This window comes from Dendropsophus ebraccatus, chromosome 7 (assembly GCF_027789765.1).
Source record: "Dendropsophus ebraccatus isolate aDenEbr1 chromosome 7, aDenEbr1.pat, whole genome shotgun sequence".
Lineage (NCBI taxonomy): Eukaryota > Metazoa > Chordata > Amphibia > Anura > Hylidae > Dendropsophus > Dendropsophus ebraccatus.
The window spans coordinates 100,658,227-100,802,405 of NC_091460.1; the positions used below are offsets into that span (position 1 = coordinate 100,658,227).

Consider the following 144,179-nt stretch of genomic DNA (forward strand, 5'->3'; position numbering starts at 1 on the left):
AATTTCGCCAGAGCACCCCTTTAACCCCTTAAGGACAGAGCCCAAAATGGCCTTAAAGGGGTTATCCAGCGATAAAAAATTATTCACAGAATAACACACATTACAAAGTTATACAACTTTGTAATGTATGTTATGTCTGTGAATGGCCCCCTTCCCCGTGTTTCCCCCCACCCACGCTAGACCCGGAAGTGTGGTGCATTATACTCACCGCATGTCGTGTCGTCCACGGTCTCCGATCGTCAGCAGTGACGTCTTCTTCGGGAGCTTGGCGGATCTTCCCGAGTGCCGGCCACCCTCTGCAGCGTCATCCGAAGCTCAGCCGCGATTGGCTGAGCATAACTGTGCTCAGCCAATCGCGGCTGAGCGGCTGATGACGCGGCCACGTCATCAGCTGCTCAGCCGCGATTGGCTGAGCACAGTTATGCTCAGCCAATCGCGGCTGAGCTTCGGATGACGCTGCAGAGGGCGGCCGGCACTCGGGAAGATCCGCCGGGCTCCCGAAGAAGACGTCACTGCTGACGATCGGAGACCGTGGTCGGCACGCGACAGGTAATGTATAGCGCACCACACTTCCGGGTACACGGGTGGGGGTGGTGGGACACGGGGAAGGGGGCCATTCACAGACATAACATACATTACAAAGTTGTATAACTTTGTAATGTGTGTTATTCTGTGAATAATTTTTTATCGCCGGACAACCCCTTTAAGAACCGGGCCAATTTTCATTTTCTCCTACTCACCTCTTAAGAGCCATAAATCTTTTATTTTTCCATCTACAGAGCATTGTAGAGGCGCATTGCCTCTACATAAATCCTGATCGCACAGAACCAGTCCGAGCAAAAGTTTTGAAACCTACGCCAGGGCTGTGGAGTTGGAATTGTGGAGTGGGAGTCGGAACACAAGAGTCGGAAAAAATGTACCAACTTCGACTCCAGCTTAAAAAAAAAATCTTAGAACAATTTAAAATTGAGTTTTGATTTGAATTTTATAAGTTTTGCTTATCAATATATATTATGAGCAACATTTTAATAGGACACTGGCCCTATTAGATAAGAGTGGTCGGGGAAAAGTTGTCGGTCACTATTTGGCAGTTTGTTTCTGAGCTGGAAGAGTCCATTGTGTGGGGGGAGATCTGTGCTGATCTCTACCTGGATGCTGATTGTATATGAGCAGCAGTGTAATATGAAGATATCCTGTGTAATATAGAGGAGGAGGAGAAGACATAAGTAGTGTAGCAGTAACCTCTGTCCTCAATGTGGTGTTTTTCTTCAGTGTTCTATGGCTGCAGCTGTGTGTGTGTGTGTGTGTGTGTGTGTGCGCGCGCCACGGCTGCAGCAAGCTGTGTGTGTGTGCTATGGCTGCAGCAGGCTGAGTGTGTGTGCTATGGCGTGCCCCCACATCCACAGTGACCCCTCTATATCACTATGTGTGACTTCTCTATATCACTATGTGTGACCCCCTCTACATCACTATGGCGGACATCTATATTACACGTATCTGGCATTGTTAGCAGTGTTTCTAAGTGTATGGTGAATATTTAGTTAGAAACAGAGAATATTGTTAGCAGGAAAAGACCACCTGCTCCATCTAGTCTAGTTGTGAGTAGTTCAGGACATGGAGGCTGGAGACTGGCTGCATCCACTGAACACACAGGAGAATCTGCTTTATATCTTTCCTCATTCCCTCAGAAGTCTCCCCAGGATCATGTAGGACATTAGGGAGAAGCTGCTGACCCAGTATGATAAATAACTCCCCTGGTATATGACTGGCCATTTATGAAGGAGCAGGTGTCGGAGTCGGTCGTAATAAAATTCAGGAGTCTGAGTCGGAGCTGCGGCTTACTGACTCCACAGCACTAGGTTTCAGTATCATTTTTTCCACGGAAAAAATGATAAATGCAGCACATGGAGAGGCCGTGCCCCCTCTGTGTGCAGCCCACCCACTGTAACGCTCCCTCTCCGCCCCACTGGCAAAGGTGGCGCAGATGCGAAAAAATTTTATGCCGATTTGCCCCATTTGCACCAAAAAAAAAGCCATTTACGCCTTTTCATACATGTCCCCCTATGTGTATACACTCCGGCCGGGATCCCTTAGAAGGTACAACTACGTAAGTTTTTGCACCACAATCTAGTTTTTATTAGTGTAGATGGGAGGATTTATCACTTTTTATAAATTTTTTTAATATATAAATGTAATAAAAAATCTGCAATCCTGACATTTTTTACAGCTTTTTGTTCACGCCGTCCACCGTACAGGAAAAATATTGTTTTATTTTAATAGATCGGATGATTACACAGGTCACGGTGTATTATTATATGTTTATTTGTTTTATTATTTTTATGTGTATTATTTATAAAATTGTAAAAGGGGGGCGATTTTAACTTTTATTGGGGGAGGGGCTATGGTGTGTTTTAGAAAACATTATGCATTGTATTACATACACTGATCCCTGCTATACAATAGCAAAGCAGGGATCAGTGTTATCGGCGATCTTGTGATGGTGGCCCGTTATTAACAGTGAGGGCTCGGCTGCTGTTTGCAGCCGGTCCCTACCTGCTCGGAAGCGAGCATAGATACTGAGCTTGCGGCACAGCGCGGCCCCCCGTCAAGGCATACATTTACGCCCTTTTGCTTAACGCCAAGCCTGCGGGGGCGTAAATGAACGCCCCTGGTTGTGAGGGGTTAAAATTGTGAGGTGTCATTTTTTGCACCATGATCTGTACATTTTATTATATAAGCACCCCACTTGCATATGTGTTATTTTTTGATCACTCTTTATTCAACTTTTTCTGTGTTGTGAGGTGACCAAAAATCATCAATTGTGCACTTCGGTGTCTTACTCCTTTTGCAATGCAAGATCAGGAATGTGATAATTTAATAGTTTGGGAAATTACGTATGTGTTTTTTTTTCTACATTAAAAAAAAAGTAGGAAAAGGAGGGTGATTTAACCTCTTCATGACCCAGCCCAAAATTACCAGGTCAGTTTTCACTTTTTCCTCTCTGCCTTCTAAGAACTACAACGCCTTTATTTCTCCATCTACAGGGCTAAGAAGGGACTTGTTTTTTATATCAGGAACAAGTGTACTTTGTAATGGTGCCTTTTAATCTACCAAAAAAATGTATGACAGAACCCTGAGTATTGTTTATGGGATGAAATTGGGGAAAAATAAAATTATGTAATTTTTTGGGGGTTCCTGTGTCTACCTAATGCACTTAATGGTAAAACTGACGTTATCCTTATTTTACACATTAGCCTGAACACAACGATATGCATAGTTTCATAGCTTTTCTAATGTTTTTCTTACCAGTAACAGTTTTTTTGCAAATAATTATTATTAAAATTGCTCTGTTGTGACTCTTATAACGGTTTTACATTTTCACCTATGGGCTGTATTGGATGTCATTTTTTGTGCCAAGATCTCTCTCTAGTTTTTATTACTATCATACATGTGTAGATGTTTTGATCACTTTTTAGTAATTCATTTATATATATAACGTAACAAAAAAAACTGCAATCCTCGCATTTTTCCCACTTTTCCATTTCACTATTCACTATTCACATCATTCACTATATTTTAATAGATCAAACATTTAGGCATGCTATGATATATAATGTGCTAACTTATTTAATTATTTCTTACTTTTTTTTTTTGTATAATGGGAATGGGGTGATATAATGGGGTGATTTAAAGCAACTCTGTACCCACTTTGTGCCCCCCACAACTACTCATACCTTCCTGTAGCTTATGATAAGTTCTTGCTGGTGGTATGTTTATCATCGCTGGTGTCGCTTTCCAGTGCCCGAAAATCATACTTTACTGTAGCTGGAACCGTGTCTAAGAGGCGTGGCCTAGAGCGATCGTGCCCTAGGCCAGCACCGCCTGTGTGGTGGTCTTCTCTGTCTCCCCCGCCTCCCACTGACCGCCCTCTGTCCGGCGCCCAGTCATTGCATTGATTGCGCATGCGCCGCCTCGTAACCCCCCGGCGCTGACACAATGACGTGTTTGGGTCACCGCCACCTCTCTGGTGTGGCCGCTCAGCGCCATCCCCGCCCTGTGTTTCTGAAGTTCCTTGCCTTTCCCCGCCTCTATTGCCGGTCCCCGCCCCCCCGCATTCCATGGTGCCGCCCGCTGTCATCATCAGCTGGTCTTCTTCCCGGCCCATGCGCCATTGCACTCACAACCCGCGCACGCGCAGTGATGAACGCGGCTAGTCGGAGAAAGCCGGCAGCATCACTGCACGTGCGCGGCTTAAGAGCGCAATGGCGCATGGGCCAGGAAGACGACCAGCTGATGATGGCAGCGGGCAGCACCAAGTTATGTGGCGGGGACAGGCAAGAGAGGCGAGGAAAGGCCAAGAACTTCAGAAACACAGGGCGGGGATGGCACTGAGCGGCCACACCAGAAAGGCGGCGGTGACCCAAACACGTCTTTGCGTCGGCGCCGGGGGGTTACGAGGCGGCGCATGCGCAGTCATTGCCATGACTGGGCGCCGGACAGAGGGCAGTCAGCGGGCAGAGCGGGAGGCGGGGGAGACAGAGAAGACCACCACACAGGCGGTGCTGGCCTAGGGCAGGATCGCTCTAGGCCACGCCTCTAAGACATGGTTCCAGCTACAGTAAAGTATGATTTTCGGGCACTGGAAAGCGACACCAGCGATGATAAACATACCACCAGCAAGAACTTATCATCAGCTACAGGAAGGTATGAGTAGTTGTGGGGGGCACAAAGTGGGTACAGAGTCGTTTTAAACTTTTACTGGGGTAGGGACTTTGGCATATAATAAAAACATTTTTATTTTTTACATTTTTTAAGTCCCCCTGGGGGACAATTAAATGCAATCATTAGATTGCATACACTGGTCAATGTTATGCCATAGCATAGCACTGATCAGTGTTATCGGCAATTTTCTCATAGAGCTTTCTCTATGACTAAAGATCGCCGATTCGACTGCACAGGGGAAGGTAAGAGACCTCCAGCAGTTTGGGAAAGCCATCTGGACCGCCTCACACACACTGTGGGGGTTTTAATCGGTAAGTGACAGGAGCTGCTCCTGTCACTTACACTTACTACATTGGTCCTCGGATGTCTGGGTCAAATTAATGCAATGTTCCTCCCCCCCTTCTAAGAGCCATAGCAATTTTATCTTTCCACCTACAGGGCTGGTTGGGGTGTGATTTTTTCCGCAATAATCACTAGTTTTTATTAGTATCATATTGGAGTAGAAGAAAAATTTGGATTGCTTTTTAATATATATATGTATATATATATATATATATATATATATATATATATATATGTAGATAGATAGATAGATAGATAGATAGATACAGGAGAAAGCCGCACATCCAGATCCTCATGAAGCGGGTGCTGTACAAAGTCAGTCCCCCGCCTGGGGAATCCCCAGTACTATGCAAAGATATTTCGCAGCACACCAGCATACGTGGAAAAAGTTGTAGTTTATTACAAAAAGTGCAAAAAATGCAAGAGATGCATATATATATTTAGTTTTAAAAAATGTTCACCGTGGAAGAACAATAATGTTATATTTTAATAGATCAGACAATTCCACATGCTACGATATGTAATATGTTTATTTTATTTTTACATATTTTTATAATGAGCAAGGAGGTTTTTTAAACTTTTATTGGGTTTATAAGGGTTTTTTTTTTATACTTTTAAAAACTTTTTTTATTACACTTTTATTTTACAGTTATTAGATTGCATATACTGATCTATGCTATGCCATAGCATAGCATAGATCAGTACTATTGGCGATCTGTACATAGAACATCAATCTGACAGAACGGAGGTTAAGTGTCTTACCCCCACTTGTCGTTACAAGTGATCAGGACCCCCGCAGCCAGTCCCGATCAATCAGTGACAGATGCTTAACCTGTCACAGAGTTTCTTAAACGATGCAATCGCTATAGATTGCGGCGTTTAAGGGGTTAATGACAGGCAGCTGCAGGATCACAGCTGCCTGTCATTATGCTTGGCGCCGCTAACACTACAGCGGTCCCGCACACATCTAAAGCCCCTTACAGTCAGGAACGTATATACTGTATACATTCCTGCTGCACGGGGCTTCTGCAGCAGGAATGTAAACATACGTATAACTGTCATGAAGGGGTTAAGGAGTTAATGATCATTATCAGTGAGGGCCCGACTCCTGATAGCAGCCGGCCTTCATTTGCTATAAAGCAAGCTCAGCTCCCTATCCAAACTTCTCGGGACCCGAACATTCAGCATTTCACTTCCGGTGGCTGCACGCCTATGGCTGTATCCGTATTTTGCAGGACTCCCTATAGGGCGGCATCCAGCTTCTCCAGCCACTGAGAGTCAATTGCTGAGTTCTCGGTTTCGGAGAATGTTGCAGAATGTGTGGCACCCTATGAACAGTCGGGGAGTCATAGCTGTATATGTTGGGGACTCCCTCAAGGTATATCTCATGTAGTGTAAACCTGGCTTTAGTAAACTCAAAAATCAATAGAATAATTAATAAGGGATAAGGTCATGGTAGTATTTACACCACAGACCACACCCTCCACTTCACTGACCAAATAATTAGAAAGAAAAAGGAGACTATAAAACACAGGAAACTGAACCATTCACACATATTCTCTTGTGATGAGGGATGACGGTGCTGAAAAGTTTATGAGAAGTATCTATTAGCCGCTTCCCCTTTATTATTGTGGAGTCGGTGACGTTGAAGGCGAGCACCCTAATCTTTATCCTTGCCACAGAGCTGCCTCTACATCTATAATGGATACTTACTATCCTCACCACAGGACTGCTGCCTCTGTAACTGTAGCGGATACTTACTATCCTCACCATAGAGCTGCCTCCATATCTATAGCGGATACTTACTATCCTCCCCACAGAGCTGCATCCATATCTATAGCGGATACTTACTATCCTCACCACAGGACTGCTGCCTCCGTAACTGTAGTAGATATGTACTATCTTCACCACAGGACTGCTGCCTCCATAACTGTAGTAGATACTAACTATCCTCTCCACAGGACTGCTGCCTCTGTAACTGTAGTAGATACTAACTATCCTCTCCACAGGACTGCTGCCTCTGTAACTGTAGTAGATACTAACTATCCTCACCACAGGACTGCTGCCTCCGTAACTGTAGTAGATACTATCCTCACTACAGGACTGCTGCCTCCATAACTGTAGTAGATACTAACTATCCTCACCACAGGACTGCTGCCTCCATAACTGTAGTAGATAGGTACTATCCTCACCAGAGGACTGCTGCCTCCATAACTGTAGTAGATACTAACTATCCTCACCACAGGACTGTTGCCTCCATAACTACAGTAGATACTATCCTCACCACAGGACTGCTGCCTCCATAACTGTAGTAGATACTAACTATCCTCACCACAGCACTGCTGCCTCCATAACTACAGCATATACTATCCTCACCACAGGACTGCTGCCTCCATAACTGTAGTAGATATGTACTATCCTCACCACAGGACTGCTGCCTCCATAACTACAGCAGATACTATCCTCACCACAGGACTGCTGCCTCCATAACTGTAGTAGATACTAACTATCCTCACCACAGGACTGTTGCCTCCATAACTACAGTAGATACTATCCTCAACCCAGGATTGCTGCCTCCATAACTGTAGTAGATACTATCCTCACCACAGGACTGCTGCCTCCATAACTACAGCAGATACTATCCTCACCACAGGACTGCTGCCTCCATAACCACAGCAGATACTATCCTCACCACAGGACTGCTGCCTCCATAACTGTAGTAGATATGTACTATCCTCACCACAGGACTGTTGCCTCCATAACTACAGTAGATACTATCCTCACCACAGGACTGCTGCCTCCATAACTGTAGTAGATACTAACTATCCTCACTACAGGACTGCTGCCTCCATAACTGTAGTAGATACTAATTATCCTCACCACAGGACTGCTGCCTCCATAACTGTAGTAGATAGGTACTATCCTCACCAGAGGACTGCTGCCTCCATAACTGTAGTAGATACTAACTATCCTCACCACAGGACTGTTGCCTCCATAACTACAGTAGATACTATCCTCACCACAGGACTGCTGCCTCCATAACTGTAGTAGATACTAACTATCCTCACCACAGCACTGCTGCCTCCATAACTACAGCATATACTATCCTCACCACAGGACTGCTGCCTCCATAACTGTAGTAGATATGTACTATCCTCACCACAGGACTGCTGCCTCCATAACTACAGCAGATACTATCCTCACCACAGGACTGCTGCCTCCATAACTGTAGTAGATACTAACTATCCTCACCACAGGACTGTTGCCTCCATAACTACAGTAGATACTATCCTCAACCCAGGATTGCTGCCTCCATAACTGTAGTAGATACTATCCTCACCACAGGACTGCTGCCTCCATAACTACAGCAGATACTATCCTCACCACAGGACTGCTGCCTCCATAACCACAGCAGATACTATCCTCACCACAGGACTGCTGCCTCCATAACTGTAGTAGATATGTACTATCCTCACCACAGGACTGTTGCCTCCATAACTACAGTAGATACTATCCCCACCACAGGACTGCTGCCTCCATAACTGTAGTAGATACTAACTATCCTCACTACAGGACTGCTGCCTCCATAACTGTAGTAGATACTAACTATCCTCACCACAGGACTGCTGCCTCCATAACTGTAGTAGATAGGTACTATCCTCACCAGAGGACTGCTGCCTCCATAACTGTAGTAGATACTAACTATCCTCACCACAGGACTGTTGCCTCCATAACTACAGTAGATACTATCCTCACCACAGGACTGCTGCCTCCATAACTGTAGTAGATACTAACTATCCTCACCACAGCACTGCTGCCTCCATAACTACAGCATATACTATCCTCACCACAGGACTGCTGCCTCCATAACTGTAGTAGATATGTACTATCCTCACCACAGGACTGCTGCCTCCATAACTACAGCAGATACTATCCTCACCACAGGACTGCTGCCTCCATAACTGTAGTAGATACTAACTATCCTCACCACAGGACTGTTGCCTCCATAACTACAGTAGATACTATCCTCAATCCAGGATTGCTGCCTCCATAACTGTAGTAGATACTATCCTCACCACAGGACTGCTGCCTCCATAACTACAGCAGATACTATCCTCACCACAGGACTGCTGCCTCCATAACCACAGCAGATACTATCCTCACCACAGGACTGCTGCCTCCATAACTGTAGTAGATATGTACTATCCTCACCACAGGACTGTTGCCTCCATAACTACAGTAGATACTATCCTCACCACAGGACTGCTGCCTCCATAACTGTAGTAGATACTAACTATCCTCACCACAGCACTGCTGCCTCCATAACTACAGCATATACTATCCTCACCACAGGACTGCTGCCTCCATAACTGTAGTAGATACCAACTATCCTCACCACAGGACTGCCGCCTCCATAACTACAGTAGATACTATCCTCACCACAGGACTGCTGCCTCCATAACAGTAGTAGATATGTACTATCCTCACCACAGGACTGCTGCCTCCATAACTACAGCATATACTATCCTCACCACAGGACTGCTGCCTCCATAACAGTAGTAGATATGTACTATCCTCACCACAGGACTGCTGCCTCCATAACTACAGCAGATACTATCCTCACCACAGGACTGCTGCCTCCATAACTGTAGCAGATACTATCCTCACCACAGGACTGCTGCAGATACTATCCTCACCACAGGACTGCCGCCTCCATAACTGTAGTAGATATGTACTATCCTCACCACAGGACTGCCGCCTCTATAACTCCTCCATGCGCATCGCAGAAAAGACAGCGGGAGCTTAGGAAGTTAAATGCATGGCTCAAGTCGTGGTGTAGAGAAGAAGGGTTTGGGTTTTTAGAGCACTGGGCTGAATTTTCATTGGGGTACAAACTGTTTCCCACAGATTATTTGCACCTTAATGGAAGGGGGTCTGCTGTGCTGGGGGAGAGAATCCTAGAAGGGGTGGAGAGGTTTTTAAACTAGGGATGTGGAGGGAGGACAATGTAGTATGTAATGTAGTGGCAGATAGGTTAGAGAGGGAACAGAACATTGAGGTGGGAGGAGAAGGGTCCTGTGGGGGGAGGATAAGAGCAGTGGATAGGGAGATCCATATGTTGCAGGGGGGGATGATTGTAGCCACAGCACAGTAATAAATCCTATTTCTGATAATGAAGCGGTTAAACTCAATGGTAATATAAAGTGTATGGTTACTAATGCCAGAAGTCTAGCCAGCAAGATTGGGGGGCCAGAGGCCTTGGTTCTGGAGGAGTCCATTGATGTGGTTGGTGTGACTGAGACATGGCTGGACTCCTCACACGACTGGGCTGTCAATATTGAAGGATTTGCATTGTTCAGATGGGACCGGGTGGGCAGAAGGGGAGGAGGAGTAGGCCTGTATGTCAGAAATGATATTAAAGTGAGTGTAAAAGATGCAATAGTGGGCGATGACTGTGATGATGTGGAAGCATTGTGGGTAGAACTACAGAAGAAGGTAAAGAGTGAAAAAATTATTCTTGGTGTAATCTATAGACCCCCCAACATTACTGAGGAGGTAGATGGCCAGTTGAATAGACAAATAGAGCGGGCTGCCCGGGAGGGAACAGTAGTGGTAATGGGGGACCTCAACTACCCAGATATAGATTGGGGTCACGGTTCAGCTAAATCCACAAAGGGGAGGGAATTTCTTAACCTCCTACAGGATAAATTTCTGGGCCAGTTTGTGGAGGAGCCAACTAGAAGTGATGCCTTGTTGGATCTGGTTATTTCTAACAACGCTGAGCTGGTTGGGGATGTCACTGTCCATGAACACCTGGGTAATAGTGACCACAATATAGTGACTTTTAGCTTAAAGTGTAGAAAAGAAAAACATGTTGGGAGGGCAAAAACTCTTAATTTTAAAAGGGCCAATTTTCCTGGGTTAAGGGCAGAACTTCAGGGCATAGACTGGGAGCGGCTGCTGTCACATACGGATACAGATAATAAATTGGAAATCTTCAAATCCACATTAAATAACTGTACTGCCAAATATATTCCTATGGGTAACAAATATAATAATATATAATATAATATATATGGTTAAAATCAAATCCCACATGGCTTACAACCAAGGTTAGAAGGGCTATAAATGAGAAAAAGGGGCATTCAAAAAATACAAATCAGAGGGGTCAGCTTTAGCCTTTGAAGTGACACTGTCATCCCCTTTGGGCATTCTGACATCTCTACACAGGTGCAATGGGTAAATTTAGCGGTTTTATACCTTATTTTATATCATACGTCATGGTGCTTGTTCAAGTAAAAAGTCATCTTTTATCAACTGCAGATTATGTTAAGTGGGCAGGGCCTCGCGGCATTAGCGGCACTTAGCCCCGCCCACAACGCCACAGTTGGCCCCGCCCCCTCACCAACCATTGGAACAGGCTGGCCTAAAGGTCTAGGCCCCACCCCCTCTAGGTCGGCCCACCAATGGCCAACAGTAGCGTTGTGGGTGGGGCTATGTGGCGCTACTGCCGCGAGGCCCTATCCGCTTAACACAATCTGCAGTTCATAAAAGATTACTTTTTACTTAAACAAACACCATGACGTGTGATATAAAATAAGGTGTGAAAACTGCTAAATTTACCCATTACCCCTGTGTAGAGATGTCAGAATGCACAAAAGGGGGTGACAGTGTAACTTAAAACATTACAAAGAAGTCAACAAAACCTGTAAAAATGTTATAAAAGCAGCAAAAATTCACAATGAAAGACAGGTAGCCATAGATAGCAAAAGAAACCCCCAAAAATTCAAATATATTAATGCAAAAAAACCAAGGTCAGAGCATGTAGGACCCAAAAATAATGGTGACGGGGAGTTAATAACTGCGGATCAGGAGAAAGCTGAATTACTTAATGGGTTCTTCAGTTCTGTATATACAAAAGAAGAGGATGGAGCTGTGGTGGGTGGGACCAGTACTGAGGTGGGTGGGGCCAGTGCTGCTAACACATGTAATGTACTGAACTGGTTTACTATAGATATGGTCCAAGATAAATTAAATAAACTCAATGTAACCAAAGCTCCAGGGCCTGATGGATTACACCCCAGAGTTCTTAGGGAACTCAGTTCTGTAATTTCTCTACCCTTGTATGAAATATTCAGTGATTCTTTGCTTACTGGTATTGTGCCAAGGGACAGGCGTAAGGCAAATGTAGTGCCGATTTTCAAAAAGGGCTCTCGAACTTCCCCAGGTATATAGACCCGTAAGCTTAACGTCCATTGTGGGGAAACTATTTGAGGGGCTTATAAGGGACTACATCCAGGAATATGTAGTGGCTAATAGTATTATAAGTGATAACCAGCATGGTTTTACTATGGACAGAAACTGTAAAACTAACCTGATATGTTTCTATGAAGAGGTGAGTAGAAGCCTGGATGGCGGTGCAGCTGTGGATATCGTGTACCTGGATTTTGCAAAAGCGTTTGACACAGTTCCTCATGGACGTCTGATGGGTAAGTTAAAGGGGTATTCCCCCCAAAATTATTTTTGCATTAATACGCTGCCCACCCGTAGCTTTCCATCTTTCCAATATAAAGTTATTATGGATTCGGCACAGTTTTGCTGTTATCCAGGCGCATTCACCCCCACGGATTGCAGAGAATCATCAAACCTCAGTACACTCCGACACCACTCCCTGCTCCTGGCCCCCACCCTCCGTGTCGGCATCACGTGTCCTCAGTCCCAGCACAGACCGGCGTCCCCGCCAAATCAGCTCTGCTACGCCGTCCCCGCCAACTCAGCTCTGCAACGCCGTCCCCGCCAACTCAGCTCTGCTACTCTGTCCCCCCAACTCAGCTCTTCTACGCCGTCACTTCCAACTCAGCTCTGCTACACTGTCATCATCTCCTTCATTGTCTCAGCTCTGCTACTTCACCATCATCAGGCATAAGCATTGCATGATGGGAAATGTAGTTTCCTATCTTGGACCATGTTTTAGAAAAAGTTGTAACTCAGGAACGGCAGCAGCTAGAAAGATGGGAGATGTCTCAAAATACTCAGGGGGACTTGGTGAGTAAGACCAGCTAGGTTTGGGGGCATTACATTTTTTTAGCTCTTGGGGGAATACCCCTTTAAAGTCTATCGGTTTGGAAAGTTTAATGTGTAACTGGATTAAAAACTGGCTTAATAATCGTACCCAGAGAGTGGTGGTCAATGATTCCTACTCCGAATGGTCCCTGGTAATAAGTGTTGTACCCCAAAGGTCAGTACTGGGCCCCCTCCTATTTAACTTGTTTATTAATGATATTGAGAATGGAATTAACAACAATGTTTTTATCTTTGCAAATGACACCAAGCTTTGTAGTACAGTATAGTCTATGGAGGATGTGCAGATCTTACAAGCTGACTTAGACACCTTGAGTGTTTGGGCATCCACTTGGCAAATGAGGTTCAATGTGAATAAATGTAAAGTTATGCACCTGGGTACTAATAACCCACACGCATCATATGTCCTGGGGGGAGTTACTCTGGGAGAGTCACTGATGGAGAAGGATCTGGGTGCACTTGTAGATAATATACTACAGAACAGCACACAATGTCAGTCAGCTGCTTCTAAAGCCAGCAGGATATTGTAATGCATTAACCCCTTCCCCCAATATGACGTCATGAAAAGCAGTGGCAGAACGCATCATGACGTCCCTGGACGTCATGGCTTCCCTGCCTCCCCCCTCTGTCCCTAGGTGAGATCGGGCAGCAGGAGGAGGCTATGTCACACAGCATCCTCCTGCTGCCACTGCCTGGAGGGGAGCTGCGCTCCCCCCCGGGCAGTTAACCCCATAAACGCTGCGGTCAATGCGACCGCAGCGTCTATGGGGAGATTCAGTGTCCCCCGCCGATCGGGCGGCGGGGGGAGGCTGCAGAACGCTGCCTCCCCCCACCGCCACTCAATATGTGTCCCCCGGCCCCCTCCCCTCATCCCCCGATACCGGCGGATCGCCGCTACTACCGTTTTAGCGGCGATCCGCCGGTACCGGGCATTACCGGCGCCGCCGATAGCTTTCATCTCCCCCCACCGTGAATCCCCTCAGACCCCAGATCAGCCCCCCGATCAGACCCCAGATCACCCTACCCGGGCGGCCATCAGATCCAAGATCAAAGCCCCATGCTCTCCGCCACCGGAGGTAGAGGAGAGCATGGGGCAGTGATCGGGGACCCCCCCGGGGGGTCCCGGAGCAGGCGATCGACGGTATATACTATATACCGCCGATCGCCTGTTCCCAGTGCTGATCAGCACTTTTTACCAATGATTTATGGTGACAGGGGATAAAAAGTGTCAACGTGCCCCCCCCAAGTCGCCCCCCAGCCCCCCCAGTCACCCCCCCTACCGCACATACATTACCTGATCCAGGGAGGTCCGTCCTCCCTGACATCCAGGCTGATTCTGAAGTGCGCATGCGCTCCAGAATCAGTTATCTCAGAAAATTTAAAGTGAACTATGATTACTGTGATAGAAAATATCACAGTAATCATAGTTATACAGTGAAAATGAATGTATAAAGTACAAAAAGTGAAAAACATACAAAAAAATAAAACACACACTTTTTATTATAGCAATAATTGCAGTTTACTCCCAGATTACCCCTAACCCCCCCAAATTAACCACCATAACCACCGCACGTTGCCCATAACCACCCCAAATTGCCAGTGAGCCCCTCCAGATGGTCCGTAATCAGCCCCGATTGCCCGTAACCCCCCATATTGCACGTAACCACCGCACGTTGCCTCTAACCACTGCACGTCGCCTGTAACTCACACACGTTGCCAGTGACCCCCTCCAGATTGCCCGTAACCACACCAGATTGCCGTAACCACCCAAAATTACATGTACCCACCCCTGATTAACTATAAGCACTTCAGTTTATCCGTAACCACCTCAGATTGTCTGTAACCACCCCATGTTGCCCATAACCACCGCAGATTGTCTGTAACCCCCCCAGGTTGCCCCTAATCACATGTAATTCCCCCCAGATTGCCTCTGACCACCGCACGTTGCCCCCGACCACCCCAAATTGCCAGTGACCCACTCCAGATTGCCCGTAACCACCCTAAATTACAGGTTCCCATCCCAGATTACCTATAAGCACTTCAGTTTATCCGTAACCACCCCACGTTGCCCGTTACCACCCCACGTTGCCCGTAACCACCGCAGGTTGCCCATAACCACCCCAGATTACCCGTAACCACCCCAGATTACCTGTAATCTCATTTTTTTATTGTATTTTAGTAACTGCGCTATTCTAATAACCATTACTAGCTGCGGTTTTGCCCCAGCAAATTGGCGCTCCCTTCCTTCTGAGCCCTGCTGTGTGCCCATACAGTGGTTTATGCCCACATATGGGGTACCGTTCTACTCAGAAGAAGCTGCGTTACAGATTTTGGGGTAGGTTTTTTCTCCCATTCCTCGTGAAATTGAGAAATTTTAAACTAAGCGAACATATATTGGAAAAATTCGAGTTTTTCATTTTTACTGTCTTATTTTCAATACTTTCCTCTAATACCTGTGGGGTCAAACCGCTCACTGCACCCCAAGATGAATTCTTTGAGGGGTGTACTTTCCTAAATGGGGTGACTTTTGGGGGGGTTCTCTTCTGCTGACACTACAGGGGCTCTGCAAACGCACCTGGGGTTTAGAAACTACTTCAGCAAAATATGAACTGAAAATGCTAATTGGTGCTCCCTTCCTTCTGAGCCCTCCTGTGTGCCCATACAGTGGTTTATGCCCCCATATGGGGTACCGTTGTACTCAGGAGAACCTGCGTTACAAATTTTGGGGTGCGGATTCTCTCATCTTCCTTGTGAAATTGAGAAATTTTAAACTAAACGAACATATTATTGGAAAAATTTGAGTTTTTCATTTTTACTGTCTAATTTTAAATACTTTCCTCTAATACCTGTGGGGTCAAAATGGTCACCACACCCCAAGATGAATTCTTTGAGGGGTGTACTTTCCAAAATGGGGTGACTTTTGGGGGGGTTCTCTTCTACGGACACTACAGGGGCGCTGCAAACGCACCTGGCGCTCAGAAACTTCTTCAGCAAAATCTGCACTGAATATGCTAATTGGCGCTCCTTCCCTTCTGAGCCCCACTGTGTGCCCATACAGTGGTTTATGCCCACATATGGGGTACTGTTGTATTCAGGAGAACCTGCGTTACAATTTTTGGGGAACTTTTTTTCTCTTTTTCCTTGTGAAATTGAGAAATTTCAAACTAAACGAACATATTATTGGAAAAATTTGTGTTTTTCATTTTTACTGTTTAATTTTGAATACTTTCCTCTAATGCATGTGGGGTCAAAATGCTCATCCTACCCCAAGATTAATTCTTTGAGGGGTGTACTTTCAAAAATGGGGTGACTTTTGGGGGGATTCTATTCTGCTGACGCTACAGGGGCACTGCAAACGCACCTGGCGCTCAGAAACTTTTTCAGAAAAATCTGCATTAAAAAAGCTAATTGGCGCTCCTTCCATTCTGAGCCCGGCTGTGTGCCCATACAGTGGTTTACACCCACATATGGGGTACCGTTGTACTCAAGTGAACCTGTGTTACAAATTTTGGGGTGCAGATTCTCTCATGTTCCTTTTGTAAAGGAGAAACTTTAATCTAAACATATATATTATTGGAAAATTAAAATTTTCGATTTTTTTACGGCCTAATTGTGAATACTTTCCTCCAGCCCCTGTAGGGTTAAAATGCTCATTATACCCCTAGATTAATTCTTTAAGGTGTCTAGTTTCCAAAATGGGGTCATTTATGGGGGTTTACAGCATACAAGCCTCCTAAATCAACTTAAAAAAAAAGAACTGGTACCTAAAAAAAAATCAGTTTTGGAAACTTTCACAAAATGTGATAATTTGCTAATAAATTTCTAAGCCCCATAACAGCCTAAAAAAGTAAAATATGTTTCCCAAATTATTCCAGAATAAAGAGGACATATTGGTAATGTGATTTAGTAACTAATTTATGTGCTATGACTTCCTTTTTTAGAAGCAGAGAATTTCAGAAGTTCATAAAATGCAAAATTTTCACATTTTTCATGATATTTTGATGTTTTTCACAAAAAACACACAAAGTAATGACCAAATTTTGCCACTAATATAAAGTGCCATATGTGACGAAAAAACAATCTCAGAATCGCTAGCATACGTTAAAGCATCACTGAGCTATAAGCGCATAAAGTGAGACAGGTCAGATTTTGAAAAATGAGCCTGGTCATTAAGGCCAAAACAGGCTGCGGAGGCAAGGGGTTAAAACAGGCATGGACTCACGGGACAGGGATATAATATTACCGCTTTATAAAGCTTTGGTGCGGCCTCATCTGGAGTATGCCGGCCAGTTTTGGAACCCGATTCATAAAAAGGATGTTCTAGAGCTGGAGAGGGTACAAAGACGGGCAACCTAAACTAATAAGGGGAATGGAGCATCTTAGTTATGAGGAGAGATTAAAAGAATTACATTTGTTTAGTCTGGAGAAGAGACGTTTAAGGGGAGATATGATTAAGTTATTTAAATATATAAATGGCCCCTACAAGAAATATGGGGAAAAGATGTTCCAGGTAAAACCCCCTTAAAGGACAAGAGGGCACTGCCTCCGCCTGGAGAAAAAAAGGTTCAACCTCCGGAGGCGACAAGCCTTCTTTACCATGAGAACTGTGAATCTGTGGAACAGTCTACCACAGGATCTGGTCACAGCAAAAACAGTAGAGGGCTTCAAAACCGGCCTAGACAAGTTCTTAGAGCAAAATAATATAAATGGATATATATAGAACCTATCACCCCTCCCCCTTCCCTGTGTCCATCCCCTCCTTGGTTGAACTTGATGGACATGTGTCTTTTTTCAACCGTATTGACTATGTAACTGTAATAGATATGTACTATCCTCACCACAGGACTGCTGCCTCCATAACTACAGCAGATACTATCCTCACCACAGGACTGCTGCCTCCATAACTACAGCAGATACTATCCTCACCACAGGACTGCTGCCTCCATAACTACAGCAGATACTATCCTCACCACAGAGCTGCCTCCATATCTATAGCGGTTACTCACACACATTTCGTCAGACTCTGGAGCTCTGGGCGGGCTGTGTAACTAGATGCTCAGGGTCCCTGCCCTTCCTCACCCCTCTCCTCCTCCTCCCCTCACACGACACCCGGTGCCCGGTGACGTCACACAGCGGCTCCCCGCTACGCTCGACTCTGCTGTATGTAGCGGCTTCTAACGCACGGACTCCAGCGCTGTGTGATCGGATGAGACGGCGAGCTGCGTCTTCTGTGTGAAGTGTGGATGGTGCGGAGGAGCCTGGGCTGTGCGCGCTTCGTCTCCTCACGGGGCTCGGCATGATGAAGGATCCGTTATTACAGAGCTCCGCCGCCGTCCTGCCCGGCGCCTCACTACAGAAAGCCTGCAAGTTCCTGGTGCTCTTCTGCGCCCTCCACCTCAGTGTTACCCTGGTCTACTACGTGTTCGGCGGGGAGACCACCTACTACACCGAGCGCCAGCACCTCTACGGGCACAGAGCAAACTCCACCACGGGCCCCCTCGTCTCTGTACTGGCTGCTACCGAGCAGAGTGCCACGCAGGAGCCCACGGCGCCGTGCCCGGACCCCTCACCCCTCCTAGGTAAGCGGGTCACGTGTGCTGTGTGTGCCTGAGCCGCCAGGGCAGGGGGGCACCACCAGCCTGAGGGGAACAGGACACTGCTCATACGTACTGTATGTGTGTGTGTGTGTGTGTGTGTGTATATATATATATATATATATATATATATATATATATATATATATATACACACACACACACACAAACACTATATACATCATGTACATAATATATCTGTACATACATATATATATATATATGCACACACACTATATACAAGTAGGAGATGAGTACATGACATTATATATATATATATATATATATATATATATATATATAATGTCATGTACTCATCTCCTACTTGTATATAGTGTGTGTGCATATATATATATATATGTATGTACAGATATATTATGTACATGATGTATATAGTGTTTGTGTGTGTGTGTGTGTATATATATATATATATATATATATATATATATATATATATATATATAATTAGTCACCCATGGCACGCCTCTCCTTGATGTATATTTGTATACATACATGGCACTCATCTCTCAGACACCAGAATTCCCAGTGTCACAGACTTCTAACAGGCTTGTGTGTTAGTGATAGTGCCCATGGTGCAGTAATTGTGCCCCAGATCCATTGTTCCATGTGTACAGGGGTGTAGACAGTCACACTATATGTCTTCAGCTGCTTCTATGTTGGAGCCATTACACCTGTATAGAGCGACACCTGACAGACCGCCCTGGGGTTTCACACTTATGCTGCGTTTGCACAGAGCCATAATTCGCCCGATCGTACGATTAATGATTTTGAAGTAACGATTTTCTTTTATAACGATCAGCGTTTAGACGGAACGATTTATTGTACGAAAAAATCGTTTTGCAATCGCTTAAACCTACCTCGCACATAAATTAAATCGGTGAACGACTGTTTACACAGAACGATCTGCGAATTTTTTGCGAACGACGATTTAAGAACATGTTGTAAGATCAAAATGAACGATTTCTCGCTCGTCGTTTGATCGTTCGCTCCGTTTACACGTACGATTATCGTTCAAATTCGATCATTATCGAAGCATTAGGGTCCTATTACACAGAGCGATTTTTAACGATTAACGACTAAGGATAAACTATCGCAAACGAGATTGTTTATCGTTAACCTGAAATCGTTTGCCATATTACACAGAACGATGGTCGTTAGATACAATCGTTATTACGATCGAATTCGAACGATAATCGTACGTGTAAACGCAGCGAACGATCAAACGAGAAATCGTTCATTTTGATCATGTTCTTAAATCATCGTTCACAAAAAAATCGCAGATCGTTCCGTGTAAACAGTCGATCACCAATTTAACCTACGTGCGAGATAGGCTTAAGCGATCGCAAAGCGATTTTTCCGTACGATATATCGTTCCGTCCAAACGCTGATCGTTATAAAAAAAAATACTTCAGAATCGTTAATTGTACGATTGGGCGAATTATCGCTCCGTGTAAATGCAGCATTATTCCTTCTGATCTCAGGAAAACAATGGGCAATGAACGATTAGTGAAAAAATTCGGAACTTGAACGAACGTGGAATTACAGCGATCGATTAGCGATGATTTTAGGTTCAGATCTAAATCAACGATCAACGACATACAAACGATTTTTCGATCGTTGCCTGCAATTACACAGAACGATTATTGTTTAAATTCAAACGATATAACGATTTTTCGCACGATAATCGCCCCGTGTGATAGGGCCCTAAATCTCTCTCTCTTTCGGACCTTTCATGTCTATTAGCTGCTCGTCTTTCAGAATACACTCATTTTCCATAATAACATTTTCTGTAGGGGAAAAAAAACTGATTAAAAATAAAAAATAAAGAAAACTGACAAAACAGCTAAAAAGGCAGAATTTTTTAATGAAAATAAAAAACAAATTGTTTTAGCATGTTAGCTCGCTCCAGAAATTTTGCCACAAAGAACTGCACAAAAAACAAAGTATTGCAGTGGATTTCACGCTGTGAGTTCCACGCTGAAACCTGCTGTGATACTCGGTACTGTCATCCCTATGGCTGTACATTATTGCAGCGGATTTACATTTCAATACAAGAATGTAGCCCCTGCCCGTTTAATCAACCGCTGCCGGGCTAATACATTACTTTTGTATATTAAAGGGGTAGTGCGGCGCTAAAAAATTATTCACAGAATAACACACATTACAAAGTTATACAACTGTAATGTATGTTATGTCTGTGAATCGCCCCCTTCCCGTGTCCCACCACCCCCGCCTGTGTACCCGGAAGTGTGTGGTGCATTATACACAGGGGCGGTCTTGGCATTTCTGGGGCCCCAAGCGAAGTTATCTCTGGGGACCCCCCTCGACACGCGTTCCAAAACAATAGACCACTGTGTGTTGCTCCCAGTAGTATATACCCCTTGTGCGCTACCGCCAGTAATATATACTCCTTGTGTGCTGCCCCCAATAGTATATACCCCTTGTGTCCTTCCCCCAGTAGTATATAGACCCCTGTGTGTTCCCCCAGTTATATATAGCCCCCCGTGTGCTCCCCCAGAAGTATATAGACCTCCTGTGTGCTGCCCCAGTTGTATATAGACCCCCTGTGTGCTGCCCCCAGTTGTATATACCCCCTGTGTGCTCCCCCACTAGTATATCGGCCCTCTGTGTGCTCCCTCAGGGGTATTTAGCCCCCCTGTGTGCTCCCCCACTTGGATATAGACCTCCTGTGTGCTCCCCCACTTGGATATAGACCCCTGTGTGCTCCTCCAGTAGTATATAAACCCCCTGTGTGGTTCCCCCAGTAGTATATAGACCCCCTGTGTGCCCCACCAGTATTATATAGACCCCTTGTGTGCTGCCCCAGTAGTATACAGACCCCTGTGTGCTCCCCCAGTTATATATAGACCACCTGTGTGCCTTACAAGTAGTATATAGACCCCCTGTATGTTCCCCCAGTAGTATATAGACCCCCTGTGTGCCCCACCAGTAGTACATAGACCCCTGTGTGCTCCCCCAGTAGTATATAGCCCCCCTGTGTGCTCCCCCACTTGGATTTAGACCTCCTGTGTGCTCTCCAATTTGTATATAGACCTCATTCTGCTGCCCCAAGTAGTATATAGACCCCCTGTGTGCTGCCCCCAGTAGTATATAGACCCCTCTGTGAAGCCCCAGTAGTCTATAGCCCCCTTGTGTGCTCCCCCTGTTATATAGCCCCCCTGTGTGCTTCCCCCATTTATATAGACCCCAGATGTGCGCTCCCCCAGTTACACAGGCCCCTGTGTGCTCCCCCTCCCATATAGTATATAACACAATAAAACAAACACTTATACTCACCTGGGTACTGGCGTCTCCTCTTCTCTTCACTCTTGTGGCCGCAGGAAGGGTTTTCCCTGCGATCACAAGAGGCCGCACTCCCCTTGTCCTGGCGCCGATGCTCCAGTGATGTCACTGGAGCGCCAGCACCACAAGGACAAAGCTGCCACTTGTGACCGCAGGGAAAACCCTTCCTGCAGCCACAAGAGTGACTGACAGGAAGGGGGCCAATGTCTCCCGCCCTGTCAGTGATGCTGCATGTAACCATGACCGCTCATTACGAGTGCTTATAGTTACAGTTCAGATGGCAGCAGCGAGCGGGGCAGCGGCCATGTCCAGCGGTCTTGAGCACAAGAGCGGGGCGTGGGGGCCCCCCTGGATGTTGGGGGCCCCAAGTGATCGCTTGGTGCCAAAGACCGCCACTGATTATACATTACCTGATCCGTGTCGAGCACAGTTGTGACGCGGCGGAGGGGGGGCGGCGGCAAGAATTCGGCCGTCCGTCCGAAGATGACGTTTGGCACAAAATGGAGGACGGCCCTCGACATGGATCAGGTAATGTATAATGCACCACACACTTCCGGGTACACGGGCGGGGGTGGTGGGACACAGGAAGGGGGCGATTCACAGACATAACATACATTACAAAGTTGTATAACTTTGTAATGTGTGTTATTTTGTGAATAATTTTTTAGCGCCGCACTACCCCTTTAAATCGATGTGCCTGAACCATTAGAATTACGGGGGGCACTGTGATGCTAATGGTGCATTTCTTTTTTCAAAACGCAGCCCATTTCCTGGGCTTGGTGCCATTTTCTTCTTGTGCTTCAGCCTGGCCTCTTCCCTCAGTGACGTACTGAATCAAGCAGGCCCATGTCACCAAGGGTAGGGCATATCATCACACTGAAAGTGCCAGGCCTGCCTCCAATGCATAGCACTGGGTCATTCGTAGCCATCAAGGTAGTAAAAAAAAAAATAATCTGTAATTCTAATGGTAAATAATACTTACTGTATTTATAGTCTTAAAGGGGTTGTCCAATTTATTGTAATCTTTTATAAGTACAGTATTGTATTAAAAAGTTAATGCTGTACAGTTGCTGCTGCGACATGCTCCCCTACTGTGCTGTGCTGCTCAGCGCTCTAAACAGCAACTCTGTCCACAATATGGCTGAGCACGGAGGAGCATGTGACCATGATACTCCCTCAGCATCAGGGCTGTGAAGTCGGTAAGCCGCAGCTCTGACTCCTTAATTTTATCAGGGACCGAATCCAGCTACTTTATAAATGGCCAGTCAGACACCAGGGGAGTTATTTATCACACTGGTGTAAAGTAGATCTGGCTCAGCAGTTTCTTCTGTGTAATGTCCTACGTGATCCTGGGACAACTTCTGAGTGAATATAGCAAAAATGTAAAACAGATTCTCCTCTTTGTGTGTGTGTGTGTGTGTGTGTGTGTGTGTGTGTGTGTGTGTGTGTGTGTGTGCGCGCGTGCAGTGGATGCAGTCAGTCTCCAGCCTCCATGTCCTGAAGTACTCAAAACTAGACTAGATTGACCAGATGGTCTTTTTCTGCCGACAGTCTTCTATGTTTTTAACTAAATATTCACCACACACAAAGGAAAATTGCCAACAATGCCAAAAACCTGTGGTATAGAGGTCAGACAAAGTCCCAGATTTATCAGCTCTCTGTCAGCTTCCACGCTCCTTGATCATCGTGGCCCCACAGGAACTACTTGTGTCCCTCCTCACTTAGGGCCCTATTATACGGAGCGATAATCTGACAAATCAAGCCGATTATCAATGTGCAATAGAGACTAGGCTAGCAGAGCAATTTGGTTAAAGAATTGGTCCAGGGATTCAGGCTTCAAGGCTAAATTGTGTGCCATCCCCTGTGAAGGAAATTTCTTGTTTGGACCTGACTTGGATGATTTATTGGAAAAGACGAATGATAAAAAGAAAAGGTTTCCTTCCTCTGTACAGCCGAGCATTTGAGACCAAAGGCAGAGGAGGGTTTTGCAAAAGAGGTACAGAAAGTAGCTTCTCTGCCTTTAGATGTTCTAAGTCCAGAGGCTTCTTTTTTTTCAAAACAATCCGATAGTAACAAAAAGTTTTTTTTGGGGGGGGGCATACTGCGCCAGTTTGCCCAGGAGTGGGCAAAGATCTGCGAAAGCTTCTGAGTGTTACAGTATGTATGAGATGGTGTAAATGTATATTTTGTCTCCCTGCCTTTCACTCATTTTCTGGTAACAGAGTCACATGGGGGAAATAGGACAAAAATCCTTAGAGAAAGAGGTCCTTTCCCTGTTAGACAAGAATGTCCTAATACCCATACCAGAGTCACAGATAGGACAAGGGTTCTGTTAAAAAAAAAATAATTTTACTCCAAAAGTCAGATTTGTCGTCTTGTGTAATTATGAACCTAAAGCCATTGAATAAGTCTCTAAAATACCAAAAGTTCAAAATGGAGACCATCAAGTCAACAATAAACAAAGCATTGCTTCATGGCTTCCATAGACTTAAAAGACACTTAAGCATGCCTATTCACTGGGTTTTCAAAAGTACCTAACAATCGCAATCTGCATAGACAACAAGCTGATGCATTTGCAGTTCCAGGCTCTTCCTTTTGTCATCGCTATTACTCCAAGTATTTAACAAGATTGTGGCAGAGATGGCAGCTCATATAAGAGAAGGACAAGGTCTATTCATTCCATATTTGGATTAGCTGCCTATTCCACGGAGAGATAATTGGCCAAATTGGCCCGATTTGGCCGATTATAGCTCGGTGGAATAGAGAAAACGATCAGCCGATGATCGTGTCATCGGCTGATCGTTTATTTAGGCCCAAACCTAAAATTATCGGTTACCCACCGCGCATCGCTTCGTGGAATAGCGATGCGTGGCGGGCCACCGACTATTTAAGAAGCAGCATACATTACCTAGCAGCGCTTCTCCTCCCCTCGGTTTTCCTCCCCGTGTCCCGCGGCGCAGCATCGGCTTCGGTGCGACCTGAGAAGCCCTGCTAGGTAATTTATGCTGCAAGGGCTTCAAGGACATCGGTAACAATGTACCTGCAGCCCTCGCTTAACGATCATCGGGCCGTGCAATAGGCCCAGTAAACGAGCGCAATCTAGTAGATCTGTGCTCATTTACACTGTTGATCGGGCCTGTGAAATAGGGCCCTTTTTTTTCTCTTAGTGGCAGAATCTGTAGAAAATTGGCCTAGTTTGATTCACAGAACATTAGCCATTTTAAAAAAGCTTGGTTGGCTTATACATTACGAAACATTTTTTTTTTTATACTGGCACAGCAAAGGATGTTTTTGGGCATCATACAGAATTCTTCATCTCAAAAGTCTTTTCTTTCAGAAAACAAAATTTAAAAAGTACAAGCAGCAGTGATGTCAGTCATCTGAAACCCAATCACTGATGCTTCTCTAAAGAACCTAACTGTTAAGTCTTATTTGTACATTAACATCTCCTCAGAGGGTTAGTGAGTTAATGCCCTACTACACGGAACAATTACGGAACCATTACGGCCGATAATTTCTCCGTGTAATAAAAGGCAACGATCAGCCAACATGAACGATGTCGGCTGATAATTGCGGTTGTTTGTCTTTCAACGTGTTGAAAGACAAACGACTCGTATAGCAGCGATCTGCCATCACTCTGTGGAATAGGAGTGGCAGCAGCAGACCACTGCTATATGCTATGGGCTGTCTGGACGATCTAGCGATCACCGATCACCCGGGCAGCCCCCCTGCACCTCTCCGCGGCCCCCCACGGACTCACCCGCTCACTGCCGCCACATGTAATAGAAGCAAAGGAGCGCTGAAAAATCGTTATATCGGTTGAATTTAAATGATAATCGTTCTGTGATCGAAAAATCGTTTGTATGTCGTTGAGCGTTGATTTAGATCTGAACCTAAAATTATCGCTAATCGTCCGCTGGAATTCCACGTTCGTTTGCTCAAGTTCCGCATTTTTTCACTACTCGTTCAGTGTAATTGCACATTGTTCATTACTAGTGAGTACCGTATTTTCCGGCGTATAAGGTATTGTACGTCACGCTGCCTGCGTTGGAGATAGGACGGGAGGCGCGTGGAGGCCGGGAACGGGCCCTTAGGTGAGTTAAATATTTGTTTTTATAGTGGTTGCCCCATACGGTGGGGATGGGGCAATTTTTGAGCCCGTACCCCCACCACCACCACCACCACCACTGTATGGGGCGACCATACTGTATAAGACTACGTCCGACTTCTAAAAAGATTTTTCGGGGTTAAAAAGTCGTCTTATACGCCGGAAAATACAGTAACTACTGTTTTCTGTGTTCATCTAAGCAAGCACCCTCAAAAGCCACTGTCACAAGAAGGGAAACTGGAAGTAACTTTCTATGATAAAGCCTAATGCTGCAGAGGAAAACTATAGCTGGCGGCCTTCCTTCACATGCTGCAATTGAGATAAACTAAGGTTTTTTACAACACTTTACAACACTTCCTGTAGCCACCCCCGAAACACGTTACTACCATCAAGTAGATTGGGCTGCCCTGCCTACACACCTTCTTACAATTTCTTGACATGCTGCCCCGTCCCCCAATTCCTGAGATATGTGGGTTTATAGTTTGACAACAGTAAAATATCAGCAGGTTATTATGTTTGTAAATGTAAATTAATGGATTTGGTAGAAGGATCTCCTTACTGAGTAAAGTGTTAGTGGAGACTTCAGATAGGGCTGGGTGATATGGCCATAAAATAAAATCTCTACTTTTTTTTTTTTTTTTTGTACATTATGGTTAAAATTCTCAATTTAAGTCTTGAATTTTTTTTCTAAATAAACTGAACATTTCTCACCTTGCAGGAGCCTCAGGTACTATTTAATGATGTTTGAGGCAGCAACTGTATCGCTTTACTCAGTAATCATGCCCCCATATAAGCAGGTTTGCCTAATATGTGTTGCCAAATTGTATTCAGGCTACTCTGTATTCAGGATACCCCTTTTAGCCTGCCCAGTAAGTTGAAATCCCCCTGTAATATCTTCACTGCATCTGACTTGTTACAGTGTAACAGTGCAGGTTAGGCTTATTAAACATTACTTACCTGCTGCAGTAGAGAAGGGGTTAACAGCCGGAAATATTTATGTCCTATGAGATCCTGCCCTGCCAGTTTCCTCACAGTGCACTAGCACAAAAAGGGTAAACAGCAGAAGCTACTGGGCAGTGCTGGAGCAGATATGACATAAATGTCCCCTGTTGTTAACCCCTTCTGTGCTGCTGCAGCAGGAGGTGGCACAGGTCAGAGAGGACTCATCCAGAGAATGAAGGACATGGATGTATCTAGAGGAGAAAGGTCAGGAGAGCTTGGTGTTAGGGCACTCAAGAGGCAGCCGAGTTTTCAGCGTTAGGGAAAACGTTACAGCGCTGAGTAGTAAGATTAGTAGTAAGTGCTGGGAAAGGTTGTGTAAACATCAAAGCCTCAGAATCACAGTAAAACCTGAACATCCGTGCCTCCTCACTGCTTCACTTCATCGCTGAAGATGCAGGAAGCTGCTGAAGGCCAGGGCTTATGCACAGGGAAGCCCTGAGAGCGTCTGTGGGCGTCGGTTTTGATAAAAGACAAAGGATAACTCCCAGTGCACCCAACAGCCTTATTAATATATTATTAAAATGCAGGATTTCAGGGAAACAACGCTGAGTATGAAAATAAGAAAACTACCACCTTCCTTAGTGTCTCCGGCTCAATGGCAACATAACAGCAGGTTAGAGATTTTCTTTTGAAGAGTCAGATCTTTTAAAAAATAATTATTTTGGAAAACCCATGCTAGATGTCTGCACATTCTTACAAATATTAAATGCTGTGTTATATATGGTATGAGAATACCATTTCCATATACAGTGGTACCTAAGTTTAAGAGTAACTTGGTTTAAGAACATTTTGGTTTAAGAGCTCTGTTTTTCAAAATTGTGACTTGGTTTAAGAGCATTACTTTGGTTTTAGAGCTCCCTGTACTGGGTGGCAGCACGAGTGGGGGAGGGGCATGGTCTGTATAGCTGGGTCTACAGCACTGTACTCTGACCCAGGAAGTCTCCCTCACCTTCCAAATCATGGCATATCCACTTCGGGCTGGGGCTTGCATCAGGGGACAGGACTGTGGAGGTAATCTCTTCATAGCTGTAACCCCTCTCTCCCCGGACAGAGTGCTGCATGTATGTGGGCACATCTGCCCTGCTCATTCCTTCATGCTCCCTGCAGTCTCTCTCATTCGTTGTGTTTCCCATCCTCTCCATTACTGTACAGCAACTTATAATATCACATATTCTCCTGTTTCTGAATGTTTGTTTCATTTGTTATACATGTTGTTCAGAATAATAAATCATTATTTTTGGGGTGTAGAACCAATTGTTAAGAGTGGATTTGGATTACAATCGTGGTGCCGGAACAAATTATGCTCGTAATCCAAAGCACCACTGTATAACATTTGCGAGTAAACTCAAACCTACTTTTAGTAGTGGATAGATGCCTTTAAAGGGAGTGTACCATAAGGTACATCGCTTGAAGTTTTTTACATGAATGGATCAGCGCCGGTGTGGGGATGACCGGTGCTGCTGTCCTCTTTTTTTTTTTTTTTTTGAACCGCCACCTGGTTCCTGCGCATTTGTGGCTATTGAGTCCTAATACTACTGTGTGGGTTATAGTAAAATCATGTGCTTTAACACAATGTTTTGCTACCATGTGACATTGCTGTGAAGGTTATGATAACGTATTTAAACAAGTAGCACAGGTAACAGCTGAATAGCATAAATAATCTGTGGTGTGTGACAATTGAAATGCTGACAGGCACCTACCAGGGAACTTCTTAACCCTTTTCCGCACGAGGACGTAGCTGTACGTCCTTGCGCGGGTGTGGACGTTCACACGGCGACCCCGCTTTGAACCACTGCGGTCCCGGGGGCCTCCTGTAGCCCTGGGCCGCGGCTCTTAGCGGGCACGGTCCGATCGCCGTGCCCGCTAATAAGGTAATCAGATGCAGCTGTCGAAGATGACGGCTGCATCCGATTACCGGATGCGGCACTTCCCTGGTGTCTAGTGGCGGAGATCGCTCCTTTGGGACGTTGTCCCGGAGGAGCGATCTCCGTTACTGCTGCCGGCAGGGGACCGCTCCAAGATGGCGCCGTCCCCGGCTCGGCACTCGTTTGTTTTCGGCTGCGGATCCCTTTTTTTTGACGGACACAAAAACGGAGCTGACACTATTTTTGTGTCCGTTAAAAAAACTGATCCGTTTTGATCCTTTTTTTTTTTTTTTACAATGCAAGTCAGTGGAAAAACGGATCAAAACTGATGCACACAAATGCATCCATTTTTTTCATCCAATTTTTGTAAAAAACGGATGAGAAAAACGCATTGCAAAAACGCAGTGTGAACCCAGCCTTATGTACACTGTAAATAGACCCTTATGGACAGGAAAAAGAAATGTTAGAGAGACAAGAGATCCTGGCATTGCAAAACACACCGGCCCCTATCCATGGCTGCTGAATCTAAGAAAAGCATCACTTGGCATGGTTACAGCATAAAAATGGAACAGGACAAGTAATGATTTTTTTGTACTAGTTCTTAAATTTAGCTCCACATGATGTATGATCTATAAAAAGAAAAGTGACAGTAATAAAAATGTATAATAAAAAACATGCTTTTACTTTACACAAACTGGGAGATAGATTAAAGTAATCTTATTAATTCTGGGCGGAGAAGGTTTCATTTAATAGTTATGCAAATTTATGTTTATGCAAGGTTATGGTTTTAACTTTAGTCATTGGCCCTGACATGCTCTGGGGTGAGCTAAATGTGACCTAAAATAAAAATTTCTACTTTCATGCTTATTTCCCAGTTCATGCTTTACCAACACATACTGCTCAATAAAAGCCTTAGGCTGCAATTATACAGTCCATAAGTGGCTTGTCTGTTGCATTCCTGGCGACGGGCATCCTAGACATGGTTTTCTGCAAAACTACTTCTGGCTCTTCACTTTTTGAGATTCTTAACTGTTCAAGTTGGTGGCTATATTTAGAATTAAAGAAGCACTGTCACAGAAAAAAAAATGTTTTGACATGTCATAAGTTTTGATCGGTCACCATCTGAGTGTCCAGATCACAACTGGGTAGGCAAAAGCTTAGGGAGAATTCGCTATCAGCACAATCCTCTCCCGACTCATGGGGCCATAATGCCAGTCTACAGTATAAGGCTTGTCTCTTCTCACTCACACAGAGGGGAGAGGATCTTGCTCATTCTACTGAACAGTCAGGTTCTGAACACTCAAATGAAAACTTTTGACTTGTCAAATTTTTAATTTTTCATGATTTTAAGCATAGGCCTGTTTGGATACAATTTTGTAGAATTTCACAACAGTTCATTGACATTGTGGCATGTACAGTGGTCACATGATCCACTAGTGAAGAGGCTGGAAGTCACTGTTTCTTATAAAGATGTATATAATTTAGTGACTTTCGGCCTCTGTAGGCTTGGGGCAGTTGTGCGCAAGCTTGCTTTCCTGCTATTCCAACAAACTTCTGACATATCGGTGAGGGTCTGTGTGTTGAGACCCCTGCCGATTGGTAGAACAAAGAAGCAGACAAGCTCAGCAGTGTACGCTCTGCCCATTGATCTCCGCACTCGCCTAGTAAGTTAGCGGTAGATGTAATTATAATAGAGTCTATGAAGCTTCCAGCAATCTTGTAAACCCGAGGTTCCATGCACTTCATTATAATTCCGTCCACTGCTAGTTTACCAGTCAGAACACAAATTAAGGGTGAGAGACTGATGTGTCAGGGTATCCCCCATACACTGGAGCTCACTATCCTGATACATCAGAACATGGGAGAAGGTTGTGTGGGGTACGGACAGGGGAGGAGCAGAAGCAGAGATTTTGAGAGGATCAGGGATTGCATGAGGGGTGAAATCGGGAGATCAGGTCAGAAATGTATGGATGGGACAGGCTATTGATGGCCTTGTATTTCATGGTTAACAATTCAAACTGAATTTGTTGGGCAGTGGGGAACCAGCAGAGAGATTGGCAGAGGGGAGAGGATGAGAGTGGAAAGCTGGATAAGTTAGGCAGCAGAGTTGAAGATAATCGTTCGTACATCCCAATATATGAATGATCGTAATAACCAACAATGTGTACATACACCAAAAGATTTGAGAATGATTAACAACAATTTTATAGTCAGCGCACAGTGTGCGCACAAACAAATTTTCATTAGTTGTTTGATTTTTGCCTTCATACACACTGAAAGATTATCGCTTAAAGGGGTACTCTGGGCTAGCAGTACTTTTAGTCTGTGGCCGGGGACAGGGTGGATATAGAAGGTGCCGGTCACTTACCTTCCTGGTTCCAGAGCCGGGTCCCGGATTGTGCCACCTCATTCTCCCGTCCCGCGGCCGCTTCCTGGTCTGAGCTGCGGCTTGAGACGTGACAGCTCAATCATTCAGGGGTCAGGCAGGACTCCGGGACCTGGCGCTGGAACTGGGGAGGTAAGTGACCAGCGCCTTTCACCCCCTCCCCGGCCACAGACTAAAAGTACTGCTAGCCTTGAGTAGAGCTCCTTTATATTCAAATAACATAAGGATTTTCACAATAATCTTTCTGTGTAATAGGACTCTAAGGGCCTTATTTCACCGGACGATTATCGTTTGCATAATCATTAACAATCTCAAACGACCGCTATTGCGAAAAACCTGAAAACGTTCACTCGTTTCCATAGAACGATAATCGTTACTTATGATCGTAATTGCGATCGTTTTTTTCTTCGCTATTTCTTCACTATTGCGTTCGTATCTATTGCGAACGTCCGAACGTTGTCTTATTCAATGCGTTTTGCGAACAAGCAAAGATAAAAATAGGTCCAGGTCTTATAAAGCAATCAACGATTTCTCGTTCGGTCGTTAATCGTTAACTGCATTTCAACCGAACGATTATTGTTTAGATTGGAACGATTTAACGATAATCTGAACGATAATCGTCCGGTGGAATAGGGCCCTAAGATGGAGCATGTATTGCATGAACAGCATTCACCTTTTTTAGACACCATCATTCTTTGAACTGTTTCTGTATTTTCAGAGAAATTATCATTTTGTTAAATCCAGTTAGCTTACTGCTGTAGGAACCTAAACGAATTCTGTGAATTATTTACCACCTTAGAATGTGAGATAAGTAAGACCTTCTTCTGGAAAAGCCTGACCTTTGCCTGCCTTTGTTACTAGTCAGTCATCTAGCGTCTATGTAATAGGAATGTTTCTGAAAAAACAGTTCCATTTCTCTATATAATAATCTGCCGATAAGATATTGTGATTGGTATGAGCAGGGGTCAGTGGTCGGACACACATTCTTTTTCACAATGTTTTGTTATGGCACAAACAATTTATACATTTGTTTTTTTGGCGTAATAACTTCCCTCTGTATTCTTGAGTGCAAGACCAAAACGTGGTTTTTATATATGATGTACAGCGAAACGTCTTTAAGCCACCTGAATTTGCACAAAGGTGTCAGCAAACTTGTACGATGAGTAAATAATGTTAGAAGAATGATTATCTGCTGAATCGGAGCAGTTGTTCGTTCGTTCATTGACTTTCAACATGTGTAAAAAGTCATCGGCCACCAGCTGTGCATCACTCTGTGTAATAGCTGATGTGCGGCTGACGGCTGATTAAAGGGGTAGTCCAGCGTTGGGAAAGTTTTTATATAGTTCTGCAAAAAGAGGTTTTCTTTACCTTATCGTACTCCCCTAATGTCCTCCTGTTTTTCTGTGTCCTCATAGAAAAAACTCCAAACCCACAGGCCGTAGCCCGGGGTAAAAAACCCCTTTAATTATTATCACCCCCCTAGTAAAAGTTAACTTTTATTACGTATCTTTAAAATAAATATGTGAACTTCTTTAAAACCACAACACACCCAGTACTCCTATCACTAGCTAATACTAGATGATATATAGGGATATAACTATCCTCTCTAACTAACTATATCAATCACTATCACAGTCTGCAGTCCTGTATAGAAGGTAACTAGGAGATACTGGATGTCTGCTATTTAAAACCACAAATAGTGCCCCCTCTCTACATGTTTCGTTGCCACAGCAACGTCATCAGGAGAAAAATTAGGCAACACTTGCTGCTGGTACTGGCCGATATTTATATCCACATCCAATTAGCTAGTATCATAGTACCGCCCCAAACACTCACCATGGTACACCAATAAGATCTTATTTTATTATAAAGAGACTCGCCCCCTCTATCAGATTGGTGGGCTAAAATGGACACACACGCCCACCTACTCACCCTCCAATCATCTCCATATGACACAACCCTGCATCATCTGAGTATCAGCGTCACGTGATCCATTGCGGTCACATGACTGCTACTATCGCGGAATCACTTCCGGGTTCCCAGTGTCATGTGATTACGCTGTGTCATCTGAGTCTCAGCGTCACATGATCTAATACACTCACATGACTGCTACTATCACGGAATCACTTCCGGGTTCCCAGTGTCATGTGATTACGCTGTGTCATCTGAGTCTCAGCGTCACATGATCTAATACACTCACATGACTGCTACTATCACGGAATCACTTCCGGGTTCCCAGTGTCATGTGATTACGCTGTGTCATCTGAGTCTCAGCGTCACATGATCTAACACACTCACATGACCGCTACTATCGCGGAATCACTTCCGGGTTCCCAGTGTCATGTGATTACGCTGTGTCATCGTGCATGTCACTGCACTTAGACTATATCCAATGCGCATGACACCTGACTTGGTGCTAAATTACACTCCATAGTCAGTGCGCTTGACACAAACTCCATTGGCAACCCCGTTCTATGTATATAATAATGGTTATAAAAGGTGGATCAGCTAAATAAAATCAAAGATCCGTAATGTTCACAGGGTTAGGAATTCATGCAATATTATAAATATATGCCAATGGAAAAATGGTACACAAAATTAATGCATGACAGTGAACAACGCTAATAGTATATATAAATAAATGTATAAGGGTAAGTATCAAAGTGTATAAGGGTAAGTATCAAATAGTGGATATAAATCAAGCTGTTACACTGATAGTATATATAAATATATGTATAAGGGTAAGTATCAAATAGTGTATAAAGGTAAGTATCAAATGGTGGATATAAAACAAACTGTTATTCTAGGGTCTAAAAACCCAAAAATCTTAGCCAGCCAGCAGTCACTTATCGTTCATCATCATTATTTGAAAGTATTAAGTCTATAACACACTTAGAGGAAAGCAGCAAATGAAAAGCCCTCATTTAATCCAAGAGGTGCTTGACTCTGGAGGCGAAAAATCCATCTCGCCTCCTCTTTTAATAATAATCTGTCAATGTCCCCTTTTCTCGGTCCTAATTTCAGCTGGCAGAGTCCCCAAAATTTGATATCCTCAATTCTCCCACTGTGTCGGTGGCGAATATGTCTAGCCAAAGGCATGTCCGATTCAGTTCTAATGGTACTTATGTGTTTGGACACTCTACGTCTTAATTCCTGAGTCGTCTTACCCACATATAGGCGCGGGCATGTGCATTGCGCTATGTAGATAACATTACTGCTACTGCAGTTCAAAAATTGTCTAACTTCATAGGTTCTCTGGTCTACTGGATTCTCAAATGTTTTGATCTTAATCATGTACTTGCATAGACCGCAATGGCCACATGGAAAGAAACCTTTTACTGCACTTGTTAGCCAAGTACGTGGGACAGATGGCATCTGTAAATGGCTGTGCACTAGCATATCCCTAAGGTTAGGACCCCTACGGAATGTCACCCTAGGATGTCTACTGATCACTGGGGCTAGATCAGAGTCTGCCTCCAATAAATGCCAGTGACGTCTCAAAATTGCCATTATTTGATCAGTGTGTCCATCATAATTGCCAATGCATCTTATCTCTTTCTTGTTGGTCACAGGTCGAGTGTTGTGTAGGAGATGGGTCCTATCTCTATCACATGCTCTACGGTATGCCCTTCGTAGATGTTTACTAGGATAGCCCCTGTTCTTAAATCTCCTATACAAATTCTTACATTCCAACTGGAATTTGGATTCTTCAGAGCAGTTTCGACGGGCCCTGAGATACTGGCCAATCGGAATACTGCGTCGTAAAGAGTTCGGGTGCCAACTTTGCCACTGAAGGAGAGAATTTGTCGATGTAGGTTTGCGATAAATGTCAGTCTGGATCTGGAGGTCATCGTCAATGTATATCTGTAAATCTAAAAAATTAATAGTGCGGCCACCAAATTCATATGTGAAAAGCATCCCAATGTGATTAGTGTTTAATGTGTCAACAAATTCCTGTAGTAAGGACGCATCCCCATCCCAAAGGATGAGGATGTCGTCGATATATCGTGCCCAAAGTAAAATATGTGATGTAAAACAACTCAAGGTCAAGATGTAATACACTCTAATATCACACCGGCAGAACAACAGGCTTTGACTAGCTTAAAGGAGAATGAGGGGATTATAATTAAACCCTCCGATAAGGGGGGGAACATTGTTTTGATGGACCGTGAGGACTATGTGAGGATGGTGTTGGCACTGTTGAATGATGATACCAAGTATGAAAAACTGGACTCTGATCCCACACCCCGTTACCTCGTAGAGTATAAGTCCATATTAATGGCAGCAAGAGAGCGGGGTCTGGTATCAGAAGAGGAGAAGAAATATTTGTTCGATCCACATCCCACCATCGCGACTTTTTACGCGCTTCCCAAAACTCATAAGTCCACCACCCCTATTAGGGGCAGACCTATTGTGTCCGGAAACAACTGTCTGACACAAGGAGCAAGTAAATATGTCGATGAAATTCTCGCACCTCTGGTCTCGGCATTACCCTCATATATAAAAGATACGAAGGATATGGTTGCGAAACTTATGGATCTGACAGTAAATGAGAACACTGTACTCGCCAGTCTGGATGTGGAGAGTCTATATAGCAATATAAGACACGACTTAGGTCTTCATGCCACCTCGTTCTTTTTGAGCACCAAGAGTAGACACTTTCAAGCACATAATGATTTTGTTGTTGATTTGTTAAAATTTATTTTGACACACAACTATTTTTTGTTTAATGGACAATTCTATCACCAAACACAGGGCACCGCAATGGGGTCTTCTTGTGCGCCAAATTACGCAAATTTGTTTTTGGGGTGGTGGGAACACACGATTGTTTTTGGAGATGAGACCTTGAGTTGTTTTACATCACATATTTTACTTTGGGCACGATATATCGACGACATCCTCATCCTTTGGGATGGGGATGCGTCCTTACTACAGGAATTTGTTGACACATTAAACACTAATCACATTGGGATGCTTTTCACATATGAATTTGGTGGCCGCACTATTAATTTTTTAGATTTACAGATATACATTGACGATGACCTCCAGATCCAGACTGACATTTATCGCAAACCTACATCGACAAATTCTCTCCTTCAGTGGCAAAGTTGGCACCCGAACTCTTTACGACGCAGTATTCCGATTGGCCAGTATCTCAGGGCCCGTCGAAACTGCTCTGAAGAATCCAAATTCCAGTTGGAATGTAAGAATTTGTATAGGAGATTTAAGAACAGGGGCTATCCTAGTAAACATCTACGAAGGGCATACCGTAGAGCATGTGATAGAGATAGGACCCATCTCCTACACAACACTCGACCTGTGACCAACAAGAAAGAGATAAGATGCATTGGCAATTATGATGGACACACTGATCAAATAATGGCAATTTTGAGACGTCACTGGCATTTATTGGAGGCAGACTCTGATCTAGCCCCAGTGATCAGTAGACATCCTAGGGTGACATTCCGTAGGGGTCCTAACCTTAGGGATATGCTAGTGCACAGCCATTTACAGATGCCATCTGTCCCACGTACTTGGCTAACAAGTGCAGTAAAAGGTTTCTTTCCATGTGGCCATTGCGGTCTATGCAAGTACATGATTAAGATCAAAACATTTGAGAATCCAGTAGACCAGAGAACCTATGAAGTTAGACAATTTTTGAACTGCAGTAGCAGTAATGTTATCTACATAGCGCAATGCACATGCCCGCGCCTATATGTGGGTAAGACGACTCAGGAATTAAGACGTAGAGTGTCCAAACACATAAGTACCATTAGAACTGAATCGGACATGCCTTTGGCTAGACATATTCGCCACCGACACAGTGGGAGAATTGAGGATATCAAATTTTGGGGACTCTGCCAGCTGAAATTAGGACCGAGAAAAGGGGACATTGACAGATTATTATTAAAAGAGGAGGCGAGATGGATTTTTCGCCTCCAGAGTCAAGCACCTCTTGGATTAAATGAGGGCTTTTCATTTGCTGCTTTCCTCTAAGTGTGTTATAGACTTAATACTTTCAAATAATGATGATGAACGATAAGTGACTGCTGGCTGGCTAAGATTTTTGGGTTTTTAGACCCTAGAATAACAGTTTGTTTTATATCCACCATTTGATACTTACCTTTATACACTATTTGATACTTACCCTTATACATATATTTATATATACTATCAGTGTAACAGCTTGATTTATATCCACTATTTGATACTTACCCTTATACACTTTGATACTTACCCTTATACATTTATTTATATATACTATTAGCGTTGTTCACTGTCATGCATTAATTTTGTGTACCATTTTTCCATTGGCATATATTTATAATATTGCATGAATTCCTAACCCTGTGAACATTACGGATCTTTGATTTTATTTAGCTGATCCACCTTTTATAACCATTATTATATACATAGAACGGGGTTGCCAATGGAGTTTGTGTCAAGCGCACTGACTATGGAGTGTAATTTAGCACCAAGTCAGGTGTCATGCGCATTGGATATAGTCTAAGTGCAGTGACATGCACGATGACACAGCGTAATCACATGACACTGGGAACCCGGAAGTGATTCCGCGATAGTAGCGGTCATGTGAGTGTGTTAGATCATGTGACGCTGAGACTCAGATGACACAGCGTAATCACATGACACTGGGAACCCGGAAGTGATTCCGTGATAGTAGCAGTCATGTGAGTGTATTAGATCATGTGACGCTGAGACTCAGATGACACAGCGTAATCACATGACACTGGGAACCCGGAAGTGATTCCGTGATAGTAGCAGTCATGTGAGTGTATTAGATCATGTGACGCTGAGACTCAGATGACACAGCGTAATCACATGACACTGGGAACCCGGAAGTGATTCCGCGATAGTAGCAGTCATGTGACCGCAATGGATCACGTGACGCTGATACTCAGATGATGCAGGGTTGTGTCATATGGAGATGATTGGAGGGTGAGTAGGTGGGCGTGTGTGTCCATTTTAGCCCACCAATCTGATAGAGGGGGCGAGTCTCTTTATAATAAAATAAGATCTTATTGGTGTACCATGGTGAGTGTTTGGGGCGGTACTATGATACTAGCTAATTGGATGTGGATATAAATATCGGCCAGTACCAGCAGCAAGTGTTGCCTAATTTTTCTCCTGATGACGTTGCTGTGGCAACGAAACATGTAGAGAGGGGGCACTATTTGTGGTTTTAAATAGCAGACATCCAGTATCTCCTAGTTACCTTCTATACAGGACTGCAGACTGTGATAGTGATTGATATAGTTAGTTAGAGAGGATAGTTATATCCCTATATATCATCTAGTATTAGCTAGTGATAGGAGTACTGGGTGTGTTGTGGTTTTAAAGAAGTTCACATATTTATTTTAAAGATACGTAATAAAAGTTAACTTTTACTAGGGGGGTGATAATAATTAAAGGGGTTTTTTACCCCGGGCTACGGCCTGTGGGTTTGGAGTTTATTCGTATTAAGGGACCCCTGACTCTCCAGAGAGGGCTTAAGTGTGTATAAAAAAACTCATAGAAAAAAGTCGCCAGATGGGAAGGTTGCTTTCTCAAAGGGGTGGTTTTGAAAGGTTTTGCTGTGTTTTATTATGATTTCTGCATTATTGTACCTATATTGAGATATTTTACAAAAGCAGGCATAGTGTCTCACCCTCAGCTTTTATGCTCCATTGGATGTCCGCACCTATGTAGACTGCAATACCTTATCGTGTTTTTACCTATAGGTTGAAATTAACAATGATTGTTGATATTAAATGGTATATGCGTCACATGATCCAGCATTTACTTCTGCCTGAAACTGCAATGTAATGTAAGATGTCACCAAAGCAGGATCAGCCAGTGATCTAATGTGCCCGAGGGCCTGCCATAGATGGCGAAATTGGGTGTGAACGTAGGATCAGGCATGTGGTTTTGTAGTCATGGAGGCTAAACCTCTAAATGCCTTGTGCTGAGATAACCCTATTTTAATAAAACTATTGGTCTGAAAGATCCAGCTGTGTTTTCGTCCTCTATCTTTATTTTCTGGTGCATTCTGTTATGTGACTGTCAGCACCTCCTCCACCCTTGCTTCCGTTTTCACACAGGAAATTGTAGTATTCACCATTGTCATGTGAGCAGACATTGTTTGCCGCACTTATAAAACAGGAATACATTCAGGGGTCATCTCTAAAATATTTCCCATTGGCTGCATGCTAATGATATGTAACATTTAGCACCCCCTATTACATTTAACACTTTATTTTATTTTCTGCTTTGATTTGCTTTGTGCGATGTAGAAAACCATTTACTACCAAGAAACCATTAGCAGCTTAGGCTGGATTCACACCTGCGTTTGTCTCATTTACGAACGGATCCTTTCATGTTAAATATTGAAGGGATAAGCACAAACAGATTGCAAAATCATGATTTATTTATTTTTTTAACCTTTCACTTGCATAAATAACTGACTTTTGTACATCTGTTTGCTTCAGTCGGCATCCGTTTCCACATCAGTTTATATTCCTTCCTGGTTTCTCACCTCTTCTGCTCATACTCAGTAAAAAATAGAAAATAATGATGGTAAAGGATAAGGCTGGGTTACCACTGTGTTTTTGTTTAACGGATTTGGTTTATGGGGAAAAACGGATGCAAAACTGATGCGACTGTGTGCCATCATTTTGGACCTGTTTTTCCATTGACTTCCATTATTAAAAAAAAAAAAAAAAAAAAAAAAAAAAGGATCAAATCAGAAAACGCAGTGTGAACCCAGCCTGACTTGCAAACGGACTTAAACGGAAATACCTTCTGCTTAGATTTGTCATTATTGACTATAATAATAAAGTAAAAAACTAATGTACACTTTCCATTCGTGTTTTTAGACAGACAAAACATTTATTCATAAACAAATTATAGGTCCCTCCAAAAAAAAAGGAACACAAGAAAAAAAAGAAAAAAAAAACATTGAAATCAAGGGAGAGATCTGGTATGTTCCATTTTTCTGTTATCAAGACAGGAAAGAGAAACTGAATTGTGGAATCTTATCACTATTAGGTTTGTTCTTGTATATAACTTATAGCACCGCTTGACTCATTACCACCTCAGACGCAGTAAACAGGACACACATTTGCATCGCTGTTCGTCAGTCTGTAGGATATTTTTTGCATGTTCCTGAAACTGTCTTGTAGAAATTGTGCAGAGAAGACAGGGGTTAACTTTCTTTCTGATGTGTTCTGTTTTAGTCTGGTGAGCAGTGGACTGGGTGAGGCTTTAAAGGAGAAGTCCGGCCTCAGTGTTTTTTTTTTGTTTTTGTTTTTTTTTAATGGCAAGGCACAGAGGGAAAACAACAAACAGCACTAACTTGCATCTCCCCGTGCCTCCGATCTGTCATCTGATCAGCCCTGGGGCATTTTTTCAGAGTTGTGATTACGTCAAGACTCGGGAGAATGCCCATCCCACCTGCTTGACATCCCGTTAGAAAATTGGTGACTGGAGCTGCGTCTTGCCCCAGTCAATGACTGGCTGATCGGCCAGTCCATCAGCCAGCTCGTGACATTGGCAGCACAGAACATACCGGAGCCCTGCGGATCACAGGCACGTGGAAAGGTAAGTTAGTGGCGTTTATTGTTGACACCCCCCCGTGCCCTGCCATTTGTCTGGCCGAACACTTGGGTACCTACTGCATGATTCTCGCTGTGTTGTAGTCTTGTATGAATTATACTGTGTTACGTGTCTGAAGTGTAGCACTCATATTATTTAAGTCCCAATCAGGCAGATATCACCCTGTGTAATAAAGACAACGATCAGCCGAGGAGCCGATCATCAGCTGATCATTATCTTTCACCCAGTTTAAAAATCATCGGCCACCGAGGGCACATTGCTCTGTGTAGTAGGAGGTGTACAGTTGGGGGCTGATATTGTTACATAGTTAGTATGGTTAAAAGAAGACACATGTGCATCAAGTTCAACAAAGGATGGTGAGTAGGTTCTATACATATGAATTCATGTTATTTTGTTATAAAACAATAAACACTATACTTACCTCTCTAAACTCCCTGGTGTCCCGTTTGCTTGTTCCCTGCTCATCGCAGCCGCTGCTGGTATGTCTGAAGCCACCTGTGCATTGACTGGCCGCTCAGCCAATCACCGGCTGGTGCTGTCTTGTCTCGGTCAGTGATTGGCTGAGCGAGCTGTCACTTCAGAGACTGCTTCAGATGTGGCAGTGGCGGCTGCGATGAGCATGGAACAGCCTAGAGGACATTGAGGAGCCATAAGAGGTTAGTATATAACTTTATTATTTCCTATATACAGGGCAAGGGCTGTATGATTATCTATTATACGCACAGACAGGGAGCAGCCGTAGGTCTGATCCTTAGATCGTTCAGACACCCCTTTGAAGTCACCGGCGGTCTGCAGCCAAAGCTCCTATTACATGGATCGACAGCCAGCAGACCTTCGCTGTACACATCATTCAACATGCAGAAAGACCATGATCAGCCGACTTCATTCATGTCAACATGTGCTATTACACTAAATGATTATCGACATGAATGGTCGGTAATCAGACAAGTAAGGCTGTAGTTCAGTGTAATAGAGCCTTCAGGAATGCTACTCACAGGAAGGGGTGGGAGGTGTGAACAACGGCATAATAAATTACAAACAACTGCCAGGTCTGTCTGCATTGAATTGTGACCTGAGCTCAGCCTTATAGCCACACAATAGGCTAATCATTAGTTGATCGGCAAAGTGCTGACATTAAGCTTCCCTACAAATAAGCTGCTCGGTGCCCACACTACACCGAGTACTGAGCTGGAAACAGTTGGCTCTTTTCCTGGTTTAGCAGCGGCACCAGGGTACTGCAGCTGGTGTATTTTTGTCCCTTACATAAAGATATTTGTTGCATTCATTGTCAAAAGTAAAAGTCAAAATTGTAAATGAGAATTGTGATTTTACATTTTAGTGGGCCCACTAAGGATAGAGTTTTCAGTATCTGTGGATCTGGAAGAAGTGAGGAAGACCAACTCAGAAGTGAAGGAAGGTGGTCGATACAAGCCAAAGGATTGTAAGGCACTGCAAAAAGTAGCCCTTATTATACCATTTAGAAACCGTGATGAACATCTCAAGTACTGGCTACATTACATGCACCCCATTTTGCAGCGGCAACAACTTGACTATGGTGTTTATGTCATAAATCAGGTAATTTTATTTTTATTCTTCTAACTGCTTTGAATTAAGAGAAATCTTTATTGTATAGAAACCAGGCTCAAATCAGTGTCCAGATTGGCTGGACAAACTGCAATTGCATAAAAATATATAATAATAAAATATAATATAATATAATAATAAAATATATATATATATATATATATATATATATGCACACACACACAATGTTGTGCAACCCTTTTCTTTTTACATGAAAAATAATATCATTTATACTTGCCTGTTGTCCTGCAGTCTTTCGCCGTGTTCCCTCTCAGCGCCGACGCTTCTGGCCCAGTCTCTTCAGTGACAAGCTGCTTAACCAGTCACTGTTTGAGACAGGACAGCACTGCAGCCAGTGATTGGCTAAGTGGCCTGTCACTGATCAGGGTGGGCCAGAAGCGTGAGCAGGGAACACAGATGAAAGATTGCAGGACAACTGGGGAAAATAGGTAAGTATAAACGTCATTACGGACAAGGAGAGAAAGGAGCACTGCAGCTCACACCTATGGCTGTGACTAATGCCTCTCGGCTACATTTAAAAACCAACGCCAGGATGTTGGAATATAATTTGATCAAACCATATTGCCCCATGTACCACGTGCAGGTCCCCTGGTTTACATGAGTCCCTACGCCAGGGGTGGGGAACCTTTTCCATGTCGAGGGCCAGTCGGGCATTTATAAAATGATTTGAGGGCCGCATACCGTGCGCAACAGGGTAGCGTGGGTTTGCAGCACCCGGGACAAGGCAAAGTATTGTTCCCCTAATGCCCCTGCTATTGTAGTTAACCCCCAGTCATGCCCCTTGTACCTGATGTGAATCCTTAGTGATACCCTGTAGCCTGAGTTAACCCCCAGTCATGTCCCTGGTAGCCTAATTACCCCCCCCCCCCCAGTGATGCCTCTGGTAGGCCTAGTTAATCCCCCCAGTCATGTCCCTGGTAGCCTAGTTAAGCCCCCAGTCATGTCCCTGGTAGCCTAGTTAAGCCCCCAGTCATGTCCCTGGTAGCCTAGTTAGCCCCCCAGTCATGTCCCTGGTAGCCTAGTTAACCCCCCAGTCATGTTCCTGGTGGCCTAGTTAGCCCCCCAGTCATGTCCCTGGTAGCCTGGTTAACCTCCCAGTCATGTCCCTGGTAGTCTAGTTAGCCCCCAAGTCATGTCCCTGGTAGCCTAGTTAGCCCCTCAGTCATGTCCCTGGTGGCCTAGTTAAGCCCCTCAGTCATGTCCCTGGTGGCCTTCTTAACCCTCTCAATCATGTCCCTGGTGGCCTTCTTAACCCCCTCAGTCATGTCCCTGGTGGCCTAGTTAACCCCCCAGTGCCTGCCCCAAATAAAAAAAAATAAACATCCCACTCACCTTTCCTCCGCTCCCACGCTGCCCAGGTCCTCTTCTCCCTCCTCTCTTCTGTGCCGGTCTTCTCCTGCAGGCGGCGCGCAATGAAATGACGTCATCGCGCTCGGCCCGCAGGAGTCAGAAGACGTGCGCCCCTCTGCTGGGGAAGGAGCCGGCACAGACACAGGAAGATGTTGTGTATGCCGGTTCCTGCCTCACCAGTGCGGCGCACATCACAGGAGAGCCGCGAACTGCAGGAGACAGAAGATGTGCGCCGCTCTGCTCGGGAAGGAGCCGGCACTCACAGCATCCTCCTGGCAGCTGTCACAGACACAGGACGATGCTGTGAATGCCGGCTCCTTCCCCTCTAGAGCGGCGCATGTCACAGGGGAGCCGCGGGCCGCATCCGGAGGTGTCAGGGGCCGGATGCGGCCCGCGGGCCGGAGGTTCCCCACCCCTGCCCTACGCTAACTCACCACCGTGTTAGTCAGGGACCACTATCCCCGCAAAGCGAGCACAAACAGGGAAGGAAGGCCATAGAACGGCCCTGCAACCCCACTGTCACAGGACCAATCCCCAAGGGCCCCCCCAAAACCCAGCAGGCACAGCCGACGGAAAAAGCTGTCAACAAGTAACACCAGTGTGAACAAGGTCTAAAACACTCCCCATTACTCCTGCAGGTAGAATGGGAAAAATAGGAGGTACTAGTCATGTGTGCACAGGTGTCTCCTGCTGATTGCGGTCATGTGGGTCTTACCAGGAGGAGTGTGCTTGATGCCCACTCTCTCCGCCGGCGGGGTTCAGGGGGGCCCTTTGGGGTTTGGCCCTGTGACATTGGGGTTGCAGGCTATTCCGTGGCCCCCCTTCTCTGCTTTGCGCACACTTTGCGGGGACTGTGTTCGCTAACCGGAACAGTGATGTTTTTTCGTTAGGGACTCATGTGTATCAGAGACCTGCGCGTTGGTACATGAGGCAATATTGTTTGATCAAATTATATACTAACTTCTGATGTTGGTTTTTAATGTAGCTGAACAAGCTTTCGTGACAACCATGAGTGCGATGTGCAGTCATATCTGTCTTTTTGGCTTTTGCATAAACATCATTATTTTTACAGTGGCACCAGCCGTCAGCTGTGCACCAGTACAGATAGCAATGCGCGGACAGTGGCTGATGATTTTTAAGCAAGTTTAAACTACAGTGATCAGCTGATGATTCTCTTTGGCTGATCGTTGTCTTTTTACACAGATCAATAATCTGCTGAATCTGCCTCATTTGGCAGATTATTGCTCCGTGTAATTAGGGCCTAAGGCCTAAGAGAGAAAAACGGCTCAAAACTGGGTGGCTGGATAAGTTTAATCCTTCCCTAGGAAGTCCTGGAAAACATGGATGCAGCCGTAGGTTGTATCTATCTTTTCTTTACAGCCCTAGGGTGGCATTCAAAGTTGAGAATGTTCGGTTTTGGAGAACATTGATGAACCTGAACAGTTCGGCAAGTCTGCGTAACACTACTTGTGACATTACTATTTTATTTTAGATGCGCTGCAACATAGAAAGTTGATTATGGTTCTGCGGTTATAATTGTTCCTGCCACATAATGCAATAAAGAGTTATTTTCATGTACACACTGCATGCAGATTACCTACTGCTAGTCATATGGGCTGGGCTGTGTCCTTGAATAGTCACATAAACTCTCCTGCCGGCTCCTTCTTAAAGGACAACTCCGGACAAAAGTATTTTTTGATATGTTATTACTTATGGAAAGTTAGACAATTTCCTAATGTACATTAATTATGGGAAATGCACATATACTGCTATTTCCCTTAATTTAGTAGATCATGGAGACTTCAATTTCTCTATAAAAAAAAAAGTGACGTCACGAACCGGGGTGTAATTCCTATGGAGTGGCCAGCAGGGGGCGCAGTAAATGTAAAAGCCTATGGACTGTATTGAAGTCTATGGGAATTGTAATGTAATGTGAAAACTACACTTTATTGGTAGACTAGGTGTGCGGGATAATGAACTATGTGTATGAGATAATTTGGGGAACAAGGACACTTGCTCCCCAAATGAAAGGCACCGAGCAGGGAGGGAGAGAGGTGACGGTACATCTAACTACCTCCTCCCTCCCTCCCTCCCTGCCCAGTGCTGTGGGACAAATACACACTACTACTACTACTACCATTATCTGCTCATAGTATGAGCAGATAATGGGAGGAGTAGTACTAGGAAGATCCCCAGCCGACATCGCCTGCACGGACCCTGCACTCTCCGCACTGCCGCACACTATCTCCCGGATCCGGCCTCCAGCCTCCTCATCGCCGCATAGCTGCTGCCCGCCGGTAACTTCCTGGTCCCCAGCCGCGGTACACTATCTCCCGGATCTGGCCCCCAGCCTCCCCCACCGCCGCATAGCTGCTGCCCGCCGCCCCCGCCGGTAACATCCTGGTCCCCAGCCGCCGCACACACTATCTCCCGGATCTGGCCCCCAGCCTCCCCCAGCGCCGTTTAGCTGCTGCCCGCCGCCGGCGGTAACAACCTGGCCCGCAGCCTCCCCCAATGCCGCACGTCCTACTCACTTCCCTGCAGGTACCGGACTCCCAGCTCACTGCTGACCCCACGTCCCGGATGATGAGAGCTGCTGGGGGTGATATCCGGGATGCGGGGTCGGCAGTGGGGGAGGCTGCGGGCTGGTGATGGGGGCCAGGTCGTTCCCTTTGGCGGGGGGCAGCAACTATGCGGCGGTGGGGGAGCCTGGGGGCCAGATCCGGGAGATAGTGTGCGATGGCTGGGGACCAGGAAGTTACCGGCGGGGGCAGCAGCTATGCGGCATTGGGGGAGGCTGGGGGCTAGATCCGGGAGATATTGTGCGGCGGTGCGGGCGATGTTTGCTGGGGATCTTCCTAGTACTACTCCTCCCATTATCTGCTCATACTATGAGCAGATAATGGGAGGAGTAGTAGTGTGTATCTGTCCCACAGCACTGTGCAGGAAGGGAGGGAGGAGGTAGTTAGATGTACCAGCACCTCTCTCCCTCACTGCTCAGTGCCTTTCATTTGACTTCAATACAGTCTATAGGCTTTTACATATACTGCGCCCCCTGCTGGTCACTCCATAGGAATTAGACCCCGGTTCGTGACGTCACTTATTTTAGAGAAATTGAAGTCTCCATGATCTACTAAATTAAGGGAAATAGCAGTATATGTGCATTTCTCATAATTAATGTACATTAGGAAATTGTCTAACTTTCCATAAGTAATAACAAATCAAAAAATGCTTTTGGACGGACTTCTCCTTTAATCTGTGGTTCTAAAAACACAAAATACCTTAGACCTGAAGCGATAAAGTTAACTAGGTGTTTGTAAGGGGCGTCTTAGAGGATAGATTGAAAGAATTAAATGTTTTAATCTTGAGAAGAGATGTTTATGGGGGGGCATATAATCAAAAATTTGGTAGGTGCCGACACACAGATCCCAGTGGCGCGGTCCATTTTTCAAACTGACGTCTGGTTCCCGCCATCAGCACTGTTTTCTCAATCTGCAATTGGGTCCCTCGGTGAACTGCAGCTATGCCCAGTTGACCGATATCTCCTCCCCTCGGTGACACAGCCAGAGATGATCTAAAGGAGACATGTCACCGAGGGGAGGGGATATCGGTCAACTGGGCAACCTCTGGTGCACCAAGTGGGCCTAATTGCAGATCGAGAAACCAGCACAGATGGCTGGAAACGGCTAGCAGTTTGAAAAATGTCTCGATCACACTGTCCCGATCCACGTGGCACCAACCAGGTTATATACAATTTTTTTTTAAGGCATAGTGGTACCTTCAGTACTTAAATGGCCTAACAATACGATAAAAATATATCCAGGTAAAACCCCCTCAAAAGACAAGAGGGGACTCCCTCCGCCTGGAGAAAAAAAGTTCAGTCTCTCTGTAGAGGACAAGCCTCCTTTACCTGCAAATGTGTGGAACAGTCTACCTCAGGATCTGGTCACATCAAAAAACAGTGGAGGGATTCATTACAGATACTCCATGTGTGTCGCTGCTGCCTTGCAGCTACGTCAGGAATGCCTGACAAAGCTGCGGGGCAGCAGCAACATGCGGGGGGTATCTCCAATCCACTGAAAGACGGGGCTCAGTAGTATATAGGTTGTACGGTAAATATATCTCTTTATTACCATCATTTGTTGCATTATTGTACCTGGCCCTTGTTTTGTGGATTTATTGTATCCTTACCCAGAGGACTGCACATGTTTTTATGTTCTTTGTGCTGTCTGTCTAATAAATTTTGTATTGGTCCCAGTAATTTTGTGTGCACATTCACTTATACATGCCCACTTTTTTCTTCCTTTTTCTGTTTTGAATTTGTTTTGGCATGTTTGTAGCACCCAGTTTTGAATTTGGTTACATACAAAAGTGCTCACTTTTTTTAGTATCTACACACATGAACCCACTATTAAAGCATACCTATTGTTTCAAAAGCTTTTCGAAGACTTGTCGTGTGATTTTGGTGCTCTCTTTGTTGATATTGAGCACAACTAATTTTTCAATCTCTTCATTTCATGGTGTGGGATCAGAGCTGGGCTGTTTGCCAAAACAAACACACAGTGGTTCCTTTCTCCTTTGCTGATGCTGACATGAGGCTCCATTCAAACGGAGCAAAACTGTCCATTCTTCAGCAGGGAGAGAGGAGGCGCGCGAGCCTCCCATTGACTGCCATTATGACAGGGAGGCTGGCGGGATTCCACAAGTTTTGCTCTGTGTGAATGGCGCCTTAGAGGGAAGCCTTGCTTGAACTGTGCAGGTGCTGTAAACACTTACACATGCAGGTGTGCAGCATTTCCCCACAACCTGTAATTTTTTTTTTACCATACTGAAGCTGGTATTAGACACTGATTTCCCTTAACATGCATTGGACAGCAGATTGGACACGTAAGTGATCACACCTAGAGACCAAGCCTTTAAAGTGGAACGCTAGATAAGAAAGATTTACAGTAAATCTGTTTAATCCACACCTATAAATTAAGGGTCCTATAAGGGTGCGTTTACACAGAAAAATTTATCTGACAGATTTTAGAAGCCAAAGCCAGGAATGGATTTGAAAAGAGGATAGATGCCAGTCTTTCCTTTGTGACCTGATCCCTGTTTATAGTCTGTTCCTGGTTTTGGCTTCAAAGATCTGTCAGATAAATCTGTCTGTGTAATTGCACCATTACATGGAGCAATAATCGGCCGAATTGGCCCCATTTGGCCGATTATCACTCCGTGTAATGCTGCGTTTACACGTAACGATTATTGGCCCGATCGTACGATTAGCGATGTCGGATTTAAGATTTTTTTTTTATAACGATCAGCGTTTAGACGGTACGATATATCGTACGAAAATTCGCACTGCGATCGTTTTGCGATCGTTTAAGCCTATCTCACACATTAGTTAAATCGGCGAACGACTGTTTACACGGAACGATTTGCGAATTTTTTGCGTACGATGAACGACGATTTGCTGACCTGATGAAAGATCACGATGTACGATTTATCGTGCGTCGTTCGATCGTTCGCTGCGTTTACACGTACGATTATCGTTCCAATTCGACCGTTATCACGCAAATTCGCACGATAATCGTTACGTGTAAACGCAGCATTATAGAGACAGCGATCAGACAATTAAATGAAATCAGCTGATCGTTTCTTTAGGTCCAGACCTAAAATCAGCGGCCGTTGACTGCTGACGATTTAACAGCTAATATATTACTTCTCCATGTTCCCGGTGTTCTCCTGCGCTCTGCACGTCTCAAGGCCTGATAGCCATCCACAAACAGCTGGTTAAGGGAGAAACATTTGTCTGTGGATGGAGACCTTGTCATTCCATTGACTTGTAGGGCCACCTAATATGGTGGTTTTGGTGGTGTCCCTGCAGGAGTCACTCCTTGGCTGGGCCCTTCCCAGAGGGATATCTGGCTAGTCCTGTGTTTTGAGACACTAAAATGAGGCTCCATGGACCATTATTTTACATATTTGTATTTCCTATGGAGCAATGCAACTAGGATTTCACTGTATTGAGCACTTTAACCAATGACAGTGTTTTCTTTAGCTGGTGTCCCTAAGATCAGTGATCTGCTTTCCATACTGTTTCATCTCTCTCTCTTTAATCATCTGTCTATGTAGATAGAGAGAGAGAGATACTGTGTTTACAGTGCAAATCAGAAGCAGATGGAGCCAGTGTTGGGCAGGTAATACAAGACAAGGGCAGGTACTCGGCAGTTTGTTTTGAGGTGCAATGCATGCTGGGAGATGTAGTATCCTGCTGAGTTCTATAATGTTAAACTGGGATCATTTGTAAAAGTTTGAATGTGGGGAATAGACAAGTGGAAAAGGTGTCCAACAATCGGTGGGGGGGGGGGGTTGGTTAGTGTACCTATATGCATTTTTGTGCATTTTAGGAGATCACTGAAGTTCCCCTTTTAAGGATACCTTCACACAGGGCAACTCGCAGCGGAAATCTCGCTCCGAGTTTTGCAGTGAGTTCCGCTACGAGGTAAGGTTCTAGCAGTTCCCTGTGCATATATACTCTAATCCACCCGTAATGTATACACACAGCGGGAGCCGATTAAGGGGTTAAGGGGGCGGGTGAATTACATTTTCGCAGCGGTCTGAAAGATATGTATGCACAGGGACCTGCCAGGACCTGACCTCGTAGCGGATATAGCTGCAAAACTCTCAGCGAGATTTCTGCTGCGAGTCATTCTGTGTGAAGGTATCCTTTAAGCTGTTTTTCTAGAATAAGGAGTCATTTTTTGTAAATGAAGTGATTTATTGGAATTTTAGGAATCACTTAGGCTATCAACTGAAGGGAAGTTATTTAAAAGTTCAGTGACCATTTAAAGGGACTTTTTTCTGATGTCTTTCTTATCCTGGATAAATTTGCGCCTGAGCTTTTAGAAACTGCTTTCTCTCTGCCACCAAGCTGCTGCCCAGGCCCTGCTTGGGTTTGGCAGTATTCTACTTACTACAGTTGCCTGAACAGAGCTCGGAATAAGTAAATGGGTTAACTTAACATGGCTTGTAAAGTGAGAAGCTTCTGCAAACAGTGACTGTGCATGTGCTTCTGCTTAAGTGACTTGACTTGGTGGGCATAAACTTTTTATGGTCTGTAAAATTTAATTTATTGTTGTTTGCTCAAAATGCTTTTAACTTGTCCTTGAACAAGTACATTATTTGGAAAAATGGAGAAGTGCCGTTTTTTCCAGGATAGCTAAAAAAAAAAATAATGAAAGTAAATTGCAAACTTGCTTTATATCACATCTACTGCTGATTTAGATTTTGAAAGTTATAAGGACAGGTACACTTTAAAACTAGAAAAACCCATTCTCATATACATTAAGTTTCCTTCATATATCAGTAATAAAGCACTGACTCTATTAGATGAGAGTGGTCGGGGAAAAGTTCACAGTCACTGTTTGGCAGTTTGTTTCTGAGCTGGAAGAGTCCATTGTGTGGGGGGAGATCTGTGCTGTTCTATTCCTAGATGATTGTATATGAGCAGCAGTGTAATATGAAGATATCCTGTGTAATATGAAGATATCCTGTGTAATATAGAGAAGGAGGAGAAGCCATAAGTTATGTAGCAGTAAACTGTATTCTCGATCAGTGGTGTTTTATCTCTGGTAGAAGATTGTGTGTTTTTCTTCAGGGTGCTATGGTTGCAGCAGGCTGTGTGTGTGTGTGCGCGCACGCTGTAGCAGAGTGTATGTGTGTGTTTGATAGAGAGGGAGGCAGAAATTAAAGGGGTATTCTGGGCAACAGTGAAAAATCCAGGGGGAACAGGGTGTGGGATCATAATGAAGTCCTATTTACCGGTCACCATGCCCCTGCAGGGCAGCGTCACAGCTCATGGTCCCCTTCCGAGCTCCCTATCCTACAAGGTCACAGCCCTTCTTTAGGTTCCATTTACACAGAAAGATTATCTGCCAAAGATTTGAAGCCAAAACCAGAAACAGACTATAAACAGAAATCAGGTCATAAAGGAAAGCCTGAGATTTTCCTCTTTTTAAATCCTTTCCTGGCTTTGGCTTCAAATCATTGGCTGATAATCTGTTAGATGGGACAATTATCGTGCAAAAAATCGTTATATAGTTCGAATTTAAACAATAATCGTTCTGTGTAATTGCAGGCAATGATCAAAAAATAGTTTGTATGTCGATCGTTGTTTTAGATCTGAACCTAAAATTATCATTAATCGTTCCCTGTAATGCCACATTCGTTCCGCATTTTTTTCACTAATCGTTCAGTGGAATTGCACATTGTTCATTGTTTTGCTGGGATCAGAAGGAATAAACAATCGTAGTAACGACCGTAACTAACGACAATCATTCTGTGTAATATGGTGAACGATTTCAGGTTAACGATAAACAATCTTGTTTACGATCGTTTATCTTCGTTAATGGTTAAAAATCGCTCCATGTAGTAGGACCCTTAGAAATGCCCACTTAGCCAATCAGTGATGGAGGAGGGACACCGCTGCAGTCACTAACTTGCTGAGCGGTAAGTTCCTGTGGAGCCGTGATAATTCAGGAGCGCGGTTGCTGATAGCTGATAAATCTGGGCCTACTGTATGTCTGACCTCTATATCACAGGTATCTGTCATTGTTAGCAGTGTTTCTGTGTGTATGGTGAATATTTAGTTTTAGAAGCATAGAAGATTGTCAGCAGAAAAGACCACCTGCTCCATCTAGTCTGGTTCTGAGTTCAAGACATGGTGGCTGGAGACTGACTGTATACACTGTGCGCGCACACACACACACACACACACACACAGGAGAATCTGCTTTATATCTTTGCCTTATTCACTCAGAAGTCACGCCAGGATCATGTAGGACATTAGGAAGAAGCTGCTGAACCAGACCTTCTTTACACCAGTGTGATAAATAACTCCCTTGGTATCTGACTGGCCATTTATAAAGGAACTGGAGTTGGAGCTGCGGCTTACCAACTCCACAGCCCTGACTGATTCACTTAGATTTTTTTTCTCATATTGCTATCCAAATGTTGGCGTTTATAAAGAATTCTATAATATGGGGTGCACTGTCTTGTCTGGATGTAAAACAGTTGACTGCAGTAAGAGCAAAAGTTTACTTTGTATGTCTCCAATGAGAAATAGGGAATATTTATCTACATCCTTTAGTTAAAGGGAATCTGTCAGGTCTGAACCAAATACAGAGCTGGAGACACAGGCAGTTGGGTGATAAAATAAATTATGCTTTTGTCTTTCTCATGCCCATTTACTGGGTTATAAAATTGCATTTTTCCTTGGAAGCTGATAAGTCACAGACGTGATGCTGAGCCACAGCATGCATGCCTCCTCCCCACCTCTCAGTGAATACTGGGAGGACGTGGGAAGAATCATGCTGCGGCTCAGCATCATTTTTGTAGCACTTCAGCTTCCATGGAAAAAGACTATTTTAAATCTCTCTTGCAATGGCCATCAGCAGAGACAGAAACATTTTTGTGTTTTATCTTCCTATCACCCATCTGCCTGTGTCTACAGCTCTATACCTGGTAAGGACTGGACAGATTCCCTTCAAGACATCCCCCCCCCCATATGCTATTGTCATGCAGATTCACACACACACACACACACACACACTACAAAATCGGTGCAGAGATTCCGCTCGGAACCCCCACCTGCAGACGAATCCACGACAAATCCCACCTGCTATCTCTTTTAATGGGAGGCCGCATGCGAATTGACATGTCACAGATCTAGCGGTCCCCTAAGGAACATAAAAAGTGTAATTATTATAAAAATGTAATAAACATAGGTAAGTATTTGATTCTCCATGGCTACAGAAGTTTGATGCAGCTCTAGCAATTCCGGGCAACCTTAGGGCTGCAAACAACATGCTCATATCTGAGCGTGCTCGAGGTTTGCTCATCTCTTGTGTTTAATAGTTAAAGCAGACCTTTCAGGAGGAAAACAGGTGTAAAAGAGCAAATGGCTAGTTAGGGCTCGGATTTACATCATGCTTGTACCTTCCAAGGCACAGATATGTTGGCAAAATGGCTCTTCGTCATATTCAATGCCAGACAGGCACAGGCCCCATTGAGTAACACTTACAAGCTCAAAAAATGACCCCACTTGGAGATGAAGGAACCTGAGCGTGCAGCATTCAATAAGCAGAGGCTGAAAAATTTGATGCAGCCCTGAGGCTACCTTGAGAACATGGATACCGCCATAGGATGTATCCATGTTTTTTAGGACTCCCTACGGCTGCATCCAACTTCTTCAGCCACCAGTAATCAAATCATGCACACTCGGGTTTGAGGTTCGCTCATCTCTATCCCTAATGTAGTCACTAGCTGACTCAGTTCGGGCCATTACAATGTGGCCAGTACCTCTGTACGTGGATACAACATGTCTCCTGGCTCAGTGATGTCCTATTCATGCAGGAAATACCTATTCGTCCAGTCTGCTAACACAGTGATAACTAGTTATTACACAGATAGGGAAAGGGTATGCATAACCTTTTGTTTCTTGCTCTAGGAACTTGGTCTTGGCTGTTTTTGCTGGATTCATTGTTTCAGACAGACTCATTGTTGTGATAAAGAAGGCTTGTCGTCTGCAAAAGACTGAACCTTTTTTTTTTTTTTTAAATTCCCTGATCTTTATTAGGGGTTTTACCTGAGGGGCGGGGGAGAGGGGTTGGGGCAGGTATTTGCAGTGCCTCACCTTAACCCCTTTACCACTCATGGATGCTCAGGCACTAAACGGAGCTTGCTTTATCAATTTTAAACAATTTTAATTTTTTTTAAGTAGTAAAATAAATCAAAAGCTATGCAAGTTGTGCATTACTACAAGCGCCTTAAAAGTTGCACTTTTGGTGCCATACTTTATTACTGTCTGTCATATCTTGCCATAAATGATCTATTATTATCGCAGTATATTAGTGGAGGATGTGCATCCTGCAAGGCACAATATAGATATGTATGTGATGTATATGTATCTGAAGGCCCAGCTACATATCTATATTAAGGGAGTCTGTGACTGGAGAAGTACCTGTCACTGACTGATCAGGACCCCTGCAGCCATGGTCAGTTTCCCTTACAGATGAAGGTTTAATTCTTAAGTCTTAAGTCTCCGTCCTGTCAGGTCTGCGATCTTCTCATAGAGTCTGCCTTAGGCTATGTAATGGCATAGAATGAATAGTCCCTAGTGGAACTTATAAAGTATAAAAAATAAGAGGAAAAAAAAATACCCACCGAGATTGCTGTTTAGTTTTTAATTATATATGAGAAGAAGAAAAAAAATCCCCCCCCCCCCCCCCCCCCCCCCCCCCAAATGACTCCTAGGAGGCAAAGAGGAGAACACTGCCTCATTGTGAACGTTGACATCTGGCAACCTTTCATCGTGAATGGGTTAAATGGTTGTGCAATTTCTATTTTTAGTGCTTCGATAATCCTTATATAGATTGGTTTTATCATTTTGGAAAGGTGTCTATGTGCACTTTGATCTGGCTTAAAGGTGCAATGTAAAGAACGTCATCTATCGCATGACCAACGCGTTTTCTCCTTCCGTAGTATTTGTTGAGCTTTTGTATTTTACTAGTAGAAGAAAGATAGTTTACCTTCTCTAACACCACACAACAATACGATTCCTTTTCCCCAGATGTGATTACATTTTAGGAATATTTAATTTTCCTAAAGATTTTCAGTGACTATTGGAATATAAAGGTTAAAGAAGTTAGATGCAAAGCAGATAATGTACAGTTTTCTGATACCCCCGTGCTTAACTTTATTTCATGCCAGTGACATTTGGTTTCTTCACTTCTGTTATGACTTGGTATTCTCCCTATTTTATATACTAGAACATCAAAGAGTAACAATGGAAAAAGTGTAAACAGAACCTTTTAGACTCTGTTCACATATATTCATCATGGTTTCTGATAGATCCATCACACACCAGCAATTGACTTTTTTTTTTATTATTTTTTTTTTTTTTTTTGGCTCAAAATTTCTGCAGCCAGATGTTAGCTGAGCGTCAATATAAAATATAAACAAACACTGTACCCACACAATGCTTGGTGTCCTTCGGCTCTTTGGCAGTTTCTGTCTCAGCATGCCCGCCATTTGATGTTGTGTCCCCTCCCCTGCAAGAAATTGTGTATTTTTTTCTCAATAGACCTCTATAGGGGGGGGGGAGGATGCAAATGTTTACGCATATTGGGATTGGACAGCAATGAACGTTAAAGGAGAAGTCCGGCCATTTCAAAAATCTCACAGGCGCCAGGGGCAAGGGAGAACATAACAATCAATTATTGCTTACCTCTCTCCATGACTGCAATGCTCCGTGTGACCAGCTCCTGGACCCGCGCCAGAGGGCGTTTTCCCCCAAGTTCTAATGATGTCACAGGTCAGGGGAAATGCCCATCCCAGCTGATGGATTGAATGCTCAGCCAATCAGTGACTGTAGCGATGTCTTGCCCCAGTCATTTAGTGGCTAAGCGGACAATCCATCAACTGTGTCATTACATTGGTTCTGCAGGAGATCCTGGAGCCCGGTGGGGTCCCGTAGTAGTAGTAAGACATCACTGGAGAGGTGAGTTGGGATAGTTTATGGTCCCCCTGCCTCTGCCATTTGAAAACATTTTCACATGGCTGAACTTTAGCAGATCAGAAACACCGACTTACCATAAAACTGCACTGGTGAAATAAAAGCTGAGCTGTGATTGGGTGCAGTTTTTTATGTTATTCCTGCTTACACGTGTTTGCTTAGCATTTCCACAGATGATGTGACTTGTAGTCATTCACTGCTGTTCTGTATTGTTTCTCTGCTGCGCTGACTTTCTAACATTTCCTCCTGTCTTTTTCCTATCCTTTTTTTCCCTCCTTCCCCTCTACTCTTTCTGACTGTAGATGCTCATGGAGGAGGCACTGAAGAACTCTGCTATAAACTGGTGGTTTCTCGCCCCCCTGTACCCACCTGCAAGACGAGTGTCGGCAACATGGGACAGATGAAAGAAACTAAGACTGACGTGTCATTGTAACTGTATGAGAAGACAGCTGTTACTGTATGCTATATCTTACCTTGACTTGCCTAGGGTGTGGGAAACAAGAATGTCAATTAAAGGTCAAGTTCAGCAAAAAAAATGACTTCTTTCAAATCAACTGGTGCCAGAGGTTTGTAATTTACTTTTATTTAAAAAAAAATCAAGTCCAGTACTTATCAGCTGCAGTGTGTCCTGCAGGATGTGGTATTACTTCCAGTTTGGAGAGCAGGAGAGGTTTTCTATGGGGATTTGCTTATGTTTTGGACAGTTCCTGCAGGACATAAAGCAACTGATAAGTATTGGAAGACTGGAGATTTTTAATAGAAGTAAATTACAAATCTCTGGCACTTTCTGCCACCAATTGATTTGAGTCTATTTATTTATTTTGCTGATATACCCCTTTAAACCTACAAAGTATCACTGTTAATTACACTAGGGAGAACATGGCGTAGTTTATACTATTTCTGTATCTGATATCACTCAGCTGTTTTTTCCTTACTGTTTGAAGGGACAACCTCATTGTCCTGTGTTCAGTGCATATTGGAAATAGTCTTTACTATAACTACTGGAGATTAGCTGAATTGCCCCTGTAATATATCCAGGCAATAACTGTAGGCTGTGTACGTCATGACCGGTTGTACAGAACATTAGTAAAACACAAAAGGCACCTTTGTAATGGACTCACAAGTGCTCTCCCAGGATTGTGTTCCTTAGAAACCTGTCATTAGGAGTTGTTTGCACTTGTCTCTCGGGATGTGCAGAGGTAATTGCTTTATGTCCTACAACCGGAGCCTTTCTTTCAAACATTGGGGAGATTTATATTAGGAAGGTTCTAGGTTTAAAGGCTTATAATCTGTTTAAAGTGTATTCTATCTGCCTGAAACAAAAACGGTCTGACCAGAAATACGTGGTGTCATCTTTGCGGAGCCTTCATGGTGAAGTCTCATTTGGCATACCTAAGTTCTCTTCTGTGTTTACAAGATCATTATTTATGGAGCACTTTTTTTTTTTTTTTTTTTGAAGAAGAAGCAGCAGCGGTGACATAACTAGCTTACTTTTTGTTTGCTATCATTTTCATTCCATAACAATATCCATAATTGGCAGAATGAATTCTTATTAATAATCCAACAACAAAGTGTGCCCCAGGTAGTGAGAAAAGAAATAAGGAAAAAATTGTTCTTCCTTTTATTAACCATAATATGCAGGCTATTATTTATCATTATCTAGTTTAACTGAAATTAAAGAGGAAGTCTCAGAAACATTTAAATATGAAAGAGGGGGTGAGAATATAATAAACAAGTAAACTCACCCCTCCTCGTGCCTCTGTTGCAACACTCCCAGGTCCTAATGACGACCACCGGCTGTCAACTTCTGCTGGAAACGGGTACGTCACGTAAATTGTTTCTTTGATGCATTGGGGGTGTTCCTCAACCCACCCCAGTGCACCGTTCTGCTTGCCTTCTCCGATGCTCACACCTATTTATGCATACTGAAGAATGTATAAGCAGGCCGGTCCTTTTTTTTTTTTTTTTTTTTGAACAGCGCATTCGCAGGAACAGCAGTCAATCTTCATACAGGCACTGTTACTGCACATGCGCGAGGAAGACTGGCCTGCTTATGCATTCTTGAACATGCATAAGTAGGTGTGAGCATCGGAGGTGGCGAATGGTGGGTGGTATGTTGTATTGGGGGGAGGGCAAAGGAAATAATTTTAATTATTTCTGTTGGGCAGAATTTCTTAAAAATGGAGGGACATAACAAGATAAGAAAATCTGAGCCAGGAACAGGAGTTAAGAGGCTACTGGGAGAGACATCAGCAGGTTCTAACTTTCCCTTTAAAATGCTTAGAACTATAATATCCCAGGGGGGCTTGTGTAGGCAAAACTTTATTGGTAAAGAGAAACGGTCATTAAAAATAACTTTTGACGTGTTATCAGGCATGTGAAAAATCATTGATCTCAGCAGTGATAAAGAGATATAGCCAGACAGAGAACGTGGCGGGCGTACCATCCACTCTCTGGTCAGTCGCTAATTCCGAAAATGTAGCCTTAGGGTCCTATTACACCAACAGATTATCTGACAGATTTTTTCAAGCCGAAGCCAGGAATGAATTTGAACAGAGAAGTTTCAGTATTCCATTTTATTACCTGTTCCCTGTTTATAGTCTGTTCCTGGCTTTGGCTCAAAAAAATGTCAGATAATCTGTTGGTGTAATAGGGCCCTTATAGACTAAGGGCCTTGTTACACCAACAGATTATCTGACAGTTTTTTTTGAGCCAAAGCCAGGAACAGACTATAAACAGGGAACAGGTAATAAAAGGAAAGACTGAGATTTCTCTTCTTTTCAAATCCATTCCTGGCATTGGCTTAAAAAAAATCTATCAGATAATCTGTTGATGTAATAGGGCCCTTACATTGTCAGAATTCACCAATGAGGAAGTACAGCCTTGTAGTTGCATTTGTAACAACATCGTAGCAGTTTCTAGTTATAAGTAATGGAAGAATTTTATTGCAGTTTTGGAAACTACAGTGCAGCATGATGTGCATTTTAACCCTTACTTTTAGTGCTTGCGTCATCTTGTAATGGTCTACATGTAAGCAATGCGTGTCCTATATGTCCAATCTGTTTAAAAATGTAATCAATCTGAGTATGATGAAGCTTAGAAGTTGGCTTGGGCAGAGTATGTAATGAGTTTGGTGCGATCTGTGAATTGATTGGCAGGCACTGGGTCCTTTCTTAGTTCCTCCAGCTGCCATGACAACCCATAAGCCCTGTAAACGACTGCCAGTCGAGCAGATCTGCACTCACTTACACTTCGTGTTGGGTCATCTAATACGGTCTTAAAATTCTATAAACAAAAAAAAAAAAGCATTTAAGATTGGATATTTGATGAATCAAACACTTGGATAATGTTGTGGATTACGTCATTTTTTTTTCTGCATAAACTTGGTTGTTGAAGGGGTTATCCAGGTTAAAAAGATAAAAAGCTTCTTTCTCCCATAAACAGTGCTGCACCTGTCCACGGGTTCTTTGTGGATATACATCTTTGCTCCATTTATTTCATTGGAGCTGAGCTGCAATACCACACACAAACTGAGTTGCCAAGAGTGGCGCTGTTTTGTAAGAAACAAGCTATGTTTGTCTAAACAAAAATGTTTGTCTCAACAACCCCTTCAAAGATTACTAGTATAAGGCTATGTTCACACCGTACAGACAATGGTCGTTGTTTGGCACTAAAAAAAATGGCTGTTGTATTGAAAATGGCCAGTGTTGCATTGAAAATTGCAGTGAAATCAATACACAACAGACAGAAATAATTAACATCTATTTTAACAGTCATAGCCAACAACGGTTGTTGACTACATTGTGTGAACAATGGCCGTTGTTGTTTTTAATTTGTTCTGGTTATAAAATGTAAGTTTTGTGAACATAGCCTAAATGTAAAGGTGTCACATCTGTGAGTATGTCAAGCTACTTTGTGTACATTATAGAGTTGGTTCCCTCATCTACCAGAAACACTAGATACAAGCATAATAGGTAGATATCCATTATACAGTATAATTGGATAATTATATTGCTTTCAGTAGCAAAACAAAATAAACAATTTAAAACAAATAACATTTTTGTTTTTTCATTTGTTCGCAAGGATGGAGATGTAACTTTTAACCGTGCTAAACTGCTCAACATTGGCTATGCGGAAGCTTTGAAAGAATATGATTATAACTGCTTTGTATTCAGCGACGTTGACCTTATTCCTATGGATGATCGGAACATCTACAAGTGTTACAGTCAGCCCAGACACCTGTCAGTATCCATGGATAAATTTGGGTTCGGGTAAGAACACCTATTTATTCTGTGCATTCTACAGATTTGCTTTATACAGTAGGTCTAAGGCCTTATTCACACATTCAGTGAAGTTGTCCGTGATCACAGACAATATTATAGCCCATTGCTTTCTATTGACTTCACACATTCCGTTTTTTTCACGGATTCGCAAACCGTTCTGTGGAAAAGTAGGACATGTCATAACTCAGATGAGATAAAAGCAGGGATTCCCCCATAGAAGTCTATGAGAACCGTGTTTTTAATGGATTGCACACACTTTTCATTTAGAAGATGGGCTAGGAACCAAAAGTCACACATTCTTGAGCAACAAAACAATTTTCAACTTTGCCTTCAAGACATAGAGGTTACAGCTGTGCTCTATAGGCAACAACCAGCATTAGTGACATTAGTAACATGCCACTTTCATGCCTTTTTTGAAGGCAAAACTTGAAGTGGATTTCAGGTAAAATATAAATTGAGCCCAACCAAAAGAGATGCAAAGACCAGCACCACCTAATACACACTATGCAGCAAACAACCTTCCCAATCAATGACTATATGGAGGTCGGAGTGCTTAATAGAGACATGCGGCTGCGGTGCTCAGCATATACAAAGTTAGAGTCCAGCAAAATTCTTCAAGGTATAAGAGAAATTACAACAGCAGCACTCATCCCATCTTCTCTTCTAGCTTTATTGAAGTAAAAAAAACATGATATTCATGCTGATCAGCACACAGGTGAGGGATGACAAACGCTAGTGCACAAAGCAACGGACCGTTTCATGCTCACGCTTTAGGGATTGACACCATAGATGTAGAATATCATGTATTTTGTACTTCAATAAAGCAAGAAGAGAAGATGGGGTGAGTGCCGCTGTTCTAATTGCCCTTATACCTTGAAAACTATAACTTGACATGTACACAAATAAGTCCTCATACAACTTTGTGTAGGGAAAAATAAAGTTATGGCAATTGAAATGAGGCTATGAAGAATAAGCTAAAATAAAAAAATAAAAAAACTCCACTTTAGGCTTAAAGCATTACTGTCATTTGGAGTAATGTTTGACTTGTCATTGGACATACCACAGTCCGTAGATACAGCTGTGGGAGTGCGCTCCACTCTTCAGCCAGCTAAACATCCAAATTGTTCTTCTAACAGACTGCAATAAGGGAGAAATGTGCTCTGCCACACTTTCCCCGATCTCGGGACTGTATCAGGTTTTAGGAGTGAGACCCGATGTGATCAGTAACTTGATATGTCTGACATTTCAAAAGTTACTCCAAATTACACACTTTAAGGGGATTCTTTGCTGTTTTGGGCTTTAGCGTGCTTTTGTTTTAGAAGCTGAAAGTTAATGCCATTTGAAGATGCTTATATTTGCTCTTTCTTGTATTTTTCAGCTTGCCATACAACCAGTATTTTGGAGGTGTTTCTGCCTTAAGCAAAGAACAATTTGAAAGAATCAATGGATTTCCCAATAATTACTGGGGATGGGGTGGAGAAGATGATGACATATACAATAGGTATATTTCCTAACTTTATTTGGCTGATTGATTGTGGGTCATTAACTTTAAGTATCATTTGAAATAATTCCATACCTTTAGATGGCCAGTCATTGGAGAATGGCCAGTATTCTACCCATCCACAAGAAGAACCCAGTAACTACAGGCCGGTTACCTGAAATATGTAGATGTAGTAGTAGTAGTAGTAGTAAGCATTTCTTAAAAAAAAAAAAAAAAAAAGATAATTGAACACCTAAGAATCAACAATGAAAGTGCTGGATAAAGGTGGTGCCAGGATGAAGGGGGGCCAGGGGGATCACAGTGATTACACAGGGAGGGGGGCCGGGGGAGGATCGCAATGATTACACAGGGAGGGGGGCCGGGGGAGGATCGCAATGATTACACAGGGAGGGGGGCCGGGGGAGGATCGCAATGATTACACAGGGAGGGGGGCCGGGGGAGGATCGCAATGATTACACAGGGAGGGGGGCCGGGGGAGGACCGCAATGATTACACAGGGAGGGGGGCCGGGGGGAATCAGCTAGCTGTACAGCAGGTCACTGTGAGGGGTCCCTGCAGGGTGCTGTTCTGTAACATCTGACATCACTCTGCAGGACCTCCCCCGGGTGTTCAGCGACTGAGTGCCGGGAGGGGAAAGAATACGGCGGGCGACATTGCTCCACTCCAGGTGTCTGGTGGCTATGAAAGGAGTAGTAGCGCCCGCCGTATCCCTTCACCTCCCAGGACTCAGGTCGGCATCGCTAACACGGGGGGGGGGGGGGGGTTGGGTCCTGCAGAGTGATGTCGGATGGCACCCCGCAGGGACGTGCTGACGCCGGCCCTGCAGATGTAACTGGTGTGTGTGGAGACGCAGAACACTAAATACTGATTGGCTACACGCTACCAAGCCAGTCAGGGTTCAGTGCTCTGCCGCTAATAAGACAGAGAGCCACACGCCGGCCGGGTATGGTGACGTCACCGAACCGAAGGACCAGAAGAAGAAGAGGATCCACGAGTCGCAAGCTGGAAGATCACGTGGCCGGATCGGAGATCTCCTTGGGGGGGGCAATAAAGGACAGGTAAGTATATTAGGAAAGGGTTAACCTTGGTTAACCCTTTCCATTACCAATTTATTAATTTTCACTGGAATACACCTTCAACCGATGCGCCGGCCACCCTGGGAAATACCTTCAGCTCCAGGAGGCAGTCATCATTTTTAGTAGCGAAGAAGGAGCTGGGCCAACTACTACTGCAACTGAAGGTTCCCAGGGCAACACTTTACTGGTGAAGTCCCCCACACTAACAAGAAGGGGAGATCTAAAAAAAAAAATACAATTATTACACTATCCTCTATTCTCTCCCATCCACTTTGCCTGATGACCCTCTGAAAGGCAGTTTCTTATATCCTCATTCCTCTAACTCCATTAATACTCCACAACCAGGCTGGTTTTGTCCCCTTCCGACAGGCAGGTGATAACACCAGGTGGATAATTTATTTGAGTGATGTGGACGATAGGCAGTACTCCTCCATGCTTCTCCTGAGCCTTGACTCTGAAAATGCGTTTAACCGTCTTCTGTGGCCTTTTATGTTCTCCACCCACGAGCACCTGGGCTTCCAGAGTGAGTTCCTTACCCCTCTCCTTACCCTGTATTCGGCCAGAGTGTCGGTGGTTAGACTTTAATCTGAAACGTCCTCTTCTTTCCCTGTGCATAATGGCCGGAAATGTCCGTTGTCGCCACTAATTTTTGCCTTATGCATCAAGCCCCTTGCGGCAGCACTTTGGGCCAATCCAGACATTCATGGGGTGTGCCTACATGACAGGGAATTAAAAATCACTGTTTGGGTGGACTCCTTACTATAACCCAACCCTAAATTTCATTGCTCTCCCTACACAACCTCATTATATTGTTGGGAAATTGTCGGGATGTAAGATTAAGGGTCTATTCACACGTCCGTATATTTTTCACTTCGTGCATTTGAATCTGTTATTTTTCATTAGCAATCCGTAAATTTCCATCCATATTGCTCTGTATTTCTTGCTGATCTTCAAAAATGTGGTTAACAATAATCTAGTCACTATTTGCAGATTGTAAATCCATATTTTTGCGAATCGCACCAGCAAAAATCTGGTCCTATAGGGTTCTATTGGTGTGTCCTTAATGGAATTTCAGTCTGCACTAGGGCCTGTCCTTGTGTGAACGGGGCCATTGAAATACATTGATCCTATTTTCTTGCTGCAACTGCGGACAGAATTGCGGACATATGATTTGGGCCTTACACCTCTAAAAGGTACGCAACATTGCTACTGGAGGAGCTGCAAGAGGCCAGTGGCACTAGGAGGCACGTGGATGGGTACATATACTTTATTATGTTCCCGCACACCCTGCTTTCCTGTCACTTTTTTTAGTTTTATGGAACTTCTCCTTTAAAGGGGTGTAATGTGTGTTATTTAAGTGAATGGCCCCCTTCCCCATCGCGGCTGAGCAGCTGATGACGCGCAGAAGGTGGGCAGACATGAGGGACGGCTGGAGCAGTCAGGCCAGCCTTCTGAAGATGACATGACATGACATGACATGATCGTCCCAAGATGGCGGCTGGGGTTGACAGTGATTCCGTAAGTATAGTGCATCACACTTCCGGGTCCACAGTCGGGGGGGCGCATTTAAACATGGTGAAGGGGGCCATTCACTTAAATAACACACATTACAATGTTGTATAACTTTGTAATGTGCATGATTTAGTGAAAAAAAATCCTTTAGACTGCACTACCCCTTTAAGGATATAAATCTTTATAGTCTGGAGGAAAAAGGGAGACATCATAGAAACCTTTAAGGCCCTATTACATGGAACGATTGTTTAAAAATTCACTAAAACGATCTAAATGAACGATTATCTGTCCGTGTAATAACACCTAACGATGAAACGACGAATGAAAAATCGTTCATTTTGGTCTTTCAACATGTTGAAAAATTATTGTTGATAGTTCACCAATCGTTCGCATATTTGTTCGTGTAATAAGTCGTCCGCCAATAAAACAAGTTTGTGTGGGTTGTCCAGAGGAAAAATTAGCGACCATATAACAACGTAAAAGCGATCATTCATAACAGCAATCGGTGAATGTAATAACCTCAGAATAGTTCGCAAAAAAATCACTAGTTATCGATAGTGAACGATCGTTACAGCGAATCTTTGAACGATAATCGCTAAGTGTAATGCGGCCTTAAATTATGTTAAAGGACTAAATAGGGAACACTACCCCCCCCCCCCCCCCCCCCCAAATGCCCAGTCATTTCCATTGTGACAGTGTGCCTGGGACCCTACTGCTTCCTTGTGATTTGTTAGCACACACAAATGCCTTTTCAGCCAATCACCAGCTGACGCAGGTCACCAGTGCAGCCTGTGCTTGGTTAAGTGTGCATATTCTGCCATCATCAGAATGGCGACAACAGCAGGGGATAAGGATGTGAGTATTTCTTTTTTTTTTGCCTGTAACTCTGAAGCCTGACAGTTTACGAGTCAGTCTTTTACTCAGGTTACCATATTACTCTTTTGGTTGTATCCAAAGGTCACTTAGAAGTTAGAAGGCCTTATCTCCTGTGTGCACCAGGGTGGAGATGTTTGCTCTGGTAATTTCAACATACTGTTCCCTGTGTTCTTCAGTAGAACTGTCAATTGTCCTTATTATAATACTGATATATAGATATGATGACTTTAGTCCTTTGCACATTACATGCAATATTAGTAACGGTTATCACTAATAAATGTTAGTGTTAGTGTGAGAGTAAGTGAGCTTAGGGCCCTATTACATGGGACGATGGGACATTTAAACTGTAATCTTTCTATGTATATGGGGGCAAGGGTTGAAAAATCTTTAGTGTTTCGCTGATCGCATTTTTTAAAAGCTGACCATAAAATCATTGTTAATCTTTTGGTGTATGTACACATCATACGTTTGTTATTATGATCGTTTGTATACAACTAACTATTGTCCTTTGTGTTATGGTGAACGATTTTCGATCGATCGCAATCATTTATCGTTAATAGGATCCTTAGTGTGGGAGTGATTTGCTGGTGCAGATATCATCTGGCAGCCACACATCAAGGAGCAGCTCAGTTATGGAGTCCGTTCCATGCCCCCCTAATGCACTTGCACTGTACAGCAGATAACTTTAAGAGGATAACACTAGTATAGTCTTTAGATTGGCAAATTTGTATGTGTGAAATAAAGCTTCTCTATACCACACATGCCTCGTAATTTGTACGCATATAAATCTTTTTTTGGCAAGATTACTTGCCGACATAAAATATCGTAGACTGGGTAGAGAATGTAATAGTAATAAAGTGTTGTGCATAAAAAAAGAAGCTCTTGTAAAATGACTCGCCCTGCATCTGCCACATACACAGTAACTGAGACAGGGATATATATATATATATATATATATATATATATATATATATATATATATATATATATATATATATATATTCACAGCACCTTCTTAAGTATCCACTGTGCAGATCACTACTCCTGCATTCTTTTGTACTGTGCTATATTAAGGCTGAACATCCATACGTTTGCCAGTGGACTGGTTGATATAATTTTAATTGCATAAGACTAAAACATTTATATAATTAAAAGTTTGCTTTGTCCAGGTGCCAATGTTTTCTCAGGTGGTTTTTGTACTTCTACAATTGTGCTCGTAACTTTTTTACTTTTTTATAGCTGTTATATATATATATATATGTGTGTGTGTATATATAGTGACTTTTCCTGGTATGTAATGTTAACTAACAGCATGCCTAATAGGTGTCGCACAGCAAGGTAAACAATGGGTTACACAGCAATTAATTATTTTTTTTCTCCTGCCTTGTTTGTTCCATACAGGATTGCCTCTAGGGGCATGTCGATATCACGGCCAGATGCTATTACTGGAAAATGCAGAATGATACGTCACGAGAGAGATGCAAAGAACGATCCAAATCCTAAAAGGTATTTGTCATAATAACAATCAGGCATGCTGAGCTGGAATAAAACATCAGGCTGGTGCCATGGTTTCACCATATAAACCCAATATAAATAAATAATGTCTTAATGGCTATCATTAAAGGGGAACTCCAGATAAGAAAGATTTTACCTTGTCCACTCACTACCCATAAGCTTGGGTGTAATAGGTTTCTATTACATAAATTGGTTTGTCTGCAGCTCATCCTGACTCACACTCAAGCTACTGAAAATCTGCACTGCCTACTCCACTCTGTCCTCACCCTCTCTTCTGAGACAGTGGTCACATGATCTCTCTCTTCTGTTGCCAGGCAAGCTGTAACACTTCATCTGTAACCCCCTGAAACAACAGCCTCTTCTGAGTAGTATAGGAGAAAGGAGACACTGTGGTTTCATCTTTCTCATATTCTCTCTCTCTCTCTCTCTCTCTCTCTCTCTCTCTCTTATATTCATCTATATAGATAGATAGATAGATAGATAGATAGATACTGTGTTTACTGTGCATAGCAGAAGCAGATGGAGCCAATGGTGGACAAATAACACAAGACTGTGGTGGTTGGGGGGTAATCTGTCAGTTGAGTAGGAGATGCAATGCATGTGAGTAAATTTAGTTTCTCAGCTGGGTACCAAGATGTAAAACTGGGTTCATTTGCAAAAGTTAGAACTTAGGTCTAGGAGCAGCGTAGACCAGTGGGAAAGGTGTCTATCAATCGATGGGGATTGGAGAGTGCACTTATATGCTTTTTTACTTTTTTTTTATTTTTATGGGATCGCTGGAATTCCCCTTTTAATATGTACTTGTTTCCTTGTTTCCAGGTTTGATCTGATTGCTCATACAAGGCATACCATGAATTCTGATGGAATAAATTCCCTTAAATACAGCGTTGTCAAGACCGAAAAGTTTCCTTTATATACAAAAATAACGGTGGATGTTGGACATCCGCCAAGCTAACACATATTTAGTTCGGCCAAGAAACTCTCACAGACTGGTCTCACCATGCTGGTATGGTGGCAACTCTGTAGACTTTTTTAAATAGACATTTTACGGATTTGCATATTCGATATACTTGGCACATTCAGATTATTTTATTGGACTGCTTCAGAAAGCCATGCACAGGGGGGGAAAACATTTAATTCAGGCTAAATTTGTACTTTGTTGAAATGGAACTTGAATGTATTGCTGTATACTGCTGCTATGTATTTTCTTTGTTTACAAGCATAGATGCCTTATCTTCCAGTGATTGCTTTTCCAACAGGACATTCCCTGTGAGCCAAAGTATCTTCAAGACATTTAAAGGTTTCCATATAGAAGGCTTTTATAACCAGTAATAGAATATTTATAGGCTGTTCCTTATTTAGTACACATGTATTTTCCATGCCTTGTTAAATCTTTTGACAACATGCTGTTCAATATTTTCTGTTAGACGTCACAATTACATGTTACATAAAAAAAATGACAGCATAAGGCACACACTAAAGGGACTTTCTGGCTTCATCATAAATTTATTTGCATCGCAGGGGAAAAAACTTTCGACTTCTTGGAAACATTCTCATTTCCATCCAATTGTCCTGATCCTGTTACGACACTAGTGCATGACATGTTCAGGGTGTGGAGCGCTACACACCTTTGTCAGTTGGACAGATTTCACATGAATGTGATTCCTGTGTTTCCTTTCTGTGTCTGTAAGCAGTGAAATGCTGCGTCTTTTTGCAAAAACACCAAAAATACCGCAGCAGCCAGATGTTAGCTGTGTCAGCAGAATTTTATGAAATGCCATACTTGGCACATTTTGGAATTTGGCACATGTCTGAAAAAGGCAAAAAAAAAAGACAATCACAGATAAAATCAAAACGCCAAGATTATGTTTGGCGGCTTTTTTCATGTTTTTTTTCGAGACCAGAAAAACGCCACAAAAAAAGGTGTGCCTGGGGGCACCCTATAAGCTTTATTTTAAAAAAATCTGGAAAATCCCTTTAAGTGCACAAATATATGGCTGATGTCTTTTAAAGAAGTAGTGCGGCGTTAGAAAATTATTCACTAAATAACATTATACAACTTTGTAATGTATGTTATGTTAGTGAATGGCCCCCTTCCCCGTGTCCCCCCAACTCCCGGAAGTGTTGGAAGTGTTGTGAACTATGCACACCTGATTTGTGTCGACCCTAGCCGCCATCTTGGGGACAATGACGTCGTCTTCGGGAGGCCAGCCGGACCGCACCAGCGCTCCTTCATGCCACCCCCCCCCCTGTGGCGTCATCAGCTGCTCAGCCACGATTGGCTAAGCACAGTTTTGCTCAGCCAATCGCGGCTAAGCAGCTGATGACGCGGCAGAGGGGGGCCGGTACGAGGGACGGTCAGAGCGGTTTAGCCGGCCTCGCGAAGATGACATCATTGTCACAAGATGGCGGACGGGGGTTGACACGAATCAGGTGAGTATAGAGCACTACACTTCCGGGTCTAGCGTGGGTGGGGGGGAAACACAGGGAAGGGGGCCATTCACTAACATAACATACATTGCAAAGTTGTATAACTTTTGTAATGTGTGTTATTTAGTGAATAATTGTTTAGCACCGCACTACCCCTTTAAGGGGTTATCTAGTGTTTGAAAAACATGGAGGCTGGAGGCAGCACAACTTGTGCAGTTTTGCCACTTCAATCACAAGTTGCAACTCCAATTAAGAGTTGCAAAACCTACCCGGAAATGATAGTGGTGCTGTCTTTAGGAGAAAGTGGCCATGTTTTTCTAATGCTGCATAACCCCTTTAAGGTACGTCTATCTTTTGACATGCTGTACGGTAAGCTTTCTCATAGTTGAATCAGCTAAGACATTATGTAGCATGTTACTTTTATTTTGCCATTCAGGCTAACCTCATTGTCTCTATGTTATTATATATCGACAATGTGGCTTCCACCTTAGTGGTTCTTCTTTCCAAAGATTTATATAACTCAAATCATTTGCATTTTTATGTTGATCTAATGAATGATTTTTCACGATCAGACCTGCAACAGGCTATGGCCTTTAAAGCAGTAATAGTATTTTACTGCATTCTCAGGCTAGAATGCTTTATACAAAGGTTTCACTATTGAATTGATATGATTGGGGAAAAATCTATGTATAATTGTAGGTAACAAAGTGCCTCAGAGCTGATTTTTTTCTTATTCTTATTTTCCCCATCACCCATTTTGTGTATGGCCCTAACATCAAACTGCCCCCCTCACTTTAATAACTATGTATTTATTTGGTGGTAGTAATGAATTTTAGGTTCATATTTAATAGGTAGCTTAATTTTCCACTACGTTATAAAATCTCTGGGATTTTATTATTTTGAGTTTTTTTACAATCTATTTCATGCGCCTTATCCTGTTTATATGCAGGTTGTAGATGCTGAAGACCGATTGTGAATAAGAGTTTAGTTTAGGAAGAAAGCAATGAGGGGAATTAAAAGGATACTCCAGTGATTTTTTTTCTTCTTTTAAATCAACTGGTTTCAGTAAGTTTTATATGGATTTTTAATTTACTTCTATCTCTAGTCTTCCAGTAGTTATTAGCTGATATATGTACTAAAGGAAGTGGTATTCTTTCCAGTCTGACTCTGTTGTCACCTCTGTCCATGGCAGGAACTGTCTAGAGCAGGAGAAAATCCCCATAGAAAACTTCTCCTGCTCTGGACTGTTCCTAACATAAACAGAGATGGCAGCGAAGACCACTGTGCCAGACTGGAAAGAATTTAACTCTTCCTATGGGACATACAGAAGCTAGTAAGTTTTGTAAGACAGGAGATTTTTTAAATACAAGTAAATTACAAATTTCTATAGCTTTCTGAAACCAGTTGATTTAAAATATTTTTTTTCCCGGAGTACCCCTTTAATGTTGCTCACATAATCTGCCAAAACCATAGCAAACAGTCTGCCATTTGCTTACATTGTTTAAGTTGCACTAAAGAAACATATATTATTTCGATTGGATGCTATGGATTTAGTATGATTTTACATCGTAAAGTAATGTTTGATCCATTTTGTGTTACTCTGGTATAGAAAAATCAACTAGAAGCCTCATCGGTGTCTGCATATTCCAATGGGAACAACACATTCAGGTTGTGCAAATTAACCAATATTTTCTCTATAGTCCAACAAAACTTGCACACAAATGTTTACTATCAAAAATGTATTTGTGTACTGTATATTGAGAAGCATATTTTTATATGAAGTTGTACAATAAATTTGAACCCACTCTGTCTGCATTCTTTTTCTTATTTACAGGCTTAACATGAATAAATCCCTATTGAGGTGTGATGCATAGGTGAACATGTATAAGTTGCGATTTCAGCACTACCACTTTCCTGTGTGTGTACGTAGCTCTGAAAAAAATTTTTTCTTTGTTTGTTTACATGAATTAACCCTTTAACTCTGCAGCTAATTTTTTTGTCCTCATTGCGTTTTGTCATAAAAGTCAGAATCAGGGCTTGTTTTTTACAGGACCAATTGTACTTTATAAGTACACCCTTAATATTTACATAGTATGCTGCAAGGTAAAAAAAAATTGTACTAATTACTATGATACCCAGTGTATCTACCCTTTATTTTATCATTCTAAATTTAAAAATGTTGAAAATAAATAAATGTGCTTAAAGAGTATCTTTCAGTAAAAAAAAAATGTATGTTGACACCTCAAAAGTTTTTATTGATCAGGGTGTAAGGACCCTATTATACCAACAGATTATCTGGCAAATTTTTTTGAGCCAAAGCCAGTAATGGACTATAAACAGAGAACTGGTAATAAAGGAAAGACTGAGATTTCTCCTCTTTTTAAATCCATTCCTGGCTTTGGCTTAAAAAAAATCTGTCATATAATCTGTTGGTGTAATAGGGCCCTAAGTGTTTAGAACCTCTCCCCACTCTGTGTCTGTGACCTAGATTAGACTTGCATTGGGAGTCCATCTAGGTCACGTGACACAGAAACTGGAGTAATTGTGGGGTTCGTGGAGTTCTTCAGACCCCCGATCGATTGACAGTGCCCATTTTAAATTACCTTATTCTAAACTCTTACCTTTTTCTGTAAAGGCTCAGTTTTGTATATATGTGCCTTTCTGATCTCTTTTGTGATATAATCAAAAACTTTTCTCCGAAGGCCGCTGTTTAGCCTTGTGCTGGTTAAAACAAAAAGAGCAAACAGGAAAATATGCTCTAACCCAGTGGCCTAAGCACCACAATCAGGGCCCTTGTCATGATCTGTACTTCAAGAAACTTGCCTGTCTACACTTGTGCAGCAAGCCTGGCCTCTTAATGGTGGGAACTGACTGTGTCCTTTTTTTTTTTTCTTGCTGTTAGGACCTCACCAGGGATGCCAGGCCAATGAGATTTGGTACCTGTTTCCCATGCTTGGTGATGGTGGCTGCAGGCTGTAGTCGTCTGATTGGTCTTCATAATCACACTGCTGTTTGCTGGATTTGGATTGCTGAGCTACTAACTTCCTGCTTGTGACCTATTCTGCCTTTGCAACTCCGGACATTACATGCACTCCTGGGGGGAGATTTATCAGAGGGTGTAAAACTGCCCACAACAACCAATCACAGCTCAGCTTTAAACTCCATGAACACAAAAGAGGAGCTGTGATTGGTTGCTCTGGGTAGTTCACACCAGTGTATACTTAACACCCTTTGATAAATCGCTGGAATTGACCCTTGGTGGGCCTGACCATCTCTCTGCATACTGATTTGGACCTTTTTATGACATCTTGGTACGGGCCCTGTTCTTCTGACCTTGAGCCTACTGTTGCCCCCATCCCATTCCCTTGCACTTAGGGGGCACTCACGCATTCTGTGAATACGGTCTTTGCACAGAAGATGTTTTACGAACCAGAATACGGAATGCTCTGAAACTGTTAAAATCTTTACGCTACTGTACTGACAGTAGTTTCAGAGCTCCTGGCACCATCCCACATAATGCTGGGAGTTCCACATTTTGGTTTACAGCACGTCTTCCGTGGGTGGACCATGTGAATGCGCCCTTAGGAGAGACACTGTTGCCTAGTTGGGGACTGCAGTCGAGGGCAGAGGCAGGTGTATGGGTGGAGACTAGGGCTAAACATCCTAACAAGGTCCTGACACACTTGCCCATTTTTCCTGCTTCCAACACATCAGTTTCAAAAACTGTTAATGTTTTAATGTTATAGATGATCAATAGATAGATATAAGCATTTCTGTTCATGTTAGACAAATGAGTTGGTGCCCAAGCGTCCTATTAGATGAAGCGATTTTTCACTTAGACGTTCGTTACGATTGCAATCACAATCTAGTATATGTATATAGTATTACAATTGAACGATATGTAAATACACCGCAAGATTTGCGATCAATTAACAATGATTTTATGGTCAGCACAAAGGATGCAACCAACAACATATGAACCAATTCTCATTCTCATTAGTTGTTTGATTACCTGCATACACACGTAAAGATAATTATTGCTTAAATTTGAACGTTATAACGATTTTTTTACACAATAATCTAGCCGTGTAATAGGGCCCTAATTCTTTAGCTGGTTGTTTCTCCAACTGATACAGTATCCTCACTGCATTAGTGAAGCTGACTTTGCTGAGAACTAGATGCTCCATACTCATGTTTCATTCCTTGTTTTTCTCGCTTGCCCACATCTTGTGCTACTGTTTTTTTTGTCTGCATTACACAATGGCCAAGATTTACTCAATTTAAATCATGTTTGTCTTGAGTGAACTGTGAGGCATGAAGCATTACACGTGTTGTTTTTACTATTGTGTTGCATAGCCTATAGTGGTCTTTTGAACGTCATGGGTTTTTATTTTTTGTGAGACAAATATGTGTCCAGACTCGTTAGTAAGATAAATATTTGTCTACATACCTAGTGTGCCACATATCTGTGTACAAAGTATATAAAGCACTATGGGGGAGATTTATCAACAGGTGATTTTTCTAGGTGTGGTCTATTTCTGCTTTGGCAAGAATAGACTGGTCTATTTAAAGTGCAATTTACTATCAGGGATAAGCCTGGTCTATTTTCTGTGGTGCAGATTTGTCTCAGAATTGTCTCTAAATAGTTGCATTGGCCCTGGTTTGCCTCCTAGGTAATGAGCATTTTCTTCTCCCTTTCTTTTTTAGATACCGGTATGCAGAGGATTACATCGGATTCGCCGGACATCGGGCTTTAATGTGCAAATAAATGACCCTTCCCACCCTGGTACTACTAGGCTGCTACTGTTTGGTTTTTAACCTGGCTGGTTATGGAAAGAGGGTGGAGTCTATATAGGTTGTTTTTTTTGTTTTGTTTTTTCAAATAAATAATTAAAAAAAACGCATATCAGACCGCTTCCACTACTCAGTCTGTAAATTAATTAAAGAAAACACAACACACCTAGAAATTTTTTTTATTCAAATAAAAACACCCCCACGCTCGTCGACCATTTTATTGCACATTAAAGTCTGCTGGTCATTGAGATGTAATCCAAACCAATCCGACGTAATCCTCTGCATACTGGTATCTAAAAAAAAAGAAAAAGAAAAAACACAAGCAAAAACAAACAGCTAGTAAGGGGTAAATTCTTTGGGAGCCAGACTGTAACGCCCATGCTGGAGGTCACCCAGCTTTCCCAGCATCCTGTAAGGTTAACCGTTACAGGATGCTGGGAAAGCTGAGTGACCTTCAGCATGGGCATGGGAGTCAGTCTGGCTCCCAGGGACTTAACCCCTTAGTGACTGCCATGCTGCCTTTTCACGGCGGTCACTAATGGTCTTTATTCCGATGCGGCTGCAGGACGGGGGATCAGTGGTCAGTGGGACAGCTGACCCCCTCCTGTAACTGCCCGGAGCGGAGGATTCTCCGCTCTGGACAGTTTAACCCGTTAAATGCTGCTGTCAAAGCGTGACAGCGGCATCTAACGGGTTCCGGTCGGCACCGCGGGTATACTGACCTGATCAGAAGTCCCGCGGCGAAGTCCGGTCCCCCGACTGTCTCCATGGTGATCCTGGGGTCCTAATGAAGGCCCCCGGGCTCACCATGGATATGCCTCTGCTCAGCCATACAGAGGTATGGCCGAGCAGATGCCTGTCAGCAAGTAGCTGACACATACTCAATACACTGCATTACAATAGTAATGCATTGTATTGAGTATCGGTGATCAATGATCACTGATCAGTGTTACACTAGTGTACAGTAATGTACACTAGTGTAAAAGTGAAAAAAAAGTGCACCAAAACACCCCCCAGCCCCGCCAATAATAAAAATGCATTACATTCCCCATACACTATAAAACGTTACATAAAAGTGATCAAAAACACAAATCCTATACATATTTGGTATCACCACGTCCGTAACGACCTAATCTATAAAACTATATCAATAATTATACCGCACAACACACGCTGTAAAAAAAAATAATTAAAAAAACAGTACCAGAATAGCTGTATTTTATCAGTCCACTTTAGAAAATACGTCATAAAAGAGATCAAAAAGTCATATACATATAAAACTTGGTATCAATAGAAACTACAGATCTTCCCGCAAAAAATAAGCCCAAAACCAGCTCTGTCGCGCAAAAGATAAGAACGCTATGGATCTTGCAATGTGGCGACAGTTTATGTGGGTTTTTGCTAGGAAGATAGTTTCTATTGCGCATAAGTGGTCATAGGTAAAAAAAACCTATACAAATGTGGTATCACCGTAATCATAGCGACCCAAAGAATACATGTATTATGTTATTAGTGACCGCCGATACAGATTTTTACGGCGATCACTAATGGGCTCTATTCTGCTGCCATCAGCTCTTTATGGCGATGGCGCAGAATAGTGCAGCAGCGCTGGTAATGCCCGCAGCCCCCAGAGGTAGCTGAGGGGTTGGGGCAGAGTGCGGGGTCAGTCCCGGCAAGTCCCCTCAATGGCGGCCACCGGTAACGGACATTGCCAGCGCAGTTGAACGCTTTCATCTCTTCTCACCATGAATCCACAGTGAGAGGAGATGAGAACATGTCCCCCCCCCTGTCCCCAGAATTAACCCTAGTGACCTGGTCACTGACCCTCCACTCCCTGGGCAGCCATCTGATCCAAGATGGCCGCCACCATCACTGTGAACAGACTCTGTTCACAGTGATGGATTCCTAAAAATGATCAAAGCTTCATTCTCTCCACCACCGGAGGTGGCGGAGAGCATGGGGCAATGATTGGTGACCACCCGGTGTGGTCCCAATACAAGTGATCAGCGGTATATACTATATATCGCTGATTGCTTGTTCCAAATGGTACCGGCACTTTTATACGCCTGTCACCAAAGTCAAGTGCCCTGGATTACCCGTAACCACCCTGGATTACCTGTAGCCACCCCAGATTGCCCGTCACCACCCCAGATTGCCCGTCACCACCCTAGATTGCCTGTAATTTCCCCAGATTGTCCGTAATCTCCCCAGATTGCCCGTATCCACCTCAGATAGCCCATAACCATCCCAGACAGCCCATAACAGCCCCAGATTGCCCGTCTTCACCCCAGATTGCCCGTATCCCCCCCCAGATTGCCCATAACCATTCCAGAGAGCCCGTAACCACCCCAGATTGCCACAGACTGCCTGTAACTACCCCAAATTGCTTGTAACCACCCCAGATTGCTCGCCCCCCCCCAGATTGCTCGCAACCACCCCAGATTGCCCGTCACCACCCCAGATTTCCCGTCAGCACCCCAGATTTCCTGTTGCAACCCCAGATAGTCAGTGAACAGTGAACCCCCAGATTGCCCATCACCAGCCCAGATAGCCAGTAAACACCCCAAGATTGCCCATAACCACCCCATACAGTCAGTAAACACCGCCAGATTGCCCATAACCACCCTAGATTGCCCATGACCACCCCAGATCGACCGTAACCACCCAGATTGGCACAGACTGCTCGTAACCACCCCAGATTGCCCATAACCCCACCACATTGTCTGTTGCCACCTCAGATAGCCAGTAAACACCCCGAGATTGTCCATTACCACCCCAGATAACCAGTAAACACCCACATATTGCCTGTAACTAAAATGACACTCCTTCTCTTCTGAGCCCTGCTGTGTGCCCATACAGTGGTTTATGCCCACATATGGAGTACCGTTCTACTCAGGAGAACCTGCGTTACATATATTGGGGTGAGTTTTCTCCCCTGTTCCTCATGAAATTGAGAAATTTCAAACTAAACAAACATATTATTAGAAAAATTCTATTTTTTCATTTTTACTGTCTTCTTTTAAATACTTTCCTCTAATACCTGTGGTGTCAAAATAGTCACCACACCCCAAGATGTATTCTTTGAGGGGTACACTTTCCTAAATGGGGTGACTTTGGAGGGGGGTTATTCTGCTGACACTACAGGGGCACTGCAAACGCACCTGGCGCGCAGATACTTCTTCAGCAAAATCTGAACTGGAAATGCTAATTGGCGCTCCTTCCCTTCTGAGCCCCGCTGTGTGCCCATACAGTGGTTTATGCCCACGTATGGGGTACCGTTCTACTCAGGAGAACCTGCGTTACATATATTGGGGTGAGTTTTCTCCCCTGTTCCTCATGAAATTGAGAAATTTCAAACTAAACAAACATATTATTGGAAAAATTCTATTTTTCATTTTTACTGTCTTCTTTTGAATACTTTCCTCTAATACCTGTGGGGTCAAAATGGTCACCACACCCCAAGATGTATTCTTTGAGGGGTGTACTTTCCAAAATGGGGTGACTTTTGGGGGGGTTCTATTCTGCACCTGGCGCTCAGAAACTTCTTCAGCAAAATCTGAACTGGAAATGCTCTCCTTTCCTTCTGGGCCCCGCTGTGTGCCCGTACAGTGGTTTATGCCCACATATGGTGTACCGTTGTACTCAGGAGAACCTGCGTTACAAAATTTGGGGTGCATTTTCTCTCATGTTTATTATGAAAATGAGATACTTTAATCTTAACAAATATATTATTGGAAAATTTCTATTTTCCATTTTTTTCTGGCCTAATTGTGAATACTTTCCTACAGCCCCTGTAGGGTTAAAATGCTCATTATACCCCTAGATTAATTCTTTAAGGTGTCTAGTTTCCAAAATGGGGTCACTTATGGGGGTTTCCAGTATACAAGCCTCCTAAATCAACTTAAAAAAAGAACTGGTCCCTAAAAAATCAGTTTTGGAAATTTCATGAAAATTTGATAATTTGCTGATACATTTCTAAGCCTCGTAACACCCTAAAAAAGTGAAATATGTTTACGAAATGAAGCCAGAATAAAGAGGACATATTGATAATGTGACTTACTAATTTTTGTCATGTGACTTGCTTTTTTTAGAAGCAAAGAATTTCACAGTTCGTAAAGTGTAAAATTTTCAAATTTTTCATGATATTTTGATGTTTTTCACAAAAAACACACAAGACAGTGACCAAATTTTGCCACTAACATAAAGTACCATATGTTACGAAAAAACAGTCTCAGAATCGCTAGCATACGTTAAGGCATCACTGAGCTATAAGCGCATAAATTGAGACAGGTCAGATTTTGAAAAATGAGCCTGGTCATTAAGGCCCAAATAGGCTTGGTCCCTAAGGGGTTAAAGCGACTCTGTACCCACAATCTGACCCCCCCAAACCACTTGTACCTTCGGATAGCTGCTTTTAATCCAAGATCTGTCCTGGGGTCTGTTCGGCAGGGGATGCAGTTATTGTCATAAAAACAACTTTTAATCCAGCAGCGCTGTGTCTAACGGACGGGGCTTACATTTGTATATGCATTAGGCTGGCACACCCTCTCACCCACCACCACCCTCCTCATCATTAGGAATGCTCCAGGCAGATTGCTTCCTATTCCCTACCTGTGTGTATAATGAACATGGGCTGGATCGTTAATACACCTGAGCGGGCGGAACATTAAAGCTAGCAGGAGCAGGACCTGTCAGCGTCCTGCTCCTGCATTCCCTCCCATAGGCTGCCGGCACTTCATACCAGCAGCCTGTGGGACGCCGTGACGTGACTTCTCCGGCAGGCGTGATGATGTGACGTCATCACGCCTGCCGGAGGTCCCGTCCCTGCGGCTCGCAAGATGGAGCCAGAAGAGGAGGAGAGCTGCTGCCTGCACAGCGTGGATTAGGTAAGTAGGATGTTTGTTTTTTAGGGGCACTTCTGGGGGCATTATTAGTTCATGGGGGCACCTCTGGGGGCATTATTAGTTCATAGGGGCCACCTCTGGGGGCATTATTAGTTCATGGGGGAACCTCTGGGGCTTTATTAGTTCATGGGGGCAACTCCGGGGGCATTATTAGCTCATGGGGCCACCTCTGGGGGCATTATTAGTTCATGGGGGCCACCTCTGGGGGCATTATTAGTTCATGGGGGGCGTCTCTGGGGGCATTATTAGTTCATGGGGGAACCTCTGAGGGCTTTATTAGTTCATGGGGGCCACCTCTGGGGGCTTTATTAGTTCATGGGGGCCACCTCTGGGGGCTTTATTAGTTCATGGGGGCACCATTAGTTCATAAGGGCCACCTCTGGGGGTATTATTAGTTCATGGGGGAACCTCTGGGGGCATTATTAGCTCATGGGGGCACAGCAGGGGGCATTATTAGCTCATGGGGGCACAGCAGGGGGCATTATTAGCTCATTGGGGCCACCTTTGGGGGCATTATAAGCTCATGGGGGCACAGCAGGGGATCCTACATACGGGGGCATCCCACATTCCTACTCGCTTTACTGCACATAACACCAAACAGCGCAGTTACTTTGGGAGCCTACAGAAGGGAGAAAGGAAAGGAAGTTGCTAGAAATGTGCGGAGCCTAAATTGTTTGTCTCGCAGGTTCTGAAGAGATGAATTGTATCTGGAAGGAATCATCATGGAGGACTGGACTGGATGGAGAGGAAAAGAGAAAGTGACGCCTCAGATCAAAGAGGACGTCACCTGTGAGTCACTGTATGACAGTTTTCTTATTTTGTAGAACATTATTTAGTAGGGGTGCCCCGAGCTAATTTTTTTTCCTAAGGGGTGCCCCGAGGTGGAAAAGGTTGGGAAGCACTGCACTAATCTGTCCCGCTGCGCCCGCTGGCACATGCTGTCATCTGATTGGGCCTCTTACCTAATCAGATGACAGCAAGTACCAGCGCCCCCTCCTCTAGACATCTGCGTTGGCGGCCCAAGCTGTGTCCTATGGCTGTACCTTTACGGCATTGGGCTCCAGCTTGTGCTGCAATCCACCTCTCCTCAGCGTTGAGGCCCCTCCCCCAGGTCAGGTGACATCACTGTACAGCCGGCAAGTAACATCAGAGAGTACAGCAATGTTGTGATCCGGTGGGAACCACTTAGGACTGTCAACCCTGCGGGAACCACTTACACCAGTGAGGAGAGGAGAAGTGGACTGCAGGTGACTACTACATTATCTGTACATAGAGATATCACTGTGTTATCTGTGCTGTTACATAGGACTGCAGGTGACATCTACATTATCTGTACTCAGAGATATCACTGTATTATCTGTAGTGTTACATAGGACTGCAGGTGACAGCTACTACGTTATCTGTACTTAGAGATATCACTGTGTTATCTGTGGTGTTACATAGGACTGCAGGTGACTTATCCAGGTTGCAGAAGTTCAAACTTCATCGTGCCCTGCTGACAGTTTATTATGGGAGTTGTAGTTTTGCAGCATGTGGCTCTTCAGGTTGCAACACTAAAACCCCCATCGTTTCCAACTGGCATTTTATGATGAGAGTTGTAGTTTTTCAGCTGGAGAGTCAAAGATTGGAATACAATGATTAGACAATGACACAGTACAGTCCATTAATTGTAGGGGGCAGTAGTACAGTACATGAGGTGGAGGCAGTGGCAGTTCATTAGAACATGGTGGCACATTAGAGTAATTGGATATAACGTTAGATATGACTTTGCCTGATCGGGTGAGATGGGGGGGCCCCAAGCTAAAATTTGCACCAGGGCCCATCAGCCTGTAGCTACGCCCCTGCCTGGAAGCCAGACTGTAAGTCCCACACTGGGGATTTAAAATATCCCACTCAGAAGCAGACTGCTTTCTGCTTATGGGTGGGAAACCCCATAGGACAGGAAATCCCGCCGTAATGAGGGGTCTCCCTGCTCCTGTACTGTGCAATACACTTCACTAGGTGACTAGTGTATTGCATTATAAACATCCAGTGTAAAGGCCTTATTCTACGTAACGATTATCGCCCGTTACACAGGATAATCGTCCTGTGGAATAGAAGGCAATGATCAGCTGACATCGTTCATGTCGGCTGATCGTTTCAGTCGTTTGTTTTTCAACATGTTGAAAAACAAGAGACTGATATAGCAGCGATCTGCTGCCGTTGCTCCGTGGAATAGGAGCGGCAGCACCAGACCACCGCTATCCTCTATGGGCTGCCTGGACGATCTAGTGATCACCCCCTGCAGCTCCCTGCGGCCGCAGCGAGCGGGGAACGAGGGGCAAACGAGCGCTAATAGCGCTCGTTTGCTCCTCAAAGTTGCCCTGTGGAATAGGGGCTTTAATCTTGTACACCAACCAATCAATATCAAAAGATACACCCTTGCAAGATGCAAAAATTAGATGGGAATGCTTAAAAAGTGACTTTAGTTTCCATAAAAACACATTTTATCCATGCACAGTGATACAAGTAGCTACATTTCCAAAATGTAAATGCCAGTTACTATAGCTAGATTGTTGGACACTCTCCATCAGTCCTGGTACGTCTATTTGATCATAAAATGTATTCTCACTAGTCTAATAGTGCAATTACTGACAACTACTGAACCATTTCTTGGCTATTTACATATAACAATATAAATCCAGGTTGGTGTTTAACCAACTGACAAGCCGGTACTGTCAACCCCGCCTAGCCTGTTTTGGTCACCTGTGTCAGTGAGGTAATCTGGGGCTCAGACGTTGGGGGTATAAAGTACTATAGTCAGAAACGGGCTGTGGAGTAGGTAAGCCGCAGCACCAACTCCTGAATTTTATCAGGGATTAAGTCTGACATAAATAGCCAGTCAGACACCAGGGAAGTTATTTACCACACCAGTGTAAAGTAGAACTGGCTCAGTTGCTTCTTTCTAATGTCCTACATGATCCTGGGGCGACTTCTGGGCAACTAAGGCAAAGATATAAAGCGTATTCTCCTGTGTGCGCAGTGGATGCAGCTAGTCTCCAGCCACCATGTCACAAAAAACTCAAAACTAGACTAGATGTTTCTAAGTATTCACCATACACAAAGAAAAACTGCTAACAATGCCAGAAACCTGTTATATAGATTTATCAGCTCTCTGTCAGTGTCCGTCTCCTGAAGCATCACAGCCCCACAGGAACTACCTGCTCAGCCAGTCAGTGACTGCAGCTGTGTCCCACCTCACTCACTGATTGGCTGGGGCCATGACATCACAGGATCGAGAGCCCGGAAGAGGACAATGAGCTGTGATGCTGTACTGCGGGGGCATGGGGATGGCCTGCTGCAGCCATAGCACACTAAAGAAAAACACATAATCTTCTCCCAGAGAGAAAACACCGCATTGAGGACAGAGTTTACTGTTACACTACTTATGGCTTTTCTTATATATTACACTGGATATCTTCATATTACACTTCTACTCATATACAAACATCCAGGAAGGGAACAGCACCGATCTCCCACACACACACAATGGGCTCTTCCAGCTCAGAAATATGCTGCCAAATAGTTACCACCAACTTTTATCAGCGAGTGTTTTCCTGGTTTTAATAAATAAGGGGGTTAGATTAAGAGAACATAACACATATTAACCCTTAGGACGGGGCCAATTAAAATTTTTGCGTTTTCGGTTTTTCCCCCTTGTTCTTAAAAGGCCATAGCAATTGCATTTTTTCACCTAAAAAGCCACATGACACTTAATTCTTGCGCCACTAATTGTACTTATGCTGAATTTTTGCATAAAGTACACTGCAAAACCAGAAAAAAATAAAATGTGTGGTGAAACGGAAAAAAAAAAACACTTTTTTTTATTTGGGGGGGGGGGGGGGGGGGTTGTTTTTACGCCGTTCGCCCTGGGGTAAAACTGTCTTGTTATATGTGTTCCTTAAAGTAAATGTACCATCAGGCCCGGGCTGAAGCACTGGAGGCAGGACGACCCACCTACAGTGGGAGGAGACGCCCGCCCCTCTATGACGCGCCTCCATTAGAATCAATGGAGCCGCTAAATAGAGCGGGGGGGTGGGGGTTTCCTCCCTCTGGGGGTGGGTCGGCCTGCCTCCAGTGGGCCTGATGGTACATTCACTTTAGGTCAGTACGATTACAACGATATGTAACTTTTATAACTTTTATTTTATTTGATGGCTTTTAAAAAATTCAAACCATTTTTAAGAAATATATGTTCCTTAAAATTGCTCTATTACCATGCTTATAGCGCTTTTATCCTTTGGTCTATGGGGCTATGTGAGGTGTCATTTTTTGCGCCATGATCTGTACTTTCTATCGGTACCTTGATTGCGCATATGCGACTTTTTGATCGCTTTTTATTACAATTTGTCTGGATTTAATGCGACCAAAAATTCGCAATTTTGCACTTTGGAATAGTTTTGTGCTTACACCGTTTACCGTGGGAGATCAGGAATGAAATAAATTAGTTTGGGTGATTACGCACGCGGCGATAACAAACATGTTTATTTATTCTTATTTATAAAATCGGAAAAGGGGGGGGTGATTCAAACTTTTATTAGGGGAGGGGGTTGTTTATTAATAATAAAACATTTTTTTTTTACACATTTACTAGAAGCCCCCCAGGGGGACTTCTAGTATTACTACATTGATCTCTCATTGAGATCTATGCAGTATAGTAATAGATATAGATAGATCGATGCATATATTGATAGATTGCTTTCAGCTGCTGCAGCCAAAAACTATAGAATGCTAAGTCGGGATCAGTTCCATTACGGCGTAGACCCCACACTGGTATGAGATGCTGGGATCGCTCCTCTGCGTCCGTGATCCCCCCCACTAGACACCAGGGATGGGCAAAAGCTGCTTTTTAAATGCAGCTGTCAACTTTGACAGCTGGATTTAGAAAGCTAATTAGCGGGCACGGCGATCAGACCGTGCCTGCTAATAGCCGCAGTCCCGGGCTGCATAAAGAACCCAGGATCGCGGCGGTTCAGAGCGGGGCCACCGCGCAGCCCCCCCTCTGAACTCCCCTAGCGACACCAGGACGTACAGGTACGCCCTGGGTCATCTAGGGGTTAATAAGGAACATTTATAAAATTCATTGGAAAACTCTATTACAAAAAGATTCTTTTTAACCCCTTAAGGACCGGGCCTGAAATGGCCTTAAGGACCGAGACAAATTTTATGAATATGACCTGTGTCACTTTATTCATTAATAACTTCAGGATGCTTTTACCTATCTGAGATTGTTTTCTCATGACACATGGTACTTTACATTTCTGGTAAATTGGAGTTGATACTTATAACGAGTCTTTATGAAAAAAAACAACAAAATAACGTGAAAAATTTAAAAAAAATTGATTTTTCCAACTTTGAAACTTTTCTGCTTATACAGAAAATGGTTATGCCACATAAATTATATATTAAATAGCTTTAGCAACATGTCTACTTTATGTTGGCGGCATTTATGAAACTACCTTTAATTTTTTTTTAGACAATAGAAAGCTTAAAACATTAGCAGCAATTTTCCAAATTTTCTGTTAAATTTCAAAATCAGATATTTTTAGGAACCTGTTCAGGTTTAGGGTAGCTTCCCACGTACCGTATCGCTGCGTTTTTATCGCTGCGTTTTTGGTGCGATTTTTCCATGCAAGTGTTAAAATCAAAACGCGCATGTAAAAATCGCACCAAAAACGCAGCGACAAAAGCGCAGCGATAAATACGCAGTGTTAAAAACGCAGCAATACGGTACGTGTGAAGGCACCTTTAGGGTACAAACCCACACACCGTATTCACAGCAGATACGCAGCAAAAACGCAGCAGATTTGAAGCAGATTTGGTGGTGCAGATTTGATGCTGTGTCCAGTTATTTAGATCTAATCTGCTGCGTATTTGTTGCGTATCGCAGCAGTAAATAAGCTGCGTATACGGTGTGTGGGTTTATACCCTTAAAGAGGTTTTGATTCTAAGGGAGCCGTGTCATAGAGGGGAGGGAATTCCCTCCCACTGGGGGCGGGCTGGCCTACCTCCAGTGAGCACCGGCCGATAACCGGCCGTTCTATTACTGTGTCAGGGTTAAAGAGGACGTACCTGGTGGTACATCCTCTTCTAAGTGTATTTGAGGGGACTGTATGTTAGAAAGCCCCACAAAGCACCCCATTTCAGAAACTACACCCCCCAAACTCTGCAAAAGCACATTCAGAAAGTTTTTTAATCCTTTAAGGGAGTCACAGAAATAAAAGCTAAGTGTGTAAGAAATTTGAAAATGTTAATTTTCTGTGCAGAGATTTTATTGTAATCCAATATCTTTCATAATTGTAAACCTATTACCATAGAAGTGCACCCCAATATTTATTTTCCCCCGTTTCTGCAGTTTTCAGAAGTACCCCATATGTGGCCCTAATGTGCTATTTGACGCAACCACAAGCCTCAGATGTAAAGGAGCGCCTAGTGAATTTCAACGCCTCCGTTATGTTTGGTCATTTTTGACTGTACCACTTCAGGTCGGCAAAGGCTCTAGGGTGCCAAAACATAAAAAACACCCCTAAAGGGACACCATTTAGAAAACTGCACCCCTCAAGGAATGTAACTAGGGTTGTGGTGAGCATCTGGACCCCACAGGTGCTTCACAGATTTTCAGAAAATTGTGGCGTAAAAATTTAATTTTTTACACTAAAAAGTTGTTCTAGCCTTCCTTTTTCATTTTTGCAAGGGGATAAAAGAAAAAAAAAAAAACACCAAACGTGTAGCACAGTTTCTCCCGAGTACGGAAATACCCCACATGTGGACATAAAGTGCCAAGCCGGCGCAGGACGAGCCTCCAAAGGGAAGGAGCGCCAATTGGCTTTTGGAAGCTGAATTTCACTGGAATGTCGCATTTACAAAACACTGGAAACCCCCCACAAGTGACCCCATTCTGGAAACTACACCCCTCAAGGATTCTAACAAGGGGTGCAGTGAGCAAATGGACCCCACTGGTGATGGGCACAAATGTGGAACAATGTGACGTGAAAGGGAAAATTTAAATTTTTTTCACTTTCACGGCACAAATGTGCCCATCATCAAGGGGTCCATATCCTCATCACACCCCTTGTTAGATTCCTTGAGGGGTGCAGTTTCCAGAATGAGGTCACTTGTGGGGGGTTTCCAGCGTTTTGGCAGCACGACGGCTCTGTAAATGCGCCATGGCGTTCATCATCCATTCTGGCCAAATCCAGCCTCCAAAATCCAAATGGCGCTCCTTCCCTTCGGAGGCTTGCCCTGCGCCCACATGGAGCTTTATGTCCACATGTGGGGTATTTATGCTCTACACATTTTGTGTGTGTTTTTTTTAACCCCTTGTGAAAATGAAAAATTTAGGGCTAAACCAACATTATAGTGTAAAAAATGTAATATTTCATTTTTACGTCACATTGTTCCACATTTGTGCCTATCACCAGTGGGGTCCATAGGCTCCTGGTGTTACATTCCCTGAGGGGTGTAGTTTCCATAATGGGGTCACTTGTGGGGGGTTTCAACTGTCTTGGCAACACAGAGGCCTTTTAAATGCAACAAGGCCCTCGAAATCCATTCCAGCCAAATCCAGCCTCCAAAAACCAAATGGCGCTCCTTCCCTTTGGAGGCTTACCCTGCACCCGCATGGCGCTTTATGTCCACATGTGGGGTATTTTCGTACTCAAGGAAAATTGCTCTACACATTTTGTGTGTCTGTTTTTTTTATCTTTTAACACCTTGTGAAAATGAAAAAATCTATACAAGATCAATGATTTGGTGTAAAAATTAAAAAATGTTTACACTAAATGTTGGTCTAGCCTTGATTTTTTTCATTTCCACAAGGGGTTAAAAAAGAAAATGAACACAAAAAGGCAAGCCACCAAAAGGACAGAGCGCAATTCAGAGTCTGGAATGGAGGATGGAGGCCATGTCGCAATTACAAAGCCCCTGTGCTGCCAGGACAGTAGAAACCCCCCACAAGTGTCCCAATTCTGAAAACTACACCCCACAAGGAATCTAACAAGGGGTGCAGTGAGTATATGGACCCCACTGGTGACGGGCACATATGTAGAACATGTGCTGTGAAAATAAAAAATACCTTTCGCTGCACCCCTTGTTAGATTCCTTATGGGGTGTAGTTTCCAGAAAGTGGTCACTTGTGGGGGTTTCTACTGTCCTGGCAGCACAAGGGCTTTGTATTTGCATCATAGCAAGCCTCTAATGGGAATGGCGGCCATGCCTATTTAATTAGGTAAAAGGGCCAATTTTTAATTTATTTGAGGGTATTATGCCAATTATTAGTTTATAAGGTTGAAAAGGACAGGAGACCTGTAGTGATCCAGAGGAAGGAAAAAAAAACCCTCGTAAGGCAGACGATAGTAGCCTCATCACAGGGAAAAAAAATCCTTCCCGACTCCATAATGGCAATCAGAATAATCCCTGGATCAACGTGACCCCTGAAATAGGAATAAGGGAAGGAATTTAGAAAATGTAGAATTCCAATGACCTGTGGTACGCCTTGAAGCGATCCAGTATGCAGATCCCCCTATTACTCCACACTCTCCACTTCTTCTGGGGTCTCGAATTTTCCAGTGTGCGGGACGTCACCTGGAAAATGTTGCCCTGGTGCGATACGGGGTCCTTCATATGCAGAAGCGCTGGGTTTGCTCCATGGCTGCTAAATCTGCAGTAGCTCGGGTAGCGAGGGACCGGAAGAGGGGGATGCTGGTATAAAAGTTATCCCCATACTGGTGGTAACCTTTATCCAGCAGTGGAAAGTTCCCAAACGATCTTCCCACTAACTCGGAGGATGGGGGAGCATCTGGGTGCTAGATTCGGGTGTCCCTTCCTTCATACACTCTAAGGGGGCGTTTTTTATGCCATACTTATAAATGTCCCCGCATCTCCGGCGCTACGGAGATTTATGTAGAGGCGGACTGCCTCTACATAAATCCCGTGCGCGTCGGTGAGCACAGCCAAAAACCTACACCACCTGAAAGGTGGAGTAGGTTTTCGGCATATCTTTTAGTGTTAAAAATGATAAATCGGGCGGACTCCCGCGCCCCCCGTTTCGCCCCCTCCACACCCCCTCCCCGCCCCCCCCGGCGGAAAGGGGCGATTTGCGAATATTTTATTCACAAATGGCCGCTTTGCGAATAAAATATTCGCAAATCGTCCCTTTCCGCAAAAAAGTACGCAGTTTTGCCTTGATACCCCTAAGGGTACGTGCACACTGTGGAATGGCGACGGATAACCCTTTGTGCATTCTGCAGCTGACACCCGCTGGCAGACTGATGCAGGTGCACGTCTCCGCCCGTGTCATAGACTCCATGTTATGCACGGGCAGATTCCGCCCTCTGTCCAAAGAATGAACGTGTTCATTCTTTGGACGGACAACGGAGTCTGCCCGTGCATAACATGGAGTCTATGACATGGGCGGAGACGCACGCTCCCGCCTCAGTCCGCCGGCGGAGGGCCAGCTGCGGAATGCACAAAGGGTTATACTTCGCCATTCCGCAGAGTGCACGTACCCTAAATCTGTAAGTATACCCTGAGGTATTCTCACAGAGTTTGTAGAATTTCACGCCATACTGTGATCTCTTATTGAGAAGGTACTGGCGGAAAAGACGTGTCTGGGGGGCAGCGTACGCTACGCTACCCCCAGAAAAGTGCAGGCTGCTCCATGTGAGGTCCCCTAGTCTCTAGCAGCTGTTTCCTAATGATTCGACCTCGATGGGCTGGAGCATAGTCCTCCACACAGATGACATTAGGTTTGTGTTGTTTATGCAGAGACACAATGACTGGATTACTGATGATATTTAAGTAGTATGGGCTTGACACTGTAGCATTCACAAAGTGCAGGACAGTTCTGTGTTGACTCGACACACCTGCCCTGAACACTGTAACACCATCACCGCTAGACACACCTGCTCTATACACTCTAACACCATCACCACTAGACACACCTGCCCACACTGTCATTGTGGTGCCACCACCATCACCAAAGGCTTATTGTGGACCAGTGGACCTCACTGGTAGGTAAGGTGTGTCTAGCACATTATTGATCTGTGTAATAAAGAGAACGATCAGCTGATGACAACAATCAACGGCTGATCATGTCTTTTGGTCTGGAACTAAAAATCATCTTTGGCCAACTGTGCATCGCTACGCGAAATAGCGATGCATGGCCAACAGGAAATAATAAACGTTACCTCTCCACGCTCCCGCTGTCTTCCTAGCATCACTCCCATCGCTGCCGGTGCGACTTCAGAGCCGATCTCTGAAGTGGCAGGCTGCTCAGCCAATTACTGGCTGGGATGGGACAGCCGCAGCCAGTGATCAGCTGAACATCCTGTCACTTCAGCCTGTACTGCAGCATTTTCACTGAAATGACACAGTACTGCAATAAAACTCTGTTGTGTGAACACAGCTTAAAGAATGTGGTCAGGTAATGGCCCACAGCTGGAAGACTGGGTTATAATTGAACCTCCATTCGCCATTCTATCATTTCCCTATGGAATTTATCAAATCACTGACCTCTTTCAGGAAAATCATGGAATGAACTCTATCATTTCCCCCTGCGACATAGAATTCGCTCTGCTCCCCGTCCGCATCCACCGCCTCTCTGCTCCCCGTTTCGCTCATTAACCCTGCTACATGCCTTCTTGCTCCCCCGGCCTGTCCACTCCGCTCCCCGCCCGGCCTGCCGCCGTATTCCTGCCGGGAGGTGTGCCACCTTGCTCTGCTGTCCGCCTCTGGTCCTGTTTGCCCCCCACGCGTCATGCCTCCTGCTCCCTCGTCCGCCCCAATGCCGTATGTCTGCCGGGAGGTGTGCCGTTTTGCTCCCCGTCCGCCCCACCGCCATATGCCTGCCAGGGAGGCATGCCACTCTGCTCCCCCGTCCGCCCCCGCCACCATATGCCTGCTGGGAGATGTGCCACTCTGCTCCCCCCCCCCTCCCCCCGCCGTATGCCTGCCGGGAGTTCTTGTCCGCACCCCCCACCGCCATATGCCTGCCGGGGAGGTGTGCCGCCCTGCTCCCGCGTCCGCCTCCACCGCCAAACGTAGAGCTGGGCAACTCCTTGATGGTTCATTCCATCATTTCCCTGAAAGGGGTAATGATGCAACAGCGCGTTCATACCATCATTTCCCTGGATTTGATCAAATCCATGCTGATTGGATCAAATCCCTGGATTCTATCATTTCACTGCAACATATATATAGATAGATAGATAGATAGATAGATAGATAGATAGATAGATAGATAGATAGATAGATATAAAAGATTTGTTGTTATAAAGCTTTATTTTGATTTACTCCTATTGTGCAGAAAATGTGAAAAGCTATTAAGGTTTGTTTTTGTCATTCCTCTGAACTGTCAAACTATGTAATTGAAGAAAAATGTTCAAGTCTTGTCATGCATGCCAAAAGCTTTGCTGGGCGGGTATCTTGTTAATCTCAGCATTTTTTTTTGCCAGCTTTTAAACCTGCTTTTCATTGAGGGACCCATTGTGTAATACTCTGTAGCAACAACTGTAAATCGAGTTGATTTTAGTATTATCTACATGGAATTTGTACCATTGCGTCGCTCTTCTGATAACTCATTAATAACATCACTTCAGGCGTCCTGTTATGCAGGTACGACACTGGGTCCACATGCAAGATATGTTGTTTAGTCCATGTGATCCTTGTTTAATCCTAATTTGACTATAGGTTCCCATACACTTTATACTTTAGTCGGCCAGACTGCCGGCATCCCATTGCACCTTGGCTATCTTGCCTCTGAAATGGAGTAATCCCAACTTATGCTACTTAATTACACACTGACAACTGTTTGTTCTTTATAAATGCGTGGGGGTAGGCCACAGCTTTTTTAATTTTCTTAAAGCTATTTTAAACTTTAAAACATATATTTGTGTAATGCGAGGATAGGACCTTGCGCTGTCGCCTTCCTGGAGAGGACACCGGAATGCCAGGCCACCGCTCCGGCGGTGGGCATGTCTTAGTTGTTCTTCCGGGTGCCTCGCCGATGCTTCTCCTTCCTCCTCTGCAAGGTCCCCCCCAGCGCCAAGCTGTGACAACAGTATTAAAACAGTAAATAAACACATACAAATAAATAAACTTCTTCCACAGAAAAACATTAGGGAGGGTGGGTGGGAAAGCTGTTTAACCTCTGCCTGTCACGCTGGTGTGGTGTTCTGCCACTTCCAGCCAGTTACTTTTGTTAGCCTATTTCCCCGCCCCCAACATGGACCGCCTTCTAGGTGCTTGCTACGCCCCTGTCCCCGTCAGTCACAGTCACCGTCTGCTTAGCCAGCACCAGTGACCCATACTTACTGCTCACCAGAATGTCCACCAACAGGTGATGTTGATGGAGCGTGATGAAAAATCATTGCCTAATCTTTTGGTTCTGGGAGGAAGAAGCTGCAGCCAGAGTTTTCTCCTCATAGAGAACACAGGATCGCTCGGCCGTGTCAAAGGTTCCTGTGTATAAAGAGGACAGGAACCCAGGGCCGGCCTTAGGGTAAATGGCGCCCTGTGCAAACCTTTTTTTCGCCCGCCCCCAAACACACACACCTTTAGGGTATAAACCCACACACCGTATACGCAGCAAATACGCAGCAAATACGCAGCAGATGTGATGGTGAAGATTTGATGCTGTGTTCAGTTATTTAGATCTAATCTGCTGCGTATTTGCTGCGTATTTGCTGCGTATTTGCTGCGTATCGCAGTAGTAAATAGGCTGCATATACGGTGTGTGGGTTTGTACCCATAAGGTAACATAAAGCTCCTTCAGCCTCCAAGCCCTCCAGACAACACCCATGACCCGACCATTCACACAACTACCCCCGCCAAACACACAACTACCTTACCCCTCAGCCATACACACAACTACCCTACCCCCCCCCCCCCCCCCCCCCCCCGGCCATACATGCAACTACCCCTCCACCATTCACACATCTACAACAACCAACCCCCCTGGCCATACACACAACTACCCCCAGATCCATTCACCAAACTACCCCCCAGCCATACACACAACTACCACCCCCAGCCCTCCACACAACTACCACACTCAGCTCCCCAAACTCAGACAGACACACACACATGACAGAGCTATGTACACACACACACAGACACACAACAGAGCTATGTACACAGACACACGACAGAGCTATGTACACACACACACACACACACACACATGACAGAGCTATGTACACACACACAGACACATGACAGAGCTATGTACACACTAGGGCTCCTCATCACACACTATGGCAGCCTACTCAGTGTATACAGGGCTCCTCATCACACAGTATGGCAGCCTCCAGTGTATACAGGGCTCCTCATCACACACTATGGCATCCTCCTCAGTGTATACAGGGCTCCTCATCACACACTATGGCAGCCTCCTCAGTGTATACAGGGCTCCTCATCACACACTATGGCTGCCTCCTCAGTGTATACAGGGCTCCTCATCACACACTATGGCAGCCTCCTCAGTGTATACAGGGCTCCTCATCACACACTATGGCAGCCTCCAGTGTATACAGGGCTCCTCATCACACACTATGGCAGCCTCCAGTGTATACAGGGCTCCTCATCACACACTATGGCTGCCTCCTCAGTGTATACAGGGCTCCTCATCACACACTATGGCAGCCTCCTCAGTGTATACAGGGCTCCTCATCACACACTCTGGCAGCCTCCTCAGTGTATACAGGGCTCCTCATCACACACTATGGCAGCCTCCTCAGTGTATACAGGGCTCCTCATCACACACTATGGCAGCCTCCTCAGTGTATACAGGGCTCCTCATCACACACTATGGCAGCCTCCAGTGTATACAGGGCTCCTCATCACACACTATGGCAGCCTCCAGTGTATACAGGGCTCCTCATCACACACTATGGCAGCCTCCTCAGTGTATACAGGGCTCCTCATCACACACTATGGCAGCCTCCTCAGTGTATACAGGGCTCCTCATCACACACTCTGGCAGCCTCCTCAGTGTATACAGGGCTCCTCATCACACACTATGGCAGCCTCCTCAGTGTATACAGGGCTCCTCATCACACACTATGGCAGCCTCCTCAGTGTATACAGGGCTCCTCATCACACACTATGGCAGCCTCCAGTGTATACAGGGCTCCTCATCACACACTATGGCAGCCTCCAGTGTATACAGGGCTCCTCATCACACACTATGGCAGCCTCCTCAGTGTATACAGGGCTCCTCATCACACACTATGGCAGCCTCCAGTGTATACAGGGCTCCTGATCACACACTATGGCAGCCTCCTCAGTGTATACAGGGCTCCTCATCACACACTATGGCAGCCTCCAGTGTATACAGGGCTCCTCATCACACACTATGGCAGGCTCCAGTGTATACAGGGCTCCTCATCACACAGTATGGCAGCCTCCAGTGTATACAGGGCTCCTCATCACACACTATGGCAGCCTCCTCAGTGTATACAGGGCTCCTCATCACACACTATGGCAGCCTCCTCAGTGTATACAGGGCTCCTCATCACACAGTATGGCAGCCTCCAGTGTATACAGGGCTCCTCATCACACACTATGGCAGCCTCCTCAGTGTATACAGGGCTCCTCAGTGTATACAGGGCTCCTCATCACACACTATGGCAGCCTCCTCAGTGTATACAGGGCTCCTCAGTGTATACAGGGCTCCTCATCACACACTATGGCAGCCTCCTCAGTGTATACAGGGCTCCTCAGTGTATACAGGGCTCCTCATCACACACTATGGCAGCCTATAGTGTATACAGGGCTCTTCATCACACACTATGGCAGCCTCCAGTGTATACAGGGCTCTTCATCACACACTATGGCAGCCCCCTCAGTGTATACAGGGCTCCTCATCACACACTATGGCAGCCCTTCTCCTCTCCTCAGTGTATACAGGGCTCCACATCACACACTATGGTGGCCCTTCTCCTCTCCTCAGTGCTGGTGATTGTGTTCTGTACCAGGCACCACAGCTCTCACCTGCCTGTTCCCGGGAGGGCCGTGTCTCCTGCAGCACTTCCTGTGTGTCTGCCCTCCCCCGTGCAGCTGCTGTCTCTCCCACCTTCTGTCTGTGCCTCCTCCTCGGTCCCAGTTCTCCCTCTCTGCGTGCTTCTCCCTCAGCTTTCTTCACCCCTGCTGCATGGAAGAGGCGGGTGGCCAGCAGGGGGGGGGCGCCCCGGCAGACAGGCAGCACATCCAACTTCCATTTCTAAGTTAGATGTGCAGTGCAGCTCTCTGTCTGCCAGAGCGCCCCCTAGCTGGCCGGGAGTGAGGCGCCCTGTGCAAGCGCACAGGTCGCACACTCCAAAGGCCGGCCCTGCAGGAACCAGACAGGAGAGATAGATTACCCATCAGTTACTAAAGTTGTATGGTCCCATCTAGTGAAGCTAGTTTTACCTCTTTAATAACGCTGTTGTATATAATGAGTCATGACCCGACTCCCAGAGCTGTGCGGGCTGTGGCTGCTGGAGAGGATGATGGCAGGGGGACACTGAGGGGCACGGGGCACTGGAGTGACACTGAGTATCCCCCTGCCATCATCCTCTCCAGCAGCCACAGCCTGTGTCAGGTCGTGACATCACCATTTTATCCAGGAAGTGAAGCCTTGATGCAGTAGTAAGTGCAAGAAAAAAACACTTTATAAGCATTTCCCGTAATAAGTGTATATTGGGGATTTGCATAATTTTAGGGGGACAATACAATACTTTATAAAAATTTTCGCCGGACTTTTTCTTTGAGGCAGCATAAACCTAGTGACAAATTCCCTTTAAGGTGCTTTTACATTTAAAGATTTGTTGGTGTCGATTAGTAAGATGGGTTTTCAGCTGCAGTGCCTTTACACTGCTTGACAAATCGGGCGCCTGGGCTGCACAAACGATTAGAGATGAGCGAACCTGGTTCGAGTCGATCCGAACCCAAACATTCGGTATTTGATTAGCGGGGGCTGCAGAACTTGGATAAAGCTCTAAGGTTGTCTGGAAAACATGGATACAGCCAATGACTATATCCATGTTTTCCACATAGCCTTAGGGCTTTATCCAAGTTCAGGAGCCACCGCTAATCAAATGCCGAAAGTTTGGGTTCGGATCGACTCAAGCATGCTCGAGGTTCGCTCATCTCTACAAACGATGTATCGTTCATGCAGCCATAGAAACTAACAGCGCAAATTTTCATATATCCATGCTGTCAGTTTCCAGATCACACAGCAGTGCATACTTACCTAGTGTGCTGCTGCTGTTATCCGGCAACCCTTGCTTCCAGCCACTGTGTCTTCAGCCCCCCACCCTTCTCCGGCTGTGAATCATTCTAGAGGAGGCAGCAATCTGAAGACACAGCAGCAGGACGGAAGGGACAGAGAAAAGGATGTGGATCACAGCAGCAGTGCACTTGGAAAGTATACACTACCGTGTGAGTATGCAAATTAAGAAAGGTATACACTACTGTGACTTCTGTACATGTGGCTGGGCTATGTATCCAAAATGTATAGACAGTGATCTTAGGTGGTGCTCTATATTAATACAAGTTTGTGGTAATCAGTCATGCAGATATAGTGAAAATATATGACACTCACCGCTGGCGATCTTCTTAAAAAAGCGTGATAGCATCCTATCATCTGTTTGTCCCTCTGTCATCCTAGCGTGGACATAATAAAGCCCCTTTTTTAAGAAGATTGTCAGTGGTAAGTGCCATATCGTTCCTCTATATCTGCATGACTGATTGACACTTCTGTGTGATCTCATCTCCAATCAGTGGTCCAAAAATATTTTTCTTGGGCGGAACAGTCAGTACTATCACTAACAGCAGTACATTTAAAGCGACTCTGTACCCACAATCTGACCCCCCCAAACCACTTGTACCTTCGGATAGCTGCTTTTAATCCAAGATCTGTCCTCGGGTCCGTTGGGCAGGTGATGCAGTTATTGTCCTAAAAAACAACTTTTAAACTTACAGCCCCGCTTAGAATATCTGTGCCCCAACTTTGCACCACCCTCCGTCCCTCCTCCCCACCCTCTTCATCATTAGGAATGTCACTGGAACATTTTCTCCATGCTGAACATTTGCACAGGTGTCTTCACGATCCAGCCCATGTGTCGCGCTGACACAGCTGACGAATAGTAGGCAATCTGCCTGAAGCATTCCTGATGAGGAGGAGGGACAGAGAGGTTTTACCAGCCTAATGCATACACAATCTAGGCCACTCCTGTAGGGCTGGGGCTGCTAGTTTATAAGTTGTTTCTTTTAGGACAATAACTACATCACCTGCCGAACGGACCGCAGGACAGATCTTGGATTAAAAGCAGCTATCCGAAGATACAAGCGGTTTGGGGGTGGATCACTTTAAAGGGATCTCACAATCTTGTAGCCGACTTCCTCATTTGGATCCGGGAGAATGGATCCTAAAGGCAAGGTTTTTTATCTTATTGGGAAGAAAATCTTCTATATGCCTTGCCCCCCTTCCCTCTGATCTTAGCAGTAATCAGGAAGGTGAGAATGCAGAAAGCTACGGTCATCCTCATAGTTCCGCAATGGGCGAAGAGAAGTTGGTACCCACTACTAGAGAGTCTAGCGCTAGACATTCCATTTCTTCTACCTCAGGACAACGATCGTCTTCACCAGGGCCCTCTATTCTACCCGAAAAGCTAAAACTGACGGCCTTGATCCTGAAAGGGAAATCCTGAAATCTAAGGGATTTTCAGATAGTGTTATTTCTACTATTTAAAATAGTGGGAAAACTAATACCAACTCCTGTTACCTTAGAGTCTAGAATAAATATTGTAGTTTTTTAGAAGACTTCTTACCAGACCTGGAAGCTCCAGATATTCCACCCATCTTAAGGCCCTATTCCTCGGAACGATTATCGGCCATATTCAGCCGATATCGGCCGTTATGGCCGATAATCGTCCCGTGGAATAGAAGGCAACATGAACGATGTCGGCTGATCGTTGCGACGCTGCTATATGCTATGGGTTGCCCGGGCGATCTAGCGATCACCCAGGCACCGGCCCACGGGTGCCTAGTCCGCGCCGGGGGGGGGGGGGCATGGGGGGTTGTAGTGATCACTGGGGCCGGGGTTGTAGTGATCGCAGGGGTCCGGGGACGGCGTGAGCTTTCGGCACATACAACCTTACAGGAGCCGGAAGCTCACAGCTGCAGCCCCGCGGTTCCGGACTTCTTCCCTGCTTGGTGACGTCATCGCAGCTGTGAGCTTCCGGCTCCTGTTAGGTTGTATGTGCCAGAAGCTCACGCCGGCCCTGGACCCCTGCGATCTCTATAACCCCCCCCCCCCCCCCCCCCCCCCGGCCCCGGTGATCATTACAACCCCCCTCCCCGGCCCCGGTGATAATTACAACCCCCCCCCCCCCCCCGGCAATCAGTACAAACCAACCCCCCGGCCCCGGACCTGCATTGGGGGGGGGCCAGCCTGCCCCTAGCCCCCCCCCAGCCTCTCCCCCTGCAACCTCAGCAGACCCCCAGCCTCTCCCCCTGAACCCCAGCTTCTCCCCTGTCCCCCAACTGCTCTGCCTGCTCCGCCTGCCCCCCCTGCTGCTCCCCCTGACCCCCAGCTGCTCCCCCTGCCCCCAGCTTCTCCCCTGTCACTCCAGCTGCCTCCCCTGTCACCCCCAGCTGCCTCCCTTCCCCAGTCACCCCCAGCTGCCTCCCCTGTCACCCCCAGCTGCCTCCCTTCCCCAGTCACTCCCAGCTGCCCACCTGCAGACAAGTTGTGGTCGGAGAAGTCTTCATGATGCTGCGACAGATGGGGAAGAAAGCAAAAAGTGAGCGACAGCAATCGGAGAAGACGTCACCTGTGAGTCATTAGGAACTGCACTGTAATCACTTCTATAGTGTGCAGAGCCTGGGTACTATTGGGGTCTAAATGGGTCAGTGTATTGTTTGCGGTAGTGTACTGACACAGTCCTGCGGTCACTACAGTACACTAGCGCAAACTTTTAAACTAGGACCCAACTACAACAGATGCAGGTACTACAACTCCCAGCATATCCTGAGGGCTGCAGACAGTGCCTGCAGCTGTTGTAGTTGGGTCCTAGGTGAATTGTACACTGGAGGCTTTGTAGCATATAAGAATACATAGATCTGTGGGGGCTCAGTGCAGGAAAGTGACCCCAGAACATCACTAATAGGGGATAGGGGGAGAGGTTTTTGTTCTATCCCCTATTAGTGCTGTTCTGGGGTCACTTCCCTGCACTGAGCCCCCACAGATCTATGAATTCTGATCTCCCACAAAGCATCCAGTGTTTAATGCACCTAGGACCCAACTACAACTCTCAGCATGTGCTGACAGCCTGCAGCCCTCAGGATATGCTGGGAGTTGTAGTACAATCCTCTGATAACTGCCGCTGTGGACAGATGTATTGCTGGACCTTTAGGGCTGATGGTTGTCACCCACAGATTGCAGCCACCAGGAGCCTCTGAACACAGTGGTTTATTAAAGGGTTGTCCTCTCAGAGACTACAACTCCCAGCATACCCTGAGAGCTGTATAAATGGAGGGACTTGTCACAGATACAGATGAATCCAGGAGAGGAGCAGGTCAGCATGTCGTGTCTCACTGGTTCTTTATTGGTGAGCCCCCAAGGATCATTTCCTCTGGTGGGCCCCAGGTACCCCAGTCCGACACTGGACGGAAGCGGTCCCCAAACTAAGACGTCTCCAGCCTCTTTCCTTCCTCCATCACGTCTGTTTGATGAGAAGAGCGGGCATCAAGCAGAGCGGCACACAAGTGCCAGGGTATATATCATGCATGTAAGCTGCCAGTGCCGGGGGGGGCGGGGGGCGCCTCAGCATGCAAAGTGCCTAGGGCAACATGAACTCTAAATACAGGCCTGCTTCCTGGATAAAATGGTGATGTCGCAAGCCGACTCCCAGAGCTGTGCGGGCTGTGGCTGCTGGAGAGGATGATGGCAGGGGACACTGAGGGACACAGGGCACTGGAGGGACACTGAGCATCCCTCTGCCATCATCCTCTCCAGCAGCCTACACAGCTCTGGAAGTCGGGGTGTAACATCACCATGTTATCCAGGAAGTGAAGCCTTGATGCAGTAATTTATAAGCATTCCAGTAATAAGTGTATATTGGTGATTAGTATAACTTTTGGGGGGCAATAAAATACAGTGGTACCTTGGTTTAAGAGTAACTTGGATTGAGAGTGTTGTGCAAGAAGAGCTTATAGTTTTGGGTGGGAGGGGGAGGGACATGATCTGCACAGCGGGGTCTACAGCCCTGTACTTTAACTCAGGAAGTCTCCCTCCCTCATAGCACATCCACTTCAGGCTAGAGCTTACATCAGAGGACAGGACTGTGGAGGTAATCTCTTCATAGCTGTAACCCCTCTCTCCCCGGACAGAGAGTGCTGCATGCATGTGCCCACATCTGCCCTGCTCATTCCTTCATGATCCCTGCAGTCTCTGTCAGCCCGTGTGTTTCCCATCCTCTCCATTCCTGTACTGTAACTTATAATATCACATATTCTGCTGTTTCTGAATGTTTGTTTCATTTGTTTTACATGTTATTTAGAATTTAAAAAAAATCATTATTTTTGTGATGTGGAACCAATTGACTGCATTTCAATAATTTTTTTATGGTAAAATTTGCTTTGGTTTAAGAGTGATTTGGATTGCAAGCATGGTCCTGGAACGAATTATGCTCGTAATCCAAAACACCACTGTACTTTCATAAAAATTTCCGCCGGATTTCTCCTTTAAAGCTCCCTCCCTCACTTCCCAGTCACTGTCTAAATCGCTATAATTATTGATGTTCACTCATGCTCAACAAGCACCTTGTTGGACCTCAAAATAGTGACACCTAGTGGCCAATATTATAACTTTGAATTTCACACTGAATTTTGTTTTGTTTTATTTAAATAAAGTGAATTACAAATATGCTAGATATTGATGCCTCTGCCAGGTTAGGCAAAGTTTTAAAAAATCCAATCTAAATCCAATAGTGGGACACATTAAGGCTATGTTTCCACACAGTATCTTTGGTAAGTATTTTGTAAAACCAGGAGTAGATTTAAAACACAGAAAGGCTATGTTCACACACTGTTGAAATTGAGTGGACGGTTGCCATTTAATGGCAAATAATGGCTGTTATTTCATTATTCATTCTTTATGGAGTAAGAGCCGAGTACAGCATTTGTCTCTTTTCTTTCTCCATAGAGAATGAATAAACCTGTGGGTCACGTTCCGTACCCGTGGCTGTATTCAAAACCAAGGAGCCGGGGGCCGATCTAGAGATCACCAGGATATCCTTTGGATAGGAAACAAATTAGTTTTAAATGGAAAACCCCTTTAGGGTGCCTTCAGACGTAACGGATCCGCAGCGGACTTCACATTGCGATTTCGCAGTGAAATCTGCTGCGGATCCAGTGCCATTCAACCCTATGAGAACACATACTCGCAGCAGGATTGACATCCCGGTGAGTATGTGAGTTAACCCTCGCCGCCGAGAGCATACATTACCTGCTCGGCGCCACGGCTGCATGCGAGGCTCCCGACTCCGGTCCCGTTCAGCCAATCAGTGCTGTAGTGCTGATGCTTTTGGTGGCAGGCGACAGGCTGCAGGCGGCAGGAGGTTGACTCACATACTCACAGCAGGATGTGCTCACATAGGGATGAATGGCACTGGATCCGCAGCGGAATCCACTGCAAATCCGCAGCGGAATCCACTGCAAATCCGCAGCGTTAAATCCGCTGCGGATCCGGTAAGCGTGAAAGCACCTTCAAGGCAATAAAGGCAATATGAGTCTTGGAATGCAGTAACACAAGTAAATTATATTTTCAGATTTATACTTTGCTTATTTGTGTGTCTGTGTTTCCAGGTAAATTTGCCGTTTGACTGAAAAGCTTTGTGCACAAGGCAACAACATTGTGATACCAATACAGAGCAGTGTGCTTTAAGAAGTCCTGTTTCAAGATTATCTCTTGTACATATCAGTAAGTTACTCAAGCTACAATAGTTGGCATTCAGTTACACTTATTCATGAAAGCAAACCATGTATCGAACAAGATTGCTCAACAGAAGACAACGTTTTGTACTGATCTAGAAAATAATGCACCATTATTCTACTTCACTAACGGCTTCATTTATCTGAGGAAGGCTAATGGCTTTAAGCCTTTGTCGGCTGCAGAGAAAGTAAATGCTCGGAGCATTAGAGAACATAGAAAACGATTGTGAGTAAAATAAAATAAATAGTTTACTACAATTAATAGTTTAAAGAGAACCTATCACCAATAGTGTTGAGTGGACATGCCAAACTGTTTGGGTTCAGCAACGTTCTCTAAACCTGAATGCACCTCGGCATTCAACTCCTAGGCCCAGATTTATCAAAGAATGAAAAAATTAGACTGGTGCAAACTGTCCACAGCAACCAATTACAGCTCAGCTTCCAGGTCTGGTAAAATGAAAGCTGAACCGTGGTTGGTTGCCGTGGGCAGTTCGTACCAGTCTAAATTTTATGCCCTTTGATAAATCACCCCCCTGGTGTCTGGAGAAGTTAGATGCCACCCTACAGCTGCCAGGAAAACATGGATTGGCAATTCCGCTTAACGCTTATCACCAGTTTCATGCTGGCCAGCATCCCGGTTAAGTAAATTAATTTGCTTGTTTTGGTTTTGGTTTGTAAAGTTGCTGGCCCATAAAATATAATAGGAAAAACAACTCGCCTATTTTTCTCATATAGTCTGAAAAACAAATTTAAAAGTTGAATAAATTTCCCAATAGAGCTCAATAGGCAGTGAATCAAATGTAAATCAGTCCAAAGTTTTCTTCTCCCGCCTAGAACCTGAACTTTACTTTATAGAGAATTTTATTTGTCAAACATGTGTAAGACTCCCTGTAGAATGGGTAGGATCCCTACTCCTGAGTGCCCTAAATGTTCCTACCAACCAGCTGATTTTTGTCATCTAACTGTCCAACTCTACGTACGTTCTGGAGTAATATCACTACCTTTGATCTGAGGTGACTCAGCGACCTATATCTTGTGATCCTGTAATTTGTCTATTGGGACTTTTAGACAAGGAACAATGGCCTCACCACTTAGGCATATTCCTTAGGGAAACCCTCTTCCTAGCTTGCAAGGCTATTGCCATGCGCTGGATTAACAGGAGACCTCCAAGGCAATCCACATGGATAAATATGGTGGACAAGGTGATGTTGTTTGAAAAATTGGTTTTCACATACAGGAAATGCCTTTAAAAGTTCAACAAGGTGTGGGGCTTGTGGCGTGATTCGCCGCTCACGACAACCCCTGTCCATGAACTTCATATTTAATTTTATATGTATATGTATGCCTTACCTTTTGGTGCTGCGATTGTAATTGTTACTGTTTATTTATTTATTTTTTTTGCTACTGCTATTTCTTATGTGCAGTTTACACTAAATTGGACACTGCGCTGTCCTTGATTTCCTTGTGATTTCTCTTTGTAATTCTGCAATTCATTTTAATAAAACAAGCTAAAAAAAACATGTATAAGACTCACACAGAGTAAAACTGGCAGAATTTTGCGGCGGAATCCCGCCAGAAGAATGGACATGTCAATTCTTTGGGCGGAAAGCGGAGGCGCATGAGAAATCCCATAAAATCAATGGGACAAGTGGAATTTTAAGAAGCAGAAACTCTGAGGATTTTTCCAGTTTGCCAGGTAATAGAAGATTTATTGCTCTAATAATGACACAGACAGAAGGGGACCCCAGCTGCTTGTCAAGATGCAATGCTAGAACTGTGTTAGGTCCGTAACAGTATTCTCCCTGTTTGGTCTCCTCCATATACAGATTATTATTATTATTATTATTATTATTATTATAAGGAGATTTTGCAGGGCTTTTTATTAGACAACCGAACATATGTACCAAGGACTGCCTAACTATATAAATTTGTAATATACTTCTGTTTAAAAAAAAAAATTCTATCTTCCAGAACTTATCAGCTACTGCATGTCCTGCAGGAAGTGGTGTACTCTTTCTAGTCTAAGGGTATGTGCACACTACAGAATCAGGGCAGATGAGCTACCACTAATCCCTGCTCAGGTTCATTCTTTGGACAGATGTTGGAATCCGCCTGTGCATAGAGTGGAGTCTAAGGCACGGGTGAAGATGCGTGCAGGGACGAGCGGCAAAATCACTGTTTCTCTATGGGAGGGCTTGCACACCTCTGCTCTACACGGCTTTCCACTTAAAGACATGACATGACATGACAACGTGAGCCCTCCCGTAGAGAAACACTGAGGTAGAAAGGGATTCCGCGGAAGAGACTTCAGCCACAGAATTCCGCCGATTTTACTCCATGTGGACTTGCCCTAACTGCTCCTGAGCTGTTTTTTTTTAACTAAAGTCCGGTGCTTTAATTGTTGTGGTGCAACAAGGGAGTAGAAGGAGGAGGCAAGAACAGGGAAGCTTAGCAGTGAAGGCTTGCGGCTCTGTCATTACAGCACACCGCATATCTGTACAGTTCCCCCGCTCCCAGCAGCATATCCCAGAGGCTGCCATACGGGGGACAGACTTCGGTACAGGCCTTCCACATCCGTGTTCCGCCTGAATGCAGCCTTAGGTGACGGCATGGATAGGCAGGTCTTTACCTTTGTCAAACTCCTTAGTTGTTGTAATCATATTTACTGTGACATCTAAGGCTGGGTTTACATGAATATAAGTTTTCATCAGTTGCGTTTTTTGTCTAAAAACTGACCACAACTGATGTCACAACTGATGCCAAAAATGCATCAGTTGCCATCAGTTTTTCTATCCTTCTTTTCATTAAAAACCATTGGTTTCCATCAGTTGTCACAAGTTGCTCTCATCCGTTGACATTTTTTTCCCCAGTATGTTTTCCTGTCATTTTCAATGGGATTTGCGGGGGAGCGCACAGGGGGGCTATATACTACAAGGGGAGAGCGCACAGGGGGGCTATATGGGAGGGGGAGAGCGCACAGGGGGGCTATTTGGGAGGGGGAGAGCGCACATGGGGGGGATATATACTAATGGGGGAGACCGCACAGGGAAGCTAAATACTACTGGGGGGCAACAGGGGGGCTATATACTACTGGGGGAGAGCGCACAGGGAAGCTAAGTTCTACTGGGGGGGCAACAGGGGGGCTATATACTACTGGAAGAGCAACAGGGGGGGCTATATACTACTGGGAAAGCAACGGGGGGCTATAGGGGAGGGGGAGAGCACACAAGGGGAGATATATGTTTATTTTTTTACATTGTGCTGCTATTTGCCTCAACGCCGGATGCCAGAGCCGAACGGCATGCGTCCTGCCCCGCGAGACATCCGGCGCTCCATTCACTTTAGTGGATGCGGCGACGCACAGCCTTGCGGGCCGCACAGGAGGACGCTGCATGCTGCGTTCTCCCGTGTGGTGGTCCGGCGGTGCGGCGTCACTATTTTGCACGACGCATATATTGAACGATCCCATTGAAAACAATGGGATCAGTTCAATAATGCGTTTCCCTCCGGCGCTTTTCTCATGCGACGGAGGGAAACGCCGCCACACCACCGGACAAATGTAAACCCGGCCTAAGTAGTTAAACAGCCAGGATTGTTAGTCATTCTGATCTTGTAGCATGGTGTCAGCGGTGTCAGTTATTGAAGCTAGCACTCATAGATGGCATAGCTCTTGGGTGACCCATTGCACTTATAATTATGTCCTGCTGTGGTTTAAACAATGCAGTGAGGACATAGTAGTAAGCTGTTAATGAAAGACTAAAATATCGAGAATGATAAAAAATTTCTATAGGTTATCGAAGAATGAACAGTATAGAGACAGCAAAAGATACCAGGACATGGCAAATATAGAAACAAGAACATTTTATATATAAGATTATATCTGGACATCTACAGAAAGAAGGATAAAGGAAAAAAAATGTTGTTTTTTTTATACATCATAAAACTAGATAAGGAAGACATTGACCGTATGTCACACAAGGACTGAAGCCAACTATCCTGTAATTCTAACATCTACAAATCAAACAGCGTGTTGCAGCAGGGCTCACAGAAATCTATGGGGGCTTATAATGGTGTTATACAATTCTTACCGTGTTTCTCAGAAAATAAGACAGAGCCTTATATTATTTTTTCTTAGAAACAGGGCTAGGGTTTTTTTTTCCAGAGAAACACAGATGCCCCTACACTGTAGCCCCACTATATACACTAGTCAGCCTCCACTGTTGTCAGCCTCCTATACTGTAAGTTCAAGTGTAGTTAGGCCTCCGTACTGTATACCTCTCTCTGCAAATAGTACCCATGCTGTATACATCCCCCTCTGCAGTAAGGCCCCTCATACTGTATACCTCCCTCCTCTTGCAGGTAGTCCCCATATTGTATACCTCCCTCCCCCCTCTGCAGCTACTCCCTATACTGTATAGATCTCCCTCAGAGGTAATGCCCTTCATACTATATACCTCCCTCCCCCTCTACAGGTAGTCCCTATACTTTATACCTCCCCCTGTAATTGTTCCTCCATAGTGTATACACCCCCCTCTCTGCAGGCAGTCCCCACACTTTATCCCTCCCTCCCCCCTCTGTAGTTGTTTTCCCTTCATACTGTATACACCCTCCATCCCGCAGGTAGCCCCCATACAACCCCCCTCTGTAGTTGTTCCCCCATACTGTATACACCCTCCATCCCGCAGGTAGCCCCCATACAACCCCCCTCTGCAGGTTATCCCCATACTATATACATTCCCCTGTCGGTAGCCCCCATACTGTATACAACCCCCCTGCAGGTAATCCCCCAATTCTTTATACATCCCCCCCATACTGTATACATCTTTCCCCCCTCTGTAGTAATTCCCCCATACTGTATACATCCCCCTCTGCAGATGGTCCCTTATCTTCTCACCACTCCTGCAGCTTGTGTTGAGCAGGTGGGGACGGGGCATAACAAATCTAGCAGATTGGCTAATGCTCAGCCACCAAGTGTCAGGAATCTGGTCAGCTGACTATAACTAGGGTTTATATTTGGCATAGGGCTTACATTTTAAGTCTACTCCAAAAAGCCTAAAAAATTAAGCTAGGACTTATATTCGGGCTAGGTCACACAGTAGCTTGCTCAGATGTGTAATACCTGTCTGAGGGCCAGTTCACACAGAGTAAAACTAGCAGAATTCCGCAGCGGAACTCTCAATTGTGGAATCCCGCCAGCCTCCATGTCATACTGGCTGTCTATGGGAGGGCTCGCGCCTCCTCTCTCTGCGCAAAAGAATTGACATGTCAATTCTTCAGAGGGGAGAGGCGCATAGAGAGGAGGCGTGCGAGCCCTCCCATAGGCAGCCAAGTATGACACTTGGTTGGTGGGATTTTCCGCCGTGGAATTCTGCCAGTTTTACTCTGTGTGAACTGGCCCTTTGTCTCAGTCAGAGTAACTAATATGCAACCACGTGGAACATCAATGTACATAGAATTACTAGTTAAGTGTCACTGTCACCATAAAAAATACTTTTGACATGTTATAGAGACATACTAAATGAAACAAAAGATCCAACAGCACCTTGGTCTCTAGTTATGGACAATGTACACTCACCGGCCACTTTATTAGGTACACCTGTCCAACTGCACGTTACCACTTAATTTCTAATTGTCACGGCTGCGGCGGCATCCCGTGTTCCGGGCCACCGCCGCGACCTCCTCCTGCCCCATGCAGCTGCCGGGGTCCTTGTGCAGGGACCCGGCGCTGCTGCTAGTTCGGCCCCTGGGGGCGCCTCACCTCTCCTCCGCTCCTGTCTCTGTCTGTGCCGGCCGGCGCGCGCGTCCCCGCCTCCTAGGGCGCTTGCGCCGGCTGTCTCAGATTTAAAGGGGCAGTGAGCTCCTAATTGGTCCACATGTCAATCACTCCCCTATAAGTTCCAGCCCTGCCCCACTACAGGTGTTGGAGCCTCTACATGCTTCCCATAGCGTTTGGCCCAGCCCCCTATTGTTCCTGATTCCTTTCCGCTACCTGGTCCCTAGTCCTTGTTCCTGGTTCCTGCTCCCCTGTCACTCCATTGCTCCTGTGTTCAGCCGGTCACCTGCGGTTACGCCTACAGACCTCTGCCAGCACCATCTCCTGCCTACTGCTCCTGCCACTCCTCGCCTGCCGTCACTAGCAACCAAGCCAGGGGTAGCGACCTGGGGGTCGCCTGCCGCAGCAAGTCCATCCCGCCTTGCGGCGGGCTCTGGTGAATACCAGCGGCCCCTTAGACTCCGCTCCCTGGTGAGGTTAGTGCCATCGCTGGTGATGGTCCAGTGGATCCACTAGTCCAGGCGTTACAGTAGGCTCCAACCATGGATCCCGGCGAGGTGCCTGATATCCGTGACATAGCCCGAGTGGTCGCCCTACAGGCGCAACAAATCCAGCAACAGTCGCAGCAGATCCAGCAACTCGCTGCCGCCTTACAGCAGCATACCACAGCCCAGCACACACCACCTCCTGCTGCTTTTTCTACACTTCGACTGGCTCTCCCAAGCAAATACGCTGGTGACTCCAAGTTGTGCAGAGGATTCCTGACTCAGTGCACCATGCATATTGAACTTTTAAGTAGTCAGTTTGCCACCGAGCGCTCTAAAGTGGCTTTCATCATCAGCCTATTGGAAGGAAGAGCTCTGGCCTGGGCCACACCACTGTGGGACCGTGATGATCCTGTGGCTGCCAATCTCCGAACCTTCCTGGCCGAGTTCCGCTCTGTCTTTGAGGAACCTGCCCGTGCCTCTTCAGCTGAAACTGCTCTCCTCAACCTCTCTCAAGGGAGCTCCTCTGTTGGTGACTACGCCATCCAGTTCCGCACCCTTGCGGCAGAATTAGACTGGAATGAGGCCGCTCTAATAGCCACCTTCAAGAGGGGTCTGTCCAGTCGGGTGAGAGACGTGCTTTCCGCCCGAGACCTACCTACCTCCCTGAACGAACTCATCCTACTGGCCACCAGGGTCGATACTCGTTTTTCTGAGAGGGAGGAGGAGGTCTGGCATGAACGGCGACTAGGCCTGTCCCGTCGCCATCACCAGCTGGCGCCGGTCTTCCAGTATCCTGGGGTTCCGGAGTCCCAGTCGACTCCTGAGATTCCTATGCAGGTGGAACGGGCTCACCTGACGCCTGATGAAAGACTTCGTCGTCTGGAGCTGAATCTCTGCCTCTACTGCGGTGGTTCGGATCACTTTCGGCTGAGATGTCCCCAACGTCCTCAAGCGTCCGGGAAACTCCAGCACCTAGGTCCGGTGGGAGAGGTCTCCCTGAGTGTGAATGCCACCTCTCCAAGTTTGTCTGTGCCAGTTTCCATCCAGACACCCTCAGGACAAACTCACCAAACTACTGCCTTTCTCGATTCTGGGTCAGCAGGCAATTTTATTGCAGCTACATTGGTCCAGAGATGGCGGCTACCCGTGACACCACTAGCCAGACCCCTGTCTATCTCCTCGGTCACGGGCGAGATTCTTACCGACCATGTGCACTACCAGACCGCACCTCTAGTCCTCCAGGTGGGCACTTCACATCTGGAGAAGATCTCCTTCTACGTCCTGCCCCATTCTTCTTCCACCATCCTCCTGGGACTCCCTTGGCTGCAATTACATGCCCCTAAACTGGACTGGAGAACCGGGAAGATTCTCAGTTGGGGTCAGGACTGTTCCAACCAGTGTCTGAGGTCACCTCAGCCTAAACATTCTATGTTGTCACCCGAGCCCGCCAAGCCTTTGTCCGGCCTACCGATTTGCCTGATGCCTCCTTCTGCAGGCAAGAAAGAGGGGGAGGCCAAAGGGGGGGGGGTACTGTCACGGCCGCGGCGGCGTCCCGTGTTCCGGGCCACCGCCGCGACCTCCTCCTGCCCCATGCAGCCGCCGGGGTCTTTGTGCAGGGACCCGGCGCTGCTGCTAGTTCGGCCCCTGGGGGCGCCTCACCTCTCCTCCGCTCCTGTCTCTGTCTGTGCCGGCCGGCGCGCGCGTCCCCGCCTACCAGGGCGCGCGCGCGCCAGCTGTCTCAGATTTAAAGGGGCAGTGAGCTCCTAATTGGTCCACATGTCAATCACTCCCCTATAAGTTCCAGCCCTGCCCCACTACAGGTGTTGGAGCCTCTACATGCTTCCCATAGCGTTTGGCCCAGCCCCCTGTTGTTCCTGATTCCTTTCCGCTACCTGGTCCCTAGTCCTTGTTCCTGGTTCCTGCTCCCCTGTCACTCCATTGCTCCTGTGTTCAGCCGGTCACCTGCGGTTACGCCTACAGACCTCTGCCAGCACCATCTCCTGCCTACTGCTCCTGCCACGCCTCGCCTGCCGTCACTAGCAACCAAGCCAGGGGTAGCGACCTGGGGGTCGCCTGCCGCAGCAAGTCCATCCCGCCTTGCGGCGGGCTCTGGTGAATACCAGCGGCCCCTTAGACTCCGCTCCCTGGTGAGGTTAGTGCCATCGCTGGTGACGGTCCAGTGGATCCACTAGTCCAGGCGTTACACTAATCAGCCAATCACATGGCGGCAACTCAGTGCATTTAGGCATGTAGACATGGTCAAGACAATCTCCTTTAGTTCAAACCGAGCATCAGTATGGGGAAGAACGGTGATTTGAGTGCCTTTGAACGTGGCATGGTTGTTGGTGCCAGAAGGGCTGGTCTGAGTATTTCAGAAACTGCTGATCTACTGGGATTTTCACGCACAACCATCTCTAGGGTTTACAGAGAATGGTCTGAAAAAGAAAAACATCCAGTGAGCGTCAGTTCTGTGGGCGGAAATGCCTTGTTGATGCCAGAGGTCAGAGGAGAATGGGCAGACTGGTTCGAGCTGATAGAAAGGCAACAGTAACTCAAATAGCCAACCGTTACAACGAAGGTAGGCAGAAGAGCATCTCTGAACACACAGTACGTCGAACTTTGAGGCAGATGGGCTACAGCAGCAGAAGACCACAACAGGTGCCACTCCTTTCAGGTAAGAACAGGAAACTGAGGCTACAATTTGCACAAGCTCATCGAAATTGGACAGTAGAAGATTGGAAAAACGTTGCCTGGTCTGATGAGTCTCGATTTCTGCTGCGACATTCGGATGGTAGGGTCAGAATTTGGCGTCAACAACATGAAAGCATGGATCGATCCTGCCTTGTATCAACGGTTCAGGCTGGTGGTGGTGGTGTCATGGTGTGGGGAATATTTTCTTGACACTCTTTGGGCCCCTTGGCACCAATTGAGCATCGTTGCAACGCCACAGCCTACCTAAGTATTGTTGCTGACCATGTCCATCCCTTTATGACCACAATGTACCCAACATCTGATGGCTACTTTCAGGAGGATAATACGCCATGTCATAAAGCTAGAATCATCTCAGACTGGTTTCTTGAACATGACAATGAGTTCACTGTACTCAAATGACCTCCACAGTCACCAGATCTCAATCCAATAGAGCATCTTTGGGATGTGGTGGAACGGGAGATTCGCATCATGGATGTGCAGCCGGCAAATCTGCGGCAACTGTGTGATGCCATCATGTCAATATGGACCAAAATCTCTGAGGAATGCTTCCAGCACCTTGTTGAATCTATGCCACGAAGAATTGAGGCAGTTCTGAAGGCAAAAGGGGGTCCAACCCGTTACTAGCATGGTGTACCTAATAAAGTGGTCGGTGAGTGTAGATGCAGGATGCACGCAGGTAGACCTACAATCCTTGGTGTGGCCACTGTAGACCTTAGAAGAAAAGGGTTCCCACAGCATCCAAGATAGAAGCAAGCGTGTTTATTCACACATTAGGGTACAAAGAAATGCAATGTTTTGACCTGTTGGTCTTTGGGAAAGACCAACAGGTCGAAATGTCGCATTTTTATACCCTGATGTGTGAATAAACACGTTTTGCTTCTATCTTGGATGCTGTGGAAACTCTTTTCTTCTAATGTCATAGAGACATTCCAAAAGTTTTTGTCGGTCCGGATCTGAGTGTTCACACCCACACTGATCAGAAGAACGAGTCGGGAGAAAACCGCGCTAAACAGGGTCCTCTCCCAGCTCTGTGTCACGTGATCAGTCTGGCGCAGTCCTCTCCCCGCTCGTTCTGCCAATCGGTACGGGACTGAACACTCAAACCCAGACCAATCAAAAGTTTTGACATGAGTTTTCTGACATAAGTTATGACACTGACACTTTAATGTTCCTTAGTAAAGTAGGCTCTGGCAAATATAACAACTCTATTAACCACTTGTAATCAGTTACTTGCAAAGACAGTTTTTCTTGTCCTTGTTCTCAGAATGGAGTTATATTTGCACATTCTTCCAACCTTATCACTGTGATGAAATTGTGCCTACACACTAAAATAACAAAATATTCAATAAAACGTCATTCATCTTCTGCTTGTGTATGTATTTCCTATCCGGTAGGATTAAAATTTTTCAATATACCTGCTGCATCTTCCCACTAGAATAATAGCCTTCCATGTCTGCGCCCTCTCTATGCGTCAGAATCTAATGAACTAGAACAAACCTTAAAATCTGTGAAAACTCACTTTAAAATGTTCTTTCATGACATGAACTGTTAGCATTAGCTCCCAGCATTGGAAATGTAAATATGGTTTAATGTTAACCATTGTTTGTAGACATATAAGTTAAAGGGAACCTGTCACCAGGGATGCGGGCACAGAGCTCGCCCGACCCCCCGGTGCAGCCCCCGGATACTTACCCGGGTGACAGGTTCCCTTTAAATGTAAGAGCCAGTTCCCACTAAGGAATCAGCACCGAAATTCCGAGTCTAATTCCCGTCATGGACTTGGAATTCCGCCTACATCAGCACCTTAATGTAAAGTATAGAGAACCTCCGCGGCTCTCTGTGGCTTTCCACTCAAAGAATTTACATGTCACTTCTTTGAGCGGAAAGCCGCAGAGAGCGGAGGCGCCCTATACCTTACAAGTGTTATAAGAAGTAGCGCTATATATATATATATATATATATATATATATATATGCACGTGCGCAAGCAGAGAAGGGGGACACGGAATGGCCCTGCAACCCCATTGTCACAGGACCAGACCCTAAAGGCCCCCCGGACCCCGCAGGCGCTACCGGCGGAAAAAGTGGACGCCAAGCAGCACAAGTGTGAACAAGCTCTTACCTCTCTCCATTCCTCTGCAGGTAGAATGGGAGAATACTAGGAGATCCTCCCCTTATGTACACAGGTGCTTCCTGCTAATTTGGATCACATGGGTCTTACAAAGCACGAGTGCTAGCCACAATGAAAAAAGGGACAGAATACATAAAATATGCACAAGCCAAAAAGACAGAAATGGCTGCACATCGCACCCATGGCTGACACGAAAGCTTATTCAGCTACATTTAAAACCAACATCAGAAGTTAGTATATAATTTGGCCAAACCATATTGCCTCATGTACCACGTGCAGGTCTTCTGATACACATGAGTCCCTAACCAAAAAACATCACTGTGCCGGTCAGCAACCACAATCCCCGCAAAACGTGTGCAAGCAGAGAAGGGGGCCACGGAATGGCCCTGCAACCCCATTGTCACAGGACCAGACCCTAAAGGCCCCCCGGACCCCGCAGGCGCTACCGGCGGAAAAAGTGGACGCCAAGCAGCACAAGTGTGAACAAGACAGAAATGGCTGCACATCGCACCCATGGCTGACACGAAAGCTTATTCAGCTACATTTAAAACCAACATCAGACGTTAGTATATTAGTCCCTAACGAAAAAACATCACTGTGCCGGTCAGCAACCACAATCCACGCAAAACGGGGACTGCTTGCGCACGTTTTGCGGGGATTGTGGTCGCTGACCGTCACAGTGATGTTTTTTGGTTAGGGACTCATGTGTATCAGAAGACCTGCACGTGGTACATGAGGCAATATGGTTTGGCCAAATTATATACTAACTTCTGATGTTGATTTTAAATGTAGCTGAATAAGCTTTCGTGTCAGCCATGGGTGCGATGTGCAGCCATTTCTGTCTTTTTGGCTTGTGCATATTTTATGTATTCTGTCCCTTTTTTCATTGTGGCTAGCACTCGTACTTTGTAAGACCCATGTGATCCAAATTAGCAGGAAGCACCTGTGTACATAAGGGGAGGATCTCCTAGTACTCTCCCATTCTACCTGCAGAGGAATGGAGAGAGAGGTAATAGCTTGTTCACACTTGTGTTGCTTGGCGTCCACTTTTTCCGCCGGTGGCGCCTGCAGGGTCCGGGGGGCCCTTCAGGGTCTGGTCCTGTGACAATGGGGTTGCAGAGCCATTCCGTGGCCCACCTCCTCTGCTTGCGCACGTTTTGTGGGGATTGTGGTGGCTGACTGGCACAGTGATGTTTTTTGGTTAGGGACTCATGTGTATCAGAAGACCTGCACGTGGTACATGAGGCAATATGGTTTGGCCAAATTATATACTAACTTCTGATGTTGGTTTTAAATGTAGCTGAATAAGCTTTCGTGTTAGCCATGGGTGCGATGTGCAGCCATTTCTGTCTTTTTGGCTTGTGCATATATATATATATATATATATATATATATATATATATATATATATATATACACACACACATACACGGTACTGTTACTTGTAACATGTCAATCAGAGATCACCAGTTCTAAGCGGGTGATATGCGCAGTAGTGTGCGCCACTTCATGCAGACCTAGCAAACTGCAAGATCTAATGTCTAGTTTGTGAAGTGAATAAATCAGCCAGGGAGTGAAGTGTACTACTATGTGCTTCACCCACTTATAACTGACAATTTCAGCAGGTCTCTCAACAACATGTCAGAAGTTTAGATAAGTGACAATACCGCTGTGCAGCACAGCTCAGCTCTTTTCTGCACAATTTGACATTGGGTATGTAGAGAAGCTAAGGCACGCCATGTGGCAGAGTTGCCAAGCAAAGCATCTAATGCAGGTACCATGCATATGGCCTTTTAGAAAGTGTGTACAGTACCTGCCAGGTGGCGGACGGGTGCTGTGGCAGCTGGTGTGCAGTAGTATCACTGTCTGATCAACAGGGAAGAAAGGTGCTGCAAAAGTCCTTTAGGGTGCACTCTCACAACAGATTTTCATTGTTAAAAATGTGAAAATGTAGTGACGGCCATATTTAACTATTTAGCTGCCAGTAAAAATAATAACCAGCCCATGCTCCTGCTTGAGGAGTCTCCAGGTCCCTGCTCACTGATGGCTGCTCAGCCAATCATAGGCCGCAGCGGAACAGCACACTGATTGGCTGTGCAGAGACCCGGAGACTCAAAGAGGAGTGTGACGAGGGAGCGCAGGCAGGTAAGAAGTGGCTGTTTATTATTTTTATCGGCAGCTAATTAGTTAAACATGGCGGTCACTTCATTCTGGCAGCAAATTTTCAGAATGCAGTGCCATAGACCATAATGATACAGACTATCGCAGGGGATTTGCTGCAAAACGTGCAGCGTGAAATATGTTTCTAACTTGTTACATGTCAACACACCCTTAAAGGGGTAGTGCGGTGTTCAACATTTATTCACTAAATAACACACATTACAAACTTATACAACTTTGTAATGTGTGTTATTTAAGTGAATGGCCCCCTTCCCCGTGTTCCCCCAACCTCGGATGGCGTCCGGGGTCGACAGTGATTCGGTGAGTATACGGCATCACACTTCCAGGGGTGGGGGAAACACGGGGAAGGTGCCATTCACTTTCAGTTTTAATTTCCCCTATCTGCGCCGTTATATTATTGAGGGCTTCGTTAGTTCTATTCACCGCTGCCAAGATCTGACAACATGGGATCTAGGGTTCGACCCTCCATTATACCTCCTTCTATTTGCTCCAAATCTTGAGACTCAGGAAGGGCCCCCCCCCTTACCTCCCCCACTCAATCTAGACCCTCCAGTTTTCCCCTGAGGTGTGGGACTTAGAAACTTATCCATCTTTGGGGCTCCCTTGTATTACGTGACTTGGTAGCCATTCAGAATTCTCACACACCACCGCTCAATGTTCTACCCGCTAGAGCTCGGCAGCACTACTTCTGATGTCACAAAAGGATCAGTATCCTCCCCCCTCACCCCCTTAACAGACTATAGCACTCAATACAGATAAGGCGTTCAGTAAAACCGATGAGGCAATAAATGTGTAAACAATGGGGGACAGTCGATATGCAAGCAGTGAGGGGTAGTCAATATGCAAGCAATGGGGGGCAGTCAGTATGCAGGCAATGGGGGTAGTTAGTATACAGACAAGCAAAGGGGGCAGTCAGCATACAGGCAGTTTCTCCTAATTGCTTGTGCACTACTTAGATTCAGAAAGCCGCAAACAGGCTACAGTCTCTCAATTTGAAGTTTCCAAAGGGAGTCCCACTTCTTTAAAGCATACCCTGCCCCCGGGCTAGATAGGTATCAGTTCTCCCAAATACCTTCCTCCTCCAATCACCTCAGGCCCTCTTTCTATATGTCTCTCAGAGGCCTCGACAGTGCATAGAGTTGGGAAGATCTCACCCGAGTCTCTGATATCTCCTCTTTCCTCCTTAGCCAGTGAATCCTGATCGTAGCTTCCACCGCCTTTCACCTCCGCTCCACGCACTCCCGGGGCCTTCACGTCTCCCAATGCCCTCTGCCTCTGTATGCCCGAGCACACTCCGTCCTCCTGCGCCACCGCTCTGCTCGGCTTCAGCCTCCGGACCTCCGCTCCTCCTCTCGGTCTCCGCGTCACCACGCCACACACGTCACCACGCCACACGTGTCCGGCTCCGTCGGTCTCCGAGCCTCTCTCTCTCCCCCGTCCACCGCAACCTCCGGTCCACGATCGCCACCTCCAGACTCACTTTCCCCAGCTGCACTTGGCAACTCCGCAGCTCTCCGGTCTCACAGCAAGCTCCCTCCAGCAGAAAACAAACGGGTAGGGGTTTACTCGCACAGTTCCTCTCTCATGGCGCGGGCCGCTCCCCACTCCGCGTGACGTACTACGTCATCACGTTACCACTGCCCCCCATTCGATACCCCGGATGAGGGTGCCATTCACTTAAATAACACACATTACAAAGTTGTATAACTTTGTAATGTTTATTATTTAGTGAATAAATGTTGAACACCGCACTACCACCTTAAAGGGAACATTTACATGTACTGTGTTTGCTGCGTTTTTTATGCTACAGATTTAACTCTGCAGACTATGTTGTGTAAATGAATGTAAATAAATGACTAAACACCACGTCAAATCCACAGCAAACATGGTACATTTAAGTGGGGTCCACTTTTAATTTTTCCCAGGGCCTCACTTAACCCTAAATCGGTGTGTGTCTATGTGTGGAAGTAGTGTCATGGCAAACCTTGCTATGAAAACACATCAGAACTTGGCCAGAGAAGTGACCCACAGGAACTCCTTGCATGATTTGACCACGGCATGCAAGTGGTAAACTACCAGGAGTGGAGGTTTGTCCGTTCCTGGTAGTTAGAGCAGGAGTCAGTTGGGTTCATTGAGTAGGCGTCCTTTTACTTTGTCTAGAAGTTTACCACTAAATATTCAATTTTCATGAAAATTTTGAATTCTATTTTATTTCTGAAATGGATTTAAGAGGCCTGTGTGCAAGAAACCCAATATATTATTACCCCATTTGTTTTACTGGATTCAAAGCTGAGTGAATAAATAGGTCAGGACACAATGTCTAAGTAAACAGATATAGTTTACTGAAGTAATAAAAACAAAGACAAAGCACAAAGCATTACAATAAGAAGTGTAATAAGACAAATAGACAAAGTAAGAAGCAATACAAAGAAGTACACAAGATCAGGATGTACTTAGTTCAGAGTCAAGAATACAGCTGCCCACAGGGAGGCCCTCCTCTGGATTATATCCAATCCACAAACATTTTAAGAGTAGTTTCTTCTGAACATGGATCCACTTAAGCAGCCATACTGCAACATGTGAATTATGAAGATCCAAAAAGCCTCTCTTGTGGTTAGTGCACCTTTTTTTAAAAAAAAAACTTTCCCCCATTCTTAAACACTGCAGAACCTTTTAGCCCCTTGCTCCTTGCTCCCCGCTCGCTGCTGCTCGGTGCTATTACATGCATCGATAGTAAACGGGTAAGAGCGGGGGGGGGGGGGGCACAGGGCTGCGGGGGGCTGTCCGGGCTATCCCTAGATTGTCCGGGCAGCACATAGAAGACAGCGCCGCTCCTATTACACGGAGTGACGGCATCAGGTCGCTGCTTTTAGGATCGTTCACGTTTCAACATGTTAAAAGACAACGATCATCCGACACTAAGCAATTATTGGCCATAGGGGTTGCTATCGGTGGAATACGGCCGATAATCGCTTTGTGTACTAGGGCCTTCAGGAAAACTACAATAAAGCTAACAAAGCATTGTAGGAAAAGTTACAGGGGTACCCCTGCAAAAAAAATATTTTAAATCAACAGGTATCAGAAATGTATATAAATTTGTAATTTACTTCTGTTTAGAAGTCTCAAGTCTTCCAGTACTTATCAGCTGTTGTATGTCCTGCAGGAAGTGGTGTATTCTTTCCAGTCTAAATCAATAACTAACCCTAAGTGTGCCTAAAAGGAATCCATACTGATGGAAATACTATCCACTACAAAACATAGGGCCGAAAGCCCAAAACACATCAGATTGGATTCCCACTATTAAAATATAACTTTTATTGGCTCAATCAAAAGTAAAAATATAGTGCGATTAAAAGATACGCACTCCTATTGCCTTTATCCCATATGATCCCCACTTGGGGTATATACACTAGCTGGGTAGCTGCAGACTACTCGCTATAAATTATACTATCTGTCTATCTACTTGGTATCTATTTTATCAGAAGGCAGTGGAGTGCGCTCATTAAAACAACCAGGGGCTATGCATTGGTTGTTTTAATTAGCGCACTCCACTGCCTTCTGATAAAATAGATACCAAGTAGATAGACAGATAGTATAATTTATAGCGAGTAGTCTGCAGCTACCCAGCTAGTGTATATACCCCAAGTGGGGATCATATGGGATAAAGGCAATAGGAGTGCGTATCTTTTAATCGCACTATATTTTTACTTTTGATTGAGCCAATAAAAGTTATATTTTAATAATGGGAATCCAATCTGATGTGTTTTGGGCTTTCGGCCCTGTGTTTTGTGGTGGATATTCTTTCCAGTCTGACACAGTGCTCTCTGCTGCCACCTTTGTCCATGTCAGGAATTGTTTAGAGCAGTAACAAAACCCTATAGAAAACCTCTCCTGCTCTAGACAGTTCCTGACATGGACAGAGGTGGCAGCAGAGAGCACTGTGTCAGACTGGAAAGAATACACCACTTCCTGCAGGACATATAGCAGCTGATCAGTACTGGAAGACCAGATATTTTTAAATAGAAGTAAATTACAAATCTTTATACATTTCTAAAACCAGTGGATTTGAAAGAGCTTTTTTTTCCAGAGTACCCCTTTAACCCATCTATGGTGACTCTATCCAGGGCCGGATTAAGGTTGGTGGAGGCCTTGTGCGACAATTTTGTGGGGGGTCCTCCATTTTTTCCCTCCAAAAGTAAACTATACAGATGGCTGCTTACTGTTAAGGACTGTTGAGCACATAGACCTCCTCGTTCCTGGCTGTAAGGCTCAGGTGCAGGTCTTCTCCTTCAGGTCTAAGGAGTGTGCAGATCTTCTCCTTCAGGCGGGGCACGATTAAATGATGTCATTGCGCAGCCCGCAGGATACGATGTGCGCTGCTCTGCCACACAGGAGAGTCCCAGAGATCAGAGTTCCTGCACGTGCTTCTCCTGGATGTGGCTGAACTCGTCCCTTCAAAAGCATTAGAGCAAGTTTCTTTTGGAAGGACGAGTTCAGCAATATCCTGGAGAAGCAGGTGAGGGAGCTCTAATTTCTGGGGCTTTCCTGTGTGGCACAGCATGGATGGGGGGCGCCGCGATCGTTAATTCCGCCCCCTCCTGGCCCCTAACTGACCACCAGCCCTATGGCCCCCACCGTTTGGGTTCTGCTGGGGGTTGTTATAGATCCACCAGCCTGAACCCAGAACCCTGCTTCCGGGTTCAGGCTGGTGGGGGCCCCCACGGGTGGAGGCCCCAGGGCATGTGCCCCAGTTGCCTCTATTTAATCCGGCCCTGACTCTATCAATAGAATATTATTTTATTCTATTATACACATTTTAAACATTGCATCCCTCAAGCAATTTTCAAGGATTTTGGAACTCTGTTACCAATCACAGCAAAGTACAGGACAAATGTTAAAGTTAAAATAATTTTCCTGTAACATGGCAGATAAATAACATAGTAATTGAAATCAATATTTATTACCCTTAGGGCTAGTTAACATGGAGTACAAGTGGCGGAATCCCGCTAGACTCATACAGGCTGTCTATGGGAGGGCTTGTGCGCATCGCTCTCTGCTCAAAGAATTCCACCTCTTTTACTCCGTGTGAACTGTTCCTTATTATGCTATGTGTGGCCCTAATGCACTTCTTGCCTTACAAATAAAAGACAACTTAAGGGCCTTCCTTTTATTAGGGTGTTTTTTCATGCATCATAGTGAGTATGCAAAGAAGCTGAAGTACTGTACCTACAGGATGGCACTGTGGGAGATCTCTCCCCAGCTGCTCCTTCTCCTTATCCACCACAAGTACTTGGACTTTGGAGCGCCAAAGCCACCAAGTGGTTGATGCCAAACCTTTAGTGCTACATGTACAGCATGTATGGCATTCTGCAAATCCAAGCAGCCCTTCCAACTACTGTATCCAACTATGCTGAGAGTATTTCATGTAGATGGCTCTGTATGCACCTTCACCTCTCTTGGACTTGTCACTGTATCTACTTGTCACTGTATCTACCATTTAGACCCCACTCGCATACACAGAGCTGGAGCCCCCCCCCCCCCCCCAGACCCTCTTCACAACTACTGGCTTCCTCTCTGAGATGTCCTGAGAAATGATGCAACTCATAGCCATTGAAACTACTCGTGACCACCAAGACCAAGTCCCTTTCCACTACTGTAGTCGCGATCTCCAGACTGAGGTCTCCTACATGAGGACTGGGGCACTCCACCAAAGCGTGAGCGAGATGTCACTATCTTTCATGTATGCACTGGACTTCAGTTCTTATGTGATTGGACTTTGTTTCTAGAGCCCCCCCCCTCTAGTGCGATTGTGTTGTAAATGTTACATGCAATGTTATATGCAATATGTTTTCTTTTTGGTGCCTCTATATTTGTCATTGCTTTTTTTCCCCCCTAATCCCCCCCTCAGGACTGGGAAAACCTCCTTTCATGCCTAGAAGTTCTAACTCGTATGTAGGTGTTTAGTTATGTTTACTGTATATACTTGTTTTTCACTGCATATTCATTGAGTTATTGCTAGATGGTGTTTCAGGAGCCAGGTTCCTTTTTTTCCTTTCCTACTTGGAATATACTAGATTTCCTATAAGAAGGCACCGTTGCAACGATAAAGGCAATAAGATGCAAATTTTGGCATTGTTAGCAGCTCTGGAAAAAACAGCCACTTACACAGAGATTTGTCAAGGCAGTTCAAAAAGTTTACCCAGTGATTACTGATCCGGTTCCTAAATAGGACCTTTGTCCTGTTTTAGATCAACTCTGTAAGGCCCCATTCAAGCCGCTTCAGATCTGAAACATTTATCCTTCTGCGTCTGCTTTCTTGTGTCCATAAACCTTTGCTAAGTGCATCAAGTGAAATCGAGGATTGAGCAGCCGTTGACCCTTACCTAATTTTTCTTTAAGACAGATTTCTTGTGAGAACATTAACGTCATTGATTTCTAAAGTGCCCTCCTTCAATAACATTACTCACCAGATTGAATTACCAGGTTTCTTTCCTAATCCCTCTGCTGAAGAGCAGTAGAGACTTCACTGTCTCGAATGAGGAAAGCTCGAAACACCTGTGTGGAACATACCAGGGAGAGAAAGTCAGATGGATATGGGAGACAATTTCTATTTGATATGTACAAGCTAGGTTAGGGGCACCATAACAGATGAGAGCTCACTCAACCAGAAAGTGTCTATCTCCAGGAGCAGAAAAGAAATGTATCCCTGTTGACCAGACTTGTAGAACCGCTTCTTGGGCTTTGTCTCACAAGTTTGTTAAGTACTTCAGACTGGATATCAGAACAACCAATACTATAATCCACAGTGCAGAACTAAACCTCACCACCACCACAATGGTTAATCGCTATTGCTGGACTGAAGGAAAAAAAAATATTTTCTCCAAAGCAGCAGCATATACATTTCCCACCCTATAAAATTGTTATGTAGCAGAACTTGAGGATTGTTTATTGTAGTCATATAGATTGTGTTACTTTTTTTTTTTTTTTTAATTCTAAATTTTATTCAATTTCAAAAGTTTTACAAAAAGATACATGTATGCCATTAGCTGTACAATTCCAAGGAAGAACAAAGCACCTTTGGGTGTGCAAACTACAAATATAACATGTACAAAGAGCCAACATGGCCCAACATTACCAACTGAGGTTTTAGCAAGTATCTCCCACAACGGGGAGGCCATCCGTGAAAATGAGGGGTGTCACATCCTGTCAAGAGGGAAAAGAGCTGGCGCTCAGAAATAGAGAGGAGTGAGAAGCAGTAACAACTGGAGAGGGGGGGGGGGTAAGGGTAAGGGAGGGAAGCTACAACACCGAGGGGCACACGAAGGGAGAGGGCAGTGACGACCAGCATACACACCAACAGAAGAAGAAACAAGACAGGGAGGTGGGGGGGAGGCGAAGCACCTCACTGAGAGATGAGGGTCTTATATTCGTCGGAGTCAGTGAACTGTTCCCAGTAGTACCAGGTCTGAAAGAACCTGAGGTTCCGATCATGCAACTGGGCAGTAAGGTCCTCCATATATTTTAAGTCTTCCACCTTCCGTAACCACATAGCGACGGTGGGTGGAGCCTGTTGCCTCCAGAAGGCAGGGATACAGGCTCTGGCAGCATTGACCAAATGGCGGACAAGGGAGCAGCGATAGCCTCTCAACTGGATGTCCGACAGGTGCAGGAGAAACAGTGACGGGGAGAAAGGCAAAGCAGAGTCCGTAAAGGTCGAGGCAATACACCACACCTCTCTCCAAAAGGGGACCAGTTTGGGACAGCTCCAAAACGTGTGGAGGAGGGTCCCTTACTCGCTGCAATTTCTCCAGCACAGGGGGGACACTTCGGGAAAGATTCTGTGAAGGCAGACCGGAACCCGGTACCATCTAGAGAGAATCTTATAACCCGCCTCCTGTAACCGGGAGGAGATGGAGGAGGTATGAGAACAAGTATAAATTCGGTCCAATTGTGGGCCCGTAAATGAGACGTTCAAGTCCTGCTCCCAGGCAGAGAGGAATGGAGGAAGCGGTTGTTCCGGGGGGGAACCCAGCATGGCGTATAGAAGGGAGAGAGAGTGTCTGAGAGGGCCCGTGCCAAGGCATAACGTCTCAAACTGAGTGAGCGTGCGAGAGAAAGAGGATGGAGCAGGTAGGGAAAGGAGGAAGTGGTGCAACTGAAGGGCCCTCCAAAACCCTAAGGGGGAAGGGTCGGAGAGGTCGCGGAGCTCAGAGAGGGACACCCAGGTGGGACCCCGAAGAAAGTTGCGTGCACAGAAGGAGCCAGCTTGGAACCATTCCCGGAAAACCGGGTCAGAGGCTCCAGACGAAAACGAGGGAGAGCCTATGACCGGGAACAAAGGAGATGGGTGAGGAGCTAGAGAGGCTGAGGAGAAATATTTCTGGCAAAGTTTAAGAGTTGGGGCGACCGTTGGGTGAGACCCGACCAGTCTACTGGAGTTAGGAAGCCAGGGAGCTGCCAACAGGGAGAGGGGGACGAGCGACATCTCAAGGCCAACCCACTGTTTTGAAGAACAGTGTCGGTGCCAGTCTATCACCCTAACCAGGTGACTGGCTACATAGTAAAGAAGGATATTGGGAAGGCCCAACCCGCCACGCGTCTTCGGCCGGTACAGGACTGATTTCGCTACCCTAGGTTGTTTATGGGCCCAGATGAACTTGGTCAGTAGGGAAGAAAGGTGTCTGAAGAAGCTCAGGGGCACCGTCACTGGCAGGGCTTGGAAGAGGTACAGAAGCCTAGGAAGGATGTTCATCTTAAAGATGGAACAACGGCCAAACCAAGTAAAGGTGCCCCGGTGCCACCCAGACAAGTCCGCTTCGATCTTTTTCAGCATAGGAGGGAAATTAGCCCGGAAAAGGTCGGAGACAGAGGGGGTAAGCTGGACCCCTAGATAGGATAGGGAGGAACTCGACCAGCGAAAAGGAAAGTAGTCTGCAAGAGAGGAGGCCAACGAGGGTGAAAGAGAGAGGTTCAGCGCTTCGGATTTCTGAAGGTTAATTTTATAGTTGGATAGGGTTTGGAATCTGGTAAGCTCAGAGAGAAGGTTGGGGAGAGAAACCGTAGGGCGGGTGAGAAAAAAGAGCAGATCGTCCGCGTAGGCCGCCACCTTATGGGTGACCGACCCCACGCGAACTCCCGATATATTTACGTTCTGTCTGATATGGCGTAGGAAGGGCTCAAGTGTCAATATGAAAATTAGGGGGGAGAGTGGGCATCCCTGACGGGTACCGTTGTGTATCGGGAAAGAAGACGAGAGAAGGCCGTTGACAGAGACCTGAGCCGAAGGGCATGAATAGAGAGACCCGATCCAGGCCAGCATGCGGGGACCTAGCCCCAGGTGCTGGAGGGTGGCGGTCAGGAAGGGCCAGCCGACCCTGTCAAAGGCCTTGTCCGCGTCGGTGGAGAGGAGCATTGTGGGTGAGTAATCAGAGTGAGCATAGTGTATGATATTGATGGCCCTAGTGGTGTTATCCCTGGCCTCCCAAGTGGGCATAAAGCCCGCTTGGTCTAGATGAATGATGGGTTGTAGAAGTGGAGTGAGACGGGCGGCGAGGATCTTGGAAAAGAGTTTTAGGTCAAGGTTCAGGAGGGAAATAGGGCGATAGTTTTGACAAAGGGAGGGATCCTTCCCATCCTTGGGGATGACTGTAATGTGGGCGCGCAGGGAGTCGAGGGGGAGATGAGAGTCGGCATTAAGAGAATTATAAGCCGCTAGAAAGTGATCGCGGAGCAGGGGAGAGAAGGTTTTGTAGTACGGAAGCGTAAGCCCATCAGGGCCGGGGGCCTTCCCCGATGGGGAGGATTTGATAGCCCAGCTCCACTCCGTGGGTGTGATGGGAGCCTCCAATAGGGATATGCTCTCCTCTGGAAGGGAGACCTGAGCTCGACAGATAATCGGAAATCGCCAAGCGTAAGGCATCCGACGAGGACATCGAGGGTGAAAGGTTATACAGTTCACCATAGTATGAACGGAAAGCGTCTGCTTTGTGTGAGGTTAGAGAGAGTTTAGAGCCCACCGGAGAGGATATGAAAGGTATAAAGGAGCGAGACCTTTGGACCCCGAGTGCACGAGCCAGGGTCTTGCCCGGCTTGTTGCCGAATTCAAAATAGTGGCGGCGGCAATGGGCCAGCAAGGCCCTGGCGTAGGAGAAGGTAAGGTCCCGGAGCTTGCTACGGAGTGCGGCCAGATCCGCGGCGACAGTCGGGGCCAGAGTCCGTTTATGACTTTTATCCAGAACAGCGATCTGGGAGACCAGTGATTTTATCTTCGCCGAACGTTCCTTCTTAAGCCGGGATGCAAGCTTAATAAAGGTGCCCCTGATGAACATTTGTGAGCTTCCCAGATCACTGATGGGGACATGTCGGAGGTGACATTGGTGGAGAAGTAATTAGTTAGTTCAGATCGCACTTCGGCGAGAACCCCCGGGTCCCTCAGTAAAGTCTCATTAAGGCGCCAGCGCCACGATCTAGGTTGCGGTAAGGGAAAGGAGAGAGAGAGGGAGATGAGAGCATGATCTGAAAAGGAGATCGGGTCCATAGAGGCTGAGACCACCCGGTCCAGATGGGAGTGTGAAACAAAGAGATAATCGATTCGAGAGTAAGAGTTGTGAGGGTGAGAAAAGAAAGTGAAATCTTTGTCCTGTGGATGTAGGATACGCCAGGCATCCATTAACTGGAAGGAGTAAAGAGACTGCTTGGCACGGCGAAGGGAAGAAAAGGGGAGAGAAGAGTGTCCGGACGAAGAATCCAGAGCAGGGTCCAGCGCCATATTGAGGTCCCCCCCAAAGACCAACAGGCCCTCCAGAAAGTCCTCCACCTCCAGAAGACACTTGTCTAGAAAGGTTGACTGGCTGCTGTTCGGGAGGTACACTGTACCGAAGGTACACAACGTACCCGCCATTGTGCCCTTCACGAAGAGGTAGCGCCCCTCCTTGTCCGCCCTGTGGTCCATATACTCCCACGAGGTTGACCGGGATATCAGGATGGCAACTCCTTTGGTTTTGGAGTCGGGAGAACAACTGTAGTATGCATCAGGGAAGTTACGATCTGAGAGTTTTTGCAGACTATCGGCCCGAAAATGAGTCTCCTGTAGGAAGGCCACAGCGGCACGCTTGGCCCACAGGAGCCGCAACAAGGAAGAATGCTTCTCAGGAACGTTCAGCCCCTGTGCATTGAGGGAAACACAGAGGACAGACGACATCTCTCAGGGAGGGGGACGGACACACACGCACACACACCCACACACACACCAGGGGAGGGACCGGGACAACAACACTAAGGGGGGCAGGTAGAGGGATGAGGGGGAGTCGGGTAACAAAGACCCAAACACTAGGATGGGCAGAGACCACTAATGCAGCCTGCCCAGAGCCTGTGAGAGGTAGGCCACACTGGGGAGTGTGGAATAGCAGACCAAGGGTGTTAGGAATATGACTTTGCGCTCCTCGGTCCGTGCCAGGCGGTCGAGGAAGCGCTGAGTTTGTCTGTGTTTTTCTTTTTACTCTGTCTGAATTGTGTTGTATTTGCCAGCCACACCCGCTTTTCCTGGCAGACTCCTGGCAGTGCAGGGGTTACTGCTCTGCTTGATCTTCTCAGTTGAACTTGCTGCTGGGATCAGGGCTGGTCCAATCATCTGCTGGACTTAGTCTCTGATCCCAGATAAAAAGCAGCAAGTTTCTCCCTTCCCTGCTGACTATTAGAGTTCACTCGCCTGCTCAGCTCCCTGTTTAGTTCCTCTGATCTCTGTATTCTGGACCTTCTGCATTTGACCTCGACTATTCTCCTGTTTGCTGTTTTTGTACTTCGCCGCTCGACTGTTGCTGACCTGGTTTGTCTGACACCTCTTATTGTGTTTTGTTTGTCTGTCCGTGCTCTGTGTGTCGCACTTATTCAGTGTAGGGACCGACTCCGTGGTTGTCCGGGCCGTTTAGGGCCGTCCGTGGCAATTAGGCAGGGTCAGTGGGTGGGGTCAGCTCAGGGCTCACTGTCCGTGTCTTGTCAGACTGCCTTTGCCATACTGACCATAACAAAGGGTCTCGGCTTGAACACACAGGGACGTTCGTAAAGGCTGACCAGTAAACTCAGCTATCCGGCCACATTATGCACGGAAGAACAGGGGACAGGACCTACGGGGTCAAATTCCCTCAAGTAATAAACCAAGGAAAGTCGGGTAGGATGTAGGGCACCAAGGGGACCCCCTAGAGAAAGGGGGGGGTAAGGGACAGGAGGAAGGGGGGAGAAGTAATGCCAGCGGGGGAAGACCCCAAGAAAGAGGTAGAGACACCCGACAGGGGGTAAAAAGGGAGAGTGCCAGGATAGAACAGGAGGGGCAAAAGGGGGTAAAGAGAGGATGACCCATCTCAGAGGCCCAACCGGTACCACATATGCAAACCACAGTTAAGTAGGAAGAACCACAAAGAAAAACCAAGGGGGTAAGGGGAAGGGGGGGAGGGGGTGGGAAGGGGAAAAAAGAAAAGAAGGGGGGGAAGGGAAGGCGGGTAGGGAAGATGGGAACAGTGATGCAGACCACCTGTAGGCAAAGAAGACCCCCAAAGTCAAATGAGTAGCTGCCCCCAGGGACGTACCAGTAACCCAAGTTACAGCGAGGGATAGAAAGCAATTGCAAAATCTTGAAGAGTCACACACATGTATAGAAAACATAGTGAAAGAACCACAGTGTGGTCGCAGGTACAATGTAGGAGCATCACCTGGTGGGCATGTCAAAGTATTGCTCAGAACCTGTGTATTACCACGTAGGGGAGAAGCCTTGAGGGAGAGGGAGGGGGTAGCGTCGTGTAAATGAGGGGGGGATGGGGTAGGGAAGCGAAGGGGGGGAGGCAAGTCCCCCAGTAGTGAGGGGAGACAGGGGGAGGGGAAGGGGGGGGAGGAGGTGAGGGAAGGCAAGGGAGGGAGGGAGGGGGGGGGAGGGGAGCCAGGGGGGGGACCAATGTGAGATTAGGGGAGCAAATAGGTGAGGTGTGAAGGCACTCATGTCTCACGGGGCAACAGGCCCTATAGCAGTCCCGGATTAAGGGTTACTAAGACATAGCAACACAACAAGCACTATGCGATCAGGTCTGGCTCACGTGTCCCGGAGTCTAGAGGTGCAGATAGGAAGAGAGTCTCGGACATCCCGCTGTCGGGCCCGAATTGCCGAGTATGCGGGAACAAGACTCCCAGCGGTGCCCTACTCAGTCCTCTGACGGTCTTCCCCTAACCATCGGCAGGCGCTGGGGAAGAGGGGACGGGCGGGGGTCCTCTCGACGAGAGGAGCGGGATCGTCGTTGTTCGGTAGAAGGCGACCGGCGTTCGGGTGTTGATCTGGCCGCGGGCAGGGGGAGAATGGGAGCAGTCCAGTCCGGTATCGGTAGGGCAGGGATGTCCAGGAGCTTGAAAACTTCCGGCAGGTCTCCCGGGGTACGTACAATGCAGGAGGTTCCTCCACGCCGCACGATAAGGTGGAAGGGGTATCCCCAACGGTACGAGGCTCCTTCATCTCGAATCGTTTCCAAGAGAGGGCGCAGGAGGCGCCTCATTGCCAGGGTTCGGCGGGATAGATCTGGCAGCAGAGTAACTTCAGCGCCGTGGTAGTCCAGGGGGCCCAGCTCCCATGCACGCTGCAACAGTGCCTCCTTTTGCCGAAAATAATGAACACGGCACAGGACGTCCCGTGGACGGTTGCAGTCCTGAGTACGGAGTCCGGCCACCCGGTGCGTTCTGTCCATTTCCACGTGGGTGCCTTCTGGGTCCCCCAAGTACTGGTTAAAATAAAGTTAAAGTAGCGCCCGAAGCCGAGAGGAAGCACGTCTTCACTCTGTGTTACCTTTTTAATTGATACCATGTCTCCTATCTTAGCAGGAAGATAGAGTCTCTCCATTGGTGCTGGTACCAGAATTTACAGTCAAAATGACACTTTTCTTTATTAGGCTTATAGCAAAACCCTATCACTGTAGTGCAGTGTATTGTATGTTAGCATTATGCTCACAGGCAATCTACACAGCCATATATCTGATGCAGAAGCATAAGCACGGTAGGCCTGGGAGCCTTCAGAAGGCCCTCGGAACTGCCATGGAGACGATCGAAAGCCAGACCTCGTAGCTGGATTTCCGATTGGTAAGTATACTGCATCAGAACTTGTTACATGCTGTGGTCATGATTTGACAGTGGCATGTAATGATTTAAACTACACTCAGCGGAGGATTCTTTGCTCCAGGTAGTTACAGAGGGAACCCAGCTGTCATACTGACCGCCAATCTCCTGTGATGCTGGCGCAGAAGTGCCGCAACATTTACTTTTTTCTATCACGCCGTAAAAAGGCATGTCGAAATAAGACCAATTAATCACCGCTGTAAAAAGGTGTATTAGCACTAAGGGGTTAACACAGAGCCATGTGTATGTAGCCTGTTCACCATCTGTCTTTATAATATAGATTGAATAGACAGTGCTCAGGTGGTACATGTCTCATCTGACATATTGCTGCTAATTTGGTTCACGACTGGTCAGCCCATTTGGGGACATCACAGTGGGGCAGGACACCCAATGTAATGTATTGACTTACATGAAGATTTGTTCACTAGTTCATGTAGCACTAAGAAGATACTCAATAAGCATGAGCAATGAGCAATTAGACAGTGGTACAGGGGCGGGCTGGGCCGGGGGGCAGGGAGGCACATGCCCCCCGGGCCGCTCTTCCCCCAGCTGTCAGGGCCGCATGGCTGCTGACAGCTGGCTGGAGTCCTCAGTGCCTCCCCTGCTTACAGCCCCGCCCTCTTCTGTCATATTTACCTGTGGCTGTGGTGGATCCGGACTGTGATGGAAGCGGCCGCCGAAGCCCCGCCCCCATACCGGTAAGCCCCGCCCCCTGTATGGCCACTATGCTTTCTATAAGCCTAAGAGGCTTATGGTAAAAAGCAAACTGCTGTAGGCAGTATCTTCCTCCGGCCACCAGAGGCCGCTCTCTCCTCCCAGCTGGTTCTTCTGCAACTGGGCTAGAAGAGCCTGAAGACCGAGAAGATGGTGTCTGCAGGAAGCCAGGTACCTACACAGGAGGACATCTACACAGCAGGACATAAGGCAGGGGGAGGGAACCAAGGCCCTCCAGCTACTGCAAAACTACAACTCCCATCATACCTGGAGAGCGATAGGCTGTCCATGGATGATGGGAGTTGTAGTTTTGCAACAGCTGAAGAGCCAAGGTTCCCCCTCCCTGACATAGAGGATACATATACACAGGAGACCTACACAGGAGGATACACATATACAGGAGGAGACATACAGAGGAGTATATAGAGCATACATATATACAGGAGGAAGCATATATACAGGGGTACATAGAGGATACATATATACAGGAGGAGACATACTGAGGAGTATATAGAGGATACATATATACAGGAGACCTACACAGGAGGATACATATATACAGGAGACCTACACAGGAGGATACACATATACAGGAAGAGACATACAGAGGGGTACATAGAGGATACATATATACAGGAGGAAGCATATATACAGGGGTACATAGAGGATACATATATACAGGAGGAGGCATATATACAGGGGTACATAGAGGATACATATATACAAGAGGAGACATACTGAGGAGTATATAGAGGATACATATATACAGGAGGAGACATACAGAGGGGTACATAGAGGATACATATATACAGGAGGAGACATATATACAGGGGTACATAGAGGATACATATATACAGGAGGAAGCATATATACAGGGGTACATAGAGGATACATATATACAGGAGGAGGCATATATACAGGGGTACATAGAGGATACATATATACAAGAGGAGACATACTGAGGAGTATATAGAGGATACATATATACAGGAGGAGACATACAGAGGGGTACATAGAGGATACATATATACAGGAGGAGACATATATACAGGGGTACATAGAGGATACATATATACAGGAGGAAGCATATATACAGGGGTACATAGAGGATACATATATACAGGAGGAGGCATATATACAGGGGTACATAGAGGATACATATATACAAGAGGAGACATACTGAGGAGTATATAGAGAATACATATATACAGGAGGAGACATACAGAGGGGTACATAGAGGATACATATATACAGGAGGAGACATATATACAGGGGTACATAGAGGATACATATATACAGGAGGATACATCTATACAGGGGTACATATAGGATACATATATACAGGAGGAGACATACAGAGGGGTACATAGAGGATACATATATACAGGAGGAGACATATATACAGGGGTACATAGAGGATACATATATACAGGAGGATACATCTATACAGGGGTACATATAGGATACATATATACAGGAGGAGACATATACAGGGGTACATAGAGAAAAAGAAATGGTGTGGAGACAGCATCCATCCAGTGAAAAAATATTTTTACTTTATTTTAAGCCATTGCATATAAAAAGATTACCGACGTTTCGGCTCTAACACTTGAGAAAGGCTCAGGAGTGTTAGAGCCGAAACATCGGTAATCTTTTTATATGCAATGGCTTAAAATAAAGTAAAAATATTTTTTCACTGGATGGATGCTGTCTCCACACCATTTCTTTTTCGCTATTGAGTATCAGGTGTGGGCCCACCTGACGGAGACTGTGCATCCCTGGGAGGTTCCGCTGTTCCAACCTTGGACTTTACCAGGGGTACATAGAGGATACATATATACAGGAGGAGACATATATACAGGAGGAGACATACAGAGGATACATATATACAGGAGGAGACATATATACAGGGGTACATAGAGGATACATATATACAGGAGGAGACATATATACAGGAGGAGACATACAGAGGATACATATATACAGGAGGAGACATATATACAGGGGTACATAGAGGATACATATATACAGGAGGAGACATATATACAGGAGGAGACATACAGAGGATACATATATACAGGAGGAGACATATATACAGGGGTACATAGAGGATACATATATACAGGAGGAGACATACAGAGGATACATATATACAGGAGGAGACATATATACAGGGGTACATAGAGGATACATATATACAGGAGGAGACTTATATACAGGAGGAGACATACAAAGGATACATATATACAGGAGGAGACATATATACAGGGGTACATAGAGGATACATATATACAGGAGGAGACTTATATACAGGAGGAGACATACAAAGGATACATATATACAGGAGGAGACATATATACAGGGGTACATAGAGGGTACATACATACAGGAGGAGACATATATACAGGAGGAGACATACAGAGGATACATATATACAGGAGGAGACATATATACAGGGGTGCATAGAGGATACATACATACAGAGGAGTTAGGGCTGGGCGATTAATCAAATTAATTTGCCCAGAAGGTTAGAATCAATTTCGATTAAAACCGTAAATTCAATTTTCACAAAAAATCATTGCAGGTGGAGCAGCGTAGAGTGACGGGTTGGCGGCCGGGCAAGAGGTGCAGGTCAAGCAGGCGGCGCGGAGGTGAGGTGCATGGCGGGCGGCGGTGCGTGGAGTGTCGGGCCGGAGGTGAGGTGCAGGGCGGTCGGCAGTCCGCCTAACAGAGCCGCAACTGACCTACCCCAGCTATACATATCACGTCCTGCTCCCCTCCCGGCCACACGTGCAGGTCCCCGGTCTCTGGAGGAGGCTGCAGGGACTGAAGTGGTAATAACGTTGCTTCAGGTCCTGGAGCTGAACAGCGGGATCTGCATCCCCCGATCCCGCTGTACAGCTCCAGTAATGGCAGTGACGCTATCACCTCTACAGTCCCTGTGGCCTGCTTCAGAGACCGGGGACCTGCACGTGTGGCCGGGAGGGGAACCTGTGTGCCGGGGTGAGAGGAGGAGGGATATGTGCACTCCTGCCCCAATCACCCCCAGCTGCCCAATCCCTCTAGAGTCACCCCCAGTCTGCCTCAGTCCCCCTCTGTCACCCCCAGCTGCCCCAGTCCCCCTAGAGTCACCCCCAGTCCCCCTCAGTCATCCACAGTCTGCCCAGTCCCCCTCAGTCACCCCAGTCTGCCCCAGTCCCTCTCAGTCATCCACAGTCTGCCCAGTCCCCCCTCAGTCGCCCAAGTCTGCCCCAGTCCCCCTTCAGTCACCCCCAGTCTGCCCTAGTCCTCATTCAGTCAACTCCAACTGCCCCAGTCCCGCTTAAGTCAACCCCAGTTTGCCCCAGTCCCCCTCAGTCACCCCCAGCTGCCCCACTCACCCCCCAGTTTGCCCCGTACACCCCCAGTTCTCCCAGTCATCCCCAGCTGCCCCAGTTTCCCCCAGTATGCCCCTGTCACCTCTCATCTATACCTTTATTCCTTCTACACCCCTCATCTTTACCTGTACTACTACAGCCCACATCTATACCTGTACTACTAATCCCCCTCATCAGTATTACTAATACCCCCCATATCTATACCTGTACTACCTCACCCCTCATCTTTACCTGTACCCGCTACCCCCCCCCTCGCTTATCCCGGAAATGCCCCTGCCTGCATGTGTCCCTGCTACATAGAGGATACATATATACAGGAGGGCATAGAGGATACATATATACAGCAGTAAATAGAGGATACATGTATACAGCAGTACATAGAGGATACATATATACAGGGGGAGGCATATATACAGCAGTACATAGAGGATACATATATACAGGGGGAGGCATATATACAGTAGTACATAGAGGATACATATATATATATACAAGAGTACATAGAGTATACATATATATACAGGAGTACATAGAGGAGGCATATATACAGGAGGACATAGAGGATACATATATACAGCAGTACATAGAGGAGACGTATATACAGAAGTATATAGATGATACATATATACAAGAGGAGACCTACACAGGAGTACATAGAGGAGACATATATACAGAAGTACATCGAGTGATATAAACTATTGTAAAAATACAGTAACCCCAGCTTTCCCAGCATCTTGCGTAGTAGTCAGTATAATGAGGGTCAGGCAGCTTTCCCAGCATCTTGTATTTGTAGTCAGTATAATGGAGGTCACCCAGCTTTCCCACCATCTTATCCTCAGTATAATGGAGGTCACCCAGCTTTCCCACCATCTTATACTCAGTATGATGGAGGTCACCCAGCTTTCCCACCATCTTATACTCAGAATGATGGAAGTCACCCAGCTTTCCCACCATCTTATACTCAGTATGATGGAGGTCACCCAGCTTTCCCACCATCTTATACTCAGTATGATGGAGGTCACCCAGCTTTCCCAGCATCTTGTACACAGTTTTATGGGGGTCACCAGCTTTTCCACCATCTTATACTTAGTATGATGGAGGTCACCCAGCTTTCCAGCATCTTGTACACAGTATTATGGGGGTCACCAGCTTTTCCACCATCTTATACTCAGTAGGATGGAGGTCACCCAGCTTTCCCAGCATCTTATACTAAATATGATGGAGGTCACACAGCTTTCCCAGTATCTTGTAGTCAGTATGATGGAGGTTACCCAGCTTTCCCACCATCCTATACTCAGTATAATGGTGGTCACCCAGCTTTCACAGCATCTTATACTTAGTATCATGGAGGTCACCCAGCTTTCCCAGCATCTTATAATCAGTATGATGGAGGTCACCCAGCTTTCCAGCATCTTATACTCAGTATGATAGAGGTCACCCAGCTTTCCCACCATCCTATACTCAGTATAATGGAGGTCACCCAGCTTTCACAGCATCTTATACTCAGTATCATGGAGGTCACCCAGCTTTCCCACCATCTTATACTCAGTATGATAGAGGTCACCCAGCTTTCCCACCATCCTATACTCAGTATAATGGAGGTCACCCAGCTTTCACAGCATCTTATACTCAGTATCATGGAGGTCACCCAGCTTTCCCAGCATCTTATACTCAGTATGATGGAGGTCACCCAGCTTTCCAGCATCTTGTACTCAGTATGATAGAGGTCACCCAGCTTTCCTAGCATCTGTCTATGGGACCGTTCTGTGTCATCACTGAGCCGCCCCATAGACTTATACAGGAAAGTGAGTTCTGACCCTTTCACAGGGCACAGTAGGATATTTGGTCACAAATGACTGGAAGGACCGAAGATGTTATAGGTAAGAGGTAAGAGGCCAGAGTGGTCCTTTTAGGATGGGCTGCCAGCCTGCTACTCATGGGCCAGTGCTGTGTACTTGCCCCCCGGGCTAAAATTTGCCAGCCAGCCCCTGCAGTGGTAGGATGTATAACACGACTTATGCACAGCAGAAGAGTTGGTTTCAATAAAGCACACAGACGTAGGAGCTTAATTTAGGATCCATCCTAAAAATCTACTGCAGTTCTTTGCGTAGAATCTTATGGTTCCGGTATACACCTCTTAGGAGCTTGCACACCAATGTAATCCATGGAAAATAAAGGAAATCAGGGTAAGCATTATGAAATTCTCTTATGTACCATGATGAAGATGTAGTCTAAGCAGACAGAAGAAAATTGTTCCAAAAAACCCTCAAAATTGTTTTTGTGATTATGTGGAGTTTCTTATAGTTGTCTCTCTTTACTGTGTATGTGTACAGCTGCTGCACATTCACCTTTAGTAGCAGAGAATCCAGGGGGTGCTGGCACTGTATGGTCAGCTCTCCTGTCACACCGCACCAAAACCTCTGTAACCACATAGTGACATTATACTGACTGAATTGTTACAGAACAGAGAGCCTTGTCTCCTAGTAAGCTGCAGAGCTAATAATATAATTAGTAAGATGTAATAATATAATTAGCCCTCAGCCGATATACAACCTGCATGATAAACAGGTGTCTTTCCTTGTGTAAGCGCACTAAGGACTGGGACGTCTTGTGTTTGGTCTCACAAAAGGCCAATTATCAGCAATGAGCATTCCTAGAAACACTCATTCGGCCGATAATCGACCCATGTAAAATTGCCAGCAATCAGCGACTTTTGAAGCTGTCTATATACCTTACTAATTCAATAAGAAATCCCCACACTCACCATTTTTATCATCTTCCAAGTTTATTCGGTTTCCATAAACCACATTAGTGTGAACACTAATGTGGTTTATGGAAACCGAATAAACTTGGATGATGATGAAATTGGTGAGTGCCGGAATTTCCAATTGAATTGTTTTGTTGGTATCGTGCTTATTTCCTCGTGCACCACGTGGACTGTCACAGAGTGCCTTTCTGATCTCTCTGTCTGGTAACGGAGACAGACCAGTCAGTGACTCTACTTCAACCATTCTTTGGGTAGTAACAGCAAGAGGGTTGCCAAAGACAGAGTCAGCCACAAGACCCCTACATACAGTTACAGCTCAGGTACCTGAATACAAGCTCTACCATAGCACCCCCCCCCCCCCCCCCCCCACCTACTCAATATATGACACCTGTAACCCTCCAACATAACCCAAGTTTATTGTCTTAGGCCCCGTTCACACGTCCGGAAAAACCATTTCCGGACCCATAGACTTTAATTGGTCACGGACACCGTTCCAGATTTTTGCGGAAGGGTGTCCGTTCCGGAAAATAGATCCGGAAAAAATAGGACATGTCCTATTTTTGTCCGGAATTCCAGCCCGGACGCCCCATAGAAGTCTATGGGGGCGCCGGAATCACGGGCACTTTCCTGATGTACATCAGGAAAGTGCCCGGGATTCCGGATTACCTGCGCACTCCCCACAACTCACCGGCCTGCGCCCTCCTGCTTCCTGGTACCACGCTGGTGTGCACCTGCTGCTGCCGTCCCCGTCTGCTCCCCTGGCCTCCTGCTGCACCCCCCCACACACACACACAGGCCCCCCCCCGGGACCTCAGTTTAGCGGCCCCCTGACCCAGCACCCAGCACCCCCACCCCCCCCCCCACGACCACAGATTAGCGACCCCCGCCCGGACCGCTCAGCCAGCAGCACAGCCCCCTGCCCCTGGGACCTTAGATTTGCGGCCAACATCTGCGGCACAATCCCCCCCCCCCCCGCGGCACAAACACCCCGCTGGTGGCACGATACCCCCTGTCCTCAGCACAAACCCCCAACCTGCTCGCTGCACCCCTGCATCCTCATCCCCCGGTTCCAGATCAGAAGACAAGGAACCAGGACAGGTGAGATCACTCCCCCCCCCAGAAGTAAAACTCCCACCATGTCCTGCTGACAGGTCATGATGGGAGTTGTACTTCTGCAGCCTGTGGCCATCCAGGTTGCAAAAGTACAACTTCCATCATGCCCTGCTGACAGGTCATAATGGGAGTTGTACTTCTGCAGCCTGTGGCCATCCAGGTTGCAGAATTACAACTCCCATCATGACCTGTCAGCCGGGCATGATGGAAGTTGTAGTTCTGCAAGCTGTGACCATCCAGTTTGCAGAACTACATCTCCCACAATGTCCTATTTTTTTTCTTCTGATCAGGAAATCCTGGAGGCTTTTCCTGATGGTTTCCTGAAGGTAAAAACAGATTACTGTCAGGAAATCCTGATACTTTCCTGATGACATTTGAGGCCTCCTGATCAGAATTTCCTGACAGTAAAAACTGACATGGACATGTGAATGGGGCCTGACTGAGAGAAGAAAGTGAGTGGCCTCTCTGCAGATAATGCTGCCACCTTCTGTCTCAATACCAGTACTGCATATAACTGCTAAACTAAGGAAGGACCTAAAAACTAAAGCACGTGTGGGCTGTACAGCAGAAAACTTCCTGGGATACAAAAATGTTTTAGCTAAACAGTGCTAAGTTTGGTAGCAAATCTTTCACCCTTGCAATCCAGCTTTGCATATATTACTGTATGTTTGTATGTCACTGGCCAGGTTACCATTACCAACAGAATTTATGTTTAATATATTATAAAAAGTAATCCTATCGAGCAAGGGTGTCAAACTCAAATACAAAGTGGGGCAAAATTAAAATCTTGACAGTCGTGGGCCAACCTTGTCATCTACTGAAGCATTTCTGGCCCTTTCATAGAGGCGTTCCTGACACCGTCAGAGTGGTATGCATCACTTAGCGCTTTGCACTACAAAAATTATATGGTAAATACCCACAATAGTGCCTCACATGGTAAGGTCATGTTTACATAGCATATGTTTTGCATAAATCACAGCCGTTGTTGCAATTTGCAACAACGGCCGTGATTTATACAAAACATGTCGTATTTGAATGAATGGAATGCTGGCCGGAGCATATACATGTAGTATACGCTCCGGGTGGGATTCCATCCGGCAGCACAAAAAAACTAACATGTCAGTTTTCTGCGGCCGCTATTCATTGAATAGTGCCTGCACAGACATGTCAGTTCACACAATGGAGTGTGCGGCTCTAGCCGCACGCTCAATTGTGTGCAACAGTGAGTTGCGGTCCCAACTCAATAGAAATGAAGACCATCCGGCTGGTACTGCAGTACTGGCTGGGATAATCTTCAGTAATACCAGCCGTTCTGTGACCCGGCCAGATCACAGAATGGCTGGTGTTATACGCATTATGAACGTAGCCTAATAGTGCAAAAGAAAAGAACACCAAACTATTGTAACAAAATAACAAAGTTTATTACATAGAAAAAAAAAGCCTAAAAACATTTAACCCTTTGAGGACCAGGCCCAAAATGACCCAGTGGACCGCGCAAATTTTGATCTTAGTGTTTTCGTTTTTCCCTCCTCCCCTTCTAAGGGCTCTAGCACTCTCAGTTTTCTATCTACAAGTCATGTAAGTGCTTGTTTTTTACAGGAATAGTTGTACTGTGTAATGGCGTCATTCATTTTACCATAACATGTATGATGGAATTCCAAATATATTATTTATGAAGATATAAATAGGTGAAATCGAAAAAAAGAATGCAATATGGTAACGTTTGGGGGGTACCTATGTCTACGTAATGCACTATATGGTAACAGCGACATGATACTATTATTCTATAGGTCAGCCCGAACACAACCATATGCAGGTTACACAGATTCTCTAATGTTATATATGTATTTTTTTTTATGAAAACCTTTTTTTTTGGTAATTAAATATTAATAAAATGGGCCTATTGTGACACTTATAAAGGTTTTATTTTTTCACCTTCGGGGCTGTATGGGGTGTCATTTTTTCCGCCATGATCTCTAGTTTTTATTAATACCATATTTGTGAAGATCGGACGTTTTGATCACTTTTTATTGATATTTTTAAATATATAATGTAACATAAAATCGGTAATCCGCGCACCTTTTTTCCCTCTTTTCGTGTACGCCGTTCACCGATCACAATGACGCTTGTTATACTTTAATAGATCGGACAATTACGCACGCTACGGTATATTATATGTTTATCTATTTATTTATTTTTATATGTTTTATTTATATAATAGGAAAGGGGGGTGATTTCAACTTTTATTGGGGGAGGGGCTTTGGGGTAGTGTAATAGTGTTTTAAACTTTTTTTTTTTACACATTTGAAGTCCCTTTGGGAACTTTTACATTCACTAGTTTGATTTCTACACTGATGATTGCTATGCCACAGGCATAGCATTGATCAGTGTTATCGGCGCTCTGCTCATTGAGCCTGCCTGTGCAGGCTTAGTGCAGCAGATCGCCGATCGGACCGCACGGAGGCAGGTGAGAGACCTCCGGCGGTCCGTTTCAACGATCGGGACCCCCGCAGTCACACTGCGGGGGTCCCGATCGGTAAGTGACAGGGGACTCCCCCTGTCACTTACACTTAAACGCTGCGGTCGCGCCGCGATTAAGGGGTTTAAGGGGTTAATGACACGCGGCAGCGCGATCGCTGCAGCGTGTCATTACCGGTGAGGTCCCGGCTGCTCACTGCAGCCGGCCCCCACCTCCTATGAAGCGCGCTCCGCTCCGGAGCGCGCTTCATAGCGGGAGAAACACCCAGGACGTAGTTACGTCATGGGTCGTCTGGGGACAGACTTCCATGACGTAACCCTACGTCCAGGGTCGTCTAGGGGTTAAAAACATAAAGCACAACACTCTATGGTACAGAGTGTGCACTACACTGGACTAGAGATGCACGATGCACCGAAAAATCGATTCTACTATAGATTTTCGGGGCATATTTTCAGTTAGATACCAGGATTTCCTGGTATTCGATACTTTATGATAAGCCGCGCAGCAGTGCGGCTTATCATAAAGTACACAGCAGAAGACATGGCAGTCAGTGAGCTGAGTGCCTGTCATGTCCTCTGCGTATCCCCCTGGTGTCTCCTCTTCAGTCCGCCCGCCCTCCCTTACAAATAGCCGGCACACAGCCATCGCTATTTAACTGTATACATGCCGCTGTCACACTGACAGCGGCATTACTCCCCTCCTAACCTGCTCCCTATGTAGCAGGGGTCGGCTACTGTGTCTAGCAGACCCCCGCTACTAATGACTGCGGCCAGGGGGTCGGCCTGGCTCTCACTGGGAAGGGGGGCTGCAGCCTGCAGATTACCCTGCTGCCCAAATCAAAGTCGCCCTGCTGGAGTCAGTGGTCACCATGCCCTGACAGCAGGAATAGTGCAAATACAGCCCCCATCCTCCCCCTGCTAGCTGGTGTGTGTGTGTGTGTCACATGACTACAGCCCCCATTCTCCCCCTGCTAGCTAGTGTGTGTGTTACATGACTACAGCTCCCATCCTCCCCCTGCTAGCTGGTGTGTGTGTGTTACATGACTACAGCCACCATCCTCCCCCTGCTAGCTAGTGTGAGTGTGTGTTACATGACTACAGCCCCCATCCTCCCCCTGCTAGCTGGTGTGTGTGTTACATGACTACAGCCCCCATCCTCCCCCTGCTAGCTGGTGTGTGTGTGTTACATGACTACAGCCCCCATCCTCCCCTTGCTAGCTGGTGTGTGTGTGTTACATGACTACAGCGCCCATCATCCCTCTGCTAGCTGGTGTGTGTGTGTGTTACATGACTACAGCCCCCATCCTCCCCCTTATAGCTGGTGTGTGTGTGTTACATGACTACAGCCCCCATCCTCACCCTGCTAGCTGGTGTGTGTGTGTGTGTTACATGACTACAGCCCCCATCAACCCCCTGCTAGCTAGTGTGTGTGTTACATGACTACAGTCCCCATCCTCCCCTGCTAGCTAGTGTGTGTGTTACATGACTACAGCCCTCATCATCCCCTGATAGCTAGTGTATGTGTGTTACATGACTACAGCCCCCATCCTCACCCTGCTAGCTGGTGTGTGTGTTACATGACTACAGCCCCCATCCTTCCCCTGCTAGCTGGTGTGTGTGTTACATGACTACAGCGCCATCCTCCCCCTGCTAGCTAGTGTGTGTGTTACATGACTACAGCCCCCATCCTCCCCCTGCTAGCTGGTGTGTGTGTGTTACATGACTACAGCCCCCATCATCCCTCTGCTAGCTGGTGTGTGTGTTACATGACTACAGCCCCCATCCTCCCCCTTCTAACTGGTGTGTGTGTTACATGACTACAGCCCCCATCATCCCCCTGCTAGCTGGTGTGTGTGTTACATGACTACAGCCCCCATCAACCCCCTGCTAGCTGGCGTGTGTGTGTGTTACATGACTACAGCCCCCATCATCGCCCTGATAGCTGGTGTGTGTGTTACATGACTACAGCTCCCATCACCCCCCTGTTAGCTGGTGTGTGTGTTACATGACTACAGCCCCCATCATCCCCCTGATAGCTGGTGTGTGTGTGTGTTAGATGACTCCAGCCCCCATCATCCCCCTGATAGCTGGTGTGTGTTACATGACTACAGCCCCCATCCTCCCCCTGATAGCTAGTGTGTGTGTGTGTTACATGACCACAGCCCCCATCCTCCCCTGATAGCTAGTGTGTGTGTGTTACATGACTACAGCCCCCATCCTCCCCCTGCTAGCTAGTGTGTGTGTGTGTGTGTTACATGACTACAGCCCCCATCCTCCCCCTGCTAGCTAGTGTGTGTGTGTGTGTTACATGACTACAGCCCCCATCCTCCCCCTGCTAGCTGGTGTGTGTGTGTTTCATGACTACAGCCCCCATCCTCCCCCTGCTAGCTGGTGTGTGTGTTACATGACTACAGCCCCCATCCTCCCCCTGCTAGCAAGTGTGTGTGTGTGTGTTACATGACTACAGCCCCCATCCTCCCCCTGATATCTGGTGTGTGTGTGTGTGTGTGTTACATGACTACAGCCCCCATCATCCCCCTGATAGCTGGTGTGTGTGTGTGTTAGATTACTACAGCTCCCATCATCCCCCTGATATCTGGTGTGTGTGTTACATGACTACAGCCCCCATCATCTCCCTCATAGCTGGTGTGTGTGTTACATGACTACAGCTCCCATCATCCCCCTGATAGCTGGTGTGTGTGTGTTACATGACTACAGCCCCCATCCTCCCCCTGCTAGCTAGTGTGTGTTACATGACTACAGCCCCCATCCTCCCCCTGCTAGCTAGTGTGTGTTACATGACTACAGCCCCCATCCTCCCCCTGCTAGCTAGTGTGTGTGTTACATGACTACAGCCCCCATCCTCCCCCTGCTAGCTGATGTGTGTGTGTGTGTGTGTGTGTGTTACATGACTACAGCCCCCATCCTCCCCCTGCTAGCTAGTGTGTGTTACATGACTACAGCCCCCATCCTCCCCCTGCTAGCTAGTGTGTGTGTTACATGACTACAGCCCCCATCCTCCCCCTGCTAGCTAGTGTGTGTGTGTGTGTGTGTTACATGACTACAGCCCCCATCCTCCCCCTGCTAGCTGATGTGTGTGTGTGTGTGTTACATGACTACAGCCCCCATCCTCCCCCTGCTAGCTGGTGTGTGTTACATGACTACAGCCCCCATCCTCCCCCTGCTAGCTTGTGTGTTACATGACTACAGCCCCCATCATCCCTCTGCTAGCTGGTGTGTGTGTGTTATATGACTACAGCCCCCATCATCCCCCTGCTAGCTGGTGTGTGTGTGTGTGTGTGTGTGTGTGTGTTACATGACTACAGTCCCCATTAACCCCCTGATAGCTGGTGTGTGTTACATGACTACAGCACCCATCATACCACTGATAGCTGGTGTGTGTGTTACATGACTACAGCTCCCATCATCCCCCTGATAGCTGGTGTTTGTGTGTGTGTGTGTGTGTTACATTACTACAGCCCCCATCATCCCCCTGATAACTGGTGTGTGTGTGTGTTACATGACTAGAGCCCTCATCATCCCCTGATAGCTGAAGTGTTCCATGACTACAATCCCCATGATCCCCCTGATAGCTGGTGTGTATTCCATGACTACAACCATCATCATCCCCCTGATAACTGAAGTGTGTGTTACATGACTACAACCCCCATCATCCCTGACAGCTGAAGTGTTATTGTCCACACTACCTGTCACCTTCCTGATCACGCACTGTAATCAGAGAAAGCGCAGAAACCACCAAATTCAGTACCACACAAAAACACGGTACTAAATAAAACTACAGATAACGGAGCAAAAATGCCCCTCACCCCCCAGCCAGACAGGCTGAGAGATAAAAAAAAAAGTGGTAGGAGTGAGAGTAGGGCAAGCACATTTATTTTAAATAATGGAAGCTTTATTTTTAAAGTAATAGAATGAAAGGAACATAAATTGGTTCATTCTGACCTGACAGTGGAGGGGGGGGAATTCTATTTTTGTGGGTTTTTTTTCCTTTAAATATAATTTATTAAGTATTGAATTGGTATCGAACATTGGGAAAAAAAACTTGTTATTGGTATCGAACTCTAAATTCTGGTATTGTGACATCACTACACTGGACAGGGATATAATAAATCCTCAAAATGCGGGCCGGGTATCAAAGGATATAAGAAAAGAAGTAATGGCAAAAATACAACAATAAAAGATCAAAGTGCATGTATGAAAAACAATGACTCTACCATACAACCTATATAATGCCGGCCCCTGAACGTACTCACGTGAGGATCCATGGGACCCCATAGCAAAAAACTGTATGGGGCCCCATGTATCCAGTACTACTCACCAGGCCCTGCGCAGTCCCCTGACATTACTTCATTCTCCCAGCTTCTTGGCGCATGAGAGATATCACTTGTTCACTGGGGAGCTGGGAAAATGAACATTGAGCATGGGAGGGGGGTGATATTGCAGGTGCTGGTGTGAGCCCATGCAGTCCGGGGGAAGAGCGCTGTCAGTGGCATCCCATCATAACAGACCACGTTTCGCTGGTCCCCCTTATGGCAAGGCCCCATAGCAGTTGCATGGTTTGCCTTAACAGTTGTTACGCCACAGATAGCAGCAGGGCTGTGGAGTCAGACTCGAAGTCGTGGAGTAGAAGCTAGTTTTGGCTGGAGTCAGAGCCAGAAAAAATGTACCAACTCCAGCTTTAAAAAAAATAAAATAAAATGTCAGAATTTTATAATATAATTTTCACATGAATTTTAAAAGTCTTCCTCATTTATTAAAACCAGAAAAATACTTTCTCACATACATTTAGCTTCCTCCATATATCAGTAATAAAGCATTGGC

At 45.6% G+C, this 144,179-nt stretch overlaps 1 protein-coding gene across 1 annotated transcript; it reads left to right on the top strand.

The window, feature by feature from the left end:
* Positions 1–18,168: 18,168 nt before the first annotated feature.
* On the top strand, positions 18,169–71,556 carry B4GALT1 (beta-1,4-galactosyltransferase 1). The gene is made up of 6 exons (XM_069977984.1): positions 18,169–18,725; positions 42,377–42,612; positions 60,638–60,825; positions 62,216–62,338; positions 67,204–67,308; positions 68,137–71,556. Exons 1-6 carry the CDS (start codon positions 18,443–18,445, stop codon positions 68,270–68,272), a joined length of 1,071 nt encoding a protein of 356 aa, XP_069834085.1. The 5' UTR covers positions 18,169–18,442; the 3' UTR covers positions 68,273–71,556.
* Positions 71,557–144,179: the final 72,623 nt, after the last annotated feature.

Excerpts from the sequence above, each read along its gene's own strand:
- B4GALT1 (XM_069977984.1), top strand. The coding sequence starts at position 18,443 with ATGATGAAGGATCCGTTATTACAGAGCTCCGCCGCCGTCCTGCCCGGC. Across the intron at positions 18,726-42,376 it reads GGACCCCTCACCCCTCCTAG|TGGGCCCACTAAGGATAGAG; the intron begins GTAAGCGGGTCA and ends TTTACATTTTAG. Across the intron at positions 60,826-62,215 it reads ATGGATAAATTTGGGTTCGG|CTTGCCATACAACCAGTATT; the intron begins GTAAGAACACCT and ends TGTATTTTTCAG.